The following is a 144,179-nucleotide window of genomic DNA, read 5'->3' as shown; positions in this document are numbered from 1 at the left end:
CATCACAAGGGAGGGAAGGAGACGGATAGAATATAATATATAGTGGAGACAGACATATCAAAAAATAGGAAGGGAGGGATTCCTAGATGGAGAGGAGTAGGCTCTGGTAACCCTACCATTGTGGTGGATTGAAAAGGTTGGGACATTGGGTACTAAATAACCCTACATTCCCTATACTGTCACTCTATCCCCTACACGGCAGGGAGGCCCTTATATCATGGGCTGACTACAGCCCCCCCCCCCCCCCAAGTCTAGGAAATATACCCTCAAGCCAACTCCTCCCATAAGTAATCTCACCTCCAACTAATTTAGATAAAGGGGACATAAGTAAGTTTTCCATTAAGTCCCATGGGGGCCATAGTTTGCAATTCAAATGTCCATCTGCTCTCTCTTTGTAGTAGTAGTCTGTCAAAGTCACCCCCTCATGGAGATTTCTTTAATTTTTCAATACCCATGAGTTGTATCTGGGCAGCATCACCTGAGTGAGAAGCATGTATGTGGTTGGCTATTGGCCTGTCTCACCGATTCCTAATGACCCCCAGATGTTCAAGGACCTGAATAGTCTTCCCCACTTACATCATTACACATGTACAGATGGCTAAATATACAATGCCTGTTGTGCTACAATTTATTTTAAAAAAATTATCAAATAGTTTCTTCCTGAAACAGGATTTACAAAAGTCCTTCCCTTCCTTATGCTGGTACAGGCCCTACAGTGACCACATACATATGAACCAGTAATTGAGCTGTGAAGCCACGTCTGCCGTGGAGCCCTGGAGAATCCCCCAAGCTAATTGCTGGGTATGTGCCTATGACATAACTTAGGTAAGGGTCGAGTGTTCCAATGTTCCAATGTCTCGAAAGAATATTCCGGACCTGGATGGATGGTGCCAATAATTTTGATGGGATTTGAGGTCATGTCCCTTCTCCAGGGTACCAGTAGCTGCTCTCTTCTCTGTTCCCTGGCAAATTGGTAAGCTGTCCTAAGGGCGTAATCTGGGTACCCTCTATTTCTGAAATGGGTCCTAAGACTGACTAACAAAATTTCTTAATCTGAACAGTTCCTCCTGAGATGGAGATATTGCCCCTTTGGGATCCCCCTTTTGAGCGGGCCCGGGTGGCAACTCTCCCATCTCAGGAGGCTGTTTGTCACAGTTTTTTCTGATATATGTTCATTTTTTAAAACCCCCTGTCCATTCTTGGAAATAGATATGTCCAAGAATGCTAATCCCTCTGGGTTTGTTTCTGAGGTAAAGAAAAGCCCAATGGTGTTATCATTAAGGAGTTTAAGGTAATTGTCATAGGGGTGCCCCTGAGCTGGTGGAAGAACCACCCATTAAACAGAAAAGAATTATGGGTCAAGGCATATTTAAGAAGTTGGAGAACAAATTGTTTATGGTATTGTAAAAAATAACCTCTGGAGCATACATAATAAGTGACTGCATTCATCTCTGCTGTATGTGGGGTTGAAGAATAAAATGCTTCAATGTCTATAGAGGAGAGGAGGGTATCGTGCTCCACGGTAACACCCTCAAGTTTCTGCAATAAATCTACGGTGTCACGAGTGAAAGACGGCAGAGATGAAATTTCTCAAAAACGTATTAATGTAAATGCCAATATTTTGGCCAAGGCCCCCCATCCTGGCCACAATGGAGTGCCCCTTTAGTGGATCTAACCCCTAATACATCTTCGGAAGGCCATAGAAGGTTGGGATTACTGGGGTTCTAGGTAGCTAAAAATCTAATTTATTCTGATCAATTAATTAATTTTGCTTAGCAGAAACCAAGATATCATGCAACCCAGATTTATATATCACTGTTGGCTCAGAGGGATGCACTTCATGGTAATTTAATAAACGGTTACACATGAGGACATAATCGTCCCTATTTAGAAGGGCAATATATCTGCGCTTATCTGAGGGCTTGATCACGAGGACCCCATTACCCTCCAGCTCTTATATAGCTCTTCTCTCCAATGTAGTAAGATTGGAGTGGAGCCCCCTTTTAAATGTAGGGTAGAGTTTGAAGTCCCTCACGAACAAGTCCTCAAAAACCTCTATGCATGAGAAATCTCCCATTGGCGGCAGGGATGTACTACGTAATTTGCAATCCGTGAAAGGGCCCAACCCTCTTGGTCGTTCATTTTCCCCGAGAAGTTCTGCCAAATTCCTTATTGCTTGTACAGTGGGGATCAAAAGTTTGGGCACCCCAGGTAAACATTTGTATTAATGTGCATAAAGAAGCCAAGGAAAGGTGGAAAAATCTCCAAAAGCCATCAAATTACAGATTAGACATTCTTATAATATGTCAACAAAAGTTAGATTTTATTTCCATCATTTACACTTTCAAAATAAAAGAAAACAAAAAAATTGTGTCTGCAAAAGTTTGGCCACCCTGCAGTTTTAATATCTTGTACTGCCCCCTTTGGCAAGTATCACAGCTTGTAAACACTTTTTGTAGCCAGCCAAGAGTCTTTCAATTCTTGTTTGAGGTATCTTTGCCCCTTCTTCCTTACAAAAGTCTTCCAGTTCTTTGAGATTTCTGGGCTGTCTGTCACACACTGCTCTTTTAAGGTCTATCCATCGAATTTCAATTATGTTAAGGTCAGGAGAAGATGAAAGCCATGGCAAAACCTTCAGTTTATGCCTCTTGATGCAATCCCCCGTGGATTTTGAGGGGTGTTTAGGATCAATATCCATTTGTAGAAGCCATCCTCTCTTTAACTTCAGCTTTTCATAGATGGCATCAAGTTAGCATCCAAAATTTGCTGACATTTTATTGAATCCATTTTTCCTTCTACTTGTGAGATGTTCCCTGTGCCTCTGGCTGCAATACAACCCCAAAGCATGATTGATCCACCCCCATGCTTAATAGTTGGACAGAGGTTATTTTCATTAAATTCTGTTCCCCTTTTTCTCCAAAAAGGGAGAGTCATTTGCTCATTCCGGACAAAAAGTTCAATTTTAACCTCATCGGTCCACATAACTTGTTTCCAAAATGCATCAGGCTTGTCTATATGTTCATTTGCAAAGTTCAAACGCTGATTTTTGTGGTGAGGACGTAGAAGAGGTTTTCTTCTGATGACTCTTCCATGAAAAGCATATTTGTACAAGTATCTCTTTATAGTGGAATAGTGCACCATAACTCCAGTGTCTGCCAGATCTTTCTGGAGGGATTGTGCAGTCAAAGGTGGGTTTTGAATAGTTTTTCTCACAATCCTGCGAGCTGTTCTGTCTGATATTTTTCTTGGTCTTCTAGATCTTGCTTTAACTTCCACTGTTCCTGATGACTGCCATTTCTTAATTACATCCTGAACAGAGGATATTGACATCTGAAAACGTGTTGCTATCTTCTTATAGCCTTCTCCAGCATTTGAGTGTCAACTATTTTCAGTTTCAGATTTCTAGACAACTGCTTAGAAGAACCCATGGTGCTGATTGTTGGGGCAAGGTCAGATGATTCTGGGCATTTAACACCTTTGAGATTGACATCAACTGGTCTTCCCAGATGATGACTGAGAATAATCCATGACACTGGCAGGTCTCAGCTTTGCAAAGGGGGCAGTGCATGCTATAAATTCTGCAGGGTGCCCAAACTTTTGCAGATGACATTTTTTTGTTTTCTGTTATTTTGAAAGTGTAAATGATGGAAATAAAATCTAACTTTTGTTGACATATTATAAGAATGTCTAATCTGTAATTTGATGGCTTTTGGAGATTTTTCCATCTTTCCTTGGCTTCTTTATGCACATTAATACAAATTTTTACATGGGGTGCCCAAACTTTTGATCCCCACACTGACACGTTGATTAGATGCCTCTCTCTTCTCTCTCAGCTTAAAAAAATGTATGCCAACAAAGCTTTCTTGTAAACAGTGAGATATCTTTAGTCCATACAAAGGGATCGTATTGCATCGTAGGCACAAATGAGAATCCCTTTGAAAGTACTTGGGTTTGGGTTTCAGTAAGCTGATGAGAGGAGAGATTGATTATGCATTTATTATCACTTGCATTTACTTCAGATATCTCACCGGTTCCTGCCGCCATAATTGGTAGCTGTCCCGCTGCCCTTCCCCTAAACAAGGTTGAGATGAGGAGGGCACATATGAAGTACCTCTGCCACATGGTTGCTGATATGTATTCTGTTGACTGTTAGAGGGAGATCTATTCTGTCTATCTCGTGATCTATAGGGTCCTTTAGATCTATAACCTCTCAAACTACCCCGGCCCCTGTGAGGCCACGGCCCAGATCTCTCAGTGTCCGAAGGATCTGTATCGGAGGTAGAAGCTTCAGTGTCCTGTTCTCTAGGGTTCTGATTTCTAGACAGGACAGAGTAGGCCCAATTTTCTCTAAATTCCAGTATATCTCTTATGAATTGGCTATGCTTCCGTTCCTTTAGTAAAAATTGGAAATGTTCAATAGTATGCTGCAATGAGATCTCCTTCGGACTATACTCTAGATCTGTCTTGAAACGGAGTACTAATTCCCTCTGTTCTTTAAGTCTCGTCTCTGCAATTAACAAATTTTTGTTTCTCTTCGTCTAACAGCATCTTGAGGAATTTAACGAGCACTTTGTAGCAATTTCCTCCCAGCGCTTGAGGACAGATGTTGTCCGAAGATGCTGGGCAGGTAGTATAAGTACTCGTAGCCCCCTTGGGACAATCTGGTGCTTCAGAAGGAGCTCATGAATTGTTTGTGGAAATTAGTTAACTCTTTAAGCATCCCGAGGACGTGGGGCGTATGCATACGCCCATGGGAATTCCGGTCCCCGCCGCTAGCCGGTTGGCGACCGGACCGGAATGCCTGCTGAAATCATTCAGCAGGCATCCCGACACATCGCCCAGGGGGGTCCTGAGACCCCACAATGTCGGCGATCGCAGAAAATTGCATGTCAATTCAGACATGCGATTTTCTGCTATTCTGGGCTGATCGGGTCTCTGGTGACCCGATCACCCGGAAAGTAGCGATGAATGGAGCTGTCAGGGACAGCCCTGATCATCCTGAGGGCTAGGAGCGAGGTCGCAGTGCTGCGATCTCCTCCTATCCCCTGCCATTGGTCAGAACTGATTCTGACCAATGGCAGGGCAGGACAGTGGGTCGCCATGGCAACCCCCCGTTCTGCCCACACCCGGATGTCGAGGGGAACATGGACAGAAGATGGAGGCCGGTACCTGCAGGAGAAGATGCCTGGGGACCCCCGATCTTCGCTGGAGACTGCTGGATCCTGGCTCAGGTAGGGAATCGACGGTAGTGGTGGGGGATTGAAAGTGAAAGTAAAGTGATCTTTACTGTGGCAATCACATGTCTGGGCATGCTGGGAGTTGTAGTTTTGCAACATCTGGAGGGTCACAGTTTGGAGACCACTGTTACAGTGGTGCCCAAACGGTAGCCCTCCAGATATTGCCAAACTACAACTCTCAGCATGCCTGGACTGCCCAGGCATGCTGGGAGTTGTAGTTCTGTAACATTTGTCCCTTCAGATTTAGTAATTTTCATGACATTTTTGAAAATTGCTGCTCTACTTTGAAGCCCTCTAATTTTTTCAAAAAGCAAAAATATGTCCATTTTATGATGCCAACATAAAGTGGACATATTGTATTTGTGAATAAAAATAAAATGTATTGGGAATATCCATTTTCCTTACAAGTAGAGAGCTTCAAAGTTAGAAAAATGCTAAATTTTCTAAATTTTCATGATATGTCGTGATTTTTCACCCAAAAAAGGATGCAAGTAACGGCGAAAATTTACCACCAAAATAAAGTGGAATATGTCACGAAAAAACAATCTCAGAATCAGAATATTCGGTAAAAACTTTTTTGCGTTATTAATTTTTTAAAGCGACGGTGGTCAGAATTGAGAAAAAGGGCTCAGTCCTTAACTTAAAAAAGGGCTGCGTCCCAAGGGGTTAAACGCTGATCGTAATGACGGAGTAAGTTTTAGAATATTATATTCTATCCATGTCCTTCCCTCCCTTGTGCTGACCACTACTAGCCCTAGTGACCATGGATCTTTTCTGTCAACTGCTTTAATCATTAATTCTAAATAACTGTAGCCATTGTGCTGGCTTATCCCATTGTGGTAAAGCCATTTGTACCATGACCTCTATTAGAGGAATATTACCTAATATTATTATTATTTATTTTTATTATCACTGATTAACGTGATTTTTGCTGCCTTGTGAGTGGATTCATAGCCTGAGACTGTATATGAGGCCATTTAACTTCTTTTTATAAAAGGGCATTAAACTAACTCATGCCAATAGTACCTGCATTTGTATGTCTATAAAGACTATCACGATACCCACCCTCTAGCCATTCTTATCCAGCACACGATAATGTGTGTGTGTTGATACACACGCACATCTCATCACTAGGCTCTGCCCTCTCTTTGTGTCATGGAGGGGCGGCTCGGGGGAATCCCAGAAGTGAACAGGCTTTATTACTTAGACGCTGGCGTGCTAAAAGTGCGCCACGCCGGGAAATCAAGCCCGGAGACCTGCCACTGCAGGCTCATATGGATTGACACGACTATCCTGGCGACATGTGAGTATACCTTAAGATAGGGGAATAGGCTTACTGACCGGGGATTCAGTATTCCGTTTATTAAAGTTAGCGTTTGCTATTGCAGGAGTACCCTCCCATACAGTAAGCATGGGTGAGCGCTCCAGGCATGTAAGTAGGGCTTTATGACATATTGATGTTGTACCAACTGAGAATCGAGGTACGATTTACACATTGTTTATATCTGTGTTTTATTTGCAGATTGGAGCCTACCTGCTGACTGCTGATATATGTATGGAATGTTGGTTCATCAAAATTATTTTATATGCCTATGCCCATTTTTGCTGCTTGCTATTTTTTTTTGCGGAATATGGGCAGTGAGGCAGTAGACTATTATACAGTACTTGTGTTATAATTCTATCTTTACCTTATGGTACACCATATATATATATATATATATATATATATATATATATATATATATATAAAAAAAACAAAGGAGCAACAGCACTCAAAAAGTCCAAACGATATATAGGAATAGGTGCAGGCAACCTGTAAAAGGATCAAGTCCAACGATCCATCCAAATGTAGAAAAAGAGAGATCAGGGCAGCACTCCAATAGTGTGAAAAAAAGTTAAAATTTATTCCATCAAAGCAATGTGCAAAACAGCAGCGACGTTTCGATCCTCTCCAGGATCTTTTTCAAGCTGAACTAAACAGATTTGTGATTTCTTTTATACAAATACTCATCAAGTGAAACAATTATCAATCAAATATAAAGTCAAAATACAATAAGGTGCAATTAAAGCATAAACCGTGTACAGTAGAGTGATCAATGTACAATATAGGGCTCATATATTTTTCTTATTATGAGCAAAGTGCATATAAAAGTATCCAGAAAACCTGGATACTAAAGTGCTGACAGTGATCTAAAAACAATAAGGTTGCCTATAATTAAAAACAATCAAACAATCAGAGGAATGATTACAGTTACACTGTACCTTAGACGTGTGTGATGGCGTGCATGGACACTTGGCGTTCCGGAAGCGCCGTCTGTGCCAGCCCGCCCCCTAACATGACGTTCTACTTAATCATTGGTTTAAGATCTCCGTCTTGCAAACGCCACAGCAGATCGGCGCGTGCGCATTGCTGACTTAATCGTCCGTACACTGTCATGTACCGGCGCCTGCGCACCAAAGGAATAGGTGCGTCGGTGCCATTTTGAGAACTGGAAAAGCTTCCCTTACATAGAAGAATACGTGAATAACATGTCCCAAACAAAATAACACGGCAGTCAATGAAAAAACAGGTAACCAGGGGGCAAGATTCCATGTCAAACCCTATGCCGTCAATGCTCAATTCCAGGTAGTAAAAAAATGAGAAAAACAAATGAAAAAATGAGCATAAGAAATGAAGACAATATAAAAGATGAATTCAACTGAATATAACAGGTAGGTATTAGGTTCAGGTTCTCTCGAACCTAACTTTTTTGGGGTACATAGCAGGGCATTATTAAATTAGAATAGACCGGATTATGGTCACAAAACCCCTATTCCGTGGGTCACCCCTATTAACATGACTTATAAAATAAGTACATATTAAGGGTGGGTGTCAGTCCCGACACTCCCAATCGCCTCGGGTGCGTCCGGAACCCACCAAAACCCTCGGACGCTCGGGGCCAGGTGTCTGTGTTCAAACAGCAGCCCGTACCTGTATGGACCCTGGTCATCATCAACTTCCCTGTGCCATGTACGTCCAAGGTGGAATATGCCAAAATAAACAAAGTAATATAGAAGAAACAAAAGAATAATAAAGTAAAAAATAAAAAAATAATAAAAAATAAAGAATATATTTAAAAAAATAAATAAAAAAACTGTCTGGAAGAGCAAAGACCGCAAAAGGTGGCACGTATCAAAACCTCCTATGGCACCTGTCACACATGTCTATCGTGTACAAACGTCAGGGAAAAGACATAATGAAAATATAATTTATTAAAGAAATAATTACAAAGCAAGATATTCTTCTATATTACTTTGTTTATTTTGGCATATTCCACCTTGGACGTACATGGCACAGGGAAGTTGATGATGACCAGGGTCCATACAGGTACGGGCTGCTGTTTGAACACAGACACCTGGCCCCGAGCGTCCGAGGGTTTTGGTGGGTTCCGGACGCACCCGAGGCGATTGGGAGTGTCGGGACTGACACCCACCCTTAATATGTACTTATTTTATAAGTCATGTTAATAGGGGTGACCCACGGAATAGGGGTTTTGTGACCATAATCCGGTCTATTCTAATTTAATAATGCCCTGCTATGTACCCCAAAAAAGTTAGGTTCGAGAGAACCTGAACCTAATACCTACCTGTTATATTCAGTTGAATTCATCTTTTATATTGTCTTCATTTCTTATGCTCATTTTTTCATTTGTTTTTCTCACTTTTTTACTACCTGGAATTGAGCATTGACGGCATAGGGTTTGACATGGAATCTTGCCCCCTGGTTACCTGTTTTTTCATTGACTGCCGTGTTATTTTGTTTGGGACATGTTATTCACGTATTCTTCTATGTAAGGGAAGCTTTTCCAGTTCTCAAAATGGCACCGACGCACCTATTCCTTTGGTGCGCAGGCGCCGGTACATGACAGTGTACGGACGATTAAGTCAGCAATGCGCACGCGCCGATCTGCTGTGGCGTTTGCAAGACGGAGATCTTAAACCAATGATTAAGTAGAACGTCATGTTAGGGGGCGGGCTGGCACAGACGGCGCTTCCGGAACGCCAAGTGTCCATGCACGCCATCACACACGTCTAAGGTACAGTGTAACTGTAATCATTCCTCTGATTGTTTGATTGTTTTTAATTATAGGCAACCTTATTGTTTTTAGATCACTGTCAGCACTTTAGTATCCAGGTTTTCTGGATACTTTTATATGCACTTTGCTCATAATAAGAAAAATATATGAGCCCTATATTGTACATTGATCACTCTACTGTACACGGTTTATGCTTTAATTGCACCTTATTGTATTTTGACTTTATATTTGATTGATAATTGTTTCACTTGATGAGTATTTGTATAAAAGAAATCACAAATCTGTTTAGTTCAGCTTGAAAAAGATCCTGGAGAGGATCGAAACGTCGCTGCTGTTTTGCACATTGCTTTGATGGAATAAATTTTAACTTTTTTTCACACTATTGGAGTGCTGCCCTGATCTCTCTTTTTCTATATATATATATATATATATATATATATATATATATATATATATATATATATATATACATTGTGTTATTAGATCTCCTGAGGACGCCCACCTGGTGCAGGTTGTGCACAGGTGGACAGAAATGTACGTTGGGAACTATAAGTTTTTATTGCAGTAATATGACTCTTACACTGCAGGGTATATTAACATCTATTATTGGTTGCCATTGGTAATTTATGATGGCATGGTGTTATACAAGTGCTACATGATTTTTGCTATACAGTGTATGCTGCTTGATGGCATTCAGCTAAATGAGTTCCGCATGATTTCATGTGAAACCTTTTAAGCTCTACATGATTGTGTGTAAAATGTGGTCAAATTGATCAGTTATTGCTCACCATTTAGAAATCACATGTTCTTTTTGGGTGAATTTTAACCCCTAAAGGACCGGGGGGTTTTCCGTTTTTGCATTTTCGTTTTTTGCTCCTTGCCTTTAAAAAATCATAACTCTTTCAAATTTGCACTTAAAAATCCATATGATGGCTTATTTTTTGCGCCACCAATTCTACTTTGTAATGACATCAGTCATTTTGCCCAAAAATCTACGGTGAAGCGGGAAAAAAATCATTGTGCGACAAAATTGAAAAAAAAAACGCTGTTTTGTAATTTTGAGGGCTTCCGTTTCTACGTAGTACATTTTTCGGTAAAAATGACACCTTATCTTTATTCTGTAGGTCCATACGATTAAAATGATACCCTACTTATATAGGTTTGATTTTGTCGGACTTCTGGAAAAAATCATAACTACATGCAGGAAAATTAATACATTTAAAATTGTCATCTTCTGACCCCTAAAACTTTTTTATTTTTCCGTGTATGGGGCGGTATGAGGGCTCATTTTTTGCGCAGTGATCTGAAGTTTTTAACGGTACTATTTTTGCATTCATAGGACTTATTGATTGCTTTTTATTTATTTTTAAATGATATAAAAAGTGACCAAAAATGCACTATTTTGGACTTTGGAATTTTTTTGCGCGCACGCCATTGACCGAGCGGCTTAATTAATGATATATTTTTATAATTTGGACATTTCCGCACGCGGTGATACCATATATGTTTATTTTTATTTTTATTTACACTGTGTTTTTTTTTATTGGAAAAGGGGGGTGATTCAAACTTTTAATAGGGGAGGAGTTAAATGATCTTTATTCACTTTTTTTTCACTTTTTTTTTGCAGTGTTATAGGTCCCATAGAGACCTATAACACTGCACACACTGATCTTCTATGTTGATCACTGGTTTCTCATAAGAAACCAGTGATCAACGATTCTGCCGCTTGACTGCTCATGCCTGGATCTCAGGCACTGAGCAGTCATTCGGCGATCGGACAGCGAGGAGGCAGGAAGGGGCCCTCCCGCTGTCCTGTCAGCTGTTCGGGATGCCGCGATTAGCCGCGGCTATCCCGAACAGCCCGACTGAGCTAGCCGGGAACTTTCACTTTCACTTTTAGCCGCGCGGTTCAGCTCTGAGCGCGCGGCTAAAGGGTTAATAGCACGCGGCGCCGCGATCGGCGCTGCGTGCTATTAGAGGCGGGTCCCGGCTTCACTATGACGCCGGGCCCGCCGTGATATGACGCATTACTGTGTAACCCCGTGTTATATCAGAAGAGTAGGACCAAGGACGTACCGGTACGTCCTTGGTCCTTAAGGGGTTAATGCATATCAATAAACGTAACGCACTTCCCTCTTCATAATTCAAGATCGAGCAGACCAGAGCAAAAGATGACTGATAATACTGATCAGTGCTAAAACCCTATGCATAGTAGCACTGAACAGTATTAGCAATCACATTTTTGCTATAAATAGTCCCCTATTAAAGTGTAAAAAAAGTTTTAAAAAATTTTAAGTAAAAAAAATTGAAAAATCCCCTCCCCAATAAAAACGTAAATCATCAATTTTGCCCATTTTAACTCCAAAAAAGCGTAATAAAAATAATAAATAAAATTAGAAGGCAAGGAGGAAAAAACGAAAATGCAAAAATAAAATTGGCCTGGTCCTTAAGGCCAATATGGGCCTGGTCCTTAACCCCTTAAGGACCGGAGGTTTTTCCGTTTTTGCATTTTCGTTTTTTGCTCCTTGCCTTTAAAAAATCATAACTCTTTCAAATTTACACCTAAAAATCCATATGATGGCTTATTTTTTGCGCCACCAATTCTACTTTGTAATGACGTCAGTCATTTTGTCCAAAAATCTATGGTGAAGCGGGAAAAAAAATCATTGTGCGACAAAATTGAAAAAAAAAAACGCTGTTTTGTAACTTTTGGGGGCTTCCGTTTCTACGTAGTACATTTTTCGGTAAAAATGACACCTGATATGTATTCTGTAGGTCCATACGATTAAAATGATACCCTACTTATATAGGTTTGATTTTGTCGGACTTCTGGAAAAAATCATAACTACATGCAGGAAAATTAATACGTTTAAAATTGTCATCTTCTGACCCCTATAACTTTTTTATTTTTCCGTGTATGGGGCGGTATGAGGGCTCATTTTTTGCGCCGTGATCTGAAGTTTTTAACGGTACCATTTTTGCATTGATAGGACTTATTGATCACTTTTTATTCATTTTTAAATGATATAAAAAGTGACCAAAAATGCACTATTTTGGACTTTGGAATTTTTTTGCGCGCACGCCATTGACCGAGCGGTTTAATTAATGATATATTTTTATAATTCGGACATTTCCGCACGCGGTGATACCACATATGTTTATTTTTATTTTTATTTACACTGTGTTTTTTTTTTTATTGGAAAAGGGGGGTGATTCAAACTTTTAATAGGGGAGGAGTTAAATGATCTTTATTCACTTTTTTTTTTCACTTTTTTTTTGCAGTGTTATAGGTCCCATAGGGACCTATAACACTGCACACACTGATCTTCTATGTTGATCACTGGTTTCTCATAAGAAACCAGTGATCAACGATTCTGCCGGATGACTGCTCATGCCTGGATCTCAGGCACTGAGCAGTCATTCGGCGATCGGACAGCGAGGAGGCAGGTAGGGGCCCTCCCGCTGTCCTGTCAGCTGTTCGGGATGCCGCGATTTCACCGCGGCTATCCCGAACAGCCCACTGAGCTAGCCGGGATGCTTTCGGTTTCACTTTAGACGCGGCGTTCAACTTTGAACGCCGCGTCTAAAGGGTTAATAGCGCGCGGCACAGCGATCAATGCCGCGCGCTATTAGCCACGGGTCCCGGCCGTTGTTAGAGGCCGGGCCCGACCCGCTATGACGCGGGGCCACGCCGTGGCCCCGCGTTATAGATCGGGAGTGGACACATGACGTTCCAGTACGTCATGTGTCCTTAAGGGGTTAAGGGGTTAAAGATGTAAGAGTGGACATATAATGGATACGGAAGTCTCAAGGCAAATTTACATCCCAAATCTACTTAAAATGGTTATCCAGGATTAATAAAACAAAGCTGATTTCTTCAAAACAATAGAGCCACACCTGGCCTCAGGTAGTGTGTGGTATTGCAGTTTAGTTCCATTAAAGTGAATGGAGCCAAGTTGTAATACCACACACACAAGGACAGGTGTGGTGCTACTTTTAAAAGAAATTAGGTCTGTTTTTCTCTTCCTGGATAATGCCTTTAAGGTTATGTTTCCACAGTGTTAATTGAAAACAAACGGCCATAAAATAACTGAAAAAAATGGGTCATATTTTTGCAAGAAGAGTGCTTCAGTTGTTGTGAAGAAGGCTTCAGGGCACCCAAAAAAGACCAGCAAGTACCATGAGTCCCTCCTACAGGATTAGTTAAATATCATGAATGGCAGCAAGCAGGTGTCAGTCCATATGGACCCATCATGAGGCAAAGGATTTTGGAGGCTCCTGGTGTCAAGAAGGAAGCTTCTCAGGATGCTTACATTCTGCAGGAAGGGACTGTCGGAAAATGTAAAGACGAGCCTTACAATGAGTTCTGAGACCATGTGGAGTTACATTTCATCCATCGGAGTGGATTCGTTCACACTTTTGCCTAAGATCCAAAACACCCTCCAAGAGCAATTTCTCCCAACATTCCAGGATAAATTTGGTGATGAACAATGTTTTATCCCGCATGATGGAGCACAATGTCACAAGGCAGAAGTGATTACTAAGTGGCTTAGTGAACAAAACATTAAAATGTTGGGTCCATGGCCTGGAAACTCCTCAGATCTCAATTCCATTGAGAACCTGTGGTTAGTCCTCAAAGAGCTGGAGAACACAGGGCTGGATTTGCCATTAGCCACCCATGGGTTTGTGCCAAGGCCAGCAGTGTTAAGGAGGCAGCACTTAAGTGAGTTAACACAAAAGATAAATTCTGGTAGCCTCCCAGTCTGACTGGGAGCACATGGTAAGAGAGCTTTTACACCTTGTTCACACTGGTGTAGTGCTGTGTAGCATCCATTGCTGCTGTGGCACCGTGTCTGCCCTGGGACTGGTCTGAGTGGCATTGGGGCTGCTCTGCCACTTTGTCGTTCCCCCTGTGGGCACTGGTGTTGCAGGGGTGGTGGTCGCTGCCCAATGCTACGCCATTTTATGCTAGGGACGTTAGGGACCAACTCTAAATAGGTGGCCTTGACATGGCGAATGGGCTTGTACTTTTTGATCAAAATGTATACTAACAACCTGTTAGTTTTTGAATTTATGCTGAGAACAAGTAGATTAAAACACTAATTGTGGATGTGCGACCATATCTGTTTTCTCTACTTCAATCCACAAAAGGTAAATATATTTGATGTAGTTGCTTCCGCCATGCTGAAGCCTGAAGAAAAAAATTCTCTTTTGGGTGAATCCACATTTGTCAGAACAACAGCAAATTTTACCTGCAGATTTGGAGCCACAGCTGCTCTTTATGTTGTGGATTTAAGTTTGATTTAACCATATCTGTGTATAGGGGTGAGATCCAGGGCAAATCTGCTAAAAGTTTTGGTGCAAATGCGTGACAGAAGTTTATGGCCGTGTGTCTATGGAAGCCCGAGTTGTAAATATGGCCCTGGGGGAACAAACAAGAACACAGATATTGTGATAAACTCCAAGCAATCATTAGGCAAAAATGAGTTGTTATCAGTCAAGATTTGTCACATAAGCTCATATTCAGAATAGTAGAAGTCTTAAAAGGAATGCGGTCAACATTGTAAACATTGAGTCTTTGCACATACTTGTGTTCATGTATTTTTCATCAAAAGCATAAAACCATATGAAATGCCTATAAGTGTACTTCTTCTTTGCCCCTCTTCAGAAAGACACCATAAACTATACAAACAAGTCAGTTTCACATTTTGGATTCTTCATATCAACTGGTTTCAGAAAGTTGAACAGATTTGTTAATTACTTCTATAAAAAAAATCTTAATCTTACCACTACTTATCAGCTGCTGAAGTTGAGTTGTTCTTTTCTGTCTGACAACAGTGTCTCAGGAACTGTCCAGAGCAGGAGAGGTTTGCTATGAGAATTTGCTGCTAGTCTGGACAGTTACTGAGACAGACAGAGGTGTCAACAGAGAGCACTGTTGTTAGACAGAAACTAACAATTGAATTTACTGGTAGGCTTAAGATTTTTTAATATAAGTAATTTACAAATCCGTTACACTTTCTAGAACCAGTTAATATGAAGAAAAATGTTTTTTTCATGGAATACCCCCTTAATTGAATGTGCAGAGAATGAGGCAGTGATTCTGTTCACATTCTATGTATGCAAATGCAGTTAAAATAAGGTCTATGGGGAAGTTTATACTTTGTTACAAATAGCAGGAATCCTACTGCAACTCTGTATTCCCCTATTAGTCTATTTGAGGTAGTTGTTCTGCAGTTGTCTTATACCCTGCACCTGAGCAATGGATGGGGCAATCTTGATTACTAAGGACTGGATAGTTTGGGTTAAGTTTTATTAGTTAGCATCCTTAAAGGGAAACTGACAGCAGCAACATCTGCAGCAACTTGATTTACATGTTAATTATGCAGGTGCTGCTTATTTAAATGCTTTTTACCAGATAAAGATCTGTTAACCCCTTAACCTCTTCAGGACGCGGGGCGTATGCATACGCCCTGCATCCCGAGTCCTTAAGGACGTGGGGTGTATGCATACGCCCGTGGGAATTATGGTCCCTGCCGCTAGCCGGTTGGGGACCGGACCGGGATGCCTGCTGGAATCATTCAACAGGCATCCCGGCACATTGTCCACACCCCCCCCCCCCCCAACCCCCATGTCGGCGATCGCAGAAAATTGCATGTCAATTCAGACATGCGATATTCTGCTATTCCGGGCTGATTGGATCTCTGGTGATCCAATCACCTGGTAAATAGGGATGATCGGAGCTGTCAGTAACACCCCCGATCATCCTGAGAGATAGGAGCAAGGTCGCAGTGCTGCGATCTCCTCCTATCCCCTGCCATTGGTCCGAACTGATTCTGACCAATGGCAGCGCAGGACAGTGGATCGCCATGGCACCCCCCCCACCCCCGTCCTGCCCACCCCTGGATGTCGTGGGGAACGTGGGGAGAAGATGGAGGCCGGTACCTGGAGGAGAAGATGCGTGGGGACCACAGATCGTCGCTGGAGACAGGCGCAGGTAGGGAAACGACGGCGGGGGGGGGGGGGGGGGGGGGTGGAAGGAAGGGGGCAGTAAGCGATATTTACTGCTGCCCTTCCTAGTTGGTGCCAAACTGCAACTCCCAGCATGCCCAGACAGTTTGGAGACCCTACAGTGGTGCCCAAACGGTAGCCCTCCAGATGTTGCCAAGCTACAACTCTCAGCATGCCTAGACTGCCCAGGCATGCTGGGAGTTGTAGTTCTGTAACATCTGTCCCTTCAGATTTTGCAATTTTCTTTTTTTTCAATAGTAAAGTTTATTAAAGATTTTAAACATACAAAGTAGTAAATGTGCAAGTGACCAAGGGACCAAAATATGTGGTGCACATGCGCCCAAAAGAAATAAACAGGTAATATGGCAAATGAGTCATATTAGGAGCAGTAACACTAGTTTTTTAGGACTACAACATGACAACATTAAACACTTAGGCATACATGGCAGACAATAAAATATCAGCACCTAGTCTGGCATAAGTGTTCCTACAAGAAAAAGAGATTTTGCAATTTTCATGACATTTTTGAAAATTGCTGGACATAGGGGGTGGAGTCTGGCCGCAGACTGGTATGGCTGTGCGAGTTTGAGCATTCCTGCCTTGCACCTCCTAATCACCTCTTTATTCCACCTTTTCTTCACCAGGAATGGTGAAAATTGGTCGCTTTACAACCTGTGATCAACGTGACATGCCCAAACACCAGAAGAGCCAGGTAGACGTTACGAAATACTTCGCAAAGCATTCCGAGCGGTCTCCTGCTAGAGCACTCAAGATGGCGCCTGACCCCGCCACCCGCTGCAACTCTGAGGAGGAAGGAGGCAAGGACAGCGACTCGGAGGGTGGAGGTACAGCAACGCTTACACCGGCTTTCCTTAAGTCGTTTATGAAGAAGGCTCTGACACAGGCCCTGAAACCGGTCAGAGTGGACCTGGCAGAAATCAAATCAGAGGTACACGCTATCGGTTTTCGCACGGAAGCCCTTGAGTTAGCTTGTGCGGAGCTTACCACTCACTCTGCTGCACTGGCCTCCAGGACCGATGTCATGGAGGCACACGTTAACAACGCCCTTACTTTGATTGAAGATCAGGAGAACTGCAGCCGGCGGAAGAACATCCGCGTTAAGGGGCTCCCGGAGTCCTGGGCCTCTGATACCCTACCCAAAATAGCACATGAGATTTTCGCTGGTCTACTGGGGGCTGATCGCGCTGCCTGCATCACCATTGAGCGCATACACAGAGCCCTAAGACCCAAACCGAAGCCGGCTGAGCCGCCCAGAGATGTCATATGTGGCCTTCTATCATTCGTTGACACTGCAGCCATTCTACAGGCAGCTAGAGAGAAAAGACCCATCCACTATGGCGCTGATGTAATTTCTCTGTATCAGGATATTGCACCTACTACATTGATGAAGCGACACATTATGCGCCCTCTGTTGGAAAAACTCAGAGAAAACAACCTGTCCTATGCCTGGCAGTTTCCATTTGGACTTTCAGTGCTCAAGGGAGGTAGGAGGATCACCATCAGAACTCAGGACCTGCGAGCCGCCTGGCAAGCTCTGGAAATTGCTCCGGTCAAAGTGCCGTCATGGATGCCACTATCTGACCGTGTTCCTCTCCCGCAATTGCCCCACCTGGGTGAACGGAAGCAAGTTGCTCGCCCCAAGACCCCGAAACAGAAGAAAACCCTGGTGAAAGTGCATCCCCGTGAGGGCTGAAGATAAGTGACTTTCCTATTCATATATTTGCTTTCCTCACTTACCTGAGGGGACGTCCAGGCTATGTGCCTAGGTGATTATTCTGCACTCTGAGACACTCGCTCGGGTGGAGGATGCCTCCTTAATTGGTATTTTTTTTTATTTAACCTTTGTTCACTGACTGTTGAGTGACTTAACCTATCTGATGTTGAAGCCGGAGCTTCCCCGCTTACTGTATTTTTCTCTCTACCGCTGAATATGGAGACATGGAGGACTTTTCTATGACCTGGATCATCACATGGACCTAGAAGCAATCCGCTGCGACCGCACCCCCCCCCCTTTTTTTTCTTTCTTTCCTCCCCCCGCTCACTGCGGGCTGTGTTGTCCCAGTGGTGTCACTCGTGTCATGGCGCAGTGCCCTACGACTCGCCTTAAGCCCTTAGACATTATGCAAGTCTCGCTGCTATGTACCCTCTTTGTGCATTTTTCTCGAATGCATTATCTACATGGTAGCTTGCGGTTATTGCCGCATTGGGTTTTGATCTCGTTGCTTGGCTGTAGTGTGCCTCTACCCAGTGGCGTTGCGACCCGGGTGCGGGGGGTGCGGAGCGCACCGGGTGACACCAGCCTGGAGGGGTGACACCACGGCCGGCAGCACCCCCGCATCTGCACACCGTCACTCAACTCAGCCGGTATTTGCAGCATCCCCAGACAGAAGAGGCTTCTTTCATGACCTGCAGGCTGCCACACTCCAGTTTCAGCCCCCGACACAATCCTATCCCCCAGCCCCAGGAAGCTGCCTCTTTAAGACCTGCAATGCTTTCTGGGAACAGAAGTGCCGTGCGCACGTCTGCTCCCTCCCCCGACGTGTCCCTGCCTCATGTGCTCCTCGTCTGCATGGGTGATAAATTCCTCCCCAACCCCCGGACATTACTGGACCTGGAACCGCCCGGGGAGAGGAGAAATTGAAGACAAGAGACTGGTGAGACCTCTCTGCAAAACTGTGTATTTAATGCAGTGTTTCCCAACCAGGGTGCCTCCAGCTGTTGCAAAACTATTACTCCCAGCATGCCCAGACAGCCTTTGGCTGTCAGGGCATGCTGGGAGTTGTAGTTTTGCAACAGCTGGAAGCACCCTGGTTGGGAAACACTGATTTAATGTTTTAATGTAACAGGGAGAAAGGGGGTGCTGAGAGGCTCTGGGGGGTGACATTGCCAGGAGGATGATCCTCCTTATTTATGATGGGGGTACTACTGATGAATGATGGGGGTGCTGCACCCCCATTTTCCATCAGCAGGATCATCCTCCTGTGAGTTGCACCCCCATAATCCATCAGCAGGATCATCCTCTTGGATGATGGGGGGTGCCTCTGGCAGGAGGATGATCCTCCTTATGTATGATGAGGGTGCTACTGATGAATTATGGGGGTGCTGCACCCCCATCATCCATCAGCAGATCATCCTCAGGGATGATGGGGGATGCTACTGGCAGGAGGATGCTCCTGCAGATGTAGCACCCCCATCATCCTGGCCGTAGCACCCTCATAATCCATTGGGAGGATCATCCTTCTGCCAGTAGCACCCCCACCATCCTGGATGATGGGGGTACCTCTGGCAGGAGGATGATCCTCCTTATGTATGATGAGGGTGCATAAGGAAAGACTATAGAGAAGTCACTTGTAATCACTCATATTATTGTGTATTTTCCTCATTATGTCCCATCAGAGCTGTAGTCACTTGTAAGTTCTGCAGTTGTGATGAGTATAACTACAACTCCCAGCCAGGGCTGGTGCAAGGATTTCTGCCTACACAAGCGAAGCTCCATTTTGGGAGTCTCGGTGGGCCGCAGCAATAAAACCAGAGAGGGTGGAGTGGTGGCAGTGACCTCTGCTGTGCGGCGGCGGGGCGCACAGGTGGGGGTCTTAGTATAAAAAAAAGTTTTCATTTTTCCGCCCCCATCAGCTGCGAGTCCATGCACCCTCAAGCGGACGCATGGTTTGCCTTATGACAGCATCGGGCCTGCTCCCAGCATAACCTCACCACTGCTTAGGTCATACTGGGAGCTGTAGTTTTAATTGGTGAAACCTTTTTAGCGCTTTCCCATTCTTTGGCAATTGGTATATTTGATTATTATACTGGAATTTTTCACACTGCTCTACATCAGTGGCGCCTGTCACAACAGGCTAAAAACTTACTGGGGGGTAGGTATGAGGTGACACCATTTTATATCGTACCGGGTGACACCAACCTTAGCAACGCCACTGCCTCTACCCACAAGTGGAGATGGACCGCAGCCTATTTAATGGCTTTGTTGTGTGTGTACATAATATACTGCTGATTCCATGTACCTCCCTCTGAAATCTCCACTCTCACCTCCTCCTTACTCCTTGTGCTCCTTGTTCGCTCGTTGCTCCACACTTCTCCCCCCTTCATCCCCTTTTTTCGCTCTCCTCACCCCTCCCCTCTCTTCTCCTCCTCTAATCCCCCCTCTCTTCTTATCCTCTAACCCTTTGCTTCTTTTCTCTTTTATTCTTCCTTTTTCTCTCTTGCCACCGCAGCCATGTCCTCGATCTCCTGTGTCTCATTTAATGTCAGAGGGATGTTGACCCCAAATAAGAGAAATCATGTGTTTATTGTGACCAAGAAATTTAACCCCATGATCCTGTTTCTACAAGAAACTCATTTTAAGTGGGACAAGATCCCTAAACTACCCACGGAATCTTATTCCAAATGGGTTCACTCCTGCCATCCAACCTCTGCGTCCAAGGGTGTATCGATAGCTCTCCACAATAAATTGCCAGTGAGGATACTTCAACAGCACTCTGATGCTGAGGGGAGAATCCTCTTTCTACGGGTGTTAATCCGTAACTCCAAATTTACCCTGGCGAACATTTACGCGCCTAACCATGCGCAAATCTCATGGCTGCTGAGCACCCTTGATGACCTGAGGTTGTTTGCAGATGGTCCGATTATCCTAGGGGGTGATTTTAATGTTACCATGAATCCCTCTTTGGACACCTCGGCCCTGAGACCATCTATCTCAAATCGTGCTCTTGCTTGTTTACGTACTAAGCTCTCCGATTTGTCCCTGACAGATGCCTGGCCAGTGCGGAACCCTACGGTCAGAGACTACTCCCATTTCTTTGCTGCGCACGACTCCTTCCAAAGACTGGATTACATCTTCATTCACTCATCTCTGCTGCCCTCCCTCGCAACTGCAGGTATCGATGTTATTACTATCTCTGATCACGCACCTGTACACCTTTCTCTCCGCCTCTCCAGCACAACACCCCAGACTACAAGCTGGTGCCTTAACGAGCATATCTTAGAAAACAGTGCTGCTAGGGAGGACATTCAAAATCACATAATCTCATACTTTGATCTCAATAGAGGATCGGGTCCGATGACCCCACTGGTATGAGAGGCTCATAAGGCCTACATTAGAGGAATTTTCATTGCCTGGGGACCCAGGTTGAAGAGGAGATACCAGGAGGAGATTGACGTGCTCTTGAGCAGGATAACCGACCTAGAAAGAATACACAAACCCACCTTAGCTGCCTCTGCTCAAAATGAACTCCGCTCCCTTAGAGAACAGCTGTTGACACACCTAAACTACAAATCCTCTAAAGCATATCTTAACTTTAGGTACCGCTTGTATGCCCATGGAAATAAAGGGGGTAAACTTATGACGTCTCTACTTAAAAAAGCTAAGGCAAAGCAGCATATCCATGAGATTAGAGATGTTGAGGGTGGCCTCTGCACCTCAACGCAGACCATTGCAGTAGCTTTCCAGCAATTTCATTCTAAATTGTATAACCTAGATAGCTCAGAAAGCCCTCTAACGCTCAAGGCGAAAACTTCGCTCATCGAGAGATTCCTAGAGCACCACTCACTGCCCTGCGTGGAGGAACAGATGGTCGCTGGCCTGCTAGCTCCCATTACAGAAGAAGAGGTGAAGCGAGTGCTTGCATCTTTCCCCCCAGGTAAGAGTCCGGTGCCTGATGGCCTTTCTCTCCTGTACTATAAAAAGTTTCAGGATGTGTTGCTTCCCCACTTAACTGAATGGTGCATGTCTCTGTTCGAGGGCTCCTAGTTACCCAAACAATCATTGGAAGCGCACATCACTCTTCTAGCCAAGGAAGTTAAGGACCCTAGAGAGTGTGGTAGTTTTTGCCCGATCGCTCTCCTGAACTTAGACCTCAAGTTATGGGCTAAACTCCTTTCCCTGCGTATCAAAAAGTTGCTACCGGACCTGATAGGTGAGGAGCAGGCTGGCTTCGTACCGAGCAGGGAGGGATGTACCAACACGGAGAGGCTCCTGCGGGCTATCTCGCGGGCACAGTTCTCCAAACAGTCACTGGTCCTTCTCGGTGTAGACACCGAGAAGGCCTTTGACAGAGTCGATTGGCAGTTCATGGTGGCAACACTAAGGAAGTTTGGATTTCCAGAGAAGTTCATTACGGCTGTTATGTCACTGTACTCTTCCTCTTCCGCTTCCCTCCTGGTGAATGACTCCATATCACCACCCTTCCAAATAAGAAATGGTACAAGGCAGGGGTGTCCCTTGTCCCCTACCCTATTTATACTAGTGATGGAGGCGAATTGACGGGGCGAATTGAAAGTACTTGCATTAGCCGACGATCTTTTGTTTCTTCTGGCGGACCCCCTGAGCGGTTTATCTCCTCTGGTACAATTATTCGATGAATTTGGTGCCGTCTCCAACGTTAAAGTGAATGTGTCGAAGTCAGAACTTTTGTACATTACCCTCCCCTCTAAAGCTTCCGAACAGCTTTGTTCCCAGACTAGTTTCAAATGGTCAGACACACACCTCAAATATCTGGGGGTAAATATCACTGCAAAGGTGGGTTCCCTATACAATGCTAACTTCGACCCGTTGCTGAAAGACATAAAGACCATATTAGATGAATATAACTTGCCCCTGATCTCATGGCTAGGCCGACGCAATGTCATCCAGTGCTATGTTCTCCCCAAAGTCACTTACAAACTTTCAATGGTGCCCATCGCACTCCCGGATAGATTTTTCACCACGATTAAGAGATTATTCTCTAGTTATCCATGGAAGCAGAAGAGGCCCCGTATGTCACACACACTTCTTTCTCGTCTGAAGTCAGAGGGGGGGGTATCGGGCTGCCAGATGTCCGCAACCTTTATAGGGAAATTCAGCTTCGGCGTTGGGTGCACATCACTCAGTCGACACTGGCGCACGGCAGCTTCCTCTTGAATCCTGAAATCACTGAGGATGACCCTCTTGCGGGCGTCTCGCTGCCCTCTACAACCCGCACCAAATACAATGTGAACAGTAAACACTTATTACTTGATGGTGTCATCTCTTCCTGGTCTTGCCTCTCCCCCTTTCTTTCTCCTGGTGTTTCCCCTCTTCTTCCCTCTCATCTTGTACCTGCGGTCGTGGGGATGGACTCGCCTGCCTTCACCTCAATGTGGAGTAAGCTCTCTAACATTCCGGTCTCACAGTTGTTCTCTGACGGTGGGGTCCCAACTGAAGCCTATATACGCCAACTACTACCTGAGGTAAATCTGACCTTCCTGCATCGCAACCATTTTATCTCATGTTGTGCCACCTTTGCTAAGTGGTACCTACCCCTCAGAGCGCTCACAGATTTCGAGAGCTCCCTGCTCTCCCGGGTGGATAGGCCCTGGAGACTTTCTGACTCCAAGACAGCATGCCGGAGGGTGATATCTCGGGGGAGGCCTGGTTACTTAGCCTCCTGGGAAAGTGAATTGAACCGTCCCCTGAGTGATATGGAGGTGGAGAGAATCCTTTCCTTTTCACAGGGCCCATCTAGATGTGTACGTCTGCAAGAAAATAATTTTAAGGTCCTCTCCCGCTGGTACAAGGTACCTGAATTTCTCCATGCACATGGTCTCACCCCCTCCAATTTATATTGGAGATGCAAATCCCAAGTAGGCACTCACTCGCACATCTGGTGGCACTGCCCCAGCATAGCTTTGTTTTGGAAGGAAGTAGAAACTAAGCTTACCGCCATTACAGGGAACTCTATCCAACTCACACCGGAGGCAGTCCTATTGGGATGCCCCTCTATATCCTATGTCCCTGCATCCAACACTTTGATTTCTCAGCTTCTTGCGGCTGCCAAATCCCTAATTCCCTTACATTGGTTACAGGCTTCGCTCCCATCCATGCAGGATTGGTATACGAAAATATCCCAAATCTGTAGGTTTGAGGAAATGTCTAGTCGTGTGCACAGATCTCACGATACCTTCCTTAAGACATGACAACCTTGGTTGGATTCCCCCTATTCACTATGAGAGTCCCTGGCTGCGGTTTCCCTATCGCTCCCTTGTCCTTTTCGCTCTCTTGTAGGTCTCCTATGTCCTCTTGCGCATGCTCCACGCTTTACTACTCCTAGCTTTTTCCTTTCCTTGTTTCTCTCTCTCTACCTTTCTTTCCATCTCCCTCTCTTATTCACCCATACTTCTCTTCTTTCCTCTACCTATTGTTCCCCCATCCCTCATCAAAAAAGAATGCAAGAAACACCGAAAATTTACCACCAAAATAAAGTAGAATATGTCACAAAAAAACAATCTCAGAATCAGAATATTCGGTAAAAGCGTTTTCGAGTTATTAATGTGCAAAGCGACGGTGGTCAGAATTGCGAAAAGGGCTCAGTCCTTAAGGTGAAAAAGGGCTGCGTCCTTAAGGGGTTAAGGACCAAGCCTATTTTACCCTTAAGGACCAGAGCATTTTTTGCAAATCTGACCACTGTCATTTTAAGTAATAATAACTCTGGGACGCTGTAACTTAAGAATTTGATTCCGAGATAATTTTTTCATAGCATATTCTACTTTATGGTAGTGGTAAATTTTCATCGATACTTGCATAATTTCTTGTGAAAAATTACAAAATTTCATGAAAAAATTTTAAATTTAGCATTTTTCTAACTTTGAAGCTCTCTGCTTGTAAGGAAAATGGACATATCATATAAATTATATATTGATTCTAACATACAATATGTCTACTTTATGTTTGCATCATAAAGTTTACATGTTTTTACTTTTTGAAGACACTAGAGGGCTTCAAAGAATAGCAGCAATTTTCACATTTTTCATGAAAATTACAAAATCGGAATTTTTTAGGGCCCAGTTTAGTTTTGAAGCGAATTTGAGGGTCTTTATGTTAGAAATACCCCATGATGGACCCCATTATGAAAACTGCTCTCCTCAATTTATTCAAAATGACATTCAGAAAGTTTGATAACCCTTTAGACATTTCACAGGAATAGCAGCAAAGTGAAGGAGAAAATTTTAAGTCTTCATTTTTTTACACTCACATGTTCCTGTAGACCCAGTTTTTGCAATTTTACAAGGGGTAAAAGGAGAAAAAGACTCCAAAATTTGTAACCAAATATCTCTTGAGTAAGGAAATACCTCATATGTGTATGTCAAGTGCTCTGTGGGTGCACTAGAGGGCTCAGAAGAGAAGGAGCGACAATGGGATTTTGGAGAGTGAACTTTGCTGAAATGGTTTTCAGGGGGCATGTCACATTTAGGAAGCCCTTATGGTGCCAGAACATAAAAAAAAAATAAAAAAAATACATGTCACACTACTTTGAAAACTACACCCCTCAAGGAACATAACAAGGGGTACATTGAGCCTTAACACCTCAAAGGTGTTAGATGACTTTGCGATAAATTTGCATGCGTGAATATTTTTTTTTCACTAAAATGCTGTTTTTCCCCAAAATTTTACATTTTTACAAGGGGCAATAGCAAAAAATGTCCCCCAAAATTTTTAACCCCATTTCTTATATAAATGTAAGTAAATGCCCCATGTGTGGATGTCAAGTGCTCTGCTGGTGCACTACAATGATCAGAAGAGAAGTGGTCACATCTGGCTTTTGGAAAGCAAATTTTGCTGAAATGGTTTTTGGGGGGCATGTAACATTTAGGAAGCCCCTTTGATGCCAGAACAGCAAAAAAAATATGAATTGCATACTATTTTGGAAAGCTACACCCATCAAGGAATGCAACAAGGGGAACAGTGAGCCTCAATACCCCACAGGTGTTTGACGAATTTTCGCTAAAGTTGGACATGAAAATGAAAAATTTGATTTAAAAAAAAAAAAAATGCTGGTGTTACCCCAATTTTTTTTATTTTCACAAATAGGAGACAAGACCCCCCAAAATTTGTAACACCATTTTATCTGAGTATGAAAATACCCCATATGTGGATGTAAAGTGCCCTGCGGGTGATCTAGAATGCTCAGAAGAGAAGGAGCCCATTGGGCTTTTGGAGAGATAATTTGTTAGGAATGGGGGCCTTGTGCGTTTAAACAGCCCCCATGCTGCCAGAACAGTAACCCCCCCCACACATTTGAAACCATTTTGGAAACTACACCCCTCACATAATTTAATAAGGGGCACAGTGAGCGTTTACACCCCACTGGCGTTTGACAGATCTTTGTAACAGTGGGCTGTGCAAATGAAAAATAAAACTTTTCATTTTCACGGACCACTGCTCCATAAATCTGTCAGACACCTGTGGTGTGTATATGCTCACTGCACCCTTGTTACATTCCATGAGGGGTGTAGTTTCCAAAATGGGGTCACATGTGGGTATTTTTTTTTTTGCGTTTATGTCAGAACTAGAGATGAGCGAATCGAAGCAGATGAACACGAATTTGTTGTGAGTTTCAGGAACTATTCGATTTGCAACGAATGCAAATATCGCTGTGATTCTATCGCGCAAATTGTTTAATTAAACTCCATTTTACAGCATTCCAGGCTCCCAGACACCTAAAATGACAGAACCACATGTCAGTGCATGGGGAAGGGGATGCTGGGAAGGCGGGGCGGGAAGGGAGGTAGGCGGGATGACCCTGAATCACATGCAGGATGCAGCCTATCAGCATTCAGTCACCCCTGTGATGTCACAGCCCTATATAATTGGCAACCATTTTGTGGCTGCTCATTTCATGCCATATACACTGCAGAGGGATAGGACTGACTGTGTGTCTCTGTGTGTTACACAGACACGCTGAATTGATCATACTGCAGTGTTCCACTTCCAACTGCTAGTCACATCAGAGTTGTGGACAGAGAGCAGTGCTTGTTCTCACTGAGAAGGATTTTGACACCAGCCATTAATCTCCCAGTCACTTTATTCAGCATTGTATCAGAGAGGGGCAGATAGCTTTTTGTGCCTTAACTTCATGAACCATATCATAGGAGGCAGGAATGATTTTTCAGCGCAATTTTGTTTTTTACACAAGAAATCATCTGCTGCATATACTAGTCTGTAGACGGTAAAATAACCAGCAGTTCACACCATTCTTAATACTCTGTGACAGAGTGCAATTTTGGGTTTAATACACATTTTTTTTGTGGTGCTGCACTGTTGTGTACTGCTGCTGTTGTGCAAAAATATGTTTTTTCAGTGGACTGTAGTGCATTTTTCTACCCTCATACATGCATTCCACATACCTACATCTAAGTAGTGCACTTTTTTGTGCCTGTTAATCTGTAACAAGGCTACATACAGTGAAAGGCCAGGGAAAAGTAATCACTGGCTGTTGTATGAAGAAAATACATTTTCCAAGTGTACTGTAGCGCATTTTTCTGCCCTCATAAGTGCATACCACATACCTACATCTAAGTAGTATACTATTTTGTACCTGTTAATCTGTCAAGGGCCTACATACTGTGAAAGGACAGCCAAAAGTAATCACCAGCTGGTGTTTCGCGAAAATTACAGAGTTTTTAGGCTCATTGTAGCACATTTTTCTGCCCTCCTAAGTGCATACCGCATACGTACATCTAAGTAGTGTACTATTTTGTACTTGTTAATCTGTCAAGGGCCTAGATACTGTGAAAGACAGCCAATAGTAAACACCTGCTGCTGTTCTAGACAAATACTGTTTTAAGTGTAGTGAAGCGTATTGTACTCCCCTCATATACGCAATATGTATGTCAGGAAGAGTATTGCAAGGATGTGCACAGAGGAGTGGCGGAGGCCTAAATTCATCAGGCGCATGCAGAGGTCCCAGCAGAGTAGGGGTGTGTGGCAGCAGGAGTTGAAGTGAGAGGTCTGAGCTCCCAGTGTCAGCTAGCAGTCGTGTCGCGACCAGCAACCCAGCAGCCGTGATTGATCGGTTCACTCGGTCATCCACTTCATCTCAAGTGACATCCGACACCCCCAGTCAGGAACCCACAGTCGGTTGATTCCTCAGACTCAACCCTCAGTTGGCATGGCCCTCATGCTACTGCTGCCACCTCCAGGCTCTGTCATTGTGCTGCTCTATGGTCTCATCATGCTATTGCTACCACCTCCAGGCTCGGTCATTTTGCCGCAATATGGTCTCCTCATGCTTATGCTACCACCTCCAGGCACTGTGATTGTGCCGCCGTATGGTCTCCTCATGCTGATGCTTCCACCCTTCCAGGCTCTCTCATTGTGCATCCATGGATGCTGCAAAACATAATTAAGGTACAGGACCCCAGTTTCAGAAATTCCTTGCATTAGGGTCACTTTCAGGACTCCTGATGCCACCTCCAAGCTGTGCCATTCAGCCACTATATGGTATCCTCATGCTTCAGCCACCTCAAGGCTGTGCCATTCAGACTCTGTATGGGCTCCTTATGCTTTCCCCACCTCCATGCTGTGTCATTCAGCCAATATAGTGTTTTCTGTTACTGGATATTACCTACAATTTTTCATGGTAGCACTAGCAAACATACATGCTCAATAAAGATTTCAACATTGATATTTTAATGTTAGGGGTTGGGAAGCCCTCTTATGTAAATATCCTGCTGCCTGATCCAGGCTGTGTGTTTCAGGAACTACTTGGCTTACTGATGCTGCTGGGCCTGTGCCTCATTTTCTATGTTAGCACTAGCTAGCATACATGTTCTATACAGATTTCATTATTAACCTTTTAAAGTTAGGGGTTATTAAGCCCTCTTGTGTACGTCTGCTGCTGCCTGATCTAGGCTGTGTGTTTAAGCAACTATATGGTTTATTGATGCTGCTGGGCCTGTGCCTAATTTTTTTTTTATTTTAGCACTAACTAACATACATCTTCTATACATATTTCAACATTAACATAATGTTAGGGGTTGTGAAGCCCTCTTGTAAACTCATGCTGATGCCTGCTCCAGACTGTGTGTTTCAGGAACTACTTGGCTTTGTGATGCTGCTGGGCTTGGGCCTAGCTTACATACATGCTTAATTGAGATTTCAACATTGATCTTTCAATCATAGGCATTATGAAACCCTCTTGTGCACTCCTGCTGCTGACTGCTCCTGTCTGTGTCATTCAGCAACTACATGGTTTAGTGATGCTGCTGGGCCTAGGTCATTACCTATACATGCTTAGGGATTGTGAAGCTCTGGGGTCTCCTCATGCTTCAGCTAACTTCAGGCTGTGCCATTCTGACACTATATGATCTCCTCCTACTGATGCCACCTCCGGGCTCTGTCATTGTGCTGCCATGTGACTCCTTGTTAGATTAGGTCCTTTGTACCCACACGCCGGGGCCTGGGACACTAAAACTTGAGAGTTAAAAGTTCAATTTCAAAATCCTCAATTTCAATTAAAAAAAAATATTATATTTCAATGGTCTCCGCATGCTTTTGCCAACTCCAGGCTGTGTCATTCAGGCAATCTATGGTTTACTGATGCTGCTGGGCCTGGGTCTGGGAATTAAAATTTTGTTATGGTAGCACTAACTACCCAAAATCTTCGGTTTAAAATTCAGAATTCATCTTATAATCTTAGGAATTGAGAAAGCCTAGTGTCTTCTCATGCTGCTTCCAACTCCTGGCTGTGCCATTCAGACACTATATATGGTCTCCTCATGCTGCCAACCCCTCCCCGCTGTGTCATGGAGCCACTATATGGTCTCCTCATGATGCCAACACCTCCACACTGTGTCATTCAGCCACTATATGGTCTCCTCATGCTGCCAACACCTCCACACTGTGTCATTCAGCCACTATATGGTCTCCTCATGCTGCCAACACCTCCACACTGTGTCATTCAGCCACTATATGGTCTCCTCATGCTTCAGCCTCATCCAAGCTGTGTCATCCAGCCACTATATGGTCTCCTCATGCTGCCAACACCTCTACACTGTGTCATTCAGCCACTATATGGTCTCCTCATGCTGCCAACACTTCCACGCTGTGTCATTCAAAAACTACATGGTCTCCTCATGCTGCCAACACCTCTACACTGTGTCATTCAGCCACTATATGGTCTCCTCATGCTGCCAACACCTCCATGCTGTGTCATTCAGCCACTATATGGTCTCCTCATGCTGCCAACACCTCCATGCTGTGTCATTCAGCCACTATATGGTCTCCTCATGCTGCCAACACCTCCATGCTGTGTCATTCAGCCGCTATATGGTCTCCTCATGCTGCCAACACCTCCATGCTGTGTCATTCAGCCACTATATGGTCTCCTCATGCTGCCAACACCTCCATGCTGTGTCATTCAGCTACTATATGGTCTCCTCATGCTGCCAACACCTCCATGTTGTGTCATTCAGCCACTTAATGATCTCCTCATGCTTCAGCCTCATCCAAGCTGTGTCATTCAGCCACTATAGGGTCTCCTCAAGCTGCCAACACCTTCATGCTGTGTCATTCAGCCACTTAATGGTCTTCTCATGCTGCCAAAACCTCCACGCTGTGTCGTTCAGCCACTATATGGTCTCCTCATACTGATGCCACCTCCAGGCTCTATCATTGTGCAGCTCTGCGGCAGTGATTCTAAAAGTGATGCTGGTAATCTGCATGTTATTCTAAATAACAGTATTATTTCACTACCCCAGCACACTCCATATGCTTGTAAGAACACAGCGAAGTTGAAAAATTCTGCGAATCGGCTGAATCGAATTTTTCAAAAGTTCGCTCATCACTTTTCAGAACCACTGTAAAATCAGCCACCCCTGTGCAAATCACCAATTTAGACCTCAAATGTACATGGTGCGCTCTCACTCCTGAGCCCTGTTATGTGCCCGCAGAGCATTTTAGGTCCCCATATGGGGTATTTTCTTACTCAGGAGAAATTGCGTTACAAATGTTGGGGGCCTTCTTTTCCTTTTACCTCTTGTGAAAAGGAAAATTATGGGGCAAGACCAGCATGTTAGTATAAATTATTATAAGGTTAAAAAGCCCCAAAAAATTAGTAACACAATTTTTCCAGAGTATGGAAATACCCCATATGTGGCCCTTAACCGTTTCCTTGAAATATGACAGGGCTCCAAACTGAGAGAGCGCCATGCGCATTTGAGGCCTAAATTAGGGATTTGCATAGAGGCGGACCCGGATGCAAGCTTTACAACTGCATCCTCTACCAGAAATATTCTACACCAATGATTCCCAAACAAGGTGCCTCCAGCTGTTGCTAAACTCCCAGCATGCCTGGACAGTCAGTGGCTGTCCGACAATGCTGGGAGTTGTTGTTTTGCAACAACTGGAGGCTCCGTTTTGGAAACATTGCCATATGAGACATTTTTCATTTTTATTGGGGGAAGGGGGGGGGGGGCAGTGTAAGGGTGTGTTTATGTAGTGCTTTACCCTTTATTTTGTGTTAGTGTAGTGTAGTGGTTTTAGAGTACATTCGCACGGACGGGTGCTTACGGTGAGTTTCCCGCTAGGAGTTTGAGCTGCGGTGGAAAATTTGCCACAGCTCAAACTTGAAGCAGGAAACTCACAGTAAAGCCCCGCCCATGTGAATATACCCTGTACATTCACATGGGGGGGGGGGAGGGGGGCAACACTCCAGCTGTTGCAAAACTAAAACTCCCAGCATACACTGACAGACCATGCATGCTGGGAGTTCTAGTTTTACAACAGCTGGAGGCACACTGGTTGGAAAAGCTTGAGTTAGGTTCTGTTACCTAACTCAGTGTTTTCCAACCAGTGTGACTCCAGCTGTTGCAAAACTACAACTCCCAGCATGTACTGATTGCCAAAGGGCATGCAGTTTGTAGTTTTAGCTTTCCAACAGCAGGAGGCACGCAACTACAACTCCCAGCATTCCGAGACAGGCGTTTGCTGTTCATGCATGCCAGGAATTGTAGTTTTGCAAGATTTGGAGGGCCACGGTTAAGAGACCACTGCACAGTAATCTCCAAACTGTGGCCCTCTAGATATTGCAAAACTACAAATCCCAGCATGCCCAGACAGAAAACTGCTGTGTGGGCATGCTGGGAGCTGTAGTTTTGCAAGATCTGGAGGACCACAGTTTAGAGACCACTGCACAGTGATCTCCAAACTGTACCCCTCTAAATCTTGCAAAACTACTAATCCCAGCATGCCCAAACAGCAAACAGCTGTCTGGGCATGCTGGGAGTTGTAATTTTTTAACATCTGGAGTGCTACAGATTAGAGACCACTGTATAGTGGTCTCCAAACTGTGGCCTTCCAAATGTTGCTAGGGGTACAGTTGCTGGATCGCCGTCGCTGCACACGGAGGAGGATGTCCAGCCAGCCACTGCCGATCACCGCCGGCTATAGGTAGGGGACCTCAGTTGCCGCTCTCAGCACAGTTTTCCCGCTCTGCCCGGACTACTGTGGGTGGTCACAGCGGGGAAACCAAACTTTAACCCCCCCCCCCCCCCATCTGCTATTGGTCAGTCGTTTCTGACCGACCAATAGAAGGGATAGGAGGGGTGGAACCCCTGCTACCTCACTCCTATCCCTTCAGGGGGATCAGGGCTGTCTTGGACAGCCCAAAACCCCCTTTATTTTCCGGGTCACCGGAGACCCGTATGACCCAGAATCGCCACAGATCGCCAGTTGGAATTGTCGACATGGAGGGGTCTCAGGACCCCCCAGGCATTGGCACGGGATGCCTGCTGAACAATTTCAGCAGGCATACCGTTCTGTTCACCAGCAGGGAACATAAACGCAGAGGGTGTACTGGTACACCCTTGATCCTTGTGCAATTTGTGTGAATTATTTTATTTTTTCAGGCTGTCTAAATGTTTCTTGGATCCAATACTATCTTCATGGGTATAGAGATTAATTGATTTTATGATTACTAGAATACATTTTTATCAAAGCTATATGCTGCCTCTATACAGTAGACATTTCTGAGACTATGTTACCAATAGATGCAGCATAGGGCTTTTTGTGTCATAGGTTATATAAATACACTGCAAAACTCTCAGCCCTATGCTTTATCTATAGGTAACATAGCCTGAAGGATACAGTATAATACATATACTGTAGATGCAGTATAGCTGACTCCTGTAAAGTGAAGGAAAATACTACTCCAGGCTTTCTTGTCTATATTACTAGAGATATGTACCCTCAGAAGCCCTATGCTCCATCTTTATACAGTATATATGTATAGGTAATATATCCTTTAGGCTGTGTCATCTATAAATGCAGCATAGCGTTTAGGGCTTTGCTGTAGAATGTATTTAACCGTTTGGATACATAGTCATGGTCTATGATTGATAAACCATAATTAATAAATATATATATATATATTTTTTTTTCAGTGTTTTTTTTAAAGTTAGTAATAAGCAATACAGTGTAAAACAAAGTCATATATCATAGATGAAGTAATGATATTAGTAGATAAATAATGAATCAAGTCTCAAAGACTACAATGTACATTTTTAAATGATTTCATATTTTTTTTGAAAATAAAGGAAAAATAAAATAAAAGGATTACAAACAATTTATATCTACAGCAGCGCAAAATATTATTCAGTATCAAACAAAGGAAAGATAAATTGTTTGTTTAATTACCTGTTTATCATTGTATTTAAAAACATCTGAATTGCTTCCACACTCTATTTGTCGAGGATAATATATATATATAATTGTAATATGACCACACTATTCAAGGCTATGATTTATAAAAATGTAGTACTAGGATTTTTAGTGTACATTATTTTACCCTAAGGCTACATAATAATGCAGTATAAAAAACTTTGGGGAGGTAAATACTTGAGTGTCTACAAATGTACAGTGATGGTCAGGGAGGCTCAGAGAAACATGCCGACTCACACGCAATATCCAACAACACAAATTAACTGGGGAGCAGTTTTATTTTTCATACTGTCTGATGATGTAGCCATTAATACACTGCTCAAAAAATAAAGGGAACACTAAGAATAACACATCCTAGATCTGAATGAATGAACTAGTCATATGAAATACTTTGGCTTTACATAGTTGAATGTGCTGACAACAAAATCACACAAAAATTATCAATGGAAATCAAATTGATCAACCCATAGAGGTCTAGATATGGAGTCACACTCAAAATCAAAGTCAAAAAACACACTACAGGCTGATCCATCTTTGATGTAATGCCCTTAAAACAAGTCATAATGAGGCTCAGTAGTGTGTGTGGCCTCCATGTGCCTGTATGACCTCCCTATAATGTCTGGGCATGCTGCTGATGAGGTGGCGGATGGACTCCTGAGGGATGTCCTCCCAGACCTAGACTAAAGCATCCGCCAACTCCTGGACAGTCTGTGGTGCATTGTGGCGTTGGTGGATGGAAGGAAGAGGTAAAAAATGTGCAAACACCAACGCGTTTTGGGAGACCCTTTTTCAAGGCATGACAGATGAAATATTGAGCCCGAATAAATAGACACCATTAGAATAAGCACACTCCCCCTTCTCACATTTCCAATGGTCACCTGACTTCCTGTGTCCTGAAATTAACCCTAGACTCTGTAATGAGTAATTGATCGGTGTATGCAATCTGAAGATAAACCCCTTAAGGACATGCACCGTAATTGTACGGCACTTCATAGCACCTCTTTGTGCACAGTGCTGTACATTTACAACACGGCTGTAATATGAGTGCAGGAGATGCGCTCGCTTCATTCCCAGCGGGTTCCGGCGGCTGTCAGCAGCCGCAGACCCGTCGGTAATGGCGGACACCAGTGATCGCGCTGATGTCTGCCATTAACCCCTCAGGTGCCGTGATCAATACAGATCACAGGATCTGCGGCAGTGCAGCACTTATAATAGCTGGTCTGATCGCCCGCGGCACTGTCGTGGGGATCAGATCAGCCAAGATGGTGGATGGAGGTCCCCTCACCCGCCTCCATCATCTCCCGGGGTCTTCCAGCCTACCAGCAGACCAGAGCAGAAGATTGCTGATAATACTGATCTTTGCTATGCCCTATGCATAGCACTGAAAAGTATTAGCAATCTAATGATTGCTATAAATAGTCCCCTATGGGGACTTAAAAAGTGTAAAATAAATTTAAAAAAAAAGTTTGAAAAATCCCCTCCCTAATAAAGTTTTTAATCCCCCTTTTTCCCCATATTAATACATAAAAGCGTAAAAAAAAAAACATAAATAATAAACATATTTTGCATCATTGTGTGAGTAAATGTCCGAACTATAAAAATATAATGTTAATGATCCCCTATGGCGAACGGCATAAATGTATAAATTTAATAAAAAGCAAACAAAAAGTCACATATATGCAAATCTGGTACCAAAACAAACTACAGATCATGGCGCAAAAAATGAGCCCTCACAAATCCCTGAATACGGTAAAATAAAAAAAGTTAGAGGTGGTGAAAATAGGGCAATTTTAAACATACTGATTTTGAGATTTTTTAAAAGCAGTAAAATAATAGAAAAGTATATAACCATGGGTATCATTTTAATCGTATTCACCCAGAGAATAAAGAAAACATGTATTTTTTTACCGTAAAGTGTACAGTGTGAAAACAAAGCCCCCCAAATGAGCAAAATTATGATTTTTGTTTAAATTTCCTTACACAAAAAAATATTTTTTGGGGTTTACCATACATTTTAGGGTTAAATGAGTAATTTCATTACAAAGTAAGACTGGTCACGCAAAAAACAAGCCCTCATATGGGTCTGGGAATAAAAATATAAAACAGTTATAAATTGTAGAAGGCGAGGAGGAAATAACTAAAAAGCAAAAATAAAATTGTCTGAGTCCTTAAGATGAAAATGGGCTGAGTCCTTAAGGAGTTAAAATGAATGTTAATGTTAACCCCCATGGTCAAAGGCGCAAGTGTAAAAAGATTCCTATGTCCAGAAATGCGTATTTTTGGTCACTTGATATACTAGAAAAAAATATTAAAAAGTGATTAAATTCTCCCAATAAATACTTCAGATCATAGCGCAAAAAATGAGCCCTCATACATCCCTATATACGGAAAAATGAAAAAGTTATAGGGGTTAGAACTGGACAATTTTAAACATACAAATATTGGTGCATGTAGTTATAATTTTTTTTTAGTACTAAAATAAAATAAAACCTATATAAATTAGGTATTCTTGTAACCGTATTGACCTACAAAATAAAGATAAGGTGTCATTTGTATTGAAAAAGTGCACTGCATTGAATCGGAAGCCCCCAAAATCAATAAAAAAATTTTTTATTTTTTTTAAATAAATTTTGCCCACCAAATATTTTTTCTGGTTTTCCTTAGATTTTGTGATTAAATGATTAGTTATTACAAAGTAAAATTGGTGGCACAAAAAACAAGCCCTCATATGGGTCTGTAGGTAGAAAATTGAAAGTGTTGTTATTATTAGAAGTTGAGGAGAAAAAAACTAAAGTACAAAAATGAAAAATGGCCCGAGAGGGAAGGGGTTAAAACGTATTCTATATTAAACAAATGTATGTATGTTTTATGACAAAACTGTAATAGCACTTTCCATTTACTATTTTTCTGATATCTACTACATACTATAACTTATTTAGTGCGTAAATAATTTCAAATATGACATTCAGTTTTTGTTTCTTTGGGGGGCATCTGCATTAATTGCATGAAAAACATTGAAGAGAAAAATAATTGAGTCAGGTTACTCCAAATGATCATGGCCATTGCCAGAAAAAAATAAATAAATAAAAAGGTTAATGAAATATTGAGAATTATTCCAATCTATTCAGATAAGGTAATGACTGATGTTAATTGATTAAACTCATTCGGGAAGGTTACATTGAAAAGAGAACCAAGTGCATTTTTCATATCACCCAGTCCTTCTAAGAACTACGCATTATCTTACATATGTTAATAATATATGCAAATGCATTCCAAATCCTAATTAATACATTTATAGCACCTACTAAATATTAATTAATAATATGTATAGCTTAAAGGGAAGTAGAGATAGAGGATATAAAGAATTTACTTTGCATAAATTGGTTCTATGAACTGCTGGAAGCAAAGAAATACTATTTGCACCTTTACTGCTGAAAGAAATGCTGAAAATCTAATAAGATCAGAGTATATAGATATTTCTTCAATGGCAACCAAGTCCAAAAGCCTGCTTCTAGATTATATTGAATGACCAGTGGAATATACCAATGTGTATGAATCTCTGCAAAAAAAAAGGAGTCTACAAAGTTATTCTCACCTAAGATAAGTAGCACAGTTATTGGCAAATCTGTCCTAAAACATCTGCATGCTTCATTATTAAATGTGTTATGGTGCAGTAGGACCATATAGAAGACAATATGTAACTTATTATGGTTCCATGTAAGTCAAATAAATAAAGGCATAATAATTATAGCATTAAAAACCTTTTTAAAGCTGGATGTGACTTTAGTAAATCCTATTGACCAGATGTATCAATATTGTTGAAAGTTAGGACAGCTTAAACCTAGATGAGGCAGATTGAAGATGTACAAAGGGATACACTGTGAGATACATTTGGTGCATCTTAAATATGGCTCACTGCTGTGTTGTGGCTTGGATGCGGCAGTGGAGCAGTGGATGCCTAACGGAGGAGCTCCATGCACTAAAGCCTTAAAGGGGTACTCCGGTGAAAACCTTTTTTCTTTTAAATCAACTGGTGGCAGAAAGTTAAACATATTTGTAAATTACTTCTATTAAAAAATCTTAATCCTTCCTGTACTTATTAACTGTTGAATACTACAGAGGAAATTCTTTTCTTTTTGGAATGCTCTCTGATGACATCACAACCACAGTTCTCTCTGCTGACGTTATTATAATAATAATGCTTTATTTATTGTTGTCTTTAGTGGGATTTGAACCCAAGTCCCCAGCACTGCAAGGCAACAGTGCTAACCACTGAGCCACCATGCTGCCCTTAACATACATCTGCTATGCATGGTTGCTAAAGTGGACAGAGATGTCAGCAGAGAGCACTGTGGTCGTGATGTCATCAGTGTTCCAAAAAGAAAGGAATTTCCTCTGTTGCATTCAGCAGCTAATAAGTACTGGAAGGATTAAGATTTTTTAATAGAAGTAATTTACAAATATGTTTAACTTTCTACCACCAGTTGATTTAAAAGAAAAAAGGTTTTCACCGGAGTACCCCTTTAAACATCCCAACTAAAGCTACTATGAGCTACTTATTGTTTTCTCTCCTAGGCTTTAGGAGAATCCTAGAGGCTTTCCGGCAGTGGAGCATCCCAGAATTGTTTTCGAAGCTTACTTCGGTGATACGATGCCTGCTCAGCAGACTGGAGCAGACTGGAGCAGCAGAGCGCCGATAACACTGATCAATGCTATGCTATCAGAAGATTGCATGTTATAGTCTCCTATTGGGACTTAAAAATGGTGTAAAAAAAGTTTTAAAAAAGTTAATGAATGTGAATTTACCCCTTCCATACTAAAAGTTTAAATCAGCCCCCTTTTCCCAAATTCCATATAAAATGTGTAAACATAATAAAAGTAAACATATGTGATATTACTGCGTGAGTAAATGTCTGAACTATAAAAATATGATGTTAATTAAATTGAATGTTAAATTAAATTGAATGAAAAAAAAAATCCAAATTCCCAAATTGTTTCTTTTTGGTCATTTTGTATACCCTAAAAAAATAATAAAATGCGATCAAAAAAGTCCTATAGAATGCGGAAAAATAAAAAAAGTTATAGGGGTCAGAAGATGACAATTTTAAACATACAAATTTTGGTGCATGTAGTTCTAATTTTTTAAAGTCGTAAAATAAAATAAAACCTGAATAAATATAAGGTGACATTTTTACCCCAAAGTACACTGCGTAGAAACGAGAACTGCTACAAATTACAAAATGGCATTTTTTATTTTGTCCCACGAATATATTTTTTTTTTCCTTGCCATAGATTTTGTGGTGAAATGACTGATGTAATTACAAAGTAAAATTGGTAGCGCATTAAACAAGCCCTCATATAGGTCTGTATGTGGAAAACTGTAAGCGTTATGATTTTTAGTAGGTGAGGAGGAAAAAAAACGGAAAAACCCTAAATCCTGAAAGGGTTGAGTTCCTGATCCTGACATTTCTATCCACTCAGACTTCGGCTACATTGTTGGAACATAGAGAATATGCCTCCTGTGCCAGAATTGGACAATAATAGTGCCTACAAATGGTGCTTTCCCGTGAAGTTTATTATAAATAAAAGAGGCTCCCAATATATTTGTGTGCAACTGGATTCCGCTCAATATTATTTTCATACTTGCGCTCTTTTTCATCCTGCTGACCATTTCACCCCTCTACTTAGGAAGATGCTTACACTAGAGCTCATAACTCCTCTATGGTCAGACAAAGACTTCAACTGTGTATTTCCTTTACTATGTCTTCAGGTGTGAGACTCCATTATCAAAGCTTACCTATTTATTGGATTACTACTCCTACTAGTTTCCTGCAAGAGGGAAACTTTCCTAGTTTTGTTGAGCAGTACAGGTTTATTCTTTTTTTTTTTGTCAGTGGGCCTTTTCACTTATTACTTACAGGGTGAGATCACATGCTTTTTCTTTTTTTTTGTAGTTATGTACCTATTTGATGAGGATTAAGATTTTGGTCCAGATTTTTTAATCTGAAGGTAAGATATGTAAGATGAGCTGTCATTGGTTACTACGGGCAAATCACACAGTTTTAATTGACAACCGATTAATAAATCAAGGCCTTTGTCTGCAAATATGCACAGTTAAATTCTCAATTTAACAGATGTTTGCTTTAGAGAGCTTAAAGGGCAGGGTATATCTATGTGACTAAGCCTCTGTCGTGTGCCTATATTATTCAAGGAGATTCTTCCCAAAAAGATATAATACTTGTGGACAGAATTAGACCAGAATATTAAGAGCTCACCAGCTTGGTATGGGAATGCTGAAAACATGCAACCTACCATGCCAAGCTCCATATGACGGTTACTGTATTGCTGTTTTACACAGAAATATTTTATGTGACTTAAATCAACAAATTTGGCTTTTTTAAAATTTAAAATATTTTATTAGTCTGGACAATTATGCATACAGTGATATCAAATATGCTAACCACTTGGTGCCCTAAATGGCTTAGTACAGTAGTCAGGGACACATGCACACATACAGTATGCTCAGTACAGTTAGGGACACATGCACACATACAGTATGCTCAGTACAGTTAGGGACACATGCACACATACAGTATGCTCAGTACAGTTAGGGACACATGTAAGTCCAGTAATGTGAGTGGCACATGTATTCTCAGTAATGTGAGTGGCACAGGACAGTCAGGGATACACACTCGTATGCTCAGGAGTCAGGACAGTCTGGAATACAAGCGCAGCTCATATGTTGAGTACAGTAAAGTACACATGCACACTTATACTCAGTACAGTCAAGGATAAAGCCTTTTTTCTCATTTCTACTATGTGATGATCAGAAAAGGTTGGTGCATTATCCAATGTATTGTTTTTCTGAGATAACATTTACGTTTGTAATACTATATAAAACTTTATTTTTGCCTAAAGAAATATGTTTTATTTTCCTTTTTTTTATGGCAAAGTTATGTGTGCATAATACATTGCTCAAATAGATAAATTTGTAATAAATGCATTAACTTCCAAAAAATAAATAAATACATTTATTTGAGCAAACTACATCAAGATACAATATTATGATGTTGTATGTTATTATTTTGAAACATTTTACACTTAGGGATGGCGAATATGTTAAACACGTGCACACAGTACAGTCGGGAACACATGCATTCAATACAGTCAGGGGCCCTCATATGCTCAGTACAGTCAGGGGCCCTCATATGCTCAGTACAGTCAGGGGCTCTCATATGCTCAGTACAGTCAGGGATGCTCATAAAGTCAGGAGCATGCATTGGCTCAGTATACTCAGGGACACAAGCACTCATTTGCCGCTATGCATTCTTGTACACATGATTGTATTTGCAGTCTGTGGTGCCTGTCTGCCAATTTGTTTGCCCATCCACCCACCTCTATGACCGTCATTCACCACTGGAAAGTAGCACTGGAGCCACCATTTCTCTTCTCAGAGAGCAGCTAAAGACTGGGGAGCTTAAAATGCAGCATTCTCATGTCTCATGTAAAGAGTGCATCATTTTGTTCTTCTGGATTCTCCCTTCTGTTTACAGAAGCCATTGCTGACCTTATTGTGGGCACAGTAGCACCTTCTGGTGTCTGCCAACATCTTGCCAGCTCCTCCTTCACACTGTAAATTGCACATGACAGTGAGTATGCACAATACACAGTACTCTCCTATGCCCACTGTGTGCCGTATAGCATCTGTGTAAGTGTTGTGCAGGGACAGAGGTCGCCCAACAGATCAGGTCGCCCAAAATTATTGAAAAAATAAAGACGAGCGGGGGTCAGGCGGCTGCGGGAGCGGCCGCTGCAGCACAGCAGTCATTCCAATTGCTGCCTGCGGATGCACTGCTTCCCAGTCAGTAGTCCCAGAAGCGCAGGGAAGCCACGGTGACGTCACATCACGCTGGGCATGACTGCCCCTGCATCTCCACAACATAAAGCTGAGACCCGAGCACCGCTGCTGAGCGCAGGCCGGATCTGTATTAACAGGAGCACCAGGCTCCTCCGGAAGCAAACTTGAGGTAAAATAAGATTTGTGGGGTGCCGAGGGGAGGCTGGTGAGAACAGAATAACAAAGATGGGTTGGGGGGGGCGAGGGTGAGGAGACCAAGGATGAGAGGGGGGGGGGTAGTTGTATATGTATGATTGATTGGGAGGGGGTGGAAAGCTGGGGGGTGTTGGAGAGGACAAAGGATGAGGGGGCGAGGGTGAGGAGACCAAGGATGGGGGGTGTGCATGTATGATTGATGGGGAGGGGGTGGAAGGCTGGGGGGTGTTGGAGAGGACCATGGATGGAGGAGAGGAGAACAAGGATGGAGGAGGCGAGGGTGAGGAGAACAAGGATGGAGGGGGCGAGGGTGAGGAGACCAAGGATGGGGGATTTGAGGAAACTGATTTTTTGTCCCAGTCCAGCCCTTGCATGAGGGGGTTATGGGGCCCCGAGGCATTTTTTTTTTCCATCAGTGTCCTCTGGTTTCTAGCTACACTTTAATAATTTAGTGAAAAAATTTTTTATTTTTATATTTTTCACTTTTTACAGGTTATACTATGCAGCAGTACATGCCATGACAGTATCTAATTTTTTAAATCAACTGGTTCCAGAACGTTAAACAGATTTGTAAATTACTTCTATTAAAAAAAATCTTAATCCTTCCAGTACTTCTCAGCCACTGTTTATTACAGAGGAAGTTGAGTCTGACCACAGTGCTCTCTGCTGACACCTCTGTCCGTATCAGGGACTGTCCAGAGTAGGAGAAAATCCCCATAGCAAACCTCTCCTGCTCTGGACAGTTCCTGACATGGACAGAGGTGTCAGCAGAAAGCACTGCGGTCAGACAAAAAAGAACACCTTAACTTGCTTTACAAATCTGTTTGACTTTCTGGCACCAGTTGATTTGAAAAAAATAAAATAAAAAATTTCCACCGGAGTACCCCTTTAATAAAATTTATGGGGAAACAAAAAATAAATATTTATGGGGCAAAAAAAAAAAAAAACACCATTTTGTATGTTTTGGGGGCTTTTGTTTCTAAGCAGTGCATTTTTCTGCATAAGTAAAACCTTATCTTTATTCTGTAGGTCTATGTGATTACAACGATATCCAAGTTATGTAGATTTTAATTATAACTTTTTTATGAAAATTTATGTTTAAAGTTGTCCTTTTGTCCTTAACATTTTTATTTTTCCACATTCGGAAATGTGTGAAGACTAATTTTCTGTGCTGTGATCTGTAGTTTCTATCAGCACCATTTTTGTTTTGATTAGACTCTTTGATGGATTTTTTTATTAATTTTTTTATGGTATATGAAGTGACCAAAATTTTGGACTTGGTATTGTTTTACAAACATTTTATATAATTAACATTGTATTTTATGAGTTCAGACATTTATGCATACCACATATCGTTAGGTTTATTTTTGTTTACATTATTTTATTTAACCACTTAAGGACCAAGGGCATACAGGTACGCCCTGATGTCCTGGTATTTAAAGGGGCACTCCGGTGGAAATTATTATTATTTTTTTTAATCAACTGGTGCCAGAAAGTTAAACAGATTTTTAAATTACTTCTATTAAAAAAAAAAATAACCCTTTCAGTACTTTTTAGCAGCTGTATGCTACAGAGGAAATGTATTTCTTTTTTGTCTTGTCCACGGCCCGTGCAAACCCCTGGGGAGTCCTGAGACCCCCCATGTTGGAGATTGCCGCAAATCTACGGTCAATTCACCCGGCGATTTGCGGCGATTCCGGGTCAATCGAGTCTCCCATGACCCAGAAAAGGAGGGTAAATGGGGCTGACCGAGACAGCCTCATTAACCCTTACCCAGCAGGATTGAGGTGGCACGGGTACCACCTCACGATCACGTGAATGATCGGTTAGAACTACAGACCAATCACTACCCTGCTGGGCAGTGATCGGGGCGGCGATTGGGGGCGATGATCAGGGCCGGTTGGGGTCTCCTACCTTTGCCTTGCCCAGTGGGGATCACCTCAGGAGCGGCAGCAGCGGACAGGAGCAGTAGGAGTGGTGGCAGCAGCAGTCCTGGCGGTGCAGGCAGCAGGATACAGCAGGAGGTGAAGCCTGTTCACCTCCTGATGTTGCTGAGCAACAACTCTCAGCATGCACAATCAAAGGGCATGCTGGAAGTTGTAGCTTTGTTGTGCTTCTAGCTGTTGCAAAACTACAACTCTCAGTATGCCATTCAGCTGTCAATGCTTGCTGAGAGTTGCAGTTTTGCAACAGCTGAACGCTCACTGGTTGTTTCGCAACCAGTGTGCCTCCAGCTGTGGCAAAAATACAACTACCAGCATGCAATGAGGGAACGTGCATGCTGGGAGTTCTAGTTTTGCAACAGCTGGAGGCACACTGGTTGCGAAACACTGAGTTAAGTAACAAACTCTGTTTCCCAACCAATGTGCCTCCAGCTGTTGCACAACTCCCAGCATATATGGTCTGTCAGTGCATGCTGGGAGTTGTGGTTCGCAACAGCTGGATGTTTGCCCCCTCCTCCATGTGAATGTACAGGGTACATTCACATGGGCGGGAGTTTACAGCGAGATTTCTGCTGCAAGTTTGATATGCAGCAAATTTTTCGCCGCAGCTCAAACTCACTGTAAACCCACGCCAGTGTGAATGTACCCTAAAAACACTACACTACACCACACCTACACAAAATAAAAAGTAAAACACTACATATACACACCCTTACACAGCCCCTCCCCCCCCCCCCCCAAACACAATAAAATAAACAACATCTTGTACGGCACTGTTTCCAAAACGGAGCCTCCAGCTGTTGTAAAACAACAACTCCCAGTATTGCTGGACAGCCACTGACTGTCAAGGCATGCTGGGAGTTTGTCATCAGCTGGAGACATCCTATTTGGGAAACACTTATGTAGGGTATTTTGGTGGCGTATGCAAATCCCCAATTTAGGCCTCAAATGCGCATAGCGCTCCATCGCTTTGGAGCCATGTTGTATTTCAAGGCAACAGTTTAGAGCGACATATGGGGTATTTCCGTACTTGGGAGAAACTGTGTTACAAATTGGCTCTTACAAAGCTCCCCTACAAATGTGTCATTCACAGCTCCCCCATAAGTGTGTCATTCACAGCTTGCCCATAAGTGTGTCATGCACAGCTCCCCATAACAGTGTTCATTCACAGCTCCCCATAACAGTGTTCATTCACAGCTCCCCCATAAGTGTGTCATTCACAGATCCCCCATAAGTGTGTCATTCACAGATCCCCCATAAGTGTCATTCACAGATCCCCCATAAGTGTGTCATTCACAGCTCCCCCATAAGGGTGTGATTCACAGCTCCCCCAGAACAGTGTTCATTCACAGCTCCCCCAGAAGTGTGTCATTACAGATCCCCCATAAGTGTGTCATTCACAAATCCCCCATAAGTGTGTCATTCACAGCTCCCCCACAACAGTGTGCATTCACAGCTCCCCCATAAGTGTGTCATTCACAGATCCCCCATAAGTGTGTCATTCACAGATCCCCCATAGGTGTGTCATTCACAGCTCCCCATAACAGTGTTCATTCACAGCTCCCCCATAAGTGTGTCATTCACTGATCTCCTATACGTGTGTCATTCACAGATCCCCCGTAAGTGTGTCATTCGCAGCTCTCCCATAACAGTGTTCATTCACAGCTCCCCCATAAGTGTGTCATTCACAGATCCCCCATAAGTGTGTCATTCAAAGATCCCCATAAGTGTGTCATTCACAGCTCCCCCATAACAATGTTCATTCACAGCTCCCCATAAGTGTGTCATTCACAGATCCCCCATGAATGTTTCATTCACAGCTCCCCCATAAGTGTGTCATTCACAGCCCCCCCATAAGTGTGTCATTCACAGCTCCCCATAACAGTGTTCATTCACAGCTCCCCCATAAGTGTGCCATTCACAGCTCTCCCATAACAGTGTTCATTCACAGCACCCCCATAAGTGTGTCATTCACAGCTCCTCCATAAGTGTGTCATTCACAGCTCCCCCAAAAGCGTGCCATTCACAGCTCCCCATAAGTGTGTCATTCACAGCTCCCCATAACAGTGTTCATTCACAGCTCCCCATAACAGTGTTCATTCACAGCTCCCCCATAAGTGTGTCATTCACAGATCCCCCATGAGTGTGTCATTCACAGATCCCCATAAGTGTAATTCACAGATCCCCCATAAGTGTGTCATTCACAGCTCCCCATAAGGGTGTAATTCACAGCTCCCCCATAACAGTGTTCATTCACAGCTCCCCCATAAGTGTATCATTCACAGCTCCTACATAAGTGTGTCATTCACAGCTCCCCCAAAGTGTGTCATTCATAGCTCCCCCATAAGTGTGTCATTCACAGCTCCCCATAACAGTGTGCATTCACAGCTCCCCATAACAGTGTGCATTCACAGCTCCCCCATAAGTGTGTCATTCACAGATCCCCCATAAGTGTCATTCACAGATCCCCCATAAATGTGCCATTCACAGCTCCCCATAACAGTGTTCAGTCACAGCTCCCCATAACAGTGTTCATTCACAGCTCCCCCATAAGTGTGTTATTCCCAGATCCCCCATAAGTGTGTCATTCACAGATCCCCCATAAGTGTCATTCACAGATCCCCCATAAGTGTGTCATTCACAGCTCCCCCATAACAGTGTTCATTCACAGCTCCCCCATAAGTGTTTCAATCACAGATCCCCAATAAGTGTGTCATTCACAGATCCCCAATAAGTGTGTCATTCACTGATCTCCTATACGTGTGTCATTCACAGATCCCCCGTAAGTGTGTCATTCGCAGCTCTCCCATAACAGTGTTCATTCACAGCTCCCCCATAAGTGTGTCATTCACAGATCCCCCATAAGTGTGTCATTCAAAGATCCCCATAAGTGTGTCATTCACAGCTCCCCCATAACAATGTTCATTCACAGCTCCCCATAAGTGTGTCATTCACAGATCCCCCATGAATGTTTCATTCACAGCTCCCCCATAAGTGTGTCATTCACAGCCCCCCCATAAGTGTGTCATTCACAGCTCCCCATAACAGTGTTCATTCACAGCTCCCCCATAAGTGTGCCATTCACAGCTCTCCCATAACAGTGTTCATTCACAGCACCCCCATAAGTGTGTCATTCACAGCTCCTCCATAAGTGTGTCATTCACAGCTCCCCCAAAAGCGTGCCATTCACAGCTCCCCATAAGTGTGTCATTCACAGCTCCCCATAACAGTGTTCATTCACAGCTCCCCATAACAGTGTTCATTCACAGCTCCCCCATAAGTGTGTCATTCACAGATCCCCCATGAGTGTGTCATTCACAGATCCCCATAAGTGTAATTCACAGATCCCCCATAAGTGTGTCATTCACAGCTCCCCATAAGGGTGTAATTCACAGCTCCCCCATAACAGTGTTCATTCACAGCTCCCCCATAAGTGTATCATTCACAGCTCCTACATAAGTGTGTCATTCACAGCTCCCCCAAAGTGTGTCATTCATAGCTCCCCCATAAGTGTGTCATTCACAGCTCCCCATAACAGTGTGCATTCACAGCTCCCCATAACAGTGTGCATTCACAGCTCCCCCATAAGTGTGTCATTCACAGATCCCCTATAAGTGTCATTCACAGATCCCCCATAAATGTGCCATTCACAGCTCCCCATAACAGTGTTCAGTCACAGCTCCCCATAACAGTGTTCATTCACAGCTCCCCCATAAGTGTGTTATTCCCAGATCCCCCATAAGTGTGTCATTCACAGATCCCCCATAAGTGTCATTCACAGATCCCCCATAAGTGTGTCATTCACAGCTCCCCCATAACAGTGTTCATTCACAGCTCCCCCATAAGTGTTTCAATCACAGATCCCCAATAAGTGTGTCATTCACAGATCCCCAATAAGTGTGTCATTCACAGCTCCCCCATAACAGTGTTCATTCACAGCTCCCCCATAAGTGTGTCATTCACAGATCCCTCATAAGTGTGTCATTCACAGATCCCCCATAAGTGTGTCACTCACAGCTCCCCCATAACAGTGTTCACTCACAGCTCCCCCATAAGTGTGTCATTCACAGATCCCCTATAAGTGTGTCATTCACAGATCCTCTATAAGTGTGTCATTCACAGATCCCCCATAACAGTGTTCATTCACATCTCCCCATAAGTGTCATTCACAGATCCCCCATAAATATTTTATTCACAGATCCCCCATAAATGTTTCATTCACAGATCCCCCTATAAGTATGTTATCTAAGGAACCCCCATAACAGTGTGTGATTTGCACATCCCACAAAGGTGTATCATCTTAAGATCCCCCATAAATTCCTCATCCAGAGATCCCCCATAAGTGTGTCATCCACAGATCCCCCTATAACAGTGTATCATCTACAAATCCCAATAACAGCCATCTACAGATTATGCATGGCAGTGATTCTGGGGTCTGATTCTGGGGTTTAGATTATGCGGGGCAGTGATACTGGGGTCGGATTCTGGGGTCTGTATTATGTGGGGCGTGATACTGTGGTCTTATTCTGGGGTCTGTATTATGGTGGGGTCTAATTCTGGGGTCTGTATTATGGTGCGGTCTGATTCTGGTGTCTGTATTATGATGGGTGGTGATCCTGGGGTCAGTATTATAGTGGGGTCTGATTCTGGAGTGTGTATTATGGTGAGGTTTGATTCTGGGGTCTGTATTAGTGTGGGTGGTGACTGGGGTCTTTATTATGGTGGGGACTGATTCTGGGGTCTTTATTATGGTGGGTCTGGTTCTGGGGTCTGTATTATGGTGGAGTCTGATTGTGGGGTCTGTATTATGTTGGGGTCTGATTCTGGAGTCTGTATTATGGTATAGTCTGATGGTGGGTGGTGATTCTGGGGTCTATATTATGGTGGGTGGTGATTCTGGGGTCTGTATTATGTTGGGAACTGATTCTGGGGTCTGTATTACGGTGGTGATTCTGGGGACTGTATTATGGTGGGTGGTGATTCTGGGGTCTGTATTATGGTGGGGTCTGATCCTGGGGTCTGTATTATGGTGGGAACTGATTCTGGGGTCTGTATTATGGTGGGGACTGATTCTGGGGTCTGTATTATGGTGAGGTTTGATTCTGGGGTCTGTATTATGATGAGGTCTGTATTATGCAGGGCAGTGATTCTTGGGTCTGCTTTATGCAGGGTGGTAATACCTGGGTTTGTATTATGCAGGGTGGTGATACTGGGGTCTGTATTATGCAGGGTGCTGATACTGGGGTCTGTATTATGCAGGGTGGTGATACTGGGTCTGATTCTGGGGGTCTGTATTATGCAGGGTGTAATACAGGGGTCTGTATTATGGTGGGGTCTGATTCTGGGGTCTGTATTACGTGGGGGAAATTATACTGGGGTCGGATTCTGGGGTTTGTTTTATGGTGGGGTCTGATTCTGGGGTCTGTATTATGGTGGGAAATGATTTTGGGGTCTGTATTATGGTGGGGACTGAATCTGGGGTCTGTATTACAGTGAGGTTTGATTCTGGGGTCTGTATTATGATGAGGTCTGTATTATGCAAGGCAGTGATTCTTGGGTCTGCTTTATGCAGGGTGGTGATACTGGGGTCTGTATTATGCACGGTGGTGATACTGGGGTCTGTATTATGCAAGGCGGTGATACTGGGTCTGATTCTGGGGTCTGTATTATGCAGAGTGTGATACTGGGGTCTGTATTATGGTGGGGTCTGATTCTGGGGTCTGTATTACATGGGGCAGTGATACTGGGGTCGGATTCTGGAGTTTGTTTTATGCTGGGGTCTGAGTCTGGGGTCTGCATTAAAATGCTTATCCATGCTTAACAAATAATTTTGAATGTTGTGGGCAATCCCCTCTCTTTGTATTGTTTTCACTGTAAGTTCTTTACAGCAGGGACAATATTTTGGAAACATTCAGAAAAAAAAAAAAAAACTGTGACAAGCCACATCCCTGCATACCCCACCCACGGTAAGTCACATCCATAATAAATCCAAGCCCATATTTCTGACACACCAAGTGACGTCAATTTTTTTTTTTTGGCACAGCACTACCAAAGGGTTGCCTGTCCCTGATACAGTGGCTGAATGACACAGCATGGAGATGTTGGCAGAATGAGGAGACCATACAATGGCTGAATGACACAGCATGGAGGTGTTGGCAGCATGAGGAGACCATATAGTGGTTGAATGACACAGCTTGGAGGTGTAGGCAGCATGAGGAGAACATAAAGTGGCTGAATGACACAGCCTGGAGCTGGCAGCAGCATGAGTAGACCATATAGTGTCTGAATGGCACAGCCTGGAGTTGGTAGAAGCATGAGTAGACAGCAGTATGAGTAGACACAATCTCTAAGATTAAAATAATAATTTTTAAATTTGATTTGAAGATTTATGGTAGCTAGTGCTACCATAAATTTTTTTAGGCCCAATTTCTAGGCCCAGGCCTAGCAGCATCAGTAAACCATTTATTGGCTGAATGACACAACCTGGAGGTGGCTGAATCATGAGGAGGACTATATCATGGCAGAATGGCACAGCCTGGAGGTGGCTGAAGCATGAGGAGACCATATAATGGCTGAATGACACAGCCTGGAGTTGGCTGAAGCATGAGGAGACCATTGAAATTTAAGATTTTTATATGTAAATTTAAGATTTTGAAATTGAAATAGAGGATTTTGAAATTGAAATTTTAACTCCCAAGTTTTAGTGTCCCAGGTCCAGGCGTGTGGGTACAAAGGACCAGATCTGACAAGGAGTCACATGTCACCACAATGACAGAGCCCAGAGGTGGCATCAGTATGAGAAGACCATATAGTGGCTGAATGACTACCTATAGTTTGTGGCAGCATGGAGAGACCAGAAAGTGGCTGAATGGCACAGCCTGGAGGTGGCTGAAGCATGAGGAGACCATATAGTGGCTGAATGGAACAGCCTAGAGTTTGTGGCAGCATGAAGAGACCATATAGCAACTAAATGGCACAGTCTGGCATATGTGGTAGCATGAGGATACCATATAGTGGCTGAATTGCTCAGCCTGTAGTTGGCTGAAGCATGAGGCTCCCATATAGTGTCTGAATGAGACAGTCTGAAAGTGGCAGCAGCGGCATATGGAGTCCCGAAAGTGACCCTAATGAAGAGAAATTTCTGAAACTGGCGACCAGCACCTTAATTATGTTTTGCAATATCCATGGCAGCACAATGACAGAGCCTGGAGGTGGTAGCATCAGCATGAGGAGACCATAGAGCAGCACAATTAGAGAGCCTGAAGGTGGCAACATCAACATGAGGAGACCATATGACGGCACAATGACAGTGACTGGAGGTGGTAGCATCAGCATGAGGAGACCATATTGCGGCACAATCACAGAGCCTGGAGGTGGTATCATTAGCATGAGGAGAACATAGAGCAGCACAATGAGAGAACCTGGAGGTGGCAGCATCAGCATGAAGAGACCCTAGAGCAGTACAATTAGAGAGCCTGGAGGTGGCAACATCAACATGAGGAGACCATATGGTTGCCCAATGACAGTGCCTGGAGGTGGTAGCATCAGCCTGAGGAGACCATATGGTGGCACAATGACAGAGCATGGAGGCGGTAGCATCAGCATGAGGAGACCATAGAGCAGCACAATTAGAGAGCTTGGAGGTGGCAGAATCAGCATAAGGAGACCATATGGTGGCACAATGACAGAGTGGGGAGGTGGTAGCATTAGCATTAAGACACCATAGAACAGCACAATCAGAGACCCTGAAGGTGGCAGCATCAGCATGAGGAGACCATATGTTGGCACATTGACAGAGCCTGGAGGTGGTAGCATTAGCAAGAAGAGACCCTAGAGCAGTACAATGACAGAGCCTGGAGGTGTTAGCCTTAGCATGAGGAGACCATATAGCAGCACAATGACAGAGCCTTGAGGTGGCAGCAGCAGCATGAGGACCATGCCAACTGAGGGTTGAGTCTGAGGAACCCACCGACTGTTAACTGGGGGTATTGGATGTCACTTGGGATGAAGTGGATGACCGAGTGAATCAATCAATCATGGCTGCTGGGTTGCTGGTCGAGACACAACTGCTAGCTGACACCGGGAGCTCAGACCTCTCGCTGAGACTCCGGCTGCCATGCACCCCTACTCTGCTGCGACCTCTGCCTCCGCCTGATGAATTTAGGCCTCTGCCACTCCAGTGTGCACTTTCTGGCACTACTCTGCCTGACATACTTATTGCGTATATGAGGGGAGCACAAAACACTTCACTACGCTTAAAACAGTATTTGTCTAGAACAGCAGCAGGTGTGTAGTATTGTCTGTCCTTTCACAGTATATAGGCCCTTGACATATTAACAGGTACAAAATAGTACACTACTTATGTGTAGTTATGTGGTATGCACTTATGAGGGCAGAAAAATGCACTTCAGTACACTTAAAAAAGTATCTGAGTACAACACCAGCCGGTGAGTACTTTTGCCTAGACTTTCACAGTATGTAGGCCCTTGAGGGTTTAACAGGTACAAAATAGTACACTACTTAGATGTAGGTATGTGGTATGCACTTATGAGTGCAGAAAAATGTGGTACAGTACGCTTAAAAAATTTATTTTAGTAAAACACCAACCAGTGATTACTTTTGCTTGGACTTTCACAGTATCTAGGCCCTTGAAGGTTTAACAGGTACAAAATAGTACACTACTTAGATGTACCTATGTGGTATGCACTTATGAGTGCAGAAAAATGTGGTACAGTACGCTTAAAAAATTTATTTTAGTAAAACACCAACCAGTGATTACTTTTGCTTGGACTTTCACAGTATCTAGGCCCTTGAGGGTTTAACAGGTACAAAATAGTACACTACTTAGATGTACGTATGTGGTATGCAATTATGAGGGCAGAAAAATGCGGTACAATGCGCTTAAAAAAATATACATTAGTAAAACACCAACCGGTGATTACTTTTGCCTGGACTTTCACAGTATCTAGGCCCTTGAGGGTTTAACAGGTACAAAATAGTACACTGCTTAGATGTACGTATGTGGTATGCAATTATGAGGGCAGAAAAATGCGGTACAATACACTTAGTACAATACACTTAAAAAAACGTATATTAGTAAAACACCAACCGGTGATTACTTTTGCCTGGACTTTCACAGTATCTAGGCCCTTGACAGGTTAACAGGTACAAAATAGTACACTACTTAGATGAAGTATGTGGTATGCACTTATGAGGGCGGAAAAAGTGCTACTGTACACTTAAAAAATTATTTGAATAAAACACCAGCTGGTGATTACCTTTGGCTGTCCTTTCAGTGTATGTAGGCCCTTGACAGATTAACAGGTACAAAATAGTACACCACTTAGATGTAGGTATGTGGAATGCACTTATGAGGGCAGAAAAATGTGCTACAGTTAGCTAAAAAAATATATATATATATATATATATTTGCCCACAACACCAGCAGTACACAACATTGGTGCAGACACAGTCACTGTGTACTAAACCCAAAATTGCAAAAAGACTCTCTCTCAAATACTATTAGGAATGGACTGCTGTGGATGGATTATACCGTCTACAGACTAGTATAACCAGCAGACCAGTTGTTGTGGAACAAAGACACAGATTTGGCCTAAAAAATATTTCTCCCTCTTCTGAAAACCTTTCTGCAGCTGAGGCAACATACAGCTCTCTGCCCCTCTATGTAATACAAAGCTGTTCACAGTGACTGAGGGCAGTGACTGAGGGGTTAATCGCTGCAGTAAGAATTTCGGGACAACGCCCCTTTCTTCCATGGTCACGCCCCCTTTTTTTTTTTTTTTTTTTTGTGCAACACAATTTAGATGCAAAACCCGAGAAAAAAGAGTCGGGATCACGTTAGTAAATAAACCCTAATTGCTAATAGCAGAATGCGTCCGTAAGGTAGGAAATACATCCCTATTTTTGCTTTCAATTTTCAGTTTTTTTTCATTGAGTTTATTTAGAGATGGGCGAATTGAAGCTGACAAAGTCGAATTTGTTCCGAATTTCATGAAAAATTTTATTCTGAACGAATCCGAATTTCCTCGCGCTTCGTGATAACAAATCGCTTTATTTACTACATTTTGTGTGGGCCGGGGGGCAAAAATGATGGCAACACGTGTGGGAACATGAGGCAAGGAAGTCTAGGAAGGCTGGTAGGAAGGATCCCCTTGAATCCCATGGCAGCATGTAGCCTATCAGCAGCCAGCCCTGTGATGTCACAGCCCTATATATTCAGCAGTCATTGCCGAAGACGGGCATTGCCGAGAGCAGTCACTGTGTGGTCACTAATCAGCGTTACTGACAATACAGATCAGCACAGAGAAAATCCATTGACTTCAAGCCCACATCACTGCAGGCAGGCAGGGAGAGTTTAGAAGTTGTTTCACAGTCTGCCAATTGAGATCATCACAGGAAGCACTCCCCATTCAAAGACTGCAAACAACCATAGTGCAGGCATGCACACCCAAACTCATGTCATTGGGCCTCTCTGCGGCAGTGATTCTAATAGTGACGCCTGTAATCTGCATGTCATACTGAATAATTACCCCAGCACACTCCCTATGCGCATTACGGCAAGGCAAAGTGTTCTACACCCCTATTGAGGCTCTCTGTAACCCAGAAATAGCCCTTTTAATAGCAGTTCACCACAAATATATTCGGATCAAACCAAATATTTTCTGAAAAATTTGGCAAATTGGCCGAATCGAATTTTTGAAAAATTTTATGCATAAAATTACAACACAAAAAAGTAACTTTTCTTATGGACAGTCGCAGCTGTCCGAATGGCATCAAGGTTACTGTAGACACAAAAACGCAAGCAGGCTCAGCCCCAAAATATTTCTAATGGGGTGCCAACCCATGTACCATATTGTACATCCAACAAGAAGAAAAAAGAAGTACACTATGTAGCGCACACCCAATATCTCACAAAAAATATAGCAATCTTTATTTAAATTACAAAACACATCCAATGAGACAGATACACATTTTAAAACATTTTAAAAGGCATAAAAACGCCCTCCCACAACAGGGAGAAGCACATTGGACCCCTCCTAGGGCACCTGAATAATCTGTATCCCCGATACTGTCTCATACATATATCCCAAATATGTTAATAATAGTTTCAATACACAGATATATTCCAGAGACAATACATTAAATACAACCTTAAACAAAATTCATATATGTTAACAATAAATACGACCTGATAAGTAGCAATCCTACATATACACTGGAAATTAGAGGAACCAGAGACGGTATGCAATGGCAGTCAGTTGGAGCAGGTGCCCTCCTGAAACCCTGCGCGTTCCATCACCTGTGGGTGACTTCATCAGGGGTGATTTTATAATATAATAATATAAAATATAATAATACACTGCTGCTCAAGGAGGGTGTACTTTGCGGTGGGAACACTTCAGTAACCACTTGACAACCAGATTGAACACATGTGCCATGCAGGGCGCATTGGCTCAGGCTTCCTTATCGCAGTGCAGACAAGATGTTCTTCCCATTGTCAGTCACCATGGTTCCTCTTCCAGTTTTCGTGGAGTAAACCATGATTTTATTTCTTGATGAATGACTGTTAGCAGTTTCTCCCCTGTGTGACTCCATTCGCCAAGACAAACCATGTGAAGAACAGCATGACACCGCCGTGCCCTGCACACATGGTATGCTGGAGGGGCACTGAGACTTGTCCGTGCAGTGGAGGCTGAGGACACGGTGGTGGATAATGAGGCGGAGTCGAACACTGTTACAGGACCAACGGCCTGAGAGCGTGGAGGAGGAAGCGGCGTGACCTGTCCAAGTTGGTGTTGTGGCTGTGCAGGAACCACATTTACCCAGTGGGGCATAAAGGACATATATTGTCCCTGATCCACAAAATTGGACGCGGCTGGTACTGCCTTTTTCGCAAAGAAATCACGGCTTGGGACTCTCCACCTCGGTTTGGCACAAGCCATCAGTTCTCTGAAAGATGCAGAGTCCACCACTTGAAAAGGGAGGGACTGCAGCACCAGCAACTTGGACCGGAGCACATTCAGCTTCTGCGCCATTGGATGAGTGGGCGCATACTGTTGTTTCTTGGACATGGCTTCGCCGATGGATTGCTGGCGGAATGACTGACTCAAAGTAGGAAGAGCAGGAGCATCTGGAGCATCTGGGTATGACAGACAGCTCCCTTCGGCTGAGGCGGTGGAGCCTAGGCTGACTGAATCAGGGAGCGGCGTGCCACTGGGTGATGCAGCAGGCAGCTTCATGGTGATGCTGCATATGTTGACTTAGGGCCGTGGTGCCAACATTGGGACCCTGGCCACGCTTCACCTTCTGCTGGTGCATCTTTCGTGTGGCCATGTTAACCTCCTCCAGATGCTTGATGAAAAACTGCCACACTGCCAAGTAGCTGATTTCCCCCCCAACAGTCTGCACTGATTAACTGCTACTGCCACCAACTCCAGGAACCCCTTTTCCACTACCTCCCGGGAAGATAGGCTGCCGCAAAGCAGGTGGTCTACCCCGGGCACCAGTCTTCCCACTTCTGCCACCATGCTGACTGTCAACCATGCTACCACCTTGCTGGCTCAGCTGCTGCCTTACGGGCAACGTGGAACCCTCTTCTCCTGATGATGAAGCCCCTTCTCACCTTGCTCCCATATGCGATCAGCTTCATCATAAATGAGTTGTGTCTACACATCACTGATGTCCCCCTCAGGTTCCTCAACAGTGTCTGCTTCAGGAGCCTGAACGCTCACAACAGCAACTCCCACACCACTCTGCTCCTCACTATTTGCCTGCCTAGCAAAGGAAGCAGCGGATGTCTCCCCCACTTCTTGGCTGGGCAGTAGCTGCTCACTTTCCTCTAGTAGATCGTCCTCACTAAATAGTGGAGCTGAACCAACAGCATACAATACTTCTGTGGGGGAGGGAACAGCATAGGAAAGAGGCAATGGGAGGACAGGGACTGCTACTGGGCCATGCCAACTGAGGGTTGTGTCTGAGGAACCCACCAACTGTTGACTAGGGGTGTCAGATGTCACTTGTGATGAAGTGGATTACCGAGTTAACCAATGATGGCAGATGGGTTGCTGGTCGAGACACAACCGCTAGCTGACACTCGGAGCTAAGGCCTCTCGCTGCGACTCCTGCTGCCACTGGCCCTTATCTTCTGCTACCTTTGCCTGCGCCTGATGAATTTAGGCCTCTGCCACTCCTCTGAGCATGTTCTGGCACTTATCTGCCTGACATAATTAGTTGAGGGGAGGACAATGCGCTCCACTTCTCTTAAAACAGTATTTGTCTAGAACACCAGCAGATGTGTACTTTTGGCTGGCCTTTCACAGTAACTAGAACCTTAAGACTTTAACAGGAACAAAATGGTACACCATGTAGATGTACGTATTTGGTATGCACTTATGAGGGGAGTACAATACGCTTCACTACACTTAAAACAGCATTTATCTACAACACCAGCATGTGTGTACATTTGGCTGGCTTTTCACAGTAACTAGGCCCTTAAGACTTTAACAGGAACAAAATCGTACACCACCTATGTATGCACAGGTTACAGTTAATAGAGGAAAATATACTCCGCTACGCAACCTGTATTAGGCCCTAATTTCAGGTGATTATGGCTTTTAGTGCTCTGCTCACCCTAACTGTCTGGCTACTGTTAGCTTTTCAGTTGTTGTTCACACCAATGCTGTAGCACACAGTCGCTGTGTAGTACACCCAAAATTGCACTCTCTCAATCTCTCTATCAGTGCTTCTAGGCTGTATTTGGGCTTGTGGTGAATCATTGCTGTAAAAATGTGTTTCTGTGCAACACACACTGGTCTCTGTCCCTCTCTCTCTCTCTCTGCAATAAAATGCTGATGTGACAGGGTGCAAGATGGCTGCCGATTATATAGGGCTGTGAAATCACAGGGGTTGCTGGCTGCTGATAGGCTGCATGTGATTCAGGGTCATCCCACCTACCCGTCTTCTCACCTTCCCAGAGTTCCGTGCCCCATGTCTTGACATGTGGAGCCACCATCTTAGATGCCCTGGAGCCTGGACCGCACTAAATGGAGTTTAATGAAGCGATTTGTGCCATCGATTTTTTTCCTGAAATTCGTAACGAATTTGGATTTGTCAGATTCAATTCACTCATCTCTACTTGTAACATTGCTGCAGACAAATCAGCGTACACTGAGATATCCTGGAAAGGGTCTGGCAAGCCGTTATTCCATCAAGAATATTCTATCACATGTTCCTTAATGGTGAAGAAATGGACCCTAATATTTCTCTGGGAACAGAATCATCAAGGTGACGAGGTCTAGGTATCCTGTCTGCATGGTCAACCTCTAGATCTTGAATCAAGCAGTTAGGAAGGACCACTTTAATTACAGAGCAGACATAGGCTGGGATATCAGCAGGGAGAACTAATTGAGGGACCCCCTGCAACTTAATAGCTTGTTGCGGCGGCTCCTGTCTTCCAGGTCCGCCACCTTGGACCTGAGCTGCGCAACTTCTTCCTCTAACTCATTGTGAGAGTCAATCAGTAGATTATGAGACTCCAAGAACTCTTCAAACTTGGTTTCAATATGATCAACAGGATTTCCCAAGTCCTCTACAGTAGTATTCAGAGGAGAATAGAGTGAATAAATTGCAAGTCCAGTAAGAACAAATGCTTTAAGGCTATTAGCATTTATTTCATGGCCACATCAGTGAGAGAGGAGATAGAGACTGTAAAGGCTTCCAACATTCCCAGCCCTGTACCAGCAGTGGAAATATAGGTCCTGGGGCCATATGTGTTACGCCTAGCGCTCCGGGTCCCCGCTCCTCCCCGGAGCGCTCACGGCGTCTCTCTCCCTGCAGCGCCCCGGTCAGTCCCGCTGACCGGGAGCGCTGCACTGACATGGCCGTCGGGGATGCGATTCGCACAGCGGGACGCGCCCGCTCGCGAATCGCATCCCAGGTCACTTACCCGTCCCGGGCCCCTCCTGTCATCTGCTGGCGCGCGCGGCTCCGCTCTCTAGGGCGCGCGCGCGCCAGCTCTCTGAGACTTAAAGGGCCAGTGCACCAATGATTGGTGCCTGGCCCAATTAGCTTAATTGGCTTCCACCTGCTCCCTGGCTATATCTGATCACCTCCCCTGCACTCCCTTGCCGGATCTTGTTGCCTTGTGCCAGTGAAAGCGTTTAGTGTTGTCCAAAGCCTGTGTTACCTGAACTCCTGCTATCCATCTTGACTACGAACCTTGCCGCCTGCCCCGACCTTCTGCTACGTCTGACCTTGCCTCTGCCTAGTCCTTCTGTCCCACGCCTTCTCAGCAGTCAGCGAGGTTGAGCCGTTGCTAGTGGATACGACCTGGTTGCTACTGCCACAGCAAGACCATCCCGCTTTGCGGCGGGCTCTGGTGAACACCAGTAGCCTCTTAGAACCGGTCCACCAGCACGGTCCACGCCAATCCCTCGCTGACACAGAGGATCCACTACCTGTAAGCCGAATCGTGACAGTAGATCCGGCCATGGATCCCGCTGAGGTGCCGCTGCCAAGTTTTGCTGACCTTACCACGGTGGTCGCTCAGCAATCGCAGCAAATTGCCCAACAAGGACAGCAGCTGTCGCAGTTGACCGCCACCTTACAGCAACTTCTGCCTCTGCTACAGCAGCAACCATCTCCTCCGCCAGCTCCTGCACCTCCTCCGCAGCGAGTGGCCGCTCCTAGCCTCCGCTTGTCCCTGCCGGACAAATTTGATGGGGACTCTAGACTCTGCCGTGGATTTTTGTCTCAGTGTTCCCTGCATATGGAGATGTTGTCGGACTTGTTTCCTACAGAACGGTCTAAGGTGGCGTTCGTAGTGAGCCTTCTTTCAGGAAAGGCCTTGTCTTGGGCCACACCACTCTGGGACCGCAATGATCCTGCCACAGCCACAGTCCAGTCCTTCTTCGCTGAGGTCCGTAGTGTCTTCGAGGAGCCAGCCCGAGCTTCTTCTGCCGAGACTGCCCTGCTGAACCTGGTCCAGGGTAATTCTTCAGTGGGCGAGTACGCCATCCAATTTCGTACTCTTGCTTCCGAATTATCATGGAATAACGAGGCTCTCTGCGCGACCTTTAAAAAAGGCCTATCCAGTCGCATCAAGGATGTGCTGGCCGCACGAGAGATTCCTGCCAACCTGCAAGAACTTATCCATTTGGCCACCCGCATTGACATGCGTTTTTCTGAGAGACATCAAGAGCTCCGCCAGGAAAAAGACTTAGATCTCTGGGCACCTCTCCCACAGTATCCGCTGCAATCTACGCCTGGGCCTCCCGCCGAGGAGGCCATGCAAGTGGATCGGTCTCGCCTGACCCAGGAAGAGAGGAATCGCCGTAGGGAAGAAAATCTTTGTCTGTACTGTGCCAGTACCGAGCATTTCTTGGTGGATTGCCCTATTCGTCCTCCACGTCTGGGAAATGCACGCACGCACCCAGCTCACGTGGGTGTGGCGTCTCTTGGTTCAAAGTCTGCTTCTCCACGTCTCACGGTGCCCGTGCGGATTTCTTCTTCAGCCAACTCCTCCCTCTCAGCCGTGGCCTGCTTGGACTCTGGTGCCTCTGGGAATTTTATTCTGGATTCTTTTGTGAATAAATTCCGCATCCCGGTGACCCGTCTCGTCAAGCCGCTCTACATTTCCGCGGTCAACGGAGTCAGATTGGATTGCACCGTGCGTTACCGCACAGAACCCCTCTTGATGTGCATTGGACCCCACCACGAAAGGATTGAATTTTTCGTCCTCCCCAACTGCACCTCTGAAGTCCTCCTCGGTCTGCCATGGCTCCAGCTTCATTCTCCCACCCTTGACTGGACCACCGGGGAGATCAAGAACTGGGACTCTGCTTGCCACAAGAGATGCCTCTCCCCCCCTCCCAGTCCCGTCAGGCAAGCGTCAGTGCCTCCTCATGGCCCCCGTCCTTGTGTCACCCTGCCCCGTGCCAAGCTTCACCCTCTGCCCTCCCTCCCCATTCCCACTCCTGCTGTACTGCCTGCCTTTGAGGAAACCCTCCATTCACTCCCGGTGTCCTCGTCCCAGGTAAAGCAGTTGTCGGACAAAAAAAGGGGGAGACCTAAGGGGGGGGTACTGTTACGCCTAGCGCTCCGGGTCCCCGCTCCTCCCCGGAGCGCTCACGGCGTCTCTCTCCCTGCAGCGCCCCGGTCAGTCCCGCTGACCGGGAGCGCTGCACTGACATGGCCGTCGGGGATGCGATTCGCACAGCGGGACGCGCCCGCTCGCGAATCGCATCCCAGGTCACTTACCCGTCCCGGGCCCCTCCTGTCATATGCTGGCGCGCGCGGCTCCGCTCTCTAGGGCGCGCGCGCGCCAGCTCTCTGAGACTTAAAGGGCCAATGCACCAATGATTGGTGCCTGGCCCAATTAGCTTAATTGGCTTCCACCTGCTCCCTGGCTATATCTGATCACCTCCCCTGCACTCCCTTGCCGGATCTTGTTGCCTTGTGCCAGTGAAAGCGTTTAGTGTTGTCCAAAGCCTGTGTTACCTGAACTCCTGCTATCCATCTTGACTACGAACCTTGCCGCCTGCCCCGACCTTCTGCCACATCTGACCTTGCCTCTGCCTAGTCCTTCTGTCCCACGCCTTCTCAGCAGTCAGCGAGGTTGAGCCGTTGCTAGTGGATACGACCTGGTTGCTACTGCCGCAGCAAGACCATCCCGCTTTGCGGCGGGCTCTGGTGAACACCAGTAGCCTCTTAGAACCGGTCCACCAGCACGGTCCACGCCAATCCCTCGCTGACACAGAGGATCCACTACCTGTAAGCCGAATCGTGACAATATGCTTGTGATGCAGAGGCGGCAGACAACAGCCTCTGTCTGTCTGGGCTCAGGCGGCACTCAGAGGAGAAGGCAGAATGGCAGCCAGCAGACTCTGACACCTGGTCATCTGCCCCTTCTCCATGAATGTACTCTGCGCTATGCATGGAGAGAGCAGAGCTCGGTCTGGAGCTGTCCCTACCATGTGGAGGGGAGAGAGTGCGGTGAATTTTTGGGTCAGAGGATGGGTGGCATAGTGGGGCCGGAGCTTGTGCGCTCTGATGGTCAGCAGGCGAGGGCTGCAGCAGCGGAGAGAAAGTGTGTGCTGAGGAGACGGCCCCATCTTGGGCCCGCCGCATGTTTCTGGTGAAGCTGACCTTGGACTGGGTCCCCTGTTTGATTCCTTTTTTCTACCGTACCGGCATGGTCGGGAAGTGTTTAGCAAACTATCCGCAAGGTAGCAGGTGAGCACAGCGGTATATATGCTGGGTTAAGTCACTAGTTCAGGCAGTGGAGAAGGAGCTCCTCAGCTATGTGTCCATTCACCTAGGCAGCCAGGCCACATCCCCCTACATCCGTATTTTTAATCAAATAATCTGCACAATAAACAGGCACTGTTCAAAAAAAAGTCCATAGTTTTAATGTTGCAATAATGGAACCTTTTTAATCAGTGTGTGCACTGACAATCATTTTCCATAGAATTTAATTGTGCACGTTATTACATGAAAAATATGGTTATTTGATTATTTCTATTGTATGGACATGTTATGCTGTTCATTTAATGATGTGTGAACATAGCCTCTTGAAACTGTTCAATAAAAAGCTCAAAATTAGCAAAAAAATAAATAAAAATACATTTTACATGCCCTATTTTCATGAATGAAATTTTCACGTTCTTGAATTTCATTTCTTTTCTCTTTTTTCCCCCCTCAGTTTTAGAGATATATTAGTATTGCCTTGATATTGTTCTTTCTTTTTGGACACTCTCCTTGTTGTGGTTTAAAAAGACCAGATCAAAATTGTGTAATTCAAGCATAAGTATATATGACCATGTTACTAATACCTCCCTATATCCAGGGCTGGTTTTAGACTAAGTGTGGTCCTGGCCAAAAATGAAAAATGGGGCCCCCAGATAACCCCTAAATTTTGTTGAATCTTGGCTATAAGTAAATGAGATTGCGCTGCAAACCCCAAATGGCTGTGACTAAAACATAAGAAATGTAATAATTCCATCCAGGATTAATTTTTGGCTGCGGTAATTTGGGGGTCGCAATGTGAACCCATTTAGTGCAGATCAGCTCAGCTCCCCCCTTTGCAAGAAGGAAGTGCACGGACAGCTGTGGAGCAACAGCAACTTGTTAGAAATCCATCGCAAAATGGCATCATAAAATGTATGGTCACAGGAAACCACAGGGTCACAGAATGCCATACATTTTATGATGCTGTCTTTAGGGTTTAGCCATCTAAAGAGCAAGAACTGGCACTGGATTTCTCTACAGGTGACCACATTTACTTACATTAGCTGAGATTCAGCACAGTTCAAGGAGAACAACATGATGATCCTTGAATGTGCAACTAATTTTTGCCATGTAGCCCTAACCTAATATTGTAACCTTGTTCTTGTAATAGTCACCGCACATAGATAAACAGTGATCTTCTCAATGCTACCCATCAGTAATAACATGCATATATGCTATTAGGCTATGTTCACAGATGGAATGTCCATACAGAGTATCTCTGTGCAGATATTCCACAAACTGTGGAGCAGCGGTATAATGTACCAGCACTAGGACTGCACAGGAATGCCACATCTCATAGACAGCTATAAATTCTGTGCGGACTCCACACAAAAAAAGAATGTGTTTTTTCTTGTGCGGACACATAAAATGGAATTTCTGTGCCGGAAAAATTGTGGATCTGCCGGTGACCCGACCCATTTTGTGCCTCCAGCTGTTGCCAACAGGCCCCCTCAAATGAAATTAGTATACTGCTGGGGTGACACATTGTAAAAAACCTCCACCTCATGTAATCTCCTTACTACTGGGATGACACACTGTAACAAACCTCCTCCTCATGTAATCTCCTTACTACTGGGGTGACACACTGTAACAAATCTCCTCCTTATGTAATCTCCTTACTACTGGGGTGACACACTGTAAGAAACCTCCTCCCCATGTAATCTTCTTACTACTGGGGTGACACACTGTAACAAACCTCTGCCTCATGTAATCTCCTTACTACTGGGATGACACACTGTAACAAACCTCCTCCCCCTGTAATCTTCTTACCACTGGGGTGACACACTGTAACAAACCCCCTTCCCCATGTAATCTCCTTACTACTGTGGTGACACACTGTAACAAACCCTCTCCCCATTTAATCTCCTTACTTCTGGGGTGACACACTGTAACAAACCCCCTCCTCATGTAATCTCCTTACTACTGTTGTGACACACTGTAACAAACCTCCTCCTCATGTAATCTCCTTACTACTGGGATGACACACTGTAACAAACCTCCTCCCCATGTAATCTTCTTACCACTGGGGTGACACACTGTAGCAAACCTCCTCCTCATGTAATCACCTTACTACTTGGGTGACACACTGTAACAAACCTCCTCATGTAATCTCCTTACTACTGGTGTGACACACTGTAACAAACCTCCTCCTCGTGCAATATCCTTACTACTTTGGGGAAACACTGTAACAAACCCCCTCCCCATGTTATCTCCTTACTTCTGGGGTGACACACTGTAACAAGCCCCCTCCACATGTAATTAGCATACTCCTGGGGTGACACACTGTAATAAACTTCCTCCTAATGTAATCGCCTTACTACTGGGGGGACACACTGTAACAATCCCCCTCCCCATGTAATCTCCTTACTTCTGGGGTGACACACTGTAACAAATCTCCTTCTCATGTAATCACCTTACTACTGGGGTGACACACTGTAACAAACCTCCCCCTCATGTAATATCCTTACTACTTGGATGACACACTGTAACAAAGCTCCTCCTCATATAATCTCCTTACTACTGGGGTGACACACTGTAACAAACCTCATCCTCATGAAATCTCCTTACTACTGGGGTGACACACTGTAACAAACCTCCTCCCCATGTAATCTTCTTAATACTGTGGTTACACACTGTAACAAACCCCCTCCCCATGTAATCGCCTTACTTCTGGGGTGACACTGTAACATGCATCCTCCAGATGTAATTAGCATACTACTATGGTAACACACCGTAACAAACCTCCTCCTCATGTAATCTCCTTACCACTGGGGTGGCACAATGTAACAAACCCCTTCCACATGTAATAAGCATACCACTGGGGTGACACACTGGTGGTCGAGGGGCGGTAGAACGGTTGTGATGTCTTGAGGCAGAGGACATCAGCGATCATGCCTGTCTGCCTTAGAGGAGCACGGTGCTGCCGCTGAAAGCAGTACTCTGCCGAGGCAGAGAGACATGATCGCTCAGGGGCGCCAATACTGCACACTGTCCAGTGGCGTCTCCAGTTTATAAATTTTGGGGACACACTGGGATCCAGGACAAAAGTAGGGGTGTGTGAAAGTAGCCTGTCATACACACGCACATCTATCATACACACATGATTCATATAAACACATCTATCATATAAACACATCATTCATACATACACATCATTCATACACACATATCTTTGCACACATACATACACACATCATAGATACATAGATACACACATATCTATGCACGCATACATACACACATCATAGATACACACATCATATATACATACATACATACACATCTAACACACATACACACATCATACATACACATAAGTATATCATACATACATAATACTAATACATATACACACCTCATACAAAATCATACACACACATATACAATACATATCCCCAACCCAAACCCTCTCCTTAACCCCAGGGGATAATTGCTGGATATAGGGTTGGCTGAGGCTGTGTTGCTTCTGCGCAAGGGTCACGTCAGCAGGAGCTCCCAGCAGCCCCTGGCCTCTTCAGCCTGCAGGGCCGCACATGAAAGAAGTAAAAAAAAAAGTGCTAGCAGCGGTCACCTGCGCGCCCGTGCAGTGCAACACATACAGTGGCGGGGGAGGGATCCGCCACTGGCCAGTGGAGCGCAGGCTGCGTTCCTCCACTAAGTATGATGAGGACGTGAGGAGGGTTTACTTTTTGTGGAGATCCTCCAGAATGCTGAGGACAGGGGGAGGAGTGTTCATGCGTTAGGCCCTGAATACTACATTTTGTGCAAAATCGCGGTAAAATCACAGCGTTTTTGCCGCAATTTGCTCACAATCGCAGCAAAAACGCCGCAATATTACCTCGATTTTGTACAAAAAGCAGTATTGTTAGTAAAGCTAAAGCTTTTCAGGGGCCTCCTTTTGGATGGGGGCCCTGGACAACTGCCCAGGATTCCCCACCCTAACGCCGGCCCTGCCTATGTCGTGTTCATAAAACCTTAGTAAAACCAATAAAATACATTAAATAAAAGGGTAAAAGAATAAAGAAAAAAATTATAGGATCAAGAGAAAAGAAAAGTCATCAATAAACAGTAAGGGGGATATTTATCAAAACCTGTCCAGAGGAAAAGTTGCTGACATTTTTCAGAGGCCTTTTCAAAAATTTTAAAAATAATCTGATTGTTTGCTATGGCAACTCAGCAACTTTCCCTCTAGACAGGTTTTGATAAATCTCCCCCTAAATCTCTACAAATACCCATTTTGTTTTCCAAATTTACCAGCATCAAAAAACACAAAATTCTGGTCAACTACATGGAAAATATTAGTTCAATAATCCTTTACTGCATTGCTTTCCTTTTTAAAGGTAATTTTCCTTTAAGTAAACTGGTTAATGTAAAACTACATATGGTTTCTTATTTTGATTTCCTTTCTGAATTGTGTTCAATGTGCATATTGTATTCATCTGAAGTTATTGACTTTAAACATTGGACAATGATCTAAGTCATCACAGTAATCAACCAGCAGAGCAAAAATACTGAATTTAACTTCAAAGCCAAAAACTCTCATCACAAGCTAATATTAAACATGCAGAAATATACAATGTAATATACACGCATTCATAGAGTTTACTCAAATTGAGGCAACTTTATTTTTCCTAAATGTGTTAATATTATGAAACAGTTCATCAGTTGTGATGCATTGCAGGAATGAACGGATTTAAACCCCAAATAGGTACTATTGCCCTCAAACGAAAAGAAATGTCCTAGTTAAAATGACCTTTTATTCAAACAATATTTTTAGAATTTTAGGTCAGTTAACCTCTTAAGGACCCAGCCCATTTTCACCTTAGGACCCCTCCATTTTTTGCACATCTGACCACTGTCACTTTAAGCATTAATAACTCTGGGATGCTTCTACCTTTCATTCTGATTCCGAGATTGTTTTTTTTGTGACATATTCTACTTTATGTTAGTGGTAAAATGTAATTGATACTTGCATCATTTCTTGGTGAAAAATTCAAAAATTTGATGAAAAAATGTAACGCTTTTCTTTTTTTTTTTTTTACCTTGAAGCTTTCTGCTTCGGCCTTCACACCACAAAATTACTCAGTTTTAAAGATCCGTATGAAGTTCCGTCTGAAAATCAGCTGAAAACGGCAGTTACAAAATCCTATACGGCCGTTAGAAAATCCCAATATAGTCTATGGGATTTATCTAATAGTCATTTTAACCCGTTATAGCCTGTCATTAATAACAGATGTTATTTTTTGATGGAAGATAGTAACGGGAGAAATAGTGCATGTAATTTATTATTTTTATTTTCACTAAAATGCTAGTTTTCCCCCAAATTTTAAATTTTTACAAGTGGTAATAGGAGAAAATGCCCCCCAAAATTTGTAACCCCATCTCTTCTGAGTATGGAAATACCCCATGTGTGGACATCAATTGCTCTGCTGGCGCACTACAATGCTCAGAAGAGGAGTAACAATTGGCTTTTGGAAAGCAAATTTTGCTGTAATGGTTTTGGGGGGGCATGTTGCATTTAGGAAGCCAGAACAGCAAAAAAAAAAAAAAAAAACACATGTAATGCTATTTTGGAAACTACACCCCTCAAGGAATGTAACAAGGGGTACAGTGAACCTTAATACCCCACAGGTGTTTGACAAATTTCCACAAAATTTGGACGTGAAAATGAAAAATTCCATTTTTTTTTCACAAAATGCTGGTGTTACCCCAAATTTTTCATTTTCTCAAGGGGTAATAGGAGAAAAAGCCTCCCAAAATGTTTAACCCCATTTCTGGATGTAAAGTGCTTTGTGGGTGAACTACAATGCTCAGAAGAGAAGGAGCGCCATTGAACTAGGAGAGAGAATTTGATTGGAACAGAAGTCGAGGGCCAAGTGCATTTACAAAGCCTCCCGTGGTGCCAGAACAGTGGATTTTGGAAACTACACCCCTCACAGAATTTTTGGAACAGTGGGCTGTGCAAATGAAAAATGACATTTCTCATTTTCACATGACCACTGTTCCAAAAATCTCTCAGACACATGTGGGGTATAAAGGCTCACTGTACCCATTATAAAATTCTGCAAGGGGTGTAGTTTTCAAAATGGGGTCACATGTGGGGGGGGGGGCACTGTTCTAGCACTTTGGGGGCTTTGTAAACACACATGGCCTTCAATTTCCGACACATTCTCTCTCCAAAATCCCAATGGCACGCCTTCTCTTCTGAGCAATGTAGTGCACCCGCAGAGCACTTTACATCTACATATGGGGTATGTTCTTACTCAGAAGAAATGGGGTTGCAAATTTTTGGCTTTTTTTTTTCATTTTCACATCCAAATTTGAGGAAAATTTGTCAGACACCTGTGGGGTGTTAAGGTTCACTATACCCCTTGTTGCATTCTGTGAGGGGTGTAGTTCCCAAAATAGGGTCACATGTGGGTATTTATTGTTTTGTGTTAGAACCCCTGTAAAATCAGCCACCCCTGGGCAAATCAGCAATTTAGACCTCAAATGTACATGGTGTGCTCTCACTTTTGAGCCAGTATTTCCGTAATTGGGAGAAATTGCGTTCAACATTTTGGGGGGCTTTTTCTCATTTTACCCCTTGTGAAAATTAAAAGTATGGGGCAACACCAGTATGTTAGTGTAAAAAAAAAAATTTTTACACTAAAATGCTGGTGCAGACCCCAACTTTACCTTTTCATAATGGGTAAAAGGAGAAATAGCCCCCCAAAATTTGTAACACAATTTCTCCTGAGTACGGAAATACCCCATATGTGGCCCTAAAACGACAGGGTTCCAATGCGAGAGAGCGCCATGCGCATTTGAGGCCTATTTTGGGGATTTGCATCTGCCACAAAAATACCCTACGGCAGTGTTTCCCAAACAGGGTGCCTCCAGCTGTTGCAAAACTCACAGCATGCCTTGTCCAGCAATACTGGGAGTTGTTGTTTTCCAACAGCTGGAGGCTCCGTTTTGGAAACAGTGTCATACAAGAATTTTTTTTCTTTTATTGGGGGGGGGGGACTGTGTTGGGGTTTATGTATATGTAGTGTTTTACTTTTTATTTTGTGAAGGTGTAGTGTAGTGTTTTTAGGGTACATTCACACGGTCGGGTTTACAGTGAGTTTCTCGCTTGATGTTTGAGCTGCGACGGAAAATCTGCCTCATCTCAAACTTTTAGCAGAAAACTCACTGTAAACCCACCCGTGTGAATGTACCCTGTACATTCACGTGGGTGTGGGGAGGGGGGGGGTCATACCTCCAGCTGTTGCAAAACTACAACTCCCAGCATGCACTGACAGACCATACATGCTGGGAGTTGCAGTTATGCAACAGCTGGAGGCACATTGGTTGCAAAACACTGAGAGTTTGTTACTTAAAGGGGTCCACCACTGAAAAACTTTTTTTTTTTTTTTAAATCAACTGGTGCCAGAAAGTTAAACAGATTTGTAAATTACTTCTATTAAAAAATCTTAATCCTTCCTGTACTTATTAGCTGCTGAATACTACAGCGGAAATTACTTTCTTTTTGAAACACAGAGCTGTCTGCTGACATCATGAGCACAGTTCTCTCTGCTGACATCTCTGTCCATTTTAGGAACTGTCCAGAACAGCATATGTTTGCTATGGGGATTTCCTTTTACTCTGGACAGTTCCTAAAATGGACAGAGATTTCAGCAGAGAGCACTGTGCTCATGATGTCAGCAGACAGCTCTGTGTTTCAAACAGAAAATAATTTCCACTGTAGTATTCAGCAGCTAATAAGTACAGGAAGGATTAAGATTTTTAATAGAAGTAATTTACAGATCTGTTTAACTTTCTGGCACCAGTTGATTTAAAAAAAAAATAAAGTTTTTCACCGGAGTACCCCTTTAACTCAGTGTTTTGCAACCAGTGTGCCTCCAGCTGTTGCAAAACTAGAACTACCAGCATGTACAGTCTATCAGTGCATGCTGGGCGTTGTATTTTTGACACAGCTGGAGGCACACTGCTACAACTCCTAACATGCCCTTTGGTCGTTTGTGCATGCTGGGAGTTGTAGTTATTCAACAGCGGGATGAACACTTTTTCATAGAAAAAATGTGCCTCCAGCTGTTGCATAACTGCAACCCCCAGCATGCACAGACTACCAAAGGGCATGCTGGGAGTTGTAGTTGGAACTCCAGCTGTTGAAAAACTACAACTCCCAGCATGCCCTTTGGCTGTGCATGCTGAGAGTTGTTGCTAAGCATCCTGCCGCCTGCATCGCCGGGATCATCGCCGCTGCTGCCGCCGCTCCTGCCACAGAGACCATCACCGCCGCTCCTGAGGGGACCCCCGCCGGACCAGGTAAAGGTAGGAGACCCCCGCTGGCCCCGATTGCCACCCTGATTCCCACCCAGCAGGACAGTGATTGTTCGGTCGTTCCAACTGATCAATCATGTGATCATGAGGTGGCGCCCGTGCCACCTCACTCCTGCTGGTTAAGGGTGAATGGGGCTGTCTCAGACAGCCCCATTAACGCTTTTTTTCCAGGTCACCAGAGACCTGATTGACCCGCAATCGACCTGAATTGACCTGCAGTTTGCGGTAATCGCCGACATAAGGGGGTCTTAGGAAAAAAGGTTGGTGACAGTACCCATTTAATGTATAACTTTATGAAGGCTCCTAATACATGTGTCTTGTGTGCATTCTAAAGTGTGAATAAGAGGATTTTAGATATCATGTTGAGTTGGAAATAAATAATCTTTGAGAATAAGGTAAGACTTGTTGTATTTTGCTGCATATGTTGCTGCATATTGTTTGCAGTTGAGTTAGCTACCCATTGACCTCAATGGGTAGGCAAAAAATGCAGCAGCAAATATGCCATGTCTGACCCTACACTAAGAGTGTTTATATCACCTATAGATATCATAAAATAGATGTAATAAATATGTTTAGGCTACTATTCCCACTAGAGATTTATCAATTACCATCATATTGATCTGTATGTTTTGTAAGGAGGAGCAGAAAAAAGTAATCCAGCTCTTTTACATGTTGGCTATTCAAACAATCATACAGGGAGGTATTCACTGGGCATTAGTCGAGGATCTAAGTAGGGAAGTGGAGTTTAACAATGTAGTATTTATTGCATTGAATTCCTCAGTTAGTTTTATGGGCGACTTACATGTAATCACACATTGCATTCTTGAAGGGGTACTCCGGCGCAAAGACGTTGTATCCCCATTGTATCCCCTGTTAGCCTCTGAGCGCCCACATCTTGAGATCTTCCTGCTGCACCGAGGGTCCGTGACGAAATACACTACGAGGACGGTGAGTGCAAACAATCTTTTCTTTCTATACTTATGGATCACGAGACTCCATTCTTTGTCGACTCAACACCCCGTCAGTAGTATTATTTACTCCAGCTACGACCATTGAATAACTCTGGGAACTGTTGCGTAGCTTTATTATATATGGACTGCTTTATGTGATTGTGCTGTCTGTAGTTCATTTTCCTGGTACACTGTCACGTATGGCAGGGAAGGAGTGCACACTAATCTCGCCCGCTCCCCTATCCCTGCCTACTTATGTACCTGCCGTAAACAACAGAGTTTCAGATTTCTAGACAACTGCTTAGAAGAACCCATGGTGCTGATTGTTGGGGCAAGGTCAGATGAGTCTGGGCATTTAAAACCTTTGAGATTGACATCACCTGGTCTTCCCAGATGATGATTGAGAACAATCCATGACACTGGCAGGTCTCAGCTTTGCAAAGGGGGCAGTGCATGCTATAAATTCTGCAGGGTGCCCAAACTTTTGCAGACACCATTTTTTGGTTTTCTGTTATTTTGAAAGTATAAAAGATGGAAATAAAATCTAACTTTTGTTGACATAATAAAAGAAAGTCTAATCTGTAATTTGAAGCAGACACATCAATCACCTCCCACCACCACAACAGAGAGACACCTTCCCCTGAGAGGATTTCTAACACTGGGAGCTAATGAAAAGAGGTATTTTTTTTATATAAAAGAGGATTATCTACCACTCCTCTCCAGCTAGGAGAAAGCTCTGTAAGAGACTGCCGAGCCTCTTAAGGTATGCTCCCAGCCTAAGGAAGTGTCAGGCATATCCCACCTGTGGAACCAGGAAAACCAGGACGGCCAGGACTAATTTTGCATATGTCACGAGAAATGTGCCATTTTCTGGCTTTTTTTTTTTTTTTTTTTTTATACAAGTGGCTATAGCTACTTGTAAACATATCCTAGCGAAGTCCCTTGATGTTCTAACTGTCTCAACCCAGAAAAGATGGTGATCCTTATTAGTGTTGCTCGCGAATATTCGCAATTCGAATATTATTCGCGAATATCGCATATTCGCGAATTCGCGAATTTCGCGAATATAGCGCTATATATTCGTAATTACGAATATTCGTTTTTTTTTTTTTTTTTTCCTTCACAGTACACATCACAGTGATCACCCCTCTCTGCTTCCAGCTTGTGTGGTGTAAAGAAGGTTGTAATACCACTGTGTGAGACTGGCGTGCAAAACTTCGCATATGCGAAAATTAGCATATGCTAATTTTCGCATATGCGAATTTTCGCGTGTGTTAATTTTGTATATGCAAATTTTCACTTATGTTAATTTTCGCATACGCGTATTTTCGCATATGCGAAAATAAAACGCGAATATAACGAATATGCGAATATTCGCGAATATATGACGAATATTCGTCCATATATTTGCGAATATTCGCGAATTCGAATATGGCCTATGCCGCTCAACACTAATCCTTATGAGCTATTGAACCCCAAGATTGGTCCATAATGCAATATATATGCAATATAATTCAAACTTTCCTATAACTGCAAATAAAAAGCGGTACAAAATATCCTTTTCTTGTTTAAGAAATTTTGTATTTTACCTTTTAACTTTGTTCTCATTATGATCTGTCTACCTGTTAGATTTCTGTGGCATTAGCCTTTAACATTTCATTATTAATGTCTGTAGAACAACAAATTACAAATGTCAAAGAAATAAATGAAACTGTAAACACTGTCTTGACTTACAAATATATTATTGCTTCACAAGTATTTTACAGGGAAAATAACAATTTCCACTCACAAAATGGGTGGTCTAAGTATCTATCTATCTCAAAAATCCAGGAGAGCAGCACAACCATGGTAGTAATAAAGCAAAATAGGTGCAAGCTGCTGCTCCTTGGACATTATCTATCTATCTCTCTATATATCAAGATATATAACATAGTAGTCAAAAGTTGTTTGTTTGGTTTTTATTTTCCACTTATTTTTCTTTTTGGATCTGTATTGAATACCTAAAAACTATGAAGAAATGCATATGGAATTAGATAGTAAACAAACCAGACTATGCTTTATTTTCTATATTCTTTATAGTAATCCTTGTTTGCTTTGATGACAGCATTGCACAGTCTTGTATTCTCTCATTAAGCTTTATGAAGTAGTCCCCTACAATGATTTTCAATTATCAGCTACTGGGTATGTCTTGTCAAGATTTAATTTAATATATTTCTTAAATTTGAAATGTGTTTCAAACCATTGGTGCAGAGGTAGGATTGGTAAACAGTGTTTAGCTCTTTTCAACTACTGTTTTAATTAAAGGTTTTCCTAGTTGTCTAATGACAGAAAATATATATTTTATTAAAGACAAGAGGCGAGTATTATAATGCCAAATCTTTCTTTTACTGAAAAACAGCAGCAAAAGAGTTAACATAAAGAAGAAGAAAAAACTTCTGGTGTACACAGGTGATACATATATGCAATCAGGTAGGTATCCTCCAAGGAACGCTCAGCATAGGTTATATAAAGGACTGGAAACACTACATCTTCCTCTTTCTTTGATGCAGGAAAAATCAGAATGGTTGAGGGAAAAAAAACCTTGAAGCGAGTACCTTGACCTGATAGAACTGAAAACAGGAACACCAACGATAGAAGTATTCTTCACAGGAGCATCTTGTTAGGCTATGAAAAAGAAATAAAAGACAAGTTAAGGGTGGGTAAAAATGGAGGGATAATACTCGCCTCTTGACTTTAATAAAATCTATATTTTCCGTCATTAGACAACTAGGAAAATCTTTAATTTTATTACAAGTCAAGAGGCTCATATTATAATGTTAGTTCAAAGCTAATAAATACATTGAGTAGGGTTAATGATCATAGAGAATATAAACATGACAAGTTAAACAATGTTCATAGAAACATGAGGGTCTGGTCTAAAATAAAATGTTCTGAAGGTAGATTCTGAAGACCAGTTTGCGGTTCTAAGGATATCTGATAGAGAAGCTCCTGACTGGTGAGCCTTAGTAGTTGAAGCCCCCCTAATGGAGTGAGCTCCAAATTGAGAAATGTCAATGTCTGCTAATTTCATGGTGTTCTTGACCCATCTAGCCAATGTAGAGGACGAAACCAGATGATGGGGTTTGCAAAAGGAGATGAGGAGTTGAGAAGAAGATTGAGGTCTAATGTTGAAGGTTTTATCCTCATAAGATTTAAGACAGCGAACAACGCATAACTTATCATGATGCAGAAAGGTGGTATGAAAGATAGAACAAAGGTTAGTCTTGGTGCGATGAAAGATAGAAAAATTAGGAGAAAATTGACGACGTGAAATGTCAAGAGCTCTAATGTCAGAAACTCTCTTAAAAGATATTAAACAAAGGATAACGGTAAGCTTGAAAGAGAGTAATTTTAGTGGAAGAAGGTTATTATCCTCCCAAGATTTGAACATATGATCAAAGAGACATCCCAAGTAGAATGATATTTGAGTTGGGGAGGCCTCCTGAAGCGCATACCCTTAAGGAGTTTGCAGATTAATGGATGTCTACCTATGGGAAGGAAATCAATGGGGGAATGATTGGAAGATATAGCGGAGCGATATACATTAATTGTCCGATAAGCTTTACCTTCTTGTTTGAAAGCAGAGGAAAGAAAATGTAAAATGTGGGCAAGAGGTGCATGAACGGGATTCAAGTCCCGTTGAGAGCACCAACAAATCCAAAGTTTCCAGGCAGATTGGTAAGCCGATTTGGTACCTGGAGCCCAAGCTTCGGACAAGATGTCTCTAGTTGCCTGTGAAAACTCTGGGTTAGATTGAATTGACCCGAAACCAACCATGTGATGAGGGAGAGGTTGCCCAACAGAATGTGGGGGGTGAGGAGATCCTGATGGGTCCAGAAGGGTGTCCGAGGATATTGGAATGACACGAGGAAAGTCTATGGACATTTCCAAAATCTGAGGAAACCATGATTGGGAGGGCCACCATGGAGTTACAATGACTAGAGTTGATTTCTGAATCTTGGTTTGGATGAGAACTCTCGATATGAGAGAAAAGGGGGGAAAAGTGTAAAGCGTTCCGGAAGGCCATGTTTGGAGGAAAGCATCTATACCCAGAGCATCAGGGTCAGGACGCAAACTGAAAAAAGTTGGGAACCTGACGATTGAGACGTGAAGCAAAGAGATCCAGAGTCAAAGTTGATTTGAAGAATAATGTCTGGATTCAATTTCCAGTCGCTGGAATCCACGAGGAAACGGGAATTCCAATCTGCGACCGTGTTCGAAAGGCCTGGAAGGTATTCCGCCTTGATGATTATACTTCTGTCCAGGCAGAAGTGCCAAAAATCTTTGGTGATGTTGGCTAAGGTTTTTGACTTTGTGTCTCCGAGGTGATTGATGTACTGAGCTGCTGAGATATTGTTCATTCTCAGGAGAATTCAGCAGTGAGATCTTCCTTTGGTAAAACTTTTGAGGGCGAAAGAGCCCACCAAGAGTTTGAGGCAGTTGACATGAAGAAGAGATTCTTCTGGTGACCATTTGCCTCCAGTGGAGAGATGTCCACAGCGAGCTCCCCAACCCGTAAGACTCGCATCCGACTCGATTATGAGATCTGGAAAAAAGTTGAAAATAGTTTTCCCGTTCCACTCTTGTACATGATGTAACCACCAAAGAAGTTCTTCTTTGGTGTCGGAAGACAGAGGAATCTTGTCTGCGTAGCCAAGATCCTCCCTGAGGTGTTGGGCTTTTAATCATTGGAGGGCTCGGTAGTGAAGGGGAGCCGGGAAGATCGCCTGGATTGAGGCAGATAAAAGGTCTACTATTCGGGCGATGGACCTTAAAGTCACCAGTTGTTTGTTCAGGAGAGAACAAAATTATTTCCTGATTAGAGTCAATTTCTTTGGTGGAAGGCTCAGAAGGGCTGAATGCAAATTGATTGTGAAGCCCAAAAATTCTGTTTCCTTTGCAGGGGTTAAAACGGATCACCAGGGAGCCGAGGATAGACCGAAGGGTAGGCTTGTGAATTGCCATTTTTGTCTCTCCCATAGGAACTGAAAATAGGGTTGATGATTGGGATGAATAGGGACCGTCAAGTAAGCATCTTTGAGGTCTATTTTGACCATCCAATCTTCTTGGATTAAAAAATCTTTCAAAAGATGGATTCCCTCCATCTTGAAGTGTCGGTATTTGACATAAGAGTTCAGAACCTTCAGGTTTATGACAGGTCTGAAACTGCCGTCCTTCTTTTTGACCAAAAAGAAGTTGCTTAGGAAACCTGGGGTTTCTAGCCGGACTGGAATGATTGCCCTTTTTGAGAAAAAAATCTTTGATTTCTGTCCTTAACAAATCATGATCCAAGCTTGAAAATCTTATGGGCTGTGGAAGACATACTTGGATTGGGGGTGGGGGGGGAAGAAAATCTATCAGATAACCTTTGATGGTATTCAGAATCCAAACATCGGATGTGATGGAATTCCAGGTTGGGAAAAAATTTCTCAGTCTTCCTCCTAATGGAAGAAGAGAAGAAAGTTGTGGAAGTGCACTTACCTGTTGATGGACAAGATCCAGGGTAGCCACAGTGACCTCTTGCCCGCCATGGGCGGCCTTGAGAGGGGAAGAATGGCGGTTGCTGGAACGAAGATGATCCTCTTTGAGTGTCATATTGGTAGGGGGCCTTGTACTGGTGTCTGTCTAGGGAGCAACGGCCAGGAAAGCGTCCTTTTCCTTTCCTGGCCCCGCCAAATATTTTATCCTGAAAAACCTTTTTCAAGGATGTCTGAGCCTTATTTAAAGAAGAGAACAAGCCTACATGCTTGCTGATCTCTTTTATAAAGGCCTCTCCGAAGAGAAGGCCATCAGTAGGAGACTCTGGCTCAGAGGTAGCTAAGTGCATAAGCTGGGGATCCAGCTTGAGAAGAATGTCTCTATGCCTTTCACTGCAAAATGCTGAATTTATACTGCCAAATAGGTAGATGACTCTTTGAGCCCAGCCCCTGAGAATTTCAGTATTGACTGGCTGAATAGACACATATGCTCTTTCCAAAAGATTGAGGATCTTTCTAAGGGGACCCAGAAGGTCCAGAAACTTGTCCTGGCAAAAACGGAAGGATCTGTCGACCTCGTTTTTAGGGTTCTTGCCGGTCTTTTGAAGGTACTTGACCAATATGGGGTCTGGGACACTCTGCCTTGAGTTTACTATTGGAAGCCTTATCCAGGGGTCTACGAATCCAAGCATTTATAAACTTGGCAATTTGAGGGTTGGGCACCCATTCACCCGAGCGCGGGTGTTTGATGAGCTCAGGGTCAAAGAATGGCTCACCTTTGCTATCAAGGATAGCGGAATCATTAATATTCTCAGATGTAGGGTGAGAGACCTCCTCTTGGTCTGATGAATCTTCGTACTTGGAGTCAGAGTGAAGATGGAATTCAGAGTCTGAATCAGAATTCTTAGATGACTTGTGGCTAGAGGAGGTGCTGTAGGAGTCGGGTTTAAGCCTATTTGAGGCTTTGCTAACCCATTTATTAATTGTCTCCTCACGGGCCGAGGGAATATGGTGCAGATTATGAACACCTATTTTTGAGCTGCCTTGGGAAGGCGCAATTACAGATTTGACCTGATCCTCATTGGACATTAATGCTTTTTTAGATGTAGAGGGATTGGTATTACAGAAACACCTTTTTGTAGGCATTTGCCTAACTTTTTAAATCCTTTTGCCAGAGCCGACACTGAGTCCTCCATCGACCAAAGGGTATCGGACGGGGTAGAAGGGTGTTTATTCTGTTTATTAGTGGCACTGAACTTGTTATAGCTTCTTGCATTACACCCATGGCTGACTAAACAGCTGATTTTACTGACTGTGAAACAGATTCATCCACCAGGTTTTTTTATATGGTCCTCAAGGGCCATCTCACAATCTCTATCTTCATTAGGGGAGACTGGTGTGAGAGATTTTTAGCTAGAAGCCTCATCAGCCATTATGAAAATATTAGTATTAGAATATATTGTATGGCTATAATAATGGCTATGCCTAGTAATGCCCAAGGGTATTAATATATCAAAGGCAAAATTTAATTAGAGCTATTAGAATAGCTACAATATAACAAGATGGAGAAGAATTACTAGGTATTTGATAGAAAATATCAAGAATGCAGATTTTTACAGCGTGAGGTAGGAGAGCATCCGTCCTGAAGAGAGACCGCGTCTACTGTAAGGTAATACGCGCCTCTCCGCAGTGTTCAGAATGAACGGATGAAATTTTGCCATATCTGACGAGATCGCATCAGAGCGAGACAGTCGGAGCGAGCCCGGGAGCGGTGAGAGGCGGGGAAAAATACCAGTCACGGCAGGGAAAGCGAAAAGAATACAGGTAAATGAGTGAACAAGAAAAGCAATGAACAAGGAGAAAGCAATGAAATAAGCTGAAGTAAAAAGCACCGAAAACAATATTAGAGTAGTATTAAGAGCCTAAACCAGCAGGTATAGGGCAGTAATGGTGGATTCAACTATAATATGGGTAATATGAATAGTCATGGAAAAAATTTCAATAATATATAGGAATATTAAAGACACAACCATATGTATATACTTATATTTTGGAAGCAGCAAAAGAAAGAGGAAGATGTAGTGTTTCCAGTCCTTTATATAACCTATGCTGAGCGTTCATTGGAGGATACCTACCTGATTGCATATATGTATCACCTGTGTACACCTGAATATTTTTCTTCTTCTGCATGTTAACTCTTTTGCTACTGTTTTTCAGTAAAAGAAAAATTTGGCATTATAATATGAGCCTCTTGACTTGTAATAAAATTTACATTACCCAACATTACTGTCCTTATCTAGAATATTGAAGGTATCCTCAAGTGCAGTCATGGCCGCCATCAAAGGCTATGATGAAAAGAAGACTAGAAGAGCTACTTCAAATGCAGAGACTCTAGAGTTCTCATAACTCCTTCCCGCGCTAGGACATATGCATATACGTCCCAGTTGCTGACATGTTCGTGCAACTGGACATATGCATATGTCCTAACGACAGGGACGTGCACATATAGGGTTCAAAGGGGGCTTCAGCCCCTGCCCTTTTTCGCCCTTGCTTCTTTAATGCCCTTTTTTATTTCTGCAAAACTGGTAGACAAAGTGAGTCTGCTCACTCTATAGAGGTGCTACCTCTCTGCAGGGGTCACTTGTATAGCGCTGGCACTGGCAGGGAGATGCTCGGCTCCTTTAACAAGCCACCCCCCTCCCTCCTGTTCTGTTGCTGAACGATCTCGCACAGTGTAACTTCCTGTCGGCTGAGTCTGCAGGGACCAGGAAGCACAGAGTCCTGCCAAACATCCAGTTACTGAAGTATTCCCTGCACCCAGCCAGCTTCCTATAAAAGTGAGTGTATTCATATATAGTGTGCAGATGTATTGTGTGAACATGTCTGTGAAGCCTTTGTGTATAGTGTGGTGTGTGTGCACTGCATGTATATACACATGTATGGTATATGTTTGAGTATGTGTATATGTCTAGTATTTTATGTATGTTATATGCAGTGCTGTATCTGTCACTAGGCCAACAAGGCCCAGAATTGATGCAGCACTTATTGCAGTGTTGGTCACAAATCGCATGGCGCCCCTGAAGTACACTAATGTTTGTGTATATAAGTTTTTATATTTGTCTGTAATCAGTGTTTCCCAACCAGGGTGCGGCCAGCTGTATTGGCTGTCTGGCCATGCTGGGAGTTGTAGTTTTGCAACAGCTAGAGTCACCCTAGTAGTGAAACACTGATTTATGCATGTGTGTGTATTTATCAATGTCTCACAACCAGAGTGCCTCCAGCTGTTGCAACTGCTGAAAGCACTCTGGTTGGGAAACACACACACACATTTATATTCAGGGATGTGGGACTCCTATCACCCGACACCAGGGACATACTACTGGTGGTTGTAGTCGTGCTATGTTCCTTTACATACTGGTGGTTGTAGTCGTGCTATGTTCCTTTACATACTGGTGGTTGTAGTTGAGCTATGTTTGGGTGGAGGCGGGGGTGGGGGTGGGGGGGGGGGTGGTATGATTTTGAGGAGATCAAGCATATAATGGCCTATAACCAAACCAGTGTTTCCCAACCAGGGTGTCTCCAGCTGTTGCAAAACTACAACTCCCAGCATGCCCAGATGAGTTTTGCAACAGCTGAAGACACCCTGGTTGGGAAACTCTGAATCAAACATTCCCAGAACAAAATAAAAGAAGAATAGAACTACAGAAGTAATTTTTCACGTTCGTGTTTTCCTCCTCAACTTCTAAAAATCATAACATTTTCCATTTTCCACCTATATACCCATATAAGGGCTTGTTTTTTGCATCAGAAATCGTACTTTGTAATGACTTCAATCATTTCACCACAAACTCTTTGGCAAAACCAGAAAAATATTTGTGGGGCAAAAGTAAAAACAAAACAGCAATTTTGTAACTTTTGGGGGCTTCTGATTCTACGCAGTGCACTTTTCGGTAAAAATGAAACTTTATTTTTATTCTGTAGGTCCATACGGTTACAAGGATACCCAATTTATATAGGTTTTATTTTATTTTTCTACTTTAAAAAAATTATATCTACATGCACCAAAATTCGTGTTTAACCCCTTAACGACGCAAGACGTATATTTACGTCCTGCGCCGGCTCCCGCGATATGAAGCATCACATCGCATCGGTCCCGGCGCTCAACGGCCTGGACCCGCGGCTAATACCAGACATCGCCGATCGCGGCAATGTGCGGTATTAACCCTTTAGAAGCGGTGGTCAAAGCTGACCGCCGCTTCTAAAGCGAAAGTGAAAGTATCCCGGCTAGTCAGTCGGGCTGTTCGGGACCGCCGCGGTGAAATCGCGGCGTCCCGAACAGCTTGATGGACACCGGGAGGGCCCTTACCTGCCTCCTCGGTGTCCGATCGGCGAATGACTGCTCCGTGCCTGAGATCCAGGCAGGAGCAGTTAAGCGCCGATAACACTGATCACAGGCGTGTTAATACACACCAGTGATCAGCATGAGAGATCAGTGTGTGCAGTGTTATAGGTCCCTATGGGATAACAATGATCAGTATAAGAGATCAGTGTGTGCAGTGTTATAGGTCCCTATGGAGTTTGTTATAGGTCCCTATGGAGTTTGTGGTGAAATGATTGAAGTCATTACAAAGTACGATTTCTGATGCAAAAAACAAGCCCTTATATGGGTCCTTTCTTTTCTTTTCTCTACAGATTCTTCCCTAATAAAAGTTTGAATCATCCCCCTTTTCCCATAAAAAAATTAAACAGTGTAAATAAAAAAAAATAAAATATGTGGTATCGCCACGTGCGTAAATGTCCGAACTATAAAAATATATAATCAATTAAACCGCACGGTCAATGGCGTACGCGCAAAGAAATTCCAAAGTCCAATAAAGCTTATTTTGGTCACTTTTTATACCATTAAAAAAATAATAAAAAGTGATCAAAGAGTCCGATCAAAACAAAAATCGTACCGATAAAAACTTCAGATCACCGCGCAAAAAATGAGCCCTCATACCGCCCTGTACGTGGAAAAATAAAGTTATAGGGGTCAGAAGATGACATTTTTAAACGTATAAATTTTCCTGCATGTAGTTATGATTTTTTCCAGAAGTGCGACAAAATCAAACCTAAATAAGTAGGGTATCATTTTAACCGTATGGACCTACAGAATAATGATAAGGTGTAATTTTTACCGAAAGATTCACTGCGTAGAAACAGAAGCCCCCAAAAGTTACAAAATTGCATTTTTTCTTCGATTTTGTCGCACAATGATTTTTTTTTTCCGTTTCGTCGTGAATTTTTGGGTAAAATGACTAATGTCACTGGTAAGTAGAATTGGCGACGCCAAAAATAAGCCATAATATGGATTTTTAGTTGGAAAATTGAGAGGGTTATGATTTTTAAAAGGTAAGGAGGAAAAAAACGAAAGTGCGAAAACGGAAAAACCCTGAGTCCTTAAGGGTTTAAAATTGTCATCTTCTGACCCCTAAAAGTTTTTTATTTTCTGGCATATAGCATTTTTTGCGCCGTGATCTGAAGTTTTTATCAGTATCATTTTTGTTTTGACCGCTTTTTACAAAAAAAATGTATATTATAAAAAATATGCTATTTTTTATAGTGCCTTTTTTTTTATTTGAGCCCCTGCCCTCCAAAATGTCTGTGCACGTCCCTGCCTAGCGATCTCCGGCACAGCGCTGCAGTCAATCACAGCCGGGCTCCCGCCGCAGCTGCCAAGACCTGGATTGCGCCAGCATCGGCAGCATTAACCCCATAGATCCAATTGGTTGCCAAGGGTGATAACTCTAGAGTCTCTGCATTATAAGTAACTCTTAGTCTTCTTTTCCTGGGCAGTCCTCATAAGATCCATTCATCATAGCATAATGTGTTTCCTATCACACTTTTACTTTATGCTATTTCTACCAATTTGCACTTTATGTACATAGGTTGTGAATGCAGAATATTCTGCAAGGCCTGAAGTAATATGTATGATATTGCCAACATCAGTGGCTTGGTTTACTACCACTAGTATATACGATATGCCTACTGTTGTTGCCAGCTGTGACTTGGAATTCCTCGTCATGTCATGTTGATATCCAGTGTCATACTTTTTTAATTTATTAACTATCTCATGTTTGTTTTAATTTTGAAATAACGATATGCAATTTTTATAATGTGATGTGAAGATTTTTGGAGCTGTTTAAAAATTTGTAGGTATGGTGTGTATTCACACACATAGGATCTGCTGCAGATTTGATGCTGTATTCAGTCATTTAGTTTACATTAAAATGAGCAGGTTCAAGTATGCAGCAGATCATGTGTGAATACTAAATACTTTTGTTGTTGTTGTGAGAACTTGTGAGAACAAATATGTGCATTTATGTAGCAATTTTACTGCAATACTTATGAAATAAAAAATGAATCAACTTTTGTACTCCAATATACAGTGGTCCCTCAACATACGATGGTAATCCGTTCCAAACGGACCATCGTTTGTTGAAACCATTGTATGTTGAGGGATCCGTGCATTGTAAAGTATAGGTCAGTGGTCTACAGCCTGCGGACCTCCAGATGTTGCAAAACTACAACACCCAGCATGCTGGGAGTTGTAGTTTTGCAACATCTGGAGGTCCGCAGGTTGAAGACCACTGGTAGAGGAAGATGTACTCACCTGTCCCCGCCGCTCCGGACCATCACCGCTCGTCACCGCTGCCCTGGATGTCACCTTCCATCGCTGTTGCCGCGTCCCCAGGGTGTCCCCGACGCTCCGGCAAGGCCTCCGCTTCCCTGGCATCCTCGCTCTCCGTCGCCGCCATCACGTCGCTACGCACGCCGCTCCTATTGGATGACGGGACGGCGTGCGCAGCGACGTGATGACGATGATGGAGAGTGCTGCCGATGGAGGGGATCCCGAAGAGGATGCGCCGGAGCCCCGAGAACAGGTAAGTGATCGTCAGCGGACCACACGGGGCACCGTAAATGGCTATCCGGTGGCAGCTGAAGCAGTCTGTGCTGCCGGATAGCCGTTTATGCGATGGCCCCGACATAAAAAAGCATTGTATGTTGATGCTGCCTTCAACATGCGACGGCCTCTGAGAGTCCATCGCATGTTGAAATTTTCATATGTTGGGGCCATCCTAGGTTGGGGGGGTCACTGTAGTCTCCATTATAAAGGAGAACTATCACACAGGACATCCAACTCCTCATTCCAGCTCTTTTTTCCCTCATGATAGTTCTCCTTTAAAGACTACAAACAAACTCTGTTGTGGAGTGTGACTCTCTTGTGATATGTTATTCTCTTCTACTGTCTCTCTACAGTATTAACTGCTACACATACATGTTGTTACACTTACATATCTTATGTATTATCTGCTACACTTACAAATCTTATGTATTATCTGTTACACTTACATGTCTTATGTATTATCTGTTACACATACATGTCTCATGTATTATCTGTTACACATACATGTCTTATGTATTATCTGTTACACATACATGTCTCATGTATTATCTGTTACACTTACATGTCTTATGTATTATCTGTTACACATACATGTCTTATGTATTATCTGTTACACATACATGTCTTATGTATTATCTGTTACACATACATGTCTCATGTATTATCTGTTACACATACATGTCTCATGTATTATCTGTTACACATACATGTCTTATGTATTATCTGTTACACATACATGTCTTATGTATTATCTGTTACACTTACATATCTTATGTATTATCTGCTACACTTACAAATCTTATGTATTATCTGTTACACTTACATGTCTTATGTATTATCTGTTACACATACATGTCTCATGTATTATCTGTTACACATACATGTCTTATGTATTATCTGTTACACATACATGTCTTATGTATTATCTGTTACACTTACATGTCTTATGTATTATCTGTTACACATACATATCTTATGTATTATCTGCTACACTTACAAATCTTATGTATTATCTGTTACACTTACATGTCTTATATATTATCTGTTACACATACATGTCTCATGTATTATCTGTTACACATACATGTCTTATGTATTATCTTTTACACATACATGTCTTATGTATTATCTGTTACGCATACATGTCTTATGTATTATCTGTTACACATACATGTCTTATGTATTATCTGTTATACATACATATCTTATGCATTATCTGTTACACTTACATGTCTTATGTATTATCTGTTACACATACATGTCTCATGTATTATCTGTTACACATACATGTCTTATGTATTATCTGTTACACATACATGTCTTCATGTATTATCTGTTACACATACATATCTTATGTATTATCTGTTACACATACATGTCTTCATGTATTATCTGTTACACTTACATGTCTTATGTATTATCTGTTACACGTACATATCTTATGTATTATCTGTTACACATACATGTCTCATGTATTATCTGTTACACTTACATATCTTATGTATTATCTGTTACACTTACATATTTTATGTATTATCTGTTACACATACATGTCTTATGTATTATCTGTTACACTTACATATCTTATGTATTATCTGTTACACTTACATATCTTATGTATTATATGTTACACATACAGGTCTTATGTATTATCTGTTACACTTACATATCTTATGTATTATCTGTTACACTTACATATCTTATGTATTATCTGTTACACATACATATCTTATGTATTATCTGTTACACATACATGTCTTATGTATTATCTGTTACACTTACATATCTTATGTATTATCTGTTACACATACATGTCTTCATGTATTATCTGTTACACATACATGTCTTATGTATTATCTGTTACACGTACATATCTTATGTATTATCTGTTACACTTACATATCTTATGTATTATCTGTTACACTTACATATCTTATGTATTATCTGTTACACTTACATATCTTATGTATTATCTGTTACACATACATGTCTCATGTATTATCTGTTACACTTACATATCTTATGTATTATCTGTTACACATACATGTCTTATGTATTATCTGTTACACATACATGTCTTATGCATTATCTGTTACACTTACATATCTTATGTATTATCTGTTACACTTACATATCTTATGTATTATCTGTTACACATACATATCTTATGTATTATCTGTTACACGTACATGTATTATGTATTATCTGTTACACTTACAAATCTTATGTATTATCTGTTACACATACATATCTTATGTATTATCTGTTACACATGTCTTATATATATATCTGTTACACATACATGTCTTATGTATATCTGTTACACATACATGTCTTATGTATTATCTGTTACATATACATATCTTATGTATTATCTGTTACACATGTCTTATATATATCTGTTACACATACATGTCTTATGTATATCTGTTACACATACATGTCTTATGTATTATCTGTTACACATACATGTCTTATGTATTATCTGTTACACTTACATATCATATGTATTATCTGTTACACTTACATATCTTATGTATTATCTGTTACACGTACATGTCTTATGTATTATCTGTTACACATATATCTACATAGGAGCTTCAAAACTGTAGAAAATATGAAAGTGAGGCTTAACTGCATATGAATATGCACAATTCATTATTTTAAGTACCGTATATTTGAGAAATGCAACATTACTCATGGAGTTAATATTATCTCCCTTTCCAATGTGATTGGTTCAGAGGGAAAGCTCACTTCATCCCAGACGCACTTGAAACCTTTATTTAATGCTGTACATATTTCTGTTTTCTGTGGCGAGCCAGTCCAACTGATGACATTATGCATGCATATGTTTTATCGGATTTAATATAATCCATTACATATTTTGATATAAAGGGCAACTCTAATATCGATCATAATAATGACTCAAGAAGGATTTTATGAGAAGTTAATATTATCTCATGCTGGTAGTTTTGAAATATTACTGACTTATTATTCTTTTTAACAAGCTGGGTTTAAAATGTGCATGATGTCTTGTGGTAGCATGAGTCACTACATTCATGAAGCATTAGGTCTCATACCAGTTTCATTATTGTCTTTTTAACATTTTTTATATCTCTTAAATTGTTTTTTATGTACTAGCAAGTTTAGGTATTAGCAACAATCATTTACAATTATAAACAAATTTAGGGTTTGTTCTGTTTTTTTTTTTTTTTTAAGGGTGTAAATACCATAAAGCAAACCCATGCGCTGCTAAGGTGTCCTTAAATAGAGTGTAAACTATGTAAGTCTGCAAGTGGTGGGTGAATTGGGAAAATTTCCCTTTGCTTAGGCACTAAACTGGGGGGGGGGGGGGGGCGGGGAAGTAACACAGGTCCAACAATCAAGTAACGTCCATGAAGGGGAAATATATACCATGTCCTATGTCCTGGGTAGCAAAACATGGCACCATAATGTGGGACCAGTGTAATTTTTTTAAGGGACTCATTTCTTCTTTGTATCCTGCTGGTGTAATGTTGCACATTTATTAGGATAATTGTGGGTAAACTACTCTCTAAAGAAATATTTTTGGATATATAAATCATTTATAGTGTTATTATTAGATGCAATTTTATTTTATTAAGTGTTTGTATTACTAACAAAATTTCTGCAAAATTCTCAATGCCCCCCCCCCCCCTAAAAAAATAAAAAAATAAAAAATGAAGGTGTTGTGAAAAATAAACTGCCAAAAAGTTAAAAACAATCCTCACCATTCTTTTTATCTTTCTCTCATTGTGTCAGTGTTTATCAGCTGTATTATGTCACTGTAAGAAGTTGCTGAGCTTTTTGTATTTTCCCTGCCAAGAAGGTGGAAACCTGGGAATCCCTGCCAGCATTCCAGATTTGAATCTCAAAACTATGTTATGATTCTTTTTATCTCCAGCCAACACTTCTCCAACTGACCATTCACATGTGAAAAAATTGGCATAACTTTAGGGCATCTGCAATCCAGAACTTTGTTCAGTTAAGCTGGTTAATTTATTCAATGATACAAACCAGAAAAAATTTAAAATGCAACAAAAATGATGAAACATTGAGTTCATTGTCAGATAGTGGTTGTTGAAGTCATACAGATTTTATGGATATGAGAAGACAAAAATAGGCTTTTCTATTTTGACCTCCGATTCCTTTTTATGTTTGCATGTCAGTGACAATAGGTGCTCTTGTTATGATGTCATGTGTGGTCAGTACAAAATGGCTCTAACAAGCATAAAAAAAAGTAGTAGTGAGAAGTTGAGTACTGTACTTACTGTCACGATTCGGCTGGCTGGAGGTGGATCCTCTGTGCCAGAGAGGGATTGGCGTGGACCGTGTTGGTGGGCCGGTTCTAAGTTGCTACTGGTATTCACCAGAGCCCGCCGCAAAGCGGGATGGTCTTGCAGCGGCGGTAGCAACCAGGTCGTATCCACCAGCAACGGCTCAACCTCTCTGACTGCTGAAGATAAGCGCGGTACAAGGGAGTAGACAAGAGCAAGGTCGGACGTAGCAGAAGGTCAGGGCAGGCAGCAAGGATCGTAGTCAGGGGCAATGGCAGGAGGTCTGGAACACAGGCTAGGAACACACAAGGAAACGCTTTCACTGGCACAATGGCAACAAGATCCGGCGAGGGAGTGCAAGGGAAGTGAGGTATAAGTAGGGAGTGCACAGGTGAACACACTGATTAAGCCTGCTGCGCCAATCAGTGGCGCAGCGGCCCTTTAAATTGCAGAGACCCGGCGCGCGCGCCCTAAGGAGACAGACGGGGAACGAGTCAAGTACGGGAGCCGGGATGCGCACCGCGAGCGGGCGCCTCCCGCATCGCGAATCACATCCCGGCTGAGAGTGATATTGCAGCGCACCTGGTCAGCAGATCTGACCGGGGCGCTGCGAATGAGAGGATGCTGCGAGCGCTCCGGGGAGGAGCGGGGACCCGGAGCGCTCGGCGTAACAGTACCCCCCCCTTGGGTCTCCCCCTCTTCTTGGAGCCTGAGAACCTGAGGATAAGACTTTTGTCTAGGATGTTGTCCTCAGGTTCCCAGGATCTCTCTTCTGGGCCACAGCCTTCCCAATCCACCCAAATTTTTTTTTTTTCCTTCTGACAGTCTTGGAGGCCAGAATCTCCTTCACGGAGAAGACGTCAGAAGAACCGGAAACAGGAGTGGGAGAAACAAGTTTGGGAGAGAAGCGGTTAAGGATGAGTGGTTTAAGGAGAGAGACATGGAAGGCATTGGGAATACGAAGAGAAGGAGGAAGAAGGAGTTTGTAAGAGACAGGGTTAATCTGGCACAAGACTTTGAAAGGGCCAAGATAGCGTGGTCCCAGTTTGTAACTGGGGACACGAAAGCGGACATATTTAGCGGAGAGCCATACCTTGTCTCCGGGAGCAAAAATGGGGGGAGTTCTTCTTTTCTTATCGGCAAATCTTTTCATCCGGGATGAAGCCTGTAAAAGAGAATTTTGGGTCTCTTTCCATATGGTGGAAAGATCACGAGTCACTTCATCCACAGCGGGCAAACCAGAGGGCAAGGGAGTAGGGAGGGGGGAAGAGGGTGACGGCCGTACACCACGAAAAATGGGGACTTAGCAGAAGATTTGGAGACTCTGAAGTTGTATGAGAATTCGGCCCATGGTAGAAGATCTGCCCAGTCATCCTGGCGGGAGGAAACAAAATGCCGTAAATAGTCACCCAGGACCTGATTAATTCTTTCTACTTGCCCATTGGATTGGGGATGATAAGAAGAAGACAAGTTTAATTTGATCTTGAGCTGTTTACAGAGGGCCCTCCAGAATTTAGACACGAATTGGACGCCTCTATCCGAGACGATATGCGTGGGCAAACCGTGAAGGCGAAAAATGTGTACAAAAAATTGCTTTGCCAACTGAGGCGCTGAAGGAAGACCAGGAAGAGGAATAAAATGTGCCATCTTGGAAAATCGATCAACGACCACCCAAACAACTGTGTTGCCACGGGATGAGGGCAAGTCCGTAATAAAGTCCATACCAATCTGTGATCAAGGCTGTTCAGGGACAGGCAGAGGATGAAGGAGACCAGCAGGCTTCTGGCGAGGAGTCTTATCCCGGGCACAGACAGTACAGGCCCGCACGAAATCAACAACATCAGTCTCCAGAGTTGGCCACCAATAAAAGTGAGAGATGAGTTGCAAGGATTTTTTGATGCCCGCATGGCCTGCGAGGTGGGAGGAGTGTCCCCATTTGAGAATCCCGAGACGCTGGCGTGGAGAAACGAAGGTCTTCCCTGGAGGAGTTTGCCTGATGGAGGCTGGAGAAGTGGAGATCAGACAGTCAGGAGGAATGATGTGTTGCGGAGAGACCTCTACTTCAGAGGCATCAGAAGAACGAGAGAGGGCATCGGCCCTAATGTTCTTGTCAGCAGGGCGAAAATGGATTTCAAAGTTAAAACGGGCAAAGAACAACGACCACCTAGCCTGGCGAGGGTTCAGTCGTTGGGCAGACTGGAGATAGGAGAGATTCTTGTGATCAGTGTATATGATAACTGGAAATTTTGATCCCTCCAGCAGATGCCTCCATTCCTCAAGCGCCAATTTAATGGCCAGTAGTTCTCGATCCCCGATGGAGTAGTTTCTCTCCGCCGGAGAGAAGGTCCTAGAAAAAAAACCACAAGTAACAGCATGCCCGGAAGAATTTTTTTGTAGAAGGACAGCTCCAGCTCCCACTGAGGAGGCATCTACTTCCAATAGGAAGGGTTTAGATGGGTCAGGTCTGGAGAGCACGGGAGCAGAAGAAAAGGCAGACTTGAGATGTTTAAATGCGTCTTTCGCTTGGGGAGACCAGGACTTAGGATTGGCATTTTTCTTGGTTAAAGCCACGATGGGAGCCACAATAGTGGAAAAGTGTGGAATAAATTGTCTGTAATAATTGACGAACCCCAAAAAACGTTGGATAGCACGGAGTCTGGAGGGGCGTGGCCAATCTAAGACGGCAGAAAGTTTATCTGGGTCCATTTGTAGTCCCTGGCCAGAGACCAAGTATCCTAGGAAAGGAAGAGATTGACATTCAAAGAGACATTTCTCCATTTTGGCATAAAGTTGATTGTCACGAAGTCTCTGAAGAACCATGCGGACATGCTGGCGGTGTTCTAAGTTGGCAGAAAAAATCAGAATATCGTCCAGATAAACCACAACACAGGAATATAGGAGATCATGAAAAATTTCATTAACAAAGTCTTGGAAGATGGCAGGGGCGTTGCATAGGCCAAAGGGCATGACCAGATACTCAAAGTGTCCATCTCTGGTGTTAAATGCAGTCTTCCATTCGTCCCCCTCCCTGATGCGGATGAGATTATAAGCACCTCTTAAGTCCAGCTTGGTAAAGATGTGGGCACCTTGTAGGCGATCAAAGAGTTCCGAGATAAGAGGTAAGGAGTAGCGTTTTTTTACCGTCATTTTATGAAGTCTGCGGTAATCAATGCAAGGGCGTAGGGAGCCATCTTTTTTGGACACAAAAAAAAATCCAGCTCCGGCAGGAGAGGAGGACTTGCGGATAAACCCATTTTCTAAATACTCCTGGATGTACTCCGACATGGCAAGAGTCTCTGGAGCAGACAGAGAATAGATTCTGCCCCGGGGTGGAGTAGTACCCGGGAGGAGGTCAATAGGACAGTCATAAGGACTGTGAGGAGGTAAAGTCTCAGCTTGCTTTTTGCAAAAAACTTCAGCATAGCCCATATAAGCCTTAGGAAGACCGGATACAGGGGGAACCACAGGGTCACGACAGGGAGTACTGGGAACCGGTTTAAGACAGTCCTTGTGACAAGAAGTACCTCAGTTCTTGATTTCTCCTGTGGACCAATCAAGGGTTGGGGAATGGCGTTGAAGCCACGGTAATCCAAGAAGAATTTCAGAAGTGCAGTTGGAGAGGACCAAAAATTAAATTTTTTCGTGATGAGGTCCGATGCACATTAGGAGAGGTTCCGTGCGGTAACGCACGGTACAGTCCAATCTTTCATTGTTAACAGAATTGATGTAGAGGGGTCTGGCAAGACTGGTCACCGGGATGTTGAACCTGTTGATGAGAGAGGCCAAAATAAAATTTCCTGCAGATCCGGAATCCAAGAAGGCCATAGCAGAGAAGGAGAAGGTAGAAGAAGATATCCGCACAGGCACAGTAAGGCGTGGAGAAGCAGAGTTCACATCAAGAACTGTCTCACCTTTGTGCGGAGTCAGTGTACGTCTTTCCAGGCGGGGAGGACGGATAGGACAATCCTTCAAGAAGTGTTCGGTACCGGCACAGTACAGGCACAGATTCTCCATGCTGCGTCGTGTCCTCTCTTGAGGTGTCAAGCGAGAACGGTCAACTTGCATAGCCTCCACGGCGGGAGGCACAGGAACGAATTGCAGAGGACCAGAGGAGAGAGGAGCCGGGGAGAGAAACTGCCTTGTGCGAACAAAGTCCATATCCTGGCGGAGCTCCTGACGCCTTTCGGAAAAACGCATGTCAATGCGGGTGGCAAGATGAATAAGTTCATGCAGGTTAGCAGGAATTTCTCGTGCGGCCAGCACATCTTTAATGTTGCTGGATAGGCCTTTTTTAAAGGTCGCGCAGAGGGCCTCATTATTCCAGGATAATTCGGAGGCAAGAGTACGGAATTGGATGGCGTACTCGCCAACAGAAGAATTACCCTGGACCAGGTTCAGCAGGGCAGTCTCAGCAGAAGAGGCTCGGGCAGGTTCCTCAAAGACTCTTCGAATCTCCGTGAAGAAGGAGTGTACAGAGGCAGTGACAGGGTCATTGCGGTCCCAGAACGGTGTGGCCCATGACAGAGCTTTCCCAGACAGAAGGCTGACTACGAAAGCCACCTTAGACCTTTCAGTAGGAAACTGGTCCGACATCATCTCCAAGTGCAGGGAACATTGCGAAAGAAAGCCACGGCAAAACTTAGAGTCCCCATCAAATTTATCCGGCAAGGATAATCGTAGGCCGAAAGCGGCCACTCGCTGCGGAGGAGGTGCAGGAGCTGGCGGAGGAGATTGTTGCTGGAGCTGTGGTAATAGCTGCTGTAGCATCACGGTCAGTTGAGACAGCTGGTGGCCTTGTTGCGCTATCTGTTGCGACTGCTGGGCGACCACCGTGGTGAGGTCGGCGACAACTGGCAGTGGGACTTCAGCGGGATCCATGGCCGGATCTACTGTCACGATTCGGCTGGCTGGAGGTGGATCCTCTGTGCCAGAGAGGGATTGGCGTGGACCGTGTTGGTGGACCGGTTCTAAGTTGCTACTGGTATTCACCAGAGCCCGCCGCAAAGCGGGATGGTCTTGCAGCGGCAGTAGCAACCAGGTCGTATCCACCAGCAACGGCTCAACCTCTCTGACTGCTGAAGATAAGCGCGGTACAAGGGAGTAGACAAGAGCAAGGTCGGACGTAGCAGAAGGTCAGGGCAGGCAGCAAGGATCGTAGTCAGGGGCAACGGCAGGAGGTCTGGAACACAGGCTAGGAACACACAAGGAAACGCTTTCACTGGCACAATGGCAACAAGATCCGGCGAGGGAGTGCAGGGGAAGTGAGGTATAAGTAGGGAGTGCACAGGTGAACACACTGATTAAGCCTGCTGCGCCAATCAGTGGCGCAGCGGGCCTTTAAATTGCAGAGACTCGGCGCGCGCGCGCCCTAAGGAGACAGACGGGGAACGAGTCAGGTACGGGAGCCGGAATGCGCATCGCGAGCGGGCGCCTCCCGCATCGCGAATCGCATCCCGGCTGAGAGTGATATTGCAGCGCACCCGGTCAGCAGATCTGACCGGGGCGCTGCGAATGAGAGGATGCTGCGAGCGCTCCGGGGAGGAGCGGGGACCCGGAGCGCTCAGCGTAACACTTACCTTGTATTTTTGCCTTAGAATTTCTGGCACCACTATGTAACATAGTAACATAGTTCATAAGGTTGAAAATAGACCAGAGTCCATCAAGTTCAACCTATAACCCTAATAAGTCCCTACTGAGTTGAGTTGATCCAGAGGAAGGCAAAATACCCTGATACTAGAGGTAAAAATTCCTTCCTGACTCCAAATATGGCAATCAGAATAAATCATATACTAATGTTACTTGCAGTAATTGTTAATTAGACTAATACTGATACTTCCAAGATGTACAGTAGGGAAGAAAATAACCTAAAATAATATTAAATGTACAGTTCAATTGAATAAAAAAAAAATTCTGAAGCATTTGAACTTTACAAATAGACTTTAAAATTCCAAATGTAACTGTGTGATGTGGATAGAAGAGATTAAAACTTCTTAGCCATGGTTTGGCATTTTTTTTTTTTAAATCAACTGGTGCCAGAAAGTTATACAGATTTGTAAATTACATCTATTAAAAAATCTTAATACTTCCAGTACTTATCATATGCTGTATGTTCCACAGTTCTTTTCTTTTTTAATTTCCTTTCTGCCTGACCACAATGCTCTCTGCAGACACATCTGTCCATTTTAGGAACTGTCCAGAGTAGGAGCAAATCCCGATAGAAAACCTCTCCTGCTCTGGACAGTTCCTGACATGGACAGATGTGTCATCAGAGAGCACGGTGGTAAGACAGAAAGGAAATTCAAAAATAAAATAATTTCCTGTGGATCATACAGCAGCTGGTAAGTACTCGAAGGATTAAGATAATTTACAAATCCATTTAACTTTCTGGCACCAGTTGATTAAAAAAATAATTATTATGTTTTCCAGTGGAGTACGACCTTTAAAGGGACATCATACAAAGAAAAGCCATGGCCAAATGTTGCAGTGGAGTATTACTTTGTGCTTGGCTTGCTGTTAGTGGTCCAGAGGCTCTCAATATCAAACTTATTTCTGCACACGTGTTGTTGCATCAATTTTAAATGTAAGGCTAAAGGTGTTACAGAATGCATGACTGGACCTAGCCCAGCACATATCAATATTATAATGAGTGATATAACTAATTAACTTAAAATACTTATCAAAGTAATTCACATTATTTTGATGTTGCTCTTTGTAGTTCTTTTATTTTATGGTTATTTAAGATATTTTAGGTGATGAATTTGACATGCAGTAATATACATATTATTTAGCCTTATCACTCAGTAACTTTAGGGTTGAAGTTACTTCAATTTGTTTATCATGTTTTGGGGGCTTGGTTCTCAGAAATATCAAATATGGGGTCTGCCTCACTGTCTAAATGATTTATATGTTTAATAAATCTTCATTAAAAATATACACCGTATTTATCGGGGTATACCACGCACCGGCCTATAACACACACCCTCATTTTACCAAGGATATTTTGGTTAAAAAAAGTTTTTTGCCCAAATATCCTTGGTAAAATGAGGGTGCGTGTGTGTGCATGCGTATACCCCGATACACCCCCAGGAAAGGCAGGGGGAGAGAGGCCGTCGCTGCCCGCTTCTCTCCCCTGCCTTTCCTGGGGTCTAGAGCCCTGCTACCGCCACTTCTCTCCCGCTGGCTATCTGCACCGCTGCCCATTCTCTCCCCCTGACTATCGGTGCCGGCCATGGGGCAGCGGCGCCGATAGCCAGGGGGAGAGAAGGGGCAGTGGCACTCATTGCCGGTGCCGCTGCCCCATTACCTCTCCCATCCCCTGTTGTATAATTACCTGTTGCCAGGGTCGGGTCCGCGCTGCTTCAGGCCTCCGGTGTGCGTCCCATGCGTCGTTGCACATGTGTTGTTGCATCAATTTTAAATGTAAGCCTAAAGGTGTTACAGAATACATGGAGTTGATGACTGGACCTAGCCCAGCACATATCAATATTATGATGAGTGATATAACTAATTAACTTAAAATACTTATCAAAGTAATTCACATTATTTTGATGTTGCACTTTGTAGTTCATTTATTTTATGGTTATTTAAGATATTTTAGGTGATGAATTTGACATGCAGTAATATGCATATTATTTAGCCTTATAACTCAGTAACTTTAGGGTTGAAGTTACTTCAATTTGTTTTCCATGTTTTGGGGGCTTGGTTCTGAGAAATATCAAATATGGGGTCTGCCTCACTGTCTAAATGATTTATATGTTTAATAAATCTTCATTAAAAATATACACCGTATTTATCGGGGTATACCACGCACCGGCCTATAACACACACCCTCATTTTACCAAGGATATTTTGGTAAAAAAAAGTTTTTTGCCCAAATATCCTTGGTAAAATGAGGGTGCGTGTGTGTGCATGCGTATACCCCGATACACCCCCAGGAAAGGCAGGGGGAGAGAGGCCGTCGCTGCCCGCTTCTCTCCCCTGCCTTTCCTGGGGTCTAGAGCCCTGCTGCCGCCGCTTTTCTCCCGCTGGCTATCTGCACCGCTGCCCATTCTCTCCCCCTGACTATCGGTGCCGGCCATGGGCAGGCCTCCGGTGTGCGTCCCATGCGTCGTTGCTATAGGCTGCACAGCGCGGCACAATGACGAGTGACGTCATTGCATCTCGCAGCGCATAGCAACGACGGAGGGGACGCACACCGGAGGCCTGAAGCAGCGCGGACCCGACCCCGACAACAGGTAATTATACAACCGGAGATGGGGGAGGTAATGGGGCAGCGGCACCGGCAATGGGTGCAGCTGCCCCTTCTCTCCCCCTGGATATCGTCGCCGCTGCCCCATTGCCAGCGCCGCTTCTCTCCCCCTGGCTATCAGCACCGACAATGGGGCAGAAATGACAGCTATAAAAGCATAATAAACCATAATACAATAATGTTGTTCAATTAATATAATATGTTCATCTGTATATTCATGCTCTCGTAAAATGTAGTATTACCTCTTTTCACTCTTTCTTTTCAGTCTTCATATTTTAATGTATGCTTTCAGAGTTTATTAAGTAAGTAATTAACATGATGAGCTTTAATATAGTTTGCTTACGAGCAGAATATGAAATATCCTTTAGAACAAAGTTCTACAGCATTCAGTTTTATAACAGGCCAGACCAGCTATATTTTAAGTGTTCACTAGATATTCGGAGGTTAACCACTGCAAAAAACACATTATAAAAGGATTTAAAAAAAATATGGTGGCTATAAAAAACATTGTCTGATATATGTAATGCACCTATTAAAATTCAAGGCTGTAATATCACTAGACCTGCATAAAATCTGAACAAAATCCAAGCACCAGACCAAAAATAATGTATTAAATATTGATGGCCATTGATCTTCAATATAATAGGGGTTGAATTATCAAAATATGTCACTATCCTCAGAGTAGCCCTGTGGAATATATATATATATATATATATATATATATATATATATATATATTACATTTAAGTGATTACTGTACAGGTAAATGACGTGACTTACAGGTGACATTTTCTGCGATTGAAGTTGTTCATTTCCAGTTCAGACAACAATAAAACAGTGCCCCTTTAGTCCCCCAGACACAAACTGCTCCCTAAGTGTCCCACACAAAGTTTTCCCTACTGCTGAGCCCAATAAGTACCTCATACACAAAGCCCTTTTAGTGCCCTATACATAAAGTGCTTCTTAGTGCTTCATAAACAAATTGCCCCCTTAGTGGCACTATATAGAAAAAGTACCCATACATAAAACAGATTATTACCTGTTTCCACTACAAACAGTACTGCTCAAACTGTGGAGCTCTTCCAGCCCATGCCAGCAAAAGCAAAGATGTCACGATTCGGCTAGCTGGAGGTGGATCCTCTGTGCCAGAGAGGGATTGGCGTGGACCGTGTCGGTGGACCGGTTCTAAGTTGCTACTGGTATTCACCAGAGCCCGCCGCAAAGCGGGATGGTCTTGCAGCGGCAGTAGCAACCAGGTCGTATCCACCGGCAACGGCTCAACCTCTCTGACTGCTGAGATAAGCGCGGTACAAGGGAGTAGACAAAAGCAAGGTCGGACGTAGCAGAAGGTCAGGGCAGGCAGCAAGGATCGTAGTCAGGGGCAACGGCAGGAGGTCTGGAACACAGGCTAGGAACACACAAGGAAACGCTTTCACTGGCACAATGGCAACAAGATCTGGCGAGGGAGTGCAGGGGAAGTGAGGTATAAGTAGGGAGTGCACAGGTGATGATACTGATTAGGCCTGCTGCGCCAATCAGTGGCGCAGTGGCCCTTTAAATCGCAGAGACCCGGCGTGCGCGCCCTAAGGAGCGGGGCCGCGCGCGCCGGGACAACACAAACGGGGAACGGGTCAGGTACGGGAACCGAGATGCGCATCGCGAGCGGGTGCGCCCCGCATCGCGAATCCCATCCCGGCTGGGAGTAATATCGCAGCGCACCCGGTCAGCAGGTCTGACCGGGGCGCTGCGAATGAGAGAACGCTGCGAGCGCTCCGGGGACATATGTGAACCCAGCCTTACATTGAAGGAAATAACTCATCAAAAATAACTATAAGTGAATCTGTGGACTAAATCCTGCAGATATGAGTTGTGTGTGAATAAGGTTTTTATGGCAGTCTTTCCCAGATGGAGAAGAATAAGGAAAGTGAAGGACACAAATCATAACCCTACTGTATTGTTTACTGACCTTCAGTGTAGAACTAATATCTACCTAATAGAGGGTAATATGGTAGCATTTGTCTTTGTTTAGTGGTTTTTATTTTTTTATACTAGTATGGTATTATTTTAGACACTATGTAGTAGTCCTATGTGGCCATGGTTTAGTGGTATAAACGAAAACATTGTCCCTTCTACACTGAAGTTTTATCCAGTAAAAGTATGGTGATAATATTTGTTTTCTTTTAGTGTAGTGTTAATACTCAATCATCGTGTAACATAATTGTATAACTGCATTAGTGAGTTCTATTATCAAATGTAGAAGTTAGTCTTGCAGTCTTGTTATATATATACATATATATATATATATATATATATATATATATATATATATATTTATATCATCTTTATTTTGTTTATTTATTTATTGAGGAGGGGTTGGGGGCAAAATCTCTTATGTTAGTAATTCCCCACTAATGGGTTTAGAAAACAATAATGCTTACAGCACTGAAGATAATTATGAATAGAATAATAAAGCAATATTAATAACAGTAGTAGTAGTTGTAGCACTGATAACGATGTTGATGGATGACAGTTGTGACCATATAGAAGTGTAACTTTCTAAAGCCGAGTTAAACTAAATGAATATTGCTAGACATCTGGTCAATTAGGTGTAGTTCTTTACAGCGCACGTTGCTATAGAGAGCAGCTGTTTGATGATGTGTGCAGCTATGTGGCCAGTACACTACACAACGTCCTGATTTGCATAACGTTATGTGCTGGATCAGAATTAAAAATGGTGAATTGCTTAAAAGAAAGTGTATTTTTCCCAGAGAGCAGACCTTCTGGGTGCATCAATGTTTACAGCATTTATAGTATCACCTTATCACACTAATAGGACATTTCCAGCATTTATAATTCATAGGACTATTATAAGAAACAATACTTGAATGCAGTTTATCAATCACTTGTGACTACACATATTATCGCTGTACATGTCATCTTCTGCTATGTATTTCTGTTATATCTGTCCTTACATAAGACTGGTTAATCACATGTAGCATACTTTTTGACTCTGGAAAAGACCCGGCATACCAACTGTCAGGAGTCATATCAGTACTTGGAGCCAGTCTCACAGGAGCCTTTTACATATTTGAGATAGGAAACATTGAGCAGTTCTGAGTATGACAACATATGTAAGCTTTTACTAGCTCAGACACTTTGAAAAGAGTTTCTCCAGGAAAGAAGAAAAAAAGATGCGCTTAGCCATATCTACTTAAAGGGAAAGTGTCACCAGGAAATTACCTATTGCTCAAATCAAGTTTTTTTGTTAAACAAGAAAATATTTTATAAGAATGTCTTGTGTTTTTTTCTCATTTTATTCAAATTTGAATATTTTAAAATAATTCTGTTTTATTAAGAAGTGCACAATGACAATAATGGTGCATTTTTTGGAAAATGTACTCTTGTAGATTCACAGAATACAGTTGTAACGGTTGTACCTGTCCAGGTTTCCAAGGCGCACTCGTGCCACTCAGGAGCAGCAAGCGCAGGGCCAATCAGATGTGGCCTTAGTGACCACACTCTCCTGAGCTGCTCTTTTTAAAGGGGTTCTCCGCCCCTAGACATCTTATCCCCTATCCAAAGGACAGGGGATAAGATGTCTGATCGCAGGGTTCCACCACTGGGGACCCCCGTGTTCTCCCCTGCAGCACCCCCGTTTCTCAGCTGCACAGAGCAAGGATTGCTCTGTGGCTGCTGACAGGCGATGCAGGGGAAGGAGAATTCACAGAGCTATGATTGCAGTGGACAGAGAATCGGGACGTCATGGCTCCGCCCCCTTGTGACATCACGCCTCACCCCCTCAATGCAAGTCTATGAGAGGAGGCTAGCAGCCGTAACACTCCCTCCCATAGACTTGCATTTAGGGGGCAGAGTGTGACGTCACAAGAGGGCGGAGCCATGACGTCCCGATTCTCCGTCCACTGCAATCATAGCTCTGTGAAGCTGAGAAACGAGGGTGCTGCAGGAAAGACTGCGGTGGTGCCCAGTGGCAGGACTCCCGTGATCAGACATCTTATCCCCTATCCTGTGGATAGGGGATAAGATGTCTAGGGGTGGAATCAGATTTGCGTTATACATTTCTCTAACCTCCTGCTTGGTTATTGACCACTCTTTTGCCTGCTGTTTGGGGCCTTGTAGACTGTCTGGTTTGATCTTAGTTTGTATTTGACTTGCCTAGTGTATTTGTATTTTGAGCTATCCTGGTTTGATGCAACCCGTCTGACATTGCTTTTTAGTCTACCTGCATGTTTCTTGTACTGTATTGTGTTCCTTGGTTTGTACTTTAGTTCACCCTTTGTGTCCTGACCTTATTCCTTACCTCTTACTGTATTGCTTAATATTTTGACCTTAGAACTCCCTGCACTTAGTCAGAGTAGGGACCATCTTCTAGTTGTGGAATCACCGTTTGGGACAATTACTCAATAGGCAGGGACAGAAGTTCTGGTCAAGTACAGGAGTGCACCTATTCCCTGCCAGTATGTGACAACAGTATGCAATAGTGCACAGCTGCATCGCCAATTCTGTGAATCTGCAAACTATCAGATTTGACAAGAGATCAGACCCTTAAATGGTCACTGTAATTTCAAACAACTTTCCTCTCTTATATAGCTAATGTAATAAATAACACATTTATATATCACTTCAATGAACAAAAATAATTCCTTCTCCCAGAACAATACTCTAAATTCTTGACTTCTAGTTATTTCCCTTTCTTGCATACTGCAGTCCAACAACTTGCCTGTTGTTAGGGAAATTCCATCTCTGGCAGCAAAGAGACCAAGATAGAACACATAAAGTGGGGATCAGGGCCTAGATAGTACAGGCTACACCTTGGCATTTCTCACTGATCATGGAAACTCAGTGAGTGAGACTTCTCCAGCGTGTTCACAGTTCATGAAAGTAAGAAACAAGCCTCTCTCTTCCTATTTATCATAAAGCAGCTCTCCCTAATAGAACTTTGCCCTTAGTGATTACCTGCAAACAAATGTAATTATCTCCAGTGGAATTAGATGTCCTGGAGACTGTTCTGCTCACATCTGTCTAGGGATGTTCAATATGGATGGGATGCATATAATTAACATAACTCATAACATTGCCTATTCCATGTATGTATTGAATACAGTAACAGAATGCATTACAGAAAACCACATTTATTTCTCTTTACATGCCGAATTACCATAAATTGAATACTGACATGCTTAAAGGACAATGGGCCATTAGACATACATTGTAAATCATACATAATGCTCTTATTATACACAAAATTTTACAAAAATTTTAGATATTTGTTTATTTTATGAAGATAAATATTTCATGTGCTTTTAAAATCATGAATGGATTTAGCAGCTTAGCGTATGCTAAAATGATGTTTCATGTTGTCTCCTTTGAACTAACCCAAAGCCTTGATATAGAGTGTTATTGAGCTTTTGCCCATCTGTCAACTTGAAAGCCTATCAGGTCATTAGAAGAAATGTGCAGACAATCAAAGCTGATTTGGAGTAGAAGCCCCCTTAAAATTATCTTTTTTGTTTGGAATTTTATTTGGCAGTAGAAGTTCCAATGAAACATCCATTCCCAGCCTACATTCACTTCATACCTAAAATCTCAGCGAGCTGTATCTATTATACGCTTGCTTGCATCCATGATCTTTATGTCTTTATTCAGCATTCATGTATACAGTAAGCAAATAACTGGAAATTTTTATGTAAAATATTCCTTCTGCAGCAAAATTCCAGAAAGTCTACATAAAGCTTATTAAATGCATCACATTTATACAGCAAAAAAAAAATATTTACATTGCTACTATCATATGAAAAGTATGGTTTAAATAAATAAAAAAATAAATAAAAAAAATACATAAATAAATAAAAAATTTCCTCTGAGGCTGTGCATGTATTTTATTAGTATGCTGGAAATGTTATACCGTATATAAATGGCATACATATTTATGCAGTGCTTTTAACATTTATCATAAAGGTTGATAGCAGTCAGTAGCACATAGAGGTGCACAGGCTTGCATTGGAGCCATGTCCACAAAGGAATAGAGTGATACAAATTGTGTATACATACAGTAACCATATTTTTATTGTCTACTATGTAAAGGCATCCTTTTTCACTGTTTGATATTTCAGGGATGCTACTAGTATTTAACATACAGAGTTCTATAGAGCCAATGCTAAGTTGGAAAAAAATCTAATTTCCTCTTTGGTTGCTCATGATCAATATTTAATTTGTCGCTATGTCCTGACATTATTCTTAAATATAACTCAGATTGCGACACAGACCACAACAGGAGCGGAAAAGGAGTATGTGAAGCCCTGCTGTACCTTTTTATACCTCTGATTTCAGATAGTCACGTGGAGATTTTTCTAAATTAAATGAGACAAAAAAATCTTTCCATGATTAATAACATGCTGTTTTACAAAGATTTTTTTTCCCTGTAACCATTGAATTTAAGACATCTGTGTGGGCTTTTTTATCCACTGGGTAGGCCATCAATCGCTAATCGGTGGGGTGCTGACAGTTACCTAGCTCCACTACTATACAATGAATGGCACAGAGCTTCCCTCCCTGTTCACTGTATAATGTGCAACCAGCCAATCAGGGATTTATGCCTATCCTGTGCATAGACCTTTCATCAAAAATTCCCAGGGAACTCCTTTAAATAGGTTATCCAGGAATAGAACAACAGAAGTAATTTCTTCCAAAAACAGCACCACACCTGTCCACAGGTTGTGTGTGATATAACAACTTGGCTCCTTTCACGTCATCAGAACAATTGCAATATCATGCACATCCTGAGGACAGGAGTAGTGCTCAGTAATCCTGATAACCTCTCCTGATAACCTGGTCCTGGGGGCAAGTATAGTGGGCATTACTATTCTATTTATTAATGAGATGAATTTCTATGTATTTTAGCACTATCCAGTTGGTATTGACAGACACACCCAATGGGCAAGGTAATGTCTAGTTACCAATAAATGCATAAAGAAATAACAGGAACTGCAAAATGTAAAGTTCTAAAAAAAATCCCGATTTTTTAAACTTTTTATATTTTGTAGTACTACTGATAACATGACTTTTTTTTAAATATACATTTATAAAAAAAAATGTAAATTTTACTAAAAATTAAAAATGAAAATAGCCGCCACTAGGGGTCATCTATCTTTATGTAGACAGACTACTCTGTATTTTGCAGCATACTGAATACCGTCCTTGAAGTGTGTTGGTATCCAGTATAGGAGATCACCACTACAGCCTTCAGCTGTTCCTAAACTACAACTCCCATGAAGGAAGTTGTAGTTTTGCAACAGCTGGGGGCACAATCTTTGTAAAACTCTGTTTTAGAGCTGTGTATTCTCCAGCAGTTTGCCACAAGCTCTTGCAAGGGCATGCTAGGAGTTGTAGTTTTGCAACAGCTGAAGGCAACATTGCTCTAACACAGTGCTTTACAAACACTACTGCTCCAGCTGTTGCAAAACTACAACTCGCAGCATGCTTGAACAGCCAAAGCTTTCTATGACTCGAAAATGACAAAGACGCTAATCAGACATTCAGGAGTATGTGAAAAATGAATGACACACATAGTGACAGCTATGCTGATTACCATCCAGCTTTACTAAAAACATATAGAAAATGTATGCATAAAAACTATATTTCTTTTCTTTTATCACTAAAATCCTTGCACTAATTTAGAATGATCTATTTTTATATTTACGCATTTAATATTGTTATAAACTCCCCATAATATCTTAGGAGCGCCTGGCAGCTGTCAGAACTAGACGGCTCCCTGCCACTGCGGGTAAAGGTGCATACACAGAGCATCTCAACCGTAATCAAGGCGGCAGTATAGTGAGTATCGAGGAATATTATTGGGGCATGTTACCCCGAGGACCGTATTCAGCTCCAGAAACACTGCTGCTTACACTATGTATCGGGTGTCACCCCTAATATTACTATATACATTTGGTGTCTGTTTTTCTTGTATGTTTATTGCAGCTAACCTCTATGTATGAATAGAATAATTTAGTCCTACATATAATATAGTAATTCCCCTGATGACGCCACACTACTGAGGCAGAAATGCATCGGGATATTCTTTATTAAAATGATTCACTATTCATATGTAATTCCACATCAACATGTGGTAGCTGCAGATTATTATTATTATCTTTGTTTGGTGCTGGGTGATTTTAGCACTATGGGATTATTTTGGTGATTTTAATGTATATTTATTAAAGGTTATATTTTATGGGTATTCCCCCTCCATCAGCACGCTTGGTTGTTGAAACTGTGTACAGCTTATCCCGGGAATTATTTTACCTCATGCAGGTTACTTTGATATTATTTATCCATTGGTTATTCTCTCATTCCCAGTAAGTTTCCAACACTTTTTCTTGGACAGAAACATTTACTTTATAGGAAAGGCACTTGGAAAAAGAGGTGTGAGAGATGATTTGCATATCTTTTCTTCCCATACTACATAATCTGACAGTCAGATCCCCGCCTTTCCTCATGTTTTTCCTGTGCTGGTAAAAAGGTAGGCTAACAAAGTATTAAGGGAGAAGTATCACGATGACAAATGTATCCTCTATCCAAAGCATAGGGGATAAGTTTTATATTGCCGGGGGTCTGACCGCTGGGACCCCTTGTGATCTCCAGGCTCTCCCCAGAAACAGTGCCCCACAACCTCTGCAAGAATCAGTGGCCGACACATCCCCTCCATATACCTCTATGGGAGAGCTGAGGATAGCCGAATGGTTCTCCCATAGAACAGTGCAGGGGTCGGCATGCCCTGCTCACGAGGAGTGCAGGAGATGGCTGTCTAAAATGTATCCTTTATTCTTTGGATATGTCTACTTTAAGTAGGTACTTATAAATAATAAATTACCAAGAAAGTGGCTGTATAGTCATAACAAATGTTCATATATTTTTATAATAGTTTACTCTGACTATGGTGGAGTAGGTCATAAAAGAAAATACTGTATGTGTAAGAAAATGACAGGATATGTTCCTGTTAAAGAACCTGTTCCTATACATACCAACATTTACTATAGGGAATGCTGAACATGATGAGTTCTCATGGCAGAAATTTTATAGTCAGGAAATTCCTGGATGAATATGGACGAAGCTTATTTGTACACCTGATATTATTTCCCCATCAGAACATGAGCTTTTGTTTAGTCAGGTGAAATACATATCCTTTTTATTAATAGGAGATAAATGGTGCTGCACATTCTTGGAGTTTATAAACATGAGAGCTTTGCTTACACTTTTTAGTTCATGTAAAATTTTATATGTCTGTTTTTATCATATACTTTACAAAACTATTAACAAGCCAAGTCATAATAATTATTATTATTACTATTACTATTCTTCTTCTTCTTCTCCTTCTTCTTCTTATTGTAATAAACTGCACCACTGAAGTCTTACACATAGAAAAAAATTGTTACACATTTGTATGTTTTATTTATTTATTTACATTTTATAGATCATATCAGTAGACCCTTAGATGGGCATTGAGAATTGACTGAAAAGGCTGAAAATATGAAAACCAAAACCAAACCATGTCGGGTTTTGCGCCATCGTAAAGAGTTTTTTCCAGGATAATTATGTTTTTTTATATTTTGCTGTGGCTGGTAAAAAAAATTTAATAAAAAATTTAATTTACCTGTCCCAGTCCCCCCCACAGTTCCTGTTCCAGTTACTTCCAGTCCTCTGCTGCTCACAGCTTCTCTCTGCTTCGAGATGAGATGTCTTAGCATGACTTGTCCGATCAGAAACAGTTGGAGTTTATTTATATGTTCATACATATTTTTTGGACCATTTGTTGAGACAAAAGTTGGAGCAACAGTTGAAGATCCACACAACCATAGTGAAATAACAAGTATTACTTACTATCTCCCACAGGTTTAACAGCAAAGTTAGTGCACTGTTGTTTGAATAACTGTTAATGTAACAATGCTGATGAATTAATAGACTTCAGGACCAGTCTTAATCTTTAGCAGTCAACTTTTCTGAGCCAAAAGCAAGAAAATATTCAAAGATTGTATTAAATGTTAGTGGTGAAAATCAAAAGCTAATCACCATAGATGATTATGGCTGATGGAAGCTGTAGTTCTGCACAGAGTAATAGTAGTTATGCATGCTAAGTCTTGTACTTAATTAGTATTGATAATTATTATGATTCAACAGCATTGGTTTATGTCTATTACTAGTCAAGCAAAATGGAGACTGAACAAGAAACCAAAGAGATTTTTACATAATAGACAAACAAGATAAATAACTGACATTGTTATACAATTGTTATACACTTACAGAAACTCTCAGCTACTGTGGCACTAGACATACATAACAGACAATACATAAAACTTCAGAAAGTCTCAGATAAGTTTAACAACAAACACACAGCAGTAAAACACAGACAGAAAATATATCTGAGAAGAACTGGACAAAAAAATGTCAAAAGCAAACAGACAGAGACCAACTGGACAGATATAAACATCTAAGGCAGGAAAAGACTTGTTCATATTATTTTATGACCGAAGCTGGACCCTTACATAGATTCAAGGAGAAACAGCAAAACCAAGCATGGACCAGTACTCCAGAAGAAACTAACCCTGCTGCCAGCAAGTGTCTAGAGATTAAAAGACTAGAGGAAGATATTGCGGGACTGGTGCTTAAAGCATTCCTGTCATTTACTTTTTATACAAAACTTTTTATACAATGTAGATAATAATGTTATTTGTAATATACATTGGTTAAAAAAAAATGTGTGTATGTTTGTCCCGATCCGGACTGGTATGCAGGTAGTGGATCCTCTGGTCAGTGAGGCGATGACGCGGGCCGTACCGGGGGACCGGTTCTAAGGAGTTACTGGTTTTCACCAGAGCCCGCCGCAAGGCGGGATAGGCTTACTGCGGCGGTAACTCCCAGGTTGTATCCCCCGATAGCGACTCGACCCCACTGACAGCTGAGATAGGCGTGGTACAGAAGGACTAGACAGAGGCGAGGTCAGACATAGCAGAAGGTCAGGGCAGGCGGCAATGGTACGTAGTCAGGGGCAACAGCAGTAGGTCTGGATACACAGGTTATAACACACACTAAACGCTTTCACAAGGCACTAGGCAACAAGATCCAGCAGGAACAGGAGGGGGAAGTGAGTTTATATAGTATTCACAGTAATTAGGACTGATAGGAACAGATTGGGCCAGGCACCAATTAATGGTGCACTGGCCCTTTAAATCTGAGAGAACCGGCGCGCGCGCGCCCTAGAGAGCGGGACCGCGCGCGCCGGGGCTGAGACAGAGGACGGGGCAGGTAATCAGAGCAGGGTGCGATCCGCAAGCGGACTAGTGCCGCCATGCGGATCACATCCCCGTAGGCAGCAATGTAGCAGCGCTCTCGGTCAGAGTCAGAGACCGGGGCACTGCAGGAGACCAGACGCCGCGAGCGCTCCGGGATGGATACAGGACCCGGAGCGCTCGGCGTTACAATGTTTGGGTGAAAAAATACTGTCTTGTCCATGCAGCTACTACCTGCTTGTCTTGACTGGGACAATATTCAGGAAGTGTGGGCAGGACAAACAGGACTCTGAGCACTAAGGGCAAACAGGGCTCTGTGCAGGCTCCTGGCTTGTCAATCATCCTGCTGTGTGAGCCGGGAGAGTGTCACCGACATTTTCTGTATTCTGTATACATATAATGTTATCACCTACATTAAAAGTTTTTGCAAATGACTGCCCATTTAACAAGCATTCCTCTCTTTCCTGCCTTTTTTTTGTTCTGTTTATGCATACCAAAAACCATGCAACGCAAGCCCTGACTTTTTTCCTTATCTACTATAATATGATATAGACCTAAAATAGGGTAGAAGACTAGAATACCTCCATAGTAATATATTAAACCTATAAATGTATGCACAGAAAGGTTCTGCTATTTTTAAATGTATCACCCATTTGTTTATTACTGTATTCTATTACATTTTCATTCCGTGTAGATGTACTCTAAGGAAAAGGATGATATGGGATAATATTATATCAGAAAATTTACTACATTTTGTAATATTTCCACTTATTTTATTCATTCCTCTTTTATTTGATTTCTTTAGCTGCTTCTTTCCCTATTTTGTTTGTTTTTTCCTGTTGCCTACTTTGCCTTCCTTAACTTTCTGCTATTTCCTAACAGTTACTCATGAATACAGATGCAGATTCAATGTATTCAGTGTCTATATGTAGAAATTCTATAAAATGTATAACAATACAGATGATAGAAATATGGATTTACATTCTCAATTGTATGTTAAAAGTACTCATGCACTTTAGGCTATGTCTTCTCCTGAATGTACATTATGGAGTATAATTAATCTTTAAAACACTAATTTATTCCAGATCCTGAGAACACGGCATTCATGATTTAACAGACTCTCACTTTGCTCTCATCATAACCCATTTATATAAGTCTGTTCTATAATGAAATCCCATTCTAATCTATTTTACACTTCAAAAATAAGCCCTGTTCTTTGCAAACTTTCTTAGAGCAATTTTTAAGGCAAGATCAAAGCAAAGTGTAGATACCCTACATTTTAAATCAGCTATTGTCAATATAGCCCCCTCCATAAAAACTATAAAAAGAAGACAACTATGAGCAATGTATAGTGTGCAAAATAGTAACACTTTATATGTTCAAATCAGTAATAAAATGCATGTACTTCACTTAATCTGTATAATTGTAACATTTTGAATTGCAACAAATGGCTCTAGTCTTCATTGATGAGGATCACTCTCTACATATTCAGTTCTCAGCTTATTTACATATTGTAGTTTAGTAAGAGGCTAGTGAACAAGTTTTTCTTGTGGGAGAGCTTCTTTAAAGGGACTCCATACCAGGTACAGAGCTACAGATCCTGGCAAATAGGTGGTAGGAGTATACAGTTAATCACAGTTTTGCTTATCATTGTAAATTTATCAAAGGGGCTTTTTTTTGTCAACAGCCAGTGGGGTTGCTAGTAGAGATGAGCAAACTTTAGAAAAATTTGATTCGGCCAATTCGCTGAATTTTCCGAAAAAGTTTGTTTAGTGTCGAATTTATTTGCGGCAAATCTATATTAAAACGGCTATTTCTGGCCTGCAGAGAGCCTCAATAGTGGTGTAGAACACTTTGCTTTGTTCTAACATGCATATGAAGTGTGCCGGGGTAGAGAAATAATACTGTTATTCAGTATGACATGCAGAATACAGGCATCCCTATTAGAATCACTGCTTCAGAGCGGCGCAATCACAGAGCCTGGGGGTGGCATCAGTATGAGAAGACCATAAAGTGGCTGAATGACACAGCATGGGGGTGTTGGCAGCATGAGGAGACCATATAGTGGTTGAATTGCACAGCATGGAGGTGTTGGCAGCATGAGGAGATCATATAGTGGGTGAATGGCACAGCATGTAGTTGGCAGAAGCATAAGGACACCATACAGAGTCTGAAAGACCAAGTGAACTGGATGACCAAGTGAACTGATCAATCACGGCTGCTGGGTTGCTGGTCAAAACACGACTGCTAGCTGACACCGGGAGCTCAGACCTCTCACTGCGACTCTGGCTTCCACACGCCCCTACTCTCCTTCGACCTCTTCCTGCACCTGATAAATTTAGGCCTCTGCCTCTCCTCTGTGAACGTCCTGGCACTACTCTGCCTGACATACTTATCGCATTTATGGGAAGAGTACAATACGCTTCACTATGCTTAAAACATTATTTGTCTAGAACAGCAGCAGGTGTGTTCTATTGGCTGTCCTTTTATAGTATATAGGCCCTTGACAGATCAACAGGTACAAAATAGTACACTACTTAGATGTAGGTATGTGGTATGCACTTATGAGTGCAGAAAAATGTGCTACAGTACACTTAAAAAAGTATCTGAGTACAACACCAGCCGGTGAGTACTTTTGCCTGGACTTTCACAGTATGTAGGCCCTTTACAGATTAACAGGTACAAAATAGTACACTACTTAGATGTATGTATGTGGTATGCACTGATGAGGGCAGAAAAATGTGCTACAGTACACTTAAAAAGTATCTGAGTACAACACCAGCCGGTGAGTACTTTTGGCTGTCCTTTCACAGTATGTAAACCCTTGACAGATTAGCAGTCACAAAATAGTACACCACTTAGATGTAGGTATATGGTATGCACTTATGAGGGCAGAAAAATGCGCTACAGTATATATGCTATATATGCTATATAGAAAACAAAATTGCCCACAACACCAGCAGTACACAACAGTGCTGCAGACACAGTCACTATGTACTAAACCCAAAATTGTAAAAAGACTATAATGGATGGATAGATTATACCATCTACAGACTAGTATAACCAGCAGACCAGTTGTTGGGGAACGAAGACACAGATTTGCCCTAAAAAATGATTACTCCCTCCTCTGAAAATCTTTCTGCAGCTGAGGCAACACACAGCTCTCTGCCCCTCTCTGTAATACAATTCTGTTCACAGTGACTGAGGGGTTAATTGCTGCAGTAAGAATTTATTTCTGTGCAAAATCGCTGTACTCTGTATCCAACAGGATGCTGAGGTGACTAGGAGGTGAAACGCTGCTGCAAAAAGCTTTTCTGTGTAACACACACACAGGCTATCCATCCTATCACTATGCCGTGTAATGAATGAAATGACGAGCAGGAAAATGGCTGCCGAAAATATAGGGCTGTGACATCATAGGGGTGACTGGCTGCATCCTGCATGTGATTCAGGGTCATCCCGCCTACCTGCCTTCCTGCCTTGCCTTCCCAGTGTTCCTTGACTCATGTACTGACAAGTGGATCCGCCATTTTAGATACCCTGGAGCCTGGACCGCAGTAAATGGAGTTTTATAAAGTAATTTGCGCTATAGAATCATGGCGATATTCACATTCGTTGCAAATCAAATTTTTCCTGAAATTGGTAACAAATTCAGATTTATCAGCTTCGATTCGCTCATCTCTAGTTGCTAGGGGGATGCTTGGGGTGCAGACTGCACTGAGCAACACACAAGGTGACACCACCAGGCAGGTCGGCCTCTATGGGCTCCTCCTCCACCAGAACCTCATATCCTGTTGCCAGGATTAAAAATTTCAAATGGCCAATCTCTTCCTTCTTCCTGTATTGTACTATACTGCAGCCCCCCCCCCCCCATCTCCTCCTAGGCTTCTTCTTTCCTCTGCTATCAGATGTATGTGAAGACTTCTCTTTTTATGGATCCTTGTATGTCTCTAAATATGGATCCCCCGGAGCTTTGTTGTATTGAAAGTAAGTGTGTTTGTGTATGTATGTGTGTGTTTATATACACTGTATGTGTATGTCTTGTGCATATGCTGTCTGTAAAAGTGTATATTCTGTCTGTTTAAGTGTATATACCGTCTTTATATCTGTATGCATGAATATACTGACTATATGGGTTTATATACTATCTGTATGTGTGTATATACTGTTTGCATGTCTGTATGTGTGTATATATTTTCTGTATGTGTATATAATGTCACTATATGTGAATAGTAGTTAGAAGGAATCTCGGCACTCACAAGTGGATGCAAAATCACCTTAAGTGTTTATTAGTAGAATCATGCATATAGCATAGTAGTGACACACAGGACACATTTTGGCCACCTCGTGGCCTTCATCAACTGATCAGTTGATGAGGGCCACAAGGTGACCTGAAACGCGTCCTGTGTGTCACTATTATGTTATATGCATGATTCTACTACGGGGCGGTATGAGGGCTAATTTTTTGCGCCGTGATCTGAAGTTTTCAGCGGTTCCATTTTTCTATTGATTGGACTTTTTGATCGCTTTTTATAAATTTTTTCATGATATCAAAAGTGACCAAAAATATGCTATTTTGGACTTTTGGACATTTTTTTGCGCGTATGCCATTGACCGTGCAGTTTATTTAATGATATATTTTTATAGTTCGGACATTTCCACATGCGGCAATACCACATATGTTTATTTTTATTTACACTGTTTTTTTTTTAAATGGGAAAAGAGGGGTGATTCAAACTTTTAAATGGGAAGAGGATCTTTATTCACTTTTTTTTCACTTTTTTTTGCAATGTTATAGCCCCCATAGGGGCCATACTGCACACACTGATCTTTTGCATTGATCAGTTCTTTCTGATAGGAAACAATTGATCAATGATTATGCTGCTTGACTGCTCATGCCTGGACCTCAGGCACTGATCAGTCATTTGGCGATCGGACAGCAGGAGGTAGGTAAGGGGACCCTCCTGCTATCCTACAGCTGTTTGGGATGCCATGATTTCACTGCGGCGATCATGAAAGCTTCCTAACCGGCATTGGTTTACTTTCACTTTAGACGCAGCGTTCAACTTTGAATGCCTCGTCTAAAGGGTTAATAGCGTGCGGCGCCGTGATTAGTGCTGCGCGCTATTAGCCACAGGTCCGGCCGGGCCTGACCAGCTATGACGCAGGGCCATGCTGTGGCCTCTGCGTTATAGTAAGGGAGAGGACTCAGGATGTATCAGTATTTCCTTGGTCCTTAAGGGCTTAATGGGGGTGGTAATCTTGCCTGAACTGAGCTGAGCTGTTTTTAACTGAATTTAGTGATATGCCTGATTTTGCAACCTATTCAGATGTCATTCTTCAGGAAGGGGGATGCTGTTCTCTGAGCAAAAATTATTTTGTGTATCTGTCTTACTGCTGTCACCTTTCACTGTACTCCTTGTCTGTTCTGTGAAAAAGGGCATTACTGGAAGTTTCCGCCCTTGTGGCTAATTACTTTCATTTAAGTCCATGAGGAAAAGAAAATATCGGCACTTACCAATTCAGCTTGCAAGTCTTCTTTATTGAAGCATACTTACATAAAGGGTACAGAAGAAAAGGGTAGTGGGTGGATAGTGAATGGCGACCGAGCTCCTGTTTCGCACGCTTGGCGTGCTTCGTCCGGCCATGTCTAAAGGTACCTGTGACTGCTATTTATGTGAGTGAACCAAGTGATACACCTATCGCGTACCTGCACACCTCTCACGTGTGCAGGTGATGCGAGAGGTGGGGGAGTGCACTAAAAACAAGGTTTTAGAAGCACGCTGAGAGCTCCGTCCTATCGTTTAACCCAATATTGCCTGTGGCATTAGTTCTTATTATCCATAATGTTTCTATACGCAGTAATTTATGTTCTGTCCGCTCATGTTTGTTATTAGTGATTTTTTCAATGCCTACAAAGCGTAATACTTCAGGATTATTATTATGGACCTCTTTTACATGGGCTTGCAGACGAGACGCTCCTGGTCTGTCTGTGCGTATGGTATATAGGTGTTCCCTAATCCGCGTCTTGAGCTGGCGTTTAGTCTGTCCTATGTAAAAGTAGTGTTAAGCGGCATAGGCCATATTCGAATTCGCGAATATTCGCGAATATATGGACGAATATTCGTCATATATTCGCGAATATTCGCATATTCGTTATATTCTCGTTTTATTTTCGCGTATGCGAACATTCGCGTATGCGAAAATTAACATATGTGAATGTTAGCATATACAAAATTAGCATACGCGAAAATTCGCATATGCGAAGATTTGCATATGCTAATTTTCGCATATGCGAATTTCCGCACGCCAGTCTCACACAGTAGTATTAGAGCCTTCTTTACACCACACAAGCTGGAAGCAGAGAGGGATGATCACTGTGATGTGTATTGTGAAGAAAAAAAAATAAAAAAATAAACGAATATTCGTAATTACGAATATATAGCGCTATATTCGCGAAATTCGCGAATTCGCGAATATGCGATATTCGCGAATAATATTCGAATTGCGAATATTCGCGAGCAACACTATGTAAAAGAAGTCGCATGGACACATTATGGCATACACTACATTCTTGGTGCGGCAAGTATGGGGACACCGGTCTCCTGCACGTATGCTAACCTAGGACCGTTTGAGAATATCCATGTATATAGCGTCAACAATCCCTATCTTCCCTACATCAAAATGTACCATCGCTATGTAGATGATATTATAGTATTATGGACCGGCACAGAAATATTGTTTAAAGAGTTTACAGCATATCTTAATAATAATCTAGTAAATATGCATTTCACCCATAGTTATGGTGGCAACACTTTGGAATTCTTAGACCTGAAGCTCATTATAGAAGAAGGACACATAATAACAGAAAATTACAGTAAACCTGTTGCGAAAAACACAATGTTGCATTACCATAGTTCGCACAGATTTGTAACTAAAAATAACATTCCATATGGACTATTTGTCCGCTTAAAATGAAACAATAGTAGTGACACTACTTATAAAATACAGGCAGATGAACTAGAGGAAAATCTTAACCCCTTAAGGACCCAGCCCAAATATACCTTAAGGACCCGGCCATTTTTTGAACATCTGACCACTGTCACTTCAAGCATTAATAACTCTGGGATGCTTTTACCTTTCATTCTGATTCCGAGATAGTTTTTTCGTGACATATTCTACTTTATGTTAGTAGTAAAATTTTGTCGATACTTGCATCATTTCTTGGTGAAAAATTCCATAATTTGATGAAAAAATTGAAAATTTAGCATTTTTCTAACTTTGAAGCTCTCTGCTTATAAGGAATATGGATATTCCAAATAAATTATACATTGATTAACATATAAAATATGTCTACTTTATGCTTGCATCATAAAAGTGACGTGTTTTTACTTTTGGAAGACATCAGAGGGCTTCAAAGTTCAGCAGCAATTTTCCAATTTTTCACAAAATTTTCAAAATCGGAATTTTTCAGGGACCAGTTCAGTTTTGAAGTGGATTTGGAGGGCCTTCATATTAGAAATACCCCACAAATGACCCCATTATAAAAACTGCACCCCTAAAGTATTCAAAATGACATTCAGTAAGGGTGTTAACCCTTTAAGTGTTTCACAGGAATAGCAGCAAAGTGAAGGAGAAAATTCAAAATCTTCATTTTTTACACTCGCATGTTCTTGTAGACCCAGTTTTTGAATTATTACAAGGGGTAATAGATGAAAAATCCCCCCCAAATTTGTAACCCAATTTCTCTCGAGTAAGGAAATACCTCATATGTGTATGTCAAGTGTTCGGCGGGTGCCCTAGAGGGCTCAGAAGGGAAGGAGCGACAATAGGATTTTGGAGAGGGAATTTTGCTGAAATGGTTTTTGGGGGGCATGTCACATTTAGGAAGCCCCTATGGTGCAAGAACAGCAGAAAACCCCGACATGGCATACCATTTTGGAAAGTAGACCCCTCAAGGCACGTAACAAGGGGTCGAGTGAGCCTTAACACCTCATAGGTGTTTGACGACTTCTCGTTAAAGTCGGATGTGTAAATGAAAAAAACATTTTTTTTACTAAAGTGCAGTTTTTCCCCCAAATTTACCATTTTTACAAAGGGTAATGGGAGAAAATGCCCCCCCAAATTTGTAACCCCATCTCTTCTGAGTAAGGAAATACCACATGTTAGGACATAAAATGCTTTGCGGGCGAACTACAATGCTCAGAAGAGAAGGAGTCACATTTGGCTTTTTGAAAGCAACTTTTGCTGAAATGGTTTTTTGGGGGCATGTCGCATTTAGGAAGCCCCTGTGGTGCCAGAACAGCAAAAAATACCCACATGGCATACTATTTTGGAAACTACACCCCTCAAGGAACGTAACAAGTCGTAACAAGGTGTTTGACGACTTTTCGTTAAAGTTGGATGTGTAAATGAAATTTTTTTTTTTTTTACTAAAATGCAGTTTTTCCCCTAGATTTTACATTTTTACAAGGGGTAATAGGAGAAAATGACCCCCAAAATGTGTAACCCCATTTCTTCTGAGTATGGAAATACCCCATGTTAGGACGTAAAATGCTCTGCTGGCGAACTACAATGCTCAGAAGAGGAGGAGCGCCATTGAGCTTTTGGAAAGAGAATTAGTTTGGAATGGTAGTCAGGGGCCATGTGCGTTTACAAAGCCCCCCGTGGTGCCAGAACAGTGGAACCCCCCACATGTGACCCCATTTTGGAATCTACACCCCTCACAGAATTTAATAAGGGGTGCAGTGAGTATTTACACCCCACAGATCTTTGGGACAGTGGGCTGTGCAAATGAAAAATTTTATTTTTCATTTTCACGGACCACTGTTCCAAAAATCTGTCAGACACCTGTGGGGCGTAAATTCTCAATTTACCCCTTATTAGTGTTGAGCGGCATAGGCCATATTCGAATTCGCGAATATTCGCGAATATATGGACGAACATTCGTCATATATTCGCGAATATTCGCATATTCGCTATATCCTCGTTTTATTTTCGCATATGCGAATATTCGCGTATGCGAAAATTTACAGATGTGAAAATTAGTATATACAAAATTAGCATAAGGTAAAATTCGCATATACGAATATTCGCATATGCTAATTTACGCATATGCGAATTTTCGCACGCCAGTCTCACACAGTAGTATTAGAGCCTTCTTTACACCACACAAGCTGGAAGCAGAGAGGGGTGATCACTGTGATGTGTACTGTGAAGAAAAAAAAAATAAAAAAAAAACGAATATTCGTAATTACAAATATATAGCGCGAAATTCGCGAAATTCGCGAATTCGCGAATATGCGATATTCGCGAATAATATTCGAATTGCGAATATTCGCGAGCAACACTACCCCTTATTACATTACGTGAGGGGTGTAGTTTCCAAAATGGGGTCACATGTGTTGGGGGTCCATTGTTCTGGCACTATGGGGGCTTTGTAAACACATGTGGCCTTCAATTCCGGACAAATTGTCTCTACAAAATCCCAATGGCGCTCCTTCTCTTCTGAGCATTGTAGTTTGCCCCAGAGCACTTTAAATTCACATATGGGGTATGTTCTTACTCAGAAGAGATGGGTTTACAAATTTGGGGGGGCTTTTTTTCCTATTTCCCGATGTGAAAATGAAAAATTTTGGGTAACACCAGCATTTTAGTGAAAAAATATAATTTTTTTCATTTTCCCATCCAACTTTAATGAAAATTCGTCAAACACCTGTGGGGTGTTCAGGCTCACTATACCCCTTGTCACGTTCGGTGAGGGGTGTAGTTTCCAAAATGGGGTCACATGTGGGTATTTTTTTTTTTTGCGTTTGTCAGAACCGCTGTAAAATCAGCCACCCCTGTGCAAATCACCAATTTAGGCCTCAAATGTACATGGTGCGCTCTCACTCCTGAGCCTTGTTGTGAGCCTGCAGAGCATTTTACGCCCACATCTGGGGTATTTCTGTACTCAGGAGAAATTGCGTTACAAATTTTGGGGGTCTTTTTTTCCTTTTACCGCTTGTGGAAATAAAAAGTATGGGGCAACACCAGCATGTTAGTGTAAAATTTTTTATTTTTTTACACTAACAGGCTGGTGTAGCCCCCAACTTTTCCTTTTCAAAAGCGGTAAAAGGAAAAAAAGCCCCCCAAAATTTGTAGTGTAATTTCTCCCGAGTACGGAGATACCCCATATGTGGCCCTAAACTGTTTCCTTGAAATACGACAGGGCTCCGAAGTAAGAGAGCACCATGTGCATCTGAGGACTAAATTAGGGATTGCATAGGGGTGGACATAGGGGTATTCTACGCCAGTGATTCCCAAACAGGGTGACTCCAGCTGTTGCTAAACTCCCAGCATGCCTGGACAGTCAGTGGCTGTCCAGAAATGCTGGGAGTTGTTGTTTTGCAACAGCTGGAGGCTCCGTTTTGGAAACCTTGCCGTACAAGACGTTTTAAATTGTTTATTGGGGGGGGGGGGACAGTGTAAGGGGGTGTATATGTAGTGTTTTACCCTTTATTAGGTGTTAGTGTAGTGTAGTGTTTTTAGGGTACATTCACACTGGCGGGTTACGGTGAATTTCCCGCTAGGAGTTTGCACTGCGGCAAAAAATTTGCCGCAGCCCAAACTTGAAGCAGGAAATTTACTGTAAACCTGCCTATGTGAATGTACCCTGTACGTTCACATGGGGGGGCAAACCTCCAGCTGTTTCAAAACTACAACTCCCAGCAGCATGTACTGACAGACCGTGCATGCTGGGAGTTGTAGTTTTGCAACAGCTGGAGGCACACTGGTTGGAAAACCTTCAGTTAGGTTCTGTTACCTAACTCAATATTTTCCAACCAGTGTGCCTCCAACAGTTGCAAAACTACAACTCCCAGCATGTACTAATCACCGAAGGGCATGCTGGGAGATGTAGTTTTGCAACAGCTGGAAGTACCCAACTACAACTCCCAGCATGCCGAGACAGCTGTTTGCTTTCTGGGCATGCTGGGAATTGCAGTTTTGCAACATCTGGAGAGCTACAGTTTTTAGACCACTGCACAGTGATCTCCAAACTGTGGACCTCCAGATGTTGCAAAACTACAACTCCCTGCATGTCCAGACAACAAACAGCTATGTGGGCATGCTAGGAGTTGTAGTTTTGCAACATCTGGAGGGATATAGTTTAGAGACCACTGTATAGTGGTCTCAAACTGCAGCCCTCCAGCTGTTGCAAAACTACATATTCAAGCATGCCCAAACAGCTGTCTGGGCATGCTGGGAGTTGTAGTTTTGCAACATCTGGAGGGCTACAGTTAGAGACCACGGTCTCAGACTGTAGCCCTCCAGATCTACTTACCGGCTTCCGTAGGATCCGGCAGCCGTCCTCTTCAGACGCACGTGACGCCGCCCGCCAATCACCGTCGCCGCAGCCTCCGGACGGGTAAGTGGACGTCGGCGCCCAGTCCCCTTCGGTTCCCCGTTCTGCCCCGCCTATTGTGGGTGGGCAGGACGGGGGAAACGAAAGTTAACCCCCCCGCCCCCGGTCTGCTATTGGTTGTCGCCTCTGACGATCAATAGCAGACCAATAGCAGGGATAGGAGGGGTGGCAACCCTGCCACCTCACTCCTATGCCTACAGGGGGATCGTGGGTGTCTTAGACAACCGCGATCCCCCTTCTATTCCGGGTCACCGGGTCACAATAGACCCGTATGACCCGGAATCGGCGCAAATCGCAAGTGTGAATTCACTTGCGATTTGCGCCGATCGCCGACGTGGGGGGGTCTGATGACCCCCCTGGGCATTTGCACGGGGTGCCTGCTGATTGATATCAGCAGTCACCCCGGCCCGGTCCCCGCCCGGCGCGCGGTGGGGACCGAAATTCCCACGGGCGTATGGATACGCCCTGGGTCCTTAAGTACCAGGACGTCAAGGCGTATCCATACGCCCTAGGTCCTTAAGTGGTTAAAGAACGTGGTTATCCAGAAGAAATAATAAAACACTGCAGACAATCTTAATAGAACAGACTTATTAAAAAATAAAATAGCTATTAATGAAGTAGATAAACGAATAGATAGATTCACTTTTGTTTTCCAAAACTCTCCCATGAACCCTATAGTTGAGAGAGCAATAAGGAGGAACTGGTTCCTATTGGAAGCCGATGAAGATCTAAATAAAAGAGCCACAATGAAACCTCGTATAACTTACAGAAAAAATGCCACCATAGGTGATAGACTCAAAACTAGCAAGAGAAGTAACATTGAAAAAAATAATGAAACTTGGCTAGATGACATTATACCTAAAGGTAATTTCAAGTGTAAAAACTGCAATCAATGTAAATACTGCTGGGAAACAAAACATATAAGACTGGGCTCGATGTTACACACCATAAAAGATTTGATCACTTGCCGCACCAAGAATGTAGTGTATGCCATAATGTGTCCATGCGACTTCTTTTACATAGGACAGACTAAACGCCAGCTCAAGATGCGGATTAGGGAACAACTGTATACCATACGCACAGACAGACCAGGAGCGTCTCGTCTGCAAGCCCATGTAAAAGAGGTCCATAATAATAATCCTGAAGTATTACGCTTTGTAGGCATTGAAAAAATCACTAATAACAAACATGAGCGGACAGAACTTAAATTACTGCGTATAGAAACATTATGGATAATAAGAACTAATGCCACAGGCAATATTGGGTTAAACGATAGGACGGAGCTCTCAGCGTGCTTCTAAAACCTTGTTTTTAGTGCACTCCCCCACCTCTCGCGTCACCTGCACACGTGAGAGGTGTGCAGGTACGCGATAGGTGAATCACTTGGTTCACTCACATAAATAGCAGTCACAGGTACCTTTAGACATGGCCGGACGAAGCACGCCAAGCGTGCGAAACAGGAGCTCGGTCGCCATTTACTATCCCCGCACTACCCTTCTCTTCTGTACCCTTCATGTAAGTATGCTTCAATAAAGAAGACTTGCAAGCTGAATTGGTAAGTGCCGATATTTTCTTTTCCTCATGGACTGATCTGTACACTGCTTGCCTTATCTGAGCACCACCTCCAGCAACATAGCTACACTAGCATCCATCTGCCGTCTCACACCCCAGGACACCACTAGCAGTGCCGCACCACTTCTATTGTGAACTACTTTCATTTAACCCCTTAAGGACTTAGGGGGAGATTTATCAAAACCTGTCCAGAGGAAAAGTTGCCCAGTTGCCCATAGCAACCAATCAGATAGCTTCTTTCATTTTTAACAAGGCCCCTGCAAAATGAAAGAAGCGATCTGATTGGTTGCTATAGGCAACTGGGCAACTTTTCCTTTGCACAGGTTTGATAAATCTCCCCCTTAGGGCGTACCTGTACACCTTAAGCCCGGTCCCGGTATGAATAACAGGGTCACGCGTGACCCCGTATCACACCGGGTCGGTCCCGGCTGCTAACGATAGCCAGGACCCTGGGCTAACAGCGCGCGGCATCGATCGTTGTGCCGCGCGCTGTTAACCCTTCAGACACGGCGATCACAGTTGACCACCGCGTCTGAAAATGAAAGTAAACGGTTCCCGGCAGCTCAGTTGGGCTGATCGCGACATCACGATAAAATTGCGATGTTCCGATCAGCTGGGATGCAGGCAGAGGTCTCCTTACCTCTCTCCATAGCGTCCGATCGTCGATTGATTGCTCCAAGCCTGAGCTACAGGCTTGAGCAATCAAGCCCCTATGTGACTGATCCGTGCAAAGCTATGGCTTTGCAGGCATCAGCATAGGAAATCAGTGTGTGCAGTGTTATAGGTCCCTAAAGTCCAAAATTGTGTATTTTTGGTCACTTTTTATATCATGAAAAATGAATAAAAAGCGATCAAAAATTCCGATCAATACAAAAATGGTACTGATAAAAACTTCAGAACACGGCGCAAAAAATTTGTCCTCATACCGGCCCGTACGCGGAAAAATAAAAAAGTTATAGGGGTTAGAAGATGAGAATTTTTTACATATAAATTTTCTTGCATGTAGTTATGATTTTTTCCGAAGTACGACAATATTCAACCTATATAAGTAGGGTATAATTTTCACTGTATGGACATACAGAATAAAGATTAGGTGTTATTTTTACTGAAAAATGCACTGCATAGAAACGGAAGCCCCCAAAAGTTAGAAAAATATTTTTTTCTTCAATTTTGTCGCACAATGATTTTTTTTTCCGTTTTTCCGTGGATTTTTTAGTAAAATTACTAATGTTACTGCAAAGTAGAATTGGTGGCGCAAAAAATAAGCCATCATATGGATTTTTAGGTGCAAAATTGAAAGCGTTATGATTTTCTGAAGGTGATGAGGAAAAAATGAAAATGCAAAAACGGAAAAACGCTGTTCCTTAAGGGGTTAAGGATTATGATAAAAGATAGATATACAAACATCTCCATGAATTCTTACTAAATGGTGTCTGACATATAAACCTGATTTTAACAATGAACCAGATGATATGTTCCCTTAACCCCTTAAGGACTCAGGGTTTTTCAGTTTTTGCACTTTCGTTTTTTCCTCCTTACCTTTTAAAAATCATAACCCTTTCAATTTTCCAACTAAAAATCCATATTATGGCTTATTTTTTTGCGTCGCCAATTCTACTTTGCAGTGACATTAGTCATTTTACCCAAAAATGCACGGCGAAACGGAAAAAAAAATCATTGTGCGACAAAATCGAAGAAAAAACGCCATTTTGTAACTTTTGGGGGCTTCCGTTTCTACGCAGTGCATATTTCGGTAAAAATTACACCTTAGCATTATTCTATAGGTCCATACGGTTAAAATGATACCCTACTTATAAAGGTTTGATTTTGTCGCACTTCTGGAAAAAATCATAACTACATGCAGGAAAATTTATACGTTTAAAAATGTCATCTTCTGACCCCTATAACGTTTTTATTTTTCCACGTACAGGGCGATATGAGGGCTCATTTTTTGCGCCATGATCTGAAGTTTTTATCGGTATGATTTTTGTTTTGATCGGACTTTTTGATCACTTTTTATTCATTTTTTAATGGTATAAAAAGTGACCTTTTTTTGACTTTTTTTTGACCTTTTTTTGACCGTGCGGTTTAATTAATGATATATTTTTATAGTTCGGACATTTACGCACGCGGCGATACCACATATGTTTATTTATTTAATTTTTTTACACTGTTTTATTTTTTTTATGGGAAAAGGGGGGTGATTCAAACTTTTATTAGGGAAGGGGTTAAATGACCTTTATTAACACTTTTTTTAACTTTTTTTTTGCAGTGTTATAGGTCCCATAGGGACCTATAACACTGCACACACTGATATTTTACAAAGATCACAGGCGTGTATTAACACGCCTGTGATCAGTGTTATCGGCGCTTGACTGCTTGAATCTCAGGCACGGAGCAGTCATTCGCTGATCGGACACCGAGGAGGCAAGTAAGGGCCCTCCCGGTGTACTGCCAGCTGTTCGGGACGCCGCGATTTCACCGCGGCGGTCCCGAACAGCCCGACTGAGCAGCCGGGTCACTTTCACTTTCACTTTAGAAGCGGCGGTCAGCTTTGACCGCCGCTTCTAAAGGGTTAATATCGCACATCGCCGCGATCGGCGATGTGTGGTATTAGCCGCGGGTCCCGGCCGTTGATGAGCGCAGGGACCGGGGCGATATGATGCGGGATCGCGGCGCGATCCCGCTTCATATCGCGGGAGCCGGCGCAGGACGTAAATATACGTCCTGCGTCGTTAAGGGGTTAAAAGTGTCCCTGATCCTGACCACATACATAAAATTTTTATGCATCTATCACTTATATTTATTGTAAAAATACCTCTTTCCATTAGCTCACAGTGATAGAAATCCTCTCAGAGGAAGGGGGCGTGTCCTCCCCTTGAGGTGGGAGGTGATTTAGGCGCCTGCTTATGCAGCCTTGTCCATGAGTCCTCTCTTGTCCATGACTCATGGACAAGCCTGAGGCTGATGCTGGACTGGTTAGTGCCCCAGTAGTTATGATAACCCCTTGTGGGGGGATTTTCAGGGGCCATTTTCTTTATTAAATATAAAATAAAATAAACATTAAACAACCATATTACAAAAGGTCTTTAATTTTCCATCAGTAACAACATATAAAAAGTTTTTGGATCTGACAGTGCCAATTTAAGAAGTAGGGAAAAATTTAGATAAAAATATTTGTCTTTCTATTTTTACACAACAGCTTTTAATAATTATGTAGGTGCAAGGGTCCAGTTAGTACTTCCTATTAGAGTATTGACTGAGAAATAGACTTTCTTTGTACAACAGGTAAGTGTATCCAGTTAAAGGGGTACTCCAGTGGAAAACTTTTTTTTTTTTTTTTATCAACTGGTGCAAGTTAAACAGATTTGTAAATAACTTCTATTAAAAAATATTAATCCTCCCAGTACTTATTAGCTGCTGAATACTACAGAGGAAATTATTTTCTTTTTGGAACACAGTGCTCTCTGCTGACATCTCTGTCCATTTTAGGAACTGACCAGAGCAGCATATGTTTGCTATGGGGATTTTCTCCTATTCTGGACTGTTGTGCATCCTGTCTTAGAGTACTAGGGATTATTAGGGAAACTTAAAGAGGTAAAAACTTTTTTTTTTAAATCAACTGGTGCCAGAAAGTTAAACAGATTTGTAAATTACTTCTATAAAAAAAAATCTTAATTCTTCCTGAGAGCACAGTGCTCTCTGCTGACATCTCTGTCCATTTTAGGAACTATCCAAAGTAAAAGGAAATCCCCATAGCAAACATATGCTGTTCTGGACAGTTCCTAAAATGGACAGAGATGTCAGCAGAGAGCACTGTGCTCATGATGTCAGCAGACAGCTCTGTGTTTCAAAATGAAAATAAATGTTGCTGTAGTATTCAGCAGCTAATAAGTACAGGAAGGATTAAGATATTTTAATGAAAGTAATTTAAAATTGATATAAAAAAAAAAAAAAAGTTTTGCACCGGAGTACACCTTTAAGTGACATAAAGCACAAAAAAAAAAAAAAAAAAAAAAACATGTTTGTCCATAGTACCATTCTCATGCCGAGCTTCAGGTAGCAAGGCTGTGGGTGCATTCTAAAACCTCTATCTTGGGAACTTTCAAAATTGTAAAAGAAGACAACCCCTTTAGATGGAAAAGTTTATCACAGGACACAATTTCAACAATTATATAAAATCTGATTGTAAACTTTCAAAATAGCTTTGTAGTTTATATTATGATTTCCTAGTTTCTATGAAAATTAAACCCTGGCACAATATTTGTAAATACTTTAGGATAAAAGAAACAATAATAAATATTCATAAGGCTTTTTCACATGCTAGAATTTTAACTAAACAGATTCTTTAAGGGCAATGTTTGTCAGGCTGTGAGTGCCCCCAGTTGTTGGTTACGTGCAGCTGGAAAGTCAGTGCTGAATTTATATATGCTGCATAGGACTTTATGTGGTTGCACTGAATCTGATTTAGCAATATAACTGACATATCTGGTGGTTATTTTTATGATTTATGGAGTTCAAGAGACACATTTTAAAATAAATTGAGAGTAATGGAGAAGCCCCGGGATCACCATATTCTTGCTGCTGAGTCACTCGTAGAAAATATTGACTGTATAATGACAACTAATAAAGGGATTTTGACAATTCCTTGGGTCTTACTTTAGTCTCCATAGTGCCACATTGTTGACTCACAATATAAATTTATACATACAAAAATTGTTAAAGGGGTTATTTAAAGAATAGATATTAAGTACCTAATTGGTGGTGGTCTGAGTGTTAAATACCCAACAATCATGATTACTGCTCCAAAATTTGTGGCTTCTCTGTATTTTAGTTACTTTTACCCCTCTTCTACCCAAGGGGCATGTCTTCAGTATAAAAGTGAAATGGTTATAGTGTAGTGAGTTCTTAACCACATCTATCATATAGAATTTTTTTTTTTTTTTTTTTTTTTATCACAGCCATTACAATTTTACACAACCAATAAATAGGGGGGGTACAAACTAAACATCAAAAAAGTGCATTAACCCCTAGAGAATGCTGGGCATACATGTATGCTCTGTTGGGGAGATTTATCGAAACTTGTCTAGAGGAAAAGTTGCTGAGTTGTCCATAGCAACCAATCAGATCGCTTCTTTCATTTCTGAAAAGGCCTCTGAAAAATGAAGGAAGCAATCTGATTGGTTGCTATGGGCAACTCAGCAACTTATCCTTTGGACAGGTTTTAATAAATCTCCCCCTGTGTCCGCTCCCCTTCTATGATGCGCTCAGGAGCAGAGTCTGTCATAGCAGGGTGGTCCCAGTGGCTATAAGCCGCCAAGACCCATTGCTAATGCAGGACATCAATGACCTTGGTGGTGCCTGCATTAACCCTTTAGACACCATGATCAAAGTTGGTTGCGGCATCTAAAATGTAAAAAAAAACAGCCATGGCAGACAGGGTTTTGCCATAGATTTTGTGTTGAAATGATTGATTACAAAGTAAAATTGGTGGTGCAAAAAACAAGCCATCATATAGGTCTGTAGGTGGAAAACTAAAAGTGTAATATTTTTAGAAGGTGAGAAAAAAAAACGAAAGTGCGAAAATGAAAAAGAAAAAAAAAACAAGGGGTTAAAAAACTGCCAATTCCTTATGCATTGTAAAACAGTTTAATACATTTTATGCAAAAGAAAATTGACAAGTATCAAAAATCATATAAAAAATATTATATCCAGAAATTGTCTTTAGGAAATAGACTTATGTTTGCTGCAAGCATTGCTGCAGATATTTAAGGGGTGGGGGTCAGTCTGTCAGTGCTCAGACTATGCGCTGCACACTACATCAAATTTGTCTGCATGACTGTCATCTCAGAAGGAAGCCTCTTCTAAAAAAATATATATATATGCAAAATAAATTCTGCATACAGTTTGCTGAAGACAAGCAGACTAAGGAAATAAGTTACTGGAATTATGGAAGATAAACTTATTTGGTTCAGATGGTGTCAAGCGTGTATGGTGGCAGACTGATAAAGAGTACAAAGACAAGTGTGTTTTGCCTACAGTCAAGCATGGTGGTGGCAGTGTCATGATCCAGGGCTGCATGAGTGCTGTGGGCGCTGAGGAGCTACAGTTCATTGAGAAAACCATGAATACCAACATGTACTGTGATATACTGAAGCACAGCATGATCTCCTCCCTGGACCGCAGGGCAGTATTCCAACAAGATAACAACACCAAACACACCTCCAAGATGACCACTGCCTTCCAAAAGAAGCTGAGGGTAAAGTTGATAGACTGGCCAAACATTTCTCCAGAGCTAAACTCTATTGAACATTGGGGCATTATTAAAGCGACATGTGGGGCATTATTAAAGCGAAGATGGAGAAGTGCAATGTCTCCAACATCCACCAGCTCTGTGATGGTGTCAGGGAGAAGTGGAAGAGGACTCCAGTGGTAACCTGTAAAGCTCTGGTGGTCTCCTTGCCCAAAAGACTTTAAGGACATCTGACATCCCTCGGATAGTGGATAAGTTATAGATTGCGGGGGGTCCGAGCACTAGGGCCCTCCGCAATCACCTGTATGGGGCTGCGGCAGTATGCTGGAAGATACATGGAGAGGGCAGTATGTAGAGGTACATGGAGGGGGCGTGTCTGGCTTTCTGCTGGGGACAAAACTGCACTTCCGGCAGACTGCCACGGCCCCATCCAGGAGATTGCGGGGGGGGGGGGCAGCGCTTGAACCCCCTCGATCTATAAGTTATGTTGCACTACAGATGTCCTTTATATACTCATGTTTGTTGCCAAGATTTAGACATTAATGGCTGTGTTGAGTTGTTTTGAGGGGACACAACATTAAACACTGTTATACAGACTGTGCACTCACTACTTCAAATGGAATTACATAACTCTTTAAGTAGTTATGGGGGCCAAAGTAGGAGTCCCAATCCTTAATGTAATGTAAGTAAAGACTTGGCACACCGTTAATGGAATTGAATCAATGTGAATTTATTAGCAATCCAAAATAAATGTTATGTTTTGGTCCACATTGGACCTTCCTCAGACCTGATTGCTGAGGGTACTGCAGAGAAAAGATGTTGAACGGCTAGCAGCCGTGTGACATGGAGATATGTAAAGCGGCCTGTAGTGACTACAAACGACAAAAAACAAAGCGCTCCATGGTGTAATAAAAGAGTAACTTGTCAGGCAAATTATGCGCTGAAAGAGGAGGCTCACCTGGAAGTGTTGTGTACCCACATACACAACAATGGTGAGCGCATGTAGTGTCCGCAGCCAGCCGGCTGAGCAGGAGGTATATGGAGGCAGACTTCAGACAGAGGTGTCGGCTTTCAATGGCGCAGGTCACAGAAGAAGCATGGATAGGTAAAAGCAAGGGTAGTTTATTCTCCCAGCATGCAACGCGTTTCACTGCAACAACAGCTTCATCAGGCAAGTTGCCTGACTCTAAAAATGCGAGGAGGAAAAAACATCAGAAAGCATAATCATCTCACACTTTATTTTTTATTCAGATTTGCTATACACAAGCATTCAGATAGGGGAATATACTACTTTATTTCCACTACCACTAAAAGTAATTTAATGCCATGAGCGTCAAACATGTTTTAATTTTGTAAAACTGACACGTTCAAGCATTCCACGTGTCAAAATGTTAACAAATTGGAGCTATTAAGAATGTACAAATTATCACCAAATAAATAGTAGAACAGAAAAGAAGTAAGAGATGTATTTTAAATATCCTACATCTAGGTTCATTCTGATACCTAAAGGAAGTGTGATGTGTAAAAGAGCTAATTTATTTAGAAGACATTTTTTTTACTGCGGTATATGCATCAGTTAAAGGAAAACTAATCCTAGACATAAAGGAAAAATTAAAATGGAAGCTAAATTCTCTAACAGTCTGTAGGATTTTTTCCACTTCTGCAACAAAGTGTTAAGAAAGTCTTGCAGTGAACATACTGTAAGTGTTAATTCTCCCCAATCTCTTCTTCCATTTATTCTGGCAGACTGTTAAAGCGTACCTGTCAGATCCAACAGAAAAAAATAGTTTTTAATATATCCCTCAGTACCTAATCCTGACCATGTACATCAAAATTTTATGTGTCTAGCACCTTTATTTATTTTTTATTACACTTTTAATTTAGATCACTAGTCTGAATTCCTCTCAAAGGTGGAGTGGCCTCACTGTGCAGGTCTCTGCCTCCTCCCTCAGTATGCTGTCTGCTCACATCTCCCCTAGCATTAGCAAAATGACAACTCCCAGCTTGTCCTCACTGACAGTAGTGGGACACAAGCTGACAGTGGGAGGATTTTTCCTCCAGCTGTGAGCCCTGCGCTCACAGTTGTCAATCAAGGAGGTGTGTCCATGACATGGATGATGATGCATGGACACAGCAGGACTAGTATGTGTCCAAGCAGGCAGGGGGGGGCAGTTGTTTGACTGGCTTTTTCTGTATGAAATACTAAATTTTTTTTAATGAAAGCAATTGCAAAACCTATTGGTTTCGCATGTTTTACAACATATCAAAAGTTTTTGTTTCTGACAGTGCCCATTTAATGAACTCCATCTCTGGAACTGATAACTTCACCTTCGGGCATCTAACAGATAGTGGATGCAACAAATAAAACATGCATGTTTTATACATAAAAGGCATAAGCAGCTAGTTAACAGTGTGAAGTGACCTGGCCATGTCCATGATAGTACATATTATAGTGCTAAATAACAACTGGGTAGATGCAAGTTTACCTGCATTCACATAGTACAAACTTGAAACATGCTGTCACAGTGTGGCAAGGAAAGGGTGTATTTCCCTTGCTGATCATGGAGAAACCTCCACCTGGAGACTTATCAATGAGGGAGCAGATAGGGGAGGTACCGTATATACTCGAGTACAAGCCGAGTTTTTCAGCACGATTTTTCATGCTGAAAAAAACCCCCTCGGCTTACACTCGAGTGAACTCTCCGCCCTCAGTGGTCTTCAACCTGCGGACCTCCAGATGTTTCAAAACTACAACTCCCAGCAAGCCAGGGCAGCCATCGGCTGTCCGGGCTTGCTGGGAGTTGTAGTTTTGAAACCTCTGGAGGTCCGCTGGTTGAAGACCACTGGGGCCTTCGACATCATCCAGACCCCCCACCCCCTTTAGTTTTGTACTCACCTCCGCTCGGCGGGACGTTAGGGTGCGCTGGTCCGGTGCTGCAGGACTGTCCGGTGGGGAGGTCGTCCGATGGGATAGTGGTTCCGAGCTGTCCTTCTTCACCGGGGGGGCCTCTTCTCCACGCTTAGGGCCCGGCCCCGGAATAGTCACGTTGCCTTGACGACGACGCACAGGGACGTTCATTAGCAACGTCCCTCTGCGTCGTCGTCAAGGCAACGCCTCTATTCCGGGCCCGAAGCGCGGAGAAGAGGCCTCCCCGGTGAAGATGGACAGCCCGGAACCACTATCCCACCGGACGACCTCCCCACCAGACAGTCCTGCAGCACCGGACTAGCGCACCCTAACGTCCCGCCGAGCTGAGGCGAGTACAAAACTAAAGGGGGTGGGGCGGTCTGGATGATGTCGAAGGCCGCAGTGGTCTTCAACCTGCGGACCTCCAGAGGTTTCAAAACTACAACTCCCAGCATGCCCGGACAGCCGATGGCTGCCCGGGCTTGCTGGGAGTTGAAGTTTTGAAACATCTGGAGGTCCGCAGGTTGAAGACCACTGTATCAGACATTGACAAGCGGTGATGATGAGGGGGGGGGGGCTGATTACATGTGGTGATGATGACAAGGGGATGATGAAGGGGGGGTGTGGGATGATGAAGGGGGGTGTGGGATGATGACAAGAGGATGATGACAGGCGGTTATGATGAAGGGGGGATGATGACAGGGTGATGATGACGGGGGTGTTAATGACGGGGGTCTGGATGATGATGGGGGTCTGGATGATGACAGGGGGGATGATGTATTTCCCTCACTAGGCTTATACTCGAGTTAATAACTTTTCCTGGGATTTTGGGGTGAAATTAGGGGCCTCGGCTTAAATTCGGGTCGGCTTATACTCGAGTATATACGGTATGTTTAAAAGAAAGTCAGATCTCCCTTAGACAGAAGTGGCTGTTATAGGGGGAGACATCGTGTCCATTGCTTGGTGGACACAGAAAGGGCTGTGAAGGACACAAGTGTGAGAGCAGTGGCTCTTTGGCAACATACAGCAGGTGGCTGTGTGAAAGGCTGCAGGATTTATTGTCTTTAAAATGGCAGAAAAAAGTCCCCCAGTTAATAGTCAGGGCAGGCTACAAATGTATTGAGTGGCTAGATGGCCTAGGTGTTGTTTTTATGTTTTGTTTATTTTTGTTTATCCTGCAGCCTGTTAAATAAACCTGGCGAGGAGCCAGAATTGCAGAAAGGACTTGCTGTTTGACGGTTTATTGTGAAAAATGTGTCCTTTGGCTACGGCAAAGGACTTTCCCAGAGTTCCAGGAGTGTCTGAGCAGTGTGTCAAAGCAGCGGTGAGCCGTGCAAGATTTTTTTTTGCAAATATGGGTTGACGTCACAAGGCCTTTGCTAGGACAACCGACTTGGACAGCAACCAGTTGTCACCAAGATGGATGGTATGGTGAGAGCCTTAAAGAGATCAGCTGCAGCACAGCAAGAGGATGTCTTCACAACGGATTATCCTCTGGCCAGGAGGCAAGAAAATATGGACGTGAGGACCTGTGAGTTGCTGGTGGGTGGAATCCCACTGTTCGTGGATTTGGACTGTCACCAGGCTGTATCCAGAGTAATGCCTGACATAATACTCTTTTTGAAGACCCGACCAGAGCCTGATAAGACTGTTCTGATTGACTTTGAAACCTGTTAGTGGGACAGTTAGCCATGTGATGGAGGTGTGTGCAGAGCTTGAGATAGAGATTATACTGGGCAGATACTTTCCATATTTTTGGCAGTTGTGGGAGGGGGAGAGTGTGCCAGATAAATCACACATAAATGTTCCTGAGATAATGGTGGGCAGTGTCTCACTAGTTGACTGTGTGAACTCTGTCCAAGGTGGATCAAAACTATGTCCAGTTGCTAAATCATGTGGGGGTGAGGGACACCTCATGAAGACTAATGGGACTGTTCACACTCTGCAGGTTGGACTGGGAAAGGCTAGTGAACAGAAAACGTTGCATGCAGGACTGGGAGAAAATTTTACAAAACACACTTTACATGAGTTAGGTCATAGTGCTATAAACTGTTTTGTAGCTGGTAGTAGATGGTAAAAAGATGATTGCTTTGCTAGAGTCTAGGATCATACTAAGTCTGTTAAAGACCAGTAGTAGAAAGCCGGACCCTGTCATAGTGTCTATACAGGCAGATAATTGGGGATATTTGGGACTGAAAAAGAAGCTACAGAGATAGCTGTGGATAATGCAGAAGTACTAAAGAGAGTACATGTGGAGCCGGGTGCTGCACTTACTGTCAATGAAAGAGTCCTGAGTGAAGGAGATGTGATGTCTGGACCAGAGATGGATCATGACCAGGAAGGTTGAACCACTGAACCAGATATTGTTGCAGACCCCGAGCGGAGCGGAGTCTAAGGTGCTGCTGGTTTTCGCCAGAGCCCGCCGCAAAGCGGGATGGACTTGCTGCGGCAGGCGGCACCCAGGTCGCTACCCCTGGCATGGCTCGACCACACAGGTGGCTGAGGAGATTCGAGGCACAGGAGAGATAAGGCAACTCGTGGTCAGGATAGCAGAAGGTCAGGGCTAACAGGTAGTCAGGAACATGGAAAGTGGTCAGTAGGCAGGCGGCAAAGGAGTGAGGTCTGGTGACAGAGCAAAGGGTATGATACAAGGCAAGGCAACTCACAGGAACGCTTTCTCTCACAACAAAGATCTGGCAGAGAAGTGTGGGAGGTGGAGGAATTTATCAATGAGCTACAGGTGTTACTTTACTAATGGGTGCACCGGCTCTTTAAATCTTAAAGTTCCAGCACTTATGCACCCTAGGGGATGGGAACACACGCGCCAAGGCAGAGAGGCAGAGGCGGGGGCAGGAGAAGAACCAGGTGAGTGACGGGCTGGGATTCGCATGCTGGCGCGTCCCGCGAGGCAAATCCCAGCCCCACTGTGAATCCCAGCCCCACCAGCAGCAGCAGGTAACAGGACCATGTGCTCACGGCCAGCGTGTGCGGCCGCAGCGCATAATGTAACAATATGAAGCGCCACAAAAATGATTTTGTGGCTCTGCAAGTTGAACTGTCCTGCTCCAAGGATCTTGTGGCCAGCAAGGAGAGTGATTTGGAGAGTCTTTCCAAGCAGGACAAGGAGGAAGAAGTGAATGATTTGCGTGAGGCCTGTAAGGCTCTAAAAAGTGATCATCAGGCTAGGTTGGTAGCCACGGAAGAGAAAGAAAAAGTGATAATGGCTCATAAGGTGCAGAACCTGGAGGTGCAGAATGATAAACACTTTAAAGATGTTATCCACCATAAGATGATTTTAGTACGTACCTGGCAGGCAGTAATGGACATGCTTAGGAAGGATCTGCGCTTGTCTTGGGGCGAAATGGCTATGTCATGAGATCACCATAACACTGTGGCTAGCTTTTTGTGAACTCGTATTTTCTATTTGACTTTTCTTATTTTTGACTACAAATCCCAAAATTAAATTTTCCTGCTTTCCGCACATCAGCCACCCCACCCATTGAAACATAAATGAGCTGCATCCCTGGATTTCAATCAGGGTGCCTACAGCTGTTGTATTAGTTGCAGATTGATCTCTCTCCCACCAAGCGATCTCTCCACCCATTGAAGCAGACAGGCTCCCTGTCATCAGCTGACTAGTGAGTCAGGTCTCGGCCGCATTGCAAGCTGGGAAAAATCTGTGACAACAGTCATTTGGTATGCCTTTAAAAATAAATATTGGGGTGGAAATCACAGAAGAATTGTGAGAAAACCGTCACACACAGATAAAGACACTGGGGGAGATTTATCAAAACTTGTGCAGAGCAAAGTTGCAAAGTTGCCAATAGCAACCAATTAGATTGCTTCTTTCATGTTTCAGAGGTCTTGTTAAGAATGTAAGAAGTAAGTTGATTGGTTGCTATGGGCAACTGGGCAACTTTGCCTCTGCACAGGTTTTGATAAATCTCCCCCACTCTATGATTAACTACACTAACTTTACAGCCCCTGAAGCATAATCCAATAAAAAAAATCCTGGAATACCCTTTTAAGTCTCACACAGCTACCTTGGATTCGCTGGGAACCCAGCTCTCTAACCAAGAGGCCCAGCTTAACCCCTTAAGGACCGAGGGTTTTTCCGTTTTTGCATTTTCGTTTTTTCCTCCTTGCCTTTAAAAAATCACAACTCTTTCAATTTTGCACCTAAAAATCCATATGATGGCTTATACTTTGCGCCACCAATTCTACTTTGTAATGATGTCAGTCATTTTGCCCAAAAATCTACAGCAAAACGGGAAAAAAAATCATTGTGAGAAAACATTGAAAAAAATGCTGTTTTGTAACTTTTGGGGGCTTCCGTTTCTGCGTAGTACATTTTTCAGTAAAAATGACACCTTATCTTTATTCTGTAGGTCCATACGATTAAAATGAAAGCCTACTTATATAGGTTTGATTTTGTCGTACTTCTGGAAAAAATCGTACTACATGCAGGAAAATTAATACGTTTAAAATTGTCATCTTCTGACCCCTATAACTTTTTTATTTTTGCGCATATGGGACGGTATGGGGGCTCATTTTTTGCGCTGTGATCTGAAATTTTTAGCGGTACCATTTTTCCATTGATAGGACTTATTGATCGCTTTTTATTCATTTTTTCATTATATAAAAAGTGACCAAAAATGCACTATTTTGGACTTTGGCATTTTTTTGCGCGTACGCCATTGACCGTGCGGTTTAATTAACAATATATTTTTATAATTCAGACATTTCTGCACGCGGCGATACCATATATGTTTATTTTTATTTTTATTTACACTGTGTTTTTTTTTTATGGGAAAAGGGGGGGATTCAAACTTTTAATAGGGAAGGGGTTAAATGATCTTTATTCACTTTTGTTTTTCACTTTTTTTTGCAGTGTTATAGCTCCCATAGGGACCTATAACACTGCACACACTGATCTATTACATTGATCACTGGTTTCTCATAGGAAACCAGTGATCGATGATTCTGCCGCTTGACTGCTTATGCCTGGATCTCAGGCACTGAGCAGTCATTCAGCGATCAGACAGCGAGGAGGCAGGTAGGGACCCTCCTGCTGTCCTGTAAGCTGTTCGGGATGCCGCAATTTCACCGTGGCTATCCCGAACAGCCCACTGAGCTAATCGGCATACTTTCACTTTAGATGCGGCGTTCAACTTTGAACGCTGCATCTAAAGGGTTAATAGCGCGCGGCACCGCGATCAATACCTATTAGCCATTGTTAGAGGTCAGGCCCGACTGTGTTATAGATCGGGAGCGGATACATGACGTTCCAGTACGTAATGTGTCCTTAAGGAGTTAAAGCCTACGAGCAGATTAGAGAACAACTTTTGTCCCTGAAGGATACTGTCAAAAACTTTACAGAATTTCTGAAAAAAGAAAAGGTGAACTCTGCTAAGCTCAAGAATGAGCAGCAGAAAAATTTTAAGCTGGGGACATGAAGATCCTAAAAGAAAGCAGAGACCAGGCTACAACATAACTGCACAAAGAGAAATCTGCAGTTGGGTGGCTTGCAGTGAAAATTTCTCAACTGGACGAAGAACTCCAAGCCAAATAAGGAGGTCTGCAGCAGAAGCTGGACACATTCCTTGTTGCAATCCTACAGCGAGAGGACAAGATAAAGAAACTTGAAAAGGGACTGAGCACATGTAAAAACTGTGCCAACAGGTCCAGTCAGGTGGAAGCCTTAATCGGGTAAAGAATGATTACAGTGAGGTTTGCCAGCAACTGGCTAAAAATTAAAAGTGTCTCAGATGGAAACTGAGGCAAAAGCCACAGTCATTCATGTTGAAGAAGGAAAATTGCTTGTAGGGCAAAAGCTCTTGGAGACAGAGATTTAAAAGTGGCAAATCTGAGCGATGGGTCCAAGAAACAAAGCGGCTGACTTGTAAGAAGCTCGGGAGTCTGGATGCAGAGTCTGTGGTTGGAAAAAGAAAGGTGATACATGCTTTGATGGCCGGAGCCAGAGAAGCTCACACTCCAGTCTAGTCACAGTCCAGTCATTGGTGAGAGAAGGCAGAGGCCTGTAAGGACCGTCTTGTCCACAGCCAGTGTCCAGGGCATTGTCCCTAGCAACATGAAGAAGGTGAGAGGCTCCAAGGGAGTCTTTGGAACACAAGTTGCGAGGAACCCTCTCTATATAAAGTAAAGCTGAAAGTTCCTGAAGACTTATGGCAGATGTGCGAAAAGGAATCTCCTCATAAAGACTTAACAAAGGCAGTGGGGGCCTATTTGGTGTATTATGACTCAAAGAATGACCAGCTCGTCATCTTGTCTGACAATGAAGTTACCATTAAGAGAGTGAAAATGTTGAGCAACATACATTTCCAAAGTCTTCGGACAAAATTGTATGTAATATCAAGAATCAATAGTAATAGCAAGGAGGATCCCTGACTACTGTTATTCTTGATAGAGATACATGTACATGTCATGTGTATGGTGAGAACCAAGATGCTGTAAAGAAGGCAAGAAGTTACCTGGAGTTTGCTGAGGAGGTAATCTGCGTTCTCCAAATCTTGGTGGGAGAAGTCATTGGGAAGAAAGAAAGGCACTTTCAGAAGATTGTCGACCAGTCAGCGGTTATTAAAGTTAGAGGTGAGAGTGAGAAGAAGATTTCCCAAGACGAGGGAATGGCCCCCTTTGTATGTATTCCTAGGCACAAAGGACAGTGTCACTAAGGCAACAATTCTGTTGAACTACCACCTCAAAAGAAAGTGAACCAACCTCAGCTAAGTCGGCTGAAGAGAAGGACAGATGCATGGTCTTGTGTGCACTGTCTTTTGAAGAGAAGTGCTCATCCCTAGTGGTCTGAGCAGACGGGGGGTGGGGGTGGGGTATATGACAATGTGGCAAGGAAAGGGTGTATTTTCCTAACTGATCCAGGAGAAACCTCCACCTGGGGCCTAATCAATGAGGCAGCAGAGAGGGGAAGTATGTTTAAAGGGAAGTGAGACAATGTAGTCTGGGCTCTCTCTTAGACAGAAGTGGCTGTTAGAGGGGGAGACATTGTGTCTATTGCCAGGCGGGCACAGTAAGGGCTGCAAAGAACACAAGCGTGGACTCCCGGAGTAAGAGGAGTGGCTCCCTGGTAACAAACAGCAGGAGGCTGTGTGAATGGGACTTTATGTTCAAATGTGAACTGTATCTTATAAGGTTTGCAGGATTTATTGTGTTTAAACTGGCAGGAAAAAGCCCCCCAGTTAATAGTCAGGGCATGCTACATGTGTAGTGAGTGGCTAGACAGCCTAGGTGTTGTTTTTATGTTTTGTTTATTTTTGTTTATCCTGCAACCTGTTTAACTCCTTAAAGACTCAGACCATTTTCACCTTAAAGGAGATCTGTAGTGCAATACAACTTATCCCCTATCCGAAGGATAGTGGATGTTATAGATCATGGGGGGTCTGAGCGCTGCCCCCCCCGGGGATCTCCTGGACAGGGCCTGCAGTATGCTGGAAAGGGGGCATTCCATCCCCGCATGATGCGGTGGCCGACACACACCCTCCATGTACCCCATAGAGATACATGCAGGGGGCATGTCTGCCGCGGCTTTCTGTTGGGGATGAAACTGCAGACTGCAGCGGCCCCGTCCAGGAGATCCCCCAGCGCTCGGAACCCCCCCCCCCCCCGTGATCTCTAACTTATTCCCTATCTTTTGAATAGGGGATAAGTAATGTTGCACTGGAGTATTCCTTAAAGGACTCAAAACAATCTTTGTTTTTGCACTTTATTTTTTTCCTCCTCATCTTCTAAAATTCATAATGTGTTCAATTTTGCACCTACAGACCTATATAAGGCCTTGTTTTTTGCATCAAAAATGAAAATTTGTAATGAAATTACTTATTTTCTAACACAATCTTTGGCAAAATGAAAAAGAAATTGAGGGGCAATATGAAAAAAAAAAGCCATTTTGCAACTTTTGCATCATTTTTATTCTGTAGATCCATACGGTTACAGGGATACCTAATTTATGTAGGTTTTATTTATTTTTTTGCTTTAACAAAAATTATAACTACATGCACTGAACTTAGTATGTTTAAGATTGTCATCTTCTGACGTACGGTGTTATATTTTTCCGCGTACGGTGCTATATGAGGGCTTATTTTTTGCACTGTGGTCTGTAGTTTTTATCAGTACCATTTTTGCTTTGATGGGATTTTTTGACAGCTTTTTATCAATATTTTTATGGTATATGAAGTGACCAAAAATTAACAATTTTGGACTTTGGTATTTTTTTACGCGTACGCCATCGAACGTGCTTTTTAGCTGGCCTTATATTTTATAAGGTTTGGACATTTATGCACAGGGCGGTACCACATATGATTATTTGTATTACATTATGTTAATAAAAAAATAGGAAAACAGGTTTGAATCAAACTTTTATTGGGGGGGGGGTTATTATTATTCATCATTCAGTGTTACCGGCACTCTGCTGCTCTAGCCTGCTGCGCAAGCATGGAGCAGTAGATTGCCGATTGGATAACGAGGAGGCAGGTGAGGACCCTCCCGTCGTCCAGTAAGCTGATCGGGACATGGCAATTCTGTCGCGATAGTCCCGATCAGCTCTGCTGAGCTGCGGGGATAGTCGTACTTACAGATTAGATGCCGCGATCAACTTTGATCACGGTGTCTAAAGGGTTGATGTGGGCATCGGCCTGAGCATTAGCCGTGGGTCCTGGCTGCCCATAGTAACCGGGACCCACTGGGTTTAACCCGTTCTCTGCTCGTGAGAACGGTTTAAACCCTGTTAGCGGGACTCAGGACTTCAGGTACGCCCTGAGTCCTTAAGGACTCTGGAACGGGGGTGTACCTGTATGCCCTGATTCCTTAAGTGGTTAATAAACCTGACAAATTGCAGAAAGGACTATGGCAAAGGACGTTCCCAGAGTGAAACCCCTACAATGCATTTGATAACTCTTTTACTATCAACTATCACCAAATCTTACCTTTCCAATGTACAATATGGGGGAGATTTATCATTATTTGTCTATTGTAGACACAGATCTACCCCTTTACACTGCTTGTCTATTGTACACTCTTGCTCAGAATTTACTAAAGCTGTACACTCCTATGATAAATCTTGTGCAAATATAGAAACGCCTCCCTCACTCTACCGTACACTCCTTCTCTACCTCACAGGAAAAGTGGATGTAGGAATTTTGTTCTATTGCTTTGAGGCCAGGATTCCATTGAGGTTTTTTGTCCATCATAAAAAACGCCCCAAAAAATTGTCCCAGCTTTTTCCTACATTTTGTCAGTTTTTCTTGCGTTTTTGCTGGTGTGTGGAAACAAAAAAATGTACTAAACTTTTTGTTGTTTTTTTTCTTCGAAATTTACTTCGATACGTGAATGCGGAGGACTATGTCAGATTTTGTGGATTGCGACGATGAACAGCGTTTTTTTGTTCAAATGTCAATAAAAGGGTTAACGAGGGCTGTGGGGGGACTGTTTTTTTTACTATTTTTTTCAATGTGATGTGTTTTTTTATAATTGAATTTTCCGGCTTAGTAGTGGAAGGTGTCTAGTAGACAGAATACATTACCAAGCCGGTCTTAGCGTTAGCCCCAAAATCAGCTAGCGCTAATCCCCAATTATTACTCATCGCCACAGGGGTTCTGGGAAGAGCTAGTACCAACAGGCCCGGAGCATCAAAAATGGCGCTCCTGGTCCTAGGCGGTAACAGGCTGGCGTTATTTAGGCTGGGGAGAGCCAGTAACAATGGTCCTCGCCCACCCTGGTAACGTCAGGCTGTTGCTGCTTGGTTGGTATCTGGCTGATACTGAAAAAATGAGGGAACCACACACTTTTTTAAATTTATTTATAAAAAAACACATAGGGTACCCCTATTTTTAGTATCAGCCAAATTCCAACCAAGCAGCAAAAGCCTGGCATTACCAGGGTGGGTGAGGACGATTGTTACTGGCCCTCCCTAGCCTTAATAATGCCAGCCTGTCACCGCCTAGACCCAGGAGCACCATTTTTTATGCTTCGAGCCTGTTGGTATCAGCTCTTCCCAGCACCCCTGTGGCGGTAGGTACCTGGGTAAGAATTGGAGGTTAGCGCTAGCTGATTTTGGGGCTAACGGTAAGCCCCGACTTAGTAATGGATTCTGTCTATAAGACAGCTTCCACTACTAACCCTGAAAATTCAATTGTAAAAAAAGATACTTTGAAAAAAAAATGTATAAAAAGAAAATTCTCCCCCACAGCCCTCATTAACCATTTTATTGAAATAAAAAAAAAGGCTGGTCATCGTCGCAGTCCACCGAATCTGACGTAGTCTTCCGCATTCACGTATCTGAAATGAGAAGAAAAGAAAAACAAGAAATATGGGTTAGTACATTTTTTATTGCTCTCCCCTGGGAAGTGCGCACATAATGCAGCGTGTTCCTAAACAGGGAGCCTCCAATTGTTGCTAAACTACTACTCCCATTATGGGGGGCTGTAGTCAAGCAACAGCTGGAGTCTCCCTGTTTGGAAACACACTGCCAGAAAGGCTCTGTTCCCATTATGCAAAATGCATAATGTGAACAGATATCTGTCCCTCTGCCCTTGGACTACTACTCCTATCATGGGACAGAGCCTGTCCCAAGATGGGAGCAGTTGTAGTACCGCAGCGCTGCTGAGGGATGGCACTTGCATATTCCCCGGCTGCGGGACTTTTAGGACTAATACTCCCATCATGGACAGACTCTGCCCATGATGGGAGTTATAGACCAGGGGCTGAGGTGCAGATTGCAACAGGCCATTCTGCAGAGACCCGCTGTGATCCGCATTTATTAAGATAACAAGCCAGTGGCACATGCGTCTACACTGCGCTGCCGCCGGCTTCTATATACACTGTCATAATTCATAATCCCCACCGCCGGGAGAGGGGAGCTCTGATTGGTCAATAGCTATCCACCAATCAGAGCTCCCGTGTTCCAGCAGGGATTATGAATTATTTGGTAATAACTTTTGAACGCTTTTACTTATAAAAGCGATTCTGAGATTGTTTTTTCGTGACATATTGTACTTTACATTAATGGGAAATTTTGATTGATATATTTAGCATTTTTTGTAAAACATTTGCATTTTTCTAGAATTTATATTTTCTACTCGTACGATAAATAGTCATGCTGCACCAAATTAATGATTAAGTCACATCTACAATATGTCTACTTTATGTTTCCATTATTTGATGAACATTCTTTTACTAAGGAAAATTGCAAAATCAGATTTTCTGGGACCAGTTCAGCTCTGAAGTGGAATTGAGGGGCCTGTATGTAAGATACCCCCATAAACCACCCCATTTTATAAACTGCACCCCTTAAAGTAGTCAGAATGACATTCAAGAAGTTTATTAACCCTTTAGGTGTTTCACAGAAATAAAAGCAAAGTGGAGAAAGAATTTTAATATGTAATTGTTTTGTGGATTTTTCATTTTAATCCATATTTTTTTCTAACACAGCAGGTGTTGACAAAGAAATAAAACTCAAGATTTATTCCCCGAATTCTTACGTACTTAGAAATATCCCATATGTGGCCTTTATGCGCTACGTGTCTCTCACACAGGCTTCAGACATGAAGGTGTGCTGTGTGGATTCTGAGGCATCCTTTTAGTTTAGGATATTTTGTTGGCATCATATAAAATTACAGGGGCCTTGGGGTACAAAAATATTTTTGGAAGACAAGTTTACGGTTTCATTCTGGGGTACATGTGACACTCTGATCATTTTTTTTTATTATTTATGAGGTGGTATACATTAAAAAAACATTTCTGTGGTTGTTTTTTAATTTTATTTTTAAGGTCGTTAGTCATGCGGTATAAATGACATTTTAACGTTATACTGTAGGTTGATACAATTAGGGCGATACCACATTTATATAATTTTTAGTTAATTCATGGCATAAAAACGCCACATTCTGTGAGCTATAACTTTTTTATTTTTTCACTGACATCATTGTGTGAGGACTCTTTTTTTGCGGGACATGTTGATGTGATTGGGGAGATCATTTTTGGGGGTGTATTATACACATATATAATCTATTTAATAATTTTTTTATAATTTTTGTCAAATGTTTTTAATTTTTTTTCATTTCTTTTTGTTATTTTCTCACATTTTTTCACTTTTTTATTGTTTCCACTTTTTTCACACTTTTTTTCACACTTTATTTTTACTATTATACACATAATTCAATGGAGTACACATCTGTACTCCTTTAAATTATGCCTATGTCTGTCAGTACCTACTGTCACGATTCGGCTGGCTGGAGGTGGATCCTCTGTGCCAGAGAGGGATTGGCGTGGACCGTGCTGGTGGACCGGTTCTAAGTTGTTACTGGTATTCACCAGAGCCCGCCGCAAAGCGGGATGGTCTTGCAGCGGCGGTAGCAACCAGGTCGTATCCACCAGCAACAGCTCAACCTCTCTGACTGCTGAAGATAGGCTCGGTACAAGGGAGTAGACAAGAGCAAGGTCGGACGTAGCAGAAGGTCAGGGCAGGCAGCAAGGATCGTAGTCAGGGGCAACGGCAGGAGGTCTGGAACACAGGCTAGGAACACACAAGGGAACGCTTTCACTGGCACAATGGCAACAAGATCCGGCGAGGGAGTGCAGGGGAAGTGAGGTAAAAGTAGGGAGTGCACAGGTGAGAATACTGATTAGGCCTGCTGCGCCAATCAGTGGCGCAGCGGCCCTTTAAATGGCAGAGACCCGGCGCGCACGCGCCCTAAGGAGCGGGGCCGCGCGCGCCGGGACAACACAGACGGGGAACGGGTCAGGTACGGGAGCCGAGATGCGCATCGCGAGCGGGCGCGTCCCGCATCGCGAATCGCATCCCGGCTGGGAGTAATATCGCAGCGCACCCGGTCAGCAGGTCTGACCGGGGCGCTGCGAATGGGAGGAGCGGGGACCCGGAGCGCTCGGCGTAACACCTACAGGCATAGGATAGATCAGTCCCTTCCTTATGTAGGGACTGATCACTCATGTTGCCATCATAACGGAGGCCACTGTCAGTTCTTCGGTTACCATGGTAACCACCGGAGCTCTGCTTTCACTTTGCAGAGCGCCGATCAGTGACAGAGGGAGCTGATGCCCTAATAGATGCTGCAATCTTACTGACCGCAGAGTCTAAAGGGTTAACCAGGTTTGGACCACAGCTCCGATCCTAAGTGCCCACGGGTGGCCTCCTCCGATGGGGCCCCCCTCACCACCAATCGCTTCACACAGTGAAGCGACGGACGAGAGGGGAAGGAGGAGACCCGCACCAGATCCCTACTATTGGTCCGTCTGTACTGATGGACCAATAGCAGTGATCGCCATCCGGGGACCACTGCGATTGGTCCCTGGCCAGCTTCAGGGAGGCTCGGCAGCACTGTGACAGTTTATTCTCATCAGGTACATATACATGGTGTTTCGGGAAGTCGTCCCTAATCACCATGTACATGTACCTGATTTTGCAGGAAGTGGGTAAATGAAAATATTGTTTGAACAACAATATGCAGTACTTAAAACAATTCATTTAGATCCATACATTTCGACATACAGTATCTAACAGAAGTTAGTACACCCCTCACATTTTGTAAATATTTCCTTCTATCTTTTCATGTGACAACACTGAAGAAAAGACACTGCTACAATGTAAAGCAGTGAGTGCACAGCCTATATAACAGTGTTTAATGATGTCCCCTCAAAATAAATACGTGTCAATATTTTGTGTGGCCACCATTATTTTCTAACCCTGCCATAAGCCTTTTGGCCATGGATTATGTCTGGAGACATGCAAGGCATTTACCTTTACCCTCAGCTTCTTTGGCAAGGTAGTGGACAACTTGGGGTTGAAACTTGTTGAACTCCTGCCTTGTGGCCCAGTCGAGTCATGTTCTCAATGGAGCCTGTCATAGGCTTAAAGTGAAGGCCATTTTTTTTTCTTTTTTAAGATCCACAGAGAGTTCTTTGCCTTGAGGTGCCATGTTGAACTTTCAGTGACCAGTATTAGAAAGTATGAGAGCAATAACACCAATTTGAAGACATCTGCCTCCCATTCACACCTGAGACCTTGTAACAATAAGGAGTCCCATGACACCAGGGAGAGAAAATGCCTAATTGGGCCCCATTTTGAAATTTTAGTTTAGGGGTGTACTCTCTTTTGTTGCCTAGGTTTAAACATTAATGACTGTGGGTTGAGGTACTTTGAGGGTGCACAACATTAAAGGAGATATCCAATAGTGAAAAATCTGAAAATAAGTACCTGCCACAGGTTAGACCTTGACTCCATGATGCCACCGCATTTTTCATTATATGTCTGCCCCATCCCGTTTGTATGCTATGCCACTGTGAAAATAGCAGCA

At 42.9% G+C, this 144,179-nt stretch overlaps 1 long non-coding RNA gene across 1 annotated transcript; it reads left to right on the top strand.

Annotated features, from left to right (window-relative positions):
• The first annotated feature begins 40,487 nt into the window (after positions 1–40,487).
• Positions 40,488–106,403, top strand: LOC130302234 (uncharacterized). The gene is made up of 3 exons (XR_008852525.1): positions 40,488–40,647; positions 71,272–71,390; positions 105,888–106,403. It is a non-coding gene; the product is annotated as an uncharacterized LOC130302234 (long non-coding RNA).
• The last annotated feature ends 37,776 nt before the right edge of the window (positions 106,404–144,179 follow it).

This window comes from Hyla sarda, chromosome 1, assembly GCF_029499605.1.
Source record: "Hyla sarda isolate aHylSar1 chromosome 1, aHylSar1.hap1, whole genome shotgun sequence".
NCBI lineage: Eukaryota > Metazoa > Chordata > Amphibia > Anura > Hylidae > Hyla > Hyla sarda.
This window is presented reverse-complemented; position numbering and strand designations above follow the sequence as displayed.